Below are 121,279 nucleotides of genomic sequence, written 5' to 3'. Positions count from 1 at the left end.
AGTCGCCATCGTTTTTACGAGACGTTCTTCCCCTCGACTCTATTTATCGCCATCGTCCTCGTCTGTCCGTCTCTCCCGATTAGACCGTAAGCCCGTCAAACGGCAGGGACCGTCTCTATCTGTTGCCGACTTGTTCATCCCAAGCGCTTAGTACAGTGCTCTGCACATAGTAAGCGCTCAATGAATACTATTGAATGAATGAATGAATACAGGGTCATCAGGTTGTCCCACGTGAGGCTCACAGTCTTCATCCCCATTTTACAGATGAGGGAACGGAGGCACAGAGAAGTGAAGTGACTCGCCCACAGTCACACAGCTGACGAGTGGCAGAGCCGGGAGTCGAACCCGTGACCTCTGATTCCGAAGCCCAGGCTCTTTCCACTGAGCCACGCCGTCACGGGCTGGGCCATCGGCAGCTGCCTTAGCCCTTCCTCAGTCTCTGATCCCTGTCCACACTTCCCCGCTGCTCCTGGAGCGGTTGCCCCGTCGCCCTGCTGGGAGCCCAGGCCGGCCTCTCCCCCCGTCAGGCCTGACGCCTCCCTCCTCTCTCACTTGCCCAATGGCTTTCTCAACTCAATTTAATTCAATTGTATTTGTGCGCAAATACAAATTCACAATACAATACAAATCAATCCAATCAATCAATACAATCAAATCAAATCAATACAAATACAAAAAACAAAAAACAGTGAGCAAAGCAAACACCACGAAGCAGCACGGCGTAGAGGATAGAGCACAGGCCTGGGAATCGGAAGGTCACGGGTTCTTTTTCCAGCTCTGCTACTTGTCGACTTTGTGACCTTGGGCAAGTCACTTCACTTAATAATAATAATAATAATAATAATGTTGGTATTTGTTAAGCGCTTACTATGTGCCGAGCACTGTTCTAAGCGCTGGGGTAGACACAGGGGAATCGGGTTGTCCCACGTGAGGCTCACAGTCTTAATCCCCATTTTACAGATGATGTAACTGAGGCACCGAGAAGTGAAGTGACTTGCCCAAAGTCACACAGCTGACAAGTGGCCGAGGCGGGATTCGAACCCATGACCTCTGACTCCAAAGCCCGTGCTCTTTCCACTGAGCCACGCTCCTTCTATCCGGGCCTCGGTAACCTCATCTGGAAAATGGGGACTAAGACTGTGAGCCTCATGTGGGACAGGGATTGGGTCCAACCTGATTATCCTGTATCTGCCCCAGCACTTAGAACGGTGCTCAGCACATAGTAAACGCTTAACGAATAATAATAATAATAATAATGTTGGTATTTGTTAAGCGCTTACTGTGTGCTGAGTACCGTTCTAAGCGCTGGGGTAGATGCAGGGTCATCAGGTTGTCCCATGTGAGGCTCCCAGTCTTAATCCCCATTTTACAGATGAGGGAGCTGAGGCACGGAGAATACCGTAAATATCATTATTATGACCCACTTAGGGTTAACAGTTTACAGTCGGAGGAAGAACAGATAACTCCCCATACTGAGATGAGGAAACTGAGGCCCAGAAAATTCAAGTGACTTGCCCGAGGACGTACTACAGACAAATGGCAGAGTCGGGATCAGAGCCAATCAACGAATTGTATTTATCGAGTGCTTACCGCGGGCCGAGCACTGTACTTAGAGAAGCAGCGTGGCTCAGTGGAAAGAGCCCGGGCTTGGGAGGCGGAGGCTGTGGGTTCTAATCCCGGCTCCGCCACGTCAGCTGGGTGACTTTGGGCAAGTCACTTAACTTCTCTGCGCCTCAGTTACCTCCTCTGTAAAACGGGGATTAAGACTGGGAGCCTCACGTGGGACAACCCGATTCCCCCGTGTCTACCCCAGCGCTTAGAACAGTGCTCGGCACATAGTAAGCGCTTAACAAATGCCATAATTACTAAGTGCTTGGGAGAGTCCAATAGAACAGAGGTGGTAGACGCATTCCCGGCCCACAACGAGCTTACAGTCTGGCCCTGGGACTCCAGGCTCATGCCTATTCTCCTAAGGCGCACTTCTATCCCTCACATTTACTCATCCCAAATGCACGCGGAAAATGGTTCTATCAGCGTCTTTCTTACGATAATCTTATAAATACGTAAAAGAAAATGGTCAAGGGTAAGGTCACTACTTATCCTCCAGGCTCAGCAGCATAGCGGGGCTCAGTGAAAAGAGCCTGGGCTTCGGAGTCAGAGGTCATGGGTTCGACTCCCAGCTCGGCCACTTGTCAGCTGTGTGACTGTGGGCGAGTCGCTTCACTTCTCTGGGCCACAGTTACCTCATCTGTAAAATGGGGATTAAGACTTGACCTCTGACTCCAAAGCCCTGGAGTTTACCATTTCACAAGGGAGAGAGACAAAAAAATTATTTACAAAAAATGGGAGCAGGCAGAACACCGTTTGAAGTTTATAGCTCATCTGGAGTATTCAGGAGAAGGTCACAGAAGTACATAAAAATAGGAATTTGGAAGAGGAAGGAAATAGGTAGTATTTATAATAATGTTGGTATTAAAACGTGGGACAACCTGATTCCCCTGTGTCTACCCCAGCGCTTAGAACAGTGCTCTGCACATAGTAAGCGCTTGACAAATACCAACATTATTAAAAGAGCCCGGGCTTGGGAGTCAGAGGTCATCGGTTCGAATCCCGGCTCTGCCGCTTGTCAGCTGTGTGACCGTGGGCAAGTCACTTCACTTCTCTGGGCCTCAGTTACCTCATCTGTAAAATAGGGATGAAGACTGTGAGCCTCACGTGGGACAACCTGATGACCCTGTATCTATCCCAGTGCTTAGAACAGTGCTCTGCACGTAGTAAGCGCTTAACAAATACCAACATTATTATTACTATTAATACCCTAGTGCTTAGAACAGTGCTCTGCACATAGTAAGCACTTAACAAATACCAACATTATTATAAATACTACCTATTTCCTTCCTCTTCCAAATTCCTATTTTTATGTACTTCTGTGACCTTCTCCTGAATACTCCAGATGAGCTATAAACTTCAAACGGTGTTCTGCCTGCTCCCATTTTTTGTAAATAATTTTTTTTGTCTCTCTCCCTTGTGAAATGGTAAACTCCAGGGCTTTGGAGTCAGAGGTCAAGGGTTCGAATCCCAGCTCTGCCACTTGTCAGCTGTGTGACTGTGGGCAAGTCACATAACTTCTCTGTGCCTCAGGTACCTCATCTGTAAAATGGGGACTTAGACCGTGAGCCCCATGTGGGACAACCTGATGACTCTGTATCTACCCCAGCGCTTAGAACAGTGCTCTGTACGTAGTAAGCGCTTAACAAATACCAACATTATTATTTGATTAGACTGTGAGCCCGTCACTGGGCAGGGATTGTCTCTATCTGTTGCCGAATTGTACATTCCAAGTGCTTAGTACAGTGCTCTGCACATAGTAAGCGCTCAATAAATACTATTGAATGAATGAATGACAGGGAATGTTTGTCTTACTCCCCCTCTAGACTGTAAACTCGTTATGGGCCGAAGGTGTTTGCTAATTCTATCGTATTGCACTCTTCCAAGGACTTAGTACAGTGCTCTGCACACAGTAAGCACTCAATAAATACCATGGTAGATGATGATTACTTCCAAGCGCTGAGTACAGTGCTCTGAACATAGTAAGCGCTCAGTAAATACTATTGAATGAATGAATGACTACTACTTCTAGAGAAGCAGCGTGGCCGAAGGGACAGAGCACGTCCCTGGGAATCAGAAGGACCTGGGTTCTAAACCCGCTCCGCCACTTGTCTGCTGGTGTGACCTTGGGCGAGTCACTTAACTTCTTGGTACCTCCGTTGCCTCATCTGTAAAATGGGGTTTAAGATGGTGAGCCCCACGGAGGATAACACAGTAAGCGCTCAATAAATTCGACTGAATGGATGATAGGGGTGGTATCCAACCTGATCAATGTTGGTATTTGTTAAGCGCTCACTACGTGCAGAGCACTGGTCTAAGCGATGGGGTGGATACAGGGTAATCAGGTTGTCCCACGTGAGGCTCACAGTTAATCCCCATTTTACAGATGAGGAAACTGAGGCCCAGAGAAGTGAAGTGACTTGCCCACAGTCACCCAGCTGACAAGGGGCAGAGCCGGGTTTCGAAGCCATGACCTCTGATTCCCAAGCCCGGGCTCTTTCCACTGAGCCACGCTGCTTCTCTCTACCTCAGCGCTTAGTACAGTGCCTGGCGCTTAACATATACCATAGATATCAGTGTTATTATTACTGCTGCTGGGACCCAGCACGCTCTCCCTGCCTAATACACTCCAGTTTTCTCCCCGTCTCCCTTACCTTTCCACCCCCCTCAGCTGGCTCCCCAACATTTTCGTGCGCCTCTGGTTGGCTCCTAGAACCATAACACTTGGGGAAGCCGCGTGGTTCCGTGGAAAGAGCCCGGGCTTGGGAGTTCATTCATTCAATATTCATTCAATAGTATTTATTGAGCGCTTACTATGTGCAGAGCACTGTACCAAGCACTTGGAATGGACAAGTCGGCAACAGATAGAGACAGTCCCTGCCCTTTGACGGGCTCACGGTCTAATCGGGGGAGACAGACAGACGAGAACGATGGCGATAAATAGAATCGGGGGAAGAACATCTCATTAAAACAATAGCAAATAAATAGAATCAAGGCGATGTACATCTCATTAACAAAATAAATAGGGTGATGAAGATATCTACAGTTGAGCGGACGAGTACAGTGCTGAGGGGGTGGGACGGGACGGGGGAGGAGCAGAGGGAAAGCGGGGAGAAGAGGGTTTAGCTGCGGAGAGGTGAAGGGGGAGTTAGAGGTCATGGATTCAAATCCCGGCTCTGCCACTTGGCAGCTGTGTGACTGGGCAAGTCACTTCACTTCTCTGTGCCTCAGTTACCTCATCTGCAAAATGGGGATAAAGCCTGTGAGCCTCACGTGGGACGACCTGATGACCCTGTATCTCCCCCAGCGCTTAGAACGGTGCTCTGCACGTAGTAAGCGCTTAACAAATACCAACACTATTACTATTATTATTATTATAACACTTCTTACCTCCAGATTTCTGCCTGCCAAACCACCTCTGGCCTTTCCCTTCCTCCCCTGAGAGGGTGGACAGAGGAACCGGTGAAACCCGTATAGATCATTTTACCATCTGAAGCGCAAGCAACCTCCAACCCCGGCGTGACACCCTTAGGCTGTCTTTACTCCCTCGTCCGAGTCATTTTTTGAAGTGGCCAAATAGCAGCCTGCCCAGGATTGAACGCTGAAGAGGGACGCCATTACTTGTGAAATCCGAGCAAACCTTCTGCGTGTTCATCAGAGAGTTGACGTGAATTACGGCCACTAGACGGGTGCCACCCTCCCTTTATTGGTTCTGTCTGGGAATCCCATTCTGGGTGTGCCATCTTGAATGCCAGTCTACATGTGGACTGTGACCAGACACTCGTTGTGTCTTTCAAGGAGCAGTGTGGCCTAGTGGAAAGAGCACGGGCCTGAGAGTAGACCGAAGCTCGTTATGGGCAGGGAAGGTGCCTCCTAACTCTCTCGTACTACCCTCTCCCAAGTGCTCTGCACATAGTATGTGCTCATTAAATACCGTGACTGATTGATCGATAGAGTACCTGGGGTTTTTTTTCTGGTATTTGTTAAGCACTTTCTATGTTTCAGGCACTGTACTAAGCACTGGGGTGGGTACAAGTTAGATTGTACACAGTCCATGCCCCACATGGGGCTCACAGTCTTAATACCCATTTTACAAATGAGGTAACCGAGGCACAGGGAAGTAAAATGACTTGCCCAAAGTCCCGCAGTAGACAAATGGCGGAGCTGGAATTAGATCTCAGGTCCTCTGACTCACAGGCCGTTGCTATTTCAACTAGGCCATCCTGTTTCTCAATTAGTAACTGGAAAAAATACATATATTCTATGTATATATTTAGATCTAAGCTTCCTCTTGGAAAGGAAGATGCCTCTGGTCTGAAGCAGAAACCACCTGTCTGCATTCTCTCTCTGACTTGCCCAATCCTCTAATTTTTTTTTTTTAATGGTATTTGTTAAGTGTTGCTAAATGTCAAGCTTTGGGGTGGATTCAAGTTAATCAGTATGGACAGAGTCCCTGTCCCACATTAGGGCTCACAGTCTAAGTAGGAGAGAGAACAGGTACTGAATCTCTATTTTTCAGTTGAGGAAACTGAGGCACAAAGAAGGTAAGTTACTTGTCTAAGATCACACAGTGGCAGAACCGGAATCTGAACTCAGTTCTCTTAGGCCAACGCTCTTTCTGAGGGGCAAAGATGCTTCCCCACTTTTTTGGCCATCCAACAAGGGCGCTGAAATCATCCATCATCTAAAAAACATTTTTTTCTAAATATTCTCCTGCACCCTCTCTGAGAAATGTCACCTTTCTGTGCCTTCCTCTACAATACCCAGGTCGGTAGCAGAGGCAGTTGGTCCTCTGATCCGAGGAATTGATCAGGGGGCCACCAGAATATCCGTTCACTGGCCCGAGAGGGAAGAGGTAAAGGAGAAAGCTAGGGACGACCTATTGACCTGACCTGTTGATCGGGGGGTTTTATCTGAAGGACAGGGGCCAAAGTTTACTACACTGACTTTACTGACTTCACTCCGTTATTTGCTAAGTGTCCTACCCAAAGTGGACCCTCTAAAAATACCGTTGGATGAATGAATGGAACGAACGGAGGGCTGACCAGAAAAGGAATGGATTGCTGGCGGGACGGGAGAACGAGTATTGGAGCCAGGGAGAAATATTTCTGGAAACCATATTCACTTCCACCCGACACTTGGACGTTTATAAAAATAAAGTATGTGCATTTGGTCTGTGGCTTTTTACGGTCTTTGCAAGAACTCGAGTTCTTTGGAAGGTGCTGTGCAAACGATGGATCGATCAGGGGTATTTATTGAGCGCTTTCTGTGTGCTGAACACCGTACCGAGTGCTTGGGAGTCTGCGCTAAAATAAGGTTGGGAGATACGATCCTTACAAGTTTCAATAACAGAATTATTATCCCATGCCACATAGCGTACTCATCCACAAACTCAAAAATATAACCTGGGGCCGCTCGCAAATGAGCGCTTTTGGTAATTCTTTTTGATGTCTTTCTCCCCCTCTAATAATAATATTAATAATTATGGTAAAGTGCTTATCATGTGCCAAGCACTGTTCTAAGCACGGGGTAGATACAAGGTGATCAGGTTGTCCCACGTGGGGCTCACGGTCTTAGAGAAGCAGCGTGACTCAGTGGATAGAGCACGGGCCTGGGAGGACTTGGGTTCTAATCCTGACTCTGCCACTTGTCTGCTTTGTGACCTTGGGCAAGTCACTTCACTTCTCTGTGCCTCAATTATTTCATCTGTAAAATAAGGATTAAGATTGTGAGCCCCACGTGGGACAACCGGATTACCCTGAATCTACCCAGTGCTCAGAACAGTGCTTGCACATAGTAAGGGCTCAACAAATACCAAAATTATTATCATTATTATTATTATTAATCCCCATTTTACAGATGAGGTAGCTGAGGCACAGAGAAGTGAAGTGACTTGCCCAAGGTCACAAAGCAGACAAGTGGCAGAGTCAGGATTAGAGCCCAAGTCCTCCCAGGCCCGTGCTCTATCCACTAGGCCATGCTGCTTCCCTAGTACAGTGATCTTCGAGAAGCAGCGTGGCTCAGTGGAAAGAGCACAGGCTTAGGAGTCAGAAGTCATGGGTTCTATTCCTGGCTCCGCCACCTGTCAGCTGGGCGACTTTGGGCAAGTCACTTCACTTCTCAGTGCCTCAGTTACCTCATCTGTAAAATGGGGATTAAGACTGTGAGCCTCATGTGGGACACCCTAATTTTATCTACCCCAGCACTTAGAACAGTTCTGATTAGAACAGTGCTAAGCATAGTAAGCACTTAACAAATGCCAACATTCTTCTTCTTATTATTATATATATTACACACTAAGCATTCAGTAAATGCCACTGGTGGATTGGCTGTTTTAGCCCCATATCTTGAAGGCTCTGCCAACCTAGATTTCTCTGCCAACCTTGACTTTTTTTGTACCCGCACCTGCACTGTGAGCACCCAGATGGGGAGCACAGAGGCAGAAGGGAAAACTGACTAGTATGGGAACGGGGAGCAGAACCAGGAGACTCCCGGGCCCAGGCTCTAGCCACTAGGCCACTCTGGAGTCCCAGTGGCCAAGGCACTGGTGGCGATGTGCTATTGCCCAGCTCTGCCATTGGAAGCTATAGTTTCAATAATTCAATCGGTTGAATCGTGTATTCCAAGTGCTTAGTACAGTGCTCTGCACATAGTAAGCGCTTAATAAATACTATTGAATGAATGGTATGTATTAAGCTCCTATTTTATGAAGAGCACTGTAGTAAGTGTTTGGGAGAACACAATAATATGTGTCAAACGCTGGGGTCGATACAAACCGATCAACTCGGGCACACTCCCTGTCTCACATGGGGCTCGCAGTCTTACGGGGAGAAGAGCTATTTCATCCCCATCGTACAGCTGAGAAAACTGAGTCAGGTGATGATGACAACCGGGAACAGGGTTGTGGCCGCTTGGAAAGAGAGGGAGGAGCAGATCTGGATAAGGTTTGTGGAGGAAGATGGTGGGATTTAGTGGCATACTGAACATGGGAGTTGAAAAAGGAGGTCACTTGCCTGCCACGTGACCTTGGGCCAGTCACTTAGTTTCTCTATGTTTCAATCTCCTCATCTATAAAATGAGAATTAGACTTTGAGCCTGAGGTGAGATAGGGACCAGCACGGCCTAGTGGAAACAGCACAGGCCTGGGAGTTAGAGGACTTGGGTTCTAATCCCGGCTCTGCCATGCTCCTGCTGTGAGACTTATGTCAAGTCACTTCAGTTCTCTGTGCCCCAGTTTCCTCAACCGTAAAATGGCGGTTTAATACCTGTTCTCCCTCCAATTTAGATTTAAAGTCCCATGTGGGAAAAGACTGTGTCTAACCTGATTAAATTGTAACTACCCCGGCACTTAATAAGGTGTTGGGCACATAGTAAGCACTTAACAAGTGCCATCCAAGAAAACCAAAAATCACGAGTCTGGGTCCCTATCTATTCTCCAGTTACAGCCACTCCTTTGGAGAAATCATCCAGATCAGCTGGGACTTTCCAAGCTCGTAGAACGAGTCATCTACACTCGCTGCCTAGAATTCCTTAACTCCCATTCTCTCCCGGACCCCCTCCGATCTGGCTTCCGTCCCCTCCACTCTACCGAGACTGCTCTCTCTAAGATCACCCGTGACCTCCTTCTTGCCAAATCCAATGGCTCCTACTCTATCCTAATCCTCCTCGACCTCTCAGCTGCCTTTGACACTGTCGACCCTCCCCTTCTCCTCCACACCTTATCTCACCTTGGCTTCACGGACTCCGTCCTCTCCCGGTTCTCCTCTCATGTCTCTGGCCGGTCATTCTCGGTCTCCTTCGCGGGCTCCTCCTCTCCCTCCCATCCTCTAACTGTTGGGGTTCCTCAAGGGTCAGGTCTCGGCCCTCTTCTGTTCTCCATCTACACTCACTCCCTCGGTGAACTCATCCGCTCTCATGGCTTCAACTATTATCTCTCTGCAGATGACACACAGATCTACATCTCCGCCCCTGTCCTCTCCCCCTCCCTTCAGGCTCGCATCTTCTCCCGCCTCCGGGACGTCTCCACCTGGATGTCTGCCCGCCACCTAAAACTCAACATGACCAAAACTGAGCTCCTCATCTTCCCTCCCAAGCCCTGTCCCCTCCCTGTCTTCCCTATCACAGTGGATGGTACGACCATCCTTCCCGTCTCTCAGGTCCGCAACTTCGGTGTCATCTCTGACTCGGCTCTCTCGTTCACCCCACACATCCGATCTTTCACCAAATGCTGCCGGTCTCACCACGATCCGCCCTTTCCTCTCCACCCAAACGGCTACCTTACTGTTACGGGCTCACGTAATATCCCGGCTGGATTACTGTGTCAGCCTTCTCTCTGATCTCCCTTCCTTCTGTCTCTCCCCGCTCCAGCCTATTCTTCACTCCGCTGCCCGGCTCATCTTCCTGCAGAAACGTTCTGGGCCTGTCACTCCCCTTCTTAAACACCTCCAGTGGTCGCCTATCGACCTCCGCACGAAACAAAACCTTCTCACTCTAGGCTTCAAGGCTGTCCATCGCCTTGCCCCTTCCTACCTCTCCTCCCTTCTCTCTTTCCACTGCCCACCCCGCTCGCTCCGCTCCTCTGCCACCCACCTCCTCCCCATCCCCCGTTCTCGCCTAACCCGCCGTCAACCCCTGGCCCACGTCCTCCTGCTGTCCTGGAACGCCCTCCCTCCTCACTTCCGCCAAACTAACTCTCTTCCCCTCTTCAAAGCCCTACTGAGAGCTCACCTCCTCCAAGAGGCCTTCCCAGACTGAGCTTCCCCTTTTCCCTCTGCTGCCTCTCTGTCCCCCCTTTCGCCTCCCCTCAGCTGAGCCCCCTTCCCCCCTCCCCGTTTCCCTCTGCTCCTCCCCCTCTCCCTTCCCCTCCCCTCAGCACTGTGCTTGTCCACTCATTTGTATATATTTTTATTACCCTATTTATTCTATTAATGAGATGTTCATCCCCTCGACTCTATTTATTGCCATTGTTCTCGTCTGTCTGTCTCCCCCGATTAGACTGTGAGCCCATCAAGGGCAGGGACTGTCTCTGTTACCGATTTGTACATTCCAAGCGCTTAGTACAGTGCTCTGCGCATAGTAAGCGCTCAATAAATACTATTGAATGAATGAATGAATGATGATGTAAGGATAAGCAACTAGTTGGAGAAAGGGAAGACCATTGCTAAAAGTGACTGATATTTTTTACATATTCGCTATTTTCTCATAGTTCCTAGCCTGTCAACTCACTGTGGGAAGCTATCGTGTTTAGCAACTCTGTTGGACTGTACTCTCCCAAGCATCTGCACACAGTAAGCGCTCAATAAATGCCACCGATTCAAAGGAAGACTTGGACTTTACATTCATGCGTTCATTCAGCCGCATTTATTGAGCGCTCACTGCATGCATTTGGGAGGAGACTACAATACAACAATAAACAGACATTCCCTGCCCACAATGAACTTACAGTCTAGAGCTGGGGAGACAGACATGAATATAAATAAATAAATGACAGCTATGTACATAAGTGCTGTGGGGCTGGGAAGAGGGATGAATAAAGGGAGCAAGTCAGGGAGACGCAGAGGGGAGTGGGAGAAGAGGAAAGGAGGGCTTACTCAGGGAAGGCCTCTTGGAGGAGATGGGCCTTCAATAAGGCTTTGAAGATGGGGAGAGTAATTGTCAGATGTGAAGAGCAGCGTGGCTCAGTGGAAAGAGCCTGGGCTTGGGAGTCAGAGGTCATGGGTTCGACTCCCGGCTCTGCCACTTGTCAGCTGTGTGACCTTAGGCAAGTCACTTCACTTCTCTGTGCCTCAGTAACCTCATCTGTAAATGGGGATTAACTGTGAGCCTCACGTGGGACAACCTGATTATCCTGTATCTCCCCCAGCGCTTAGAACAGTGCTCTGCACATAGGAAGCGCTTAACAAATACCAACATTATTATTATTAAGAGGGAGGGGAGTTCCAGGCCAGAGACAGGGTGTGGGCAAGAGGTCAGCCGAGAGATAGACGAGATCGAGGCACCGCGTGTAGGTTGGCATGAGAGGAGCGAAGTGTGCGGGCTGGGCTGTATGCAGTAGGAGAGCACTGAGATAAGGCAGGAGCGGGCAAGCTGATTGAGTTCAGTGTTTGAGAAAGCACAGCCGAAGGACAATGTAATCTAACGGGGAAGACAGATATTGAAAATTATTTATAAACAGTGAGAGTAGGAAGAAAAAGGATAGAGAAGGTAGTAAAGTTAATATGTAAGGAAAAAAATATGAGGATAATTCAATCAATAATGTCAGTCACGCTTACTGTGTGCAGAGCATTGTACTGTTTGGGAGAGCACAATACAGTAAATAGATATGATCGTAGCCTTCGGGTATCTTACAGTCTAGAGGATCAAATGAATGAATCAATGAATCATTTTTATTTACCGAGCACTTACTCTGCAAGTACACTTTACTAGGAAGAGTACAGTATAACAGAGCCTGTAGATACATTCCCTCCCCATAATAAGCTTACAGTCTAGAGAGAGAGACAGACATTAATATAAAGAAAAATATTACGGATATGTGCATAATAATAATAATGTCGGTATCTGTTAAGTGCTTACTATGTGTCCTAAGCGCTGGGGTAGATACAGGATAATCAGGTTGTCCCATGTGAGGCTCACAGTCTTCATCTCCATTTTACAGATGAGGTAACTGAGGCCCAGAGAAGTGAAGTGACTTGCCCACAGTCACACAGCTGACCAGTGGCCGAGGCGGAATTCGAACCCATGACCTCTGACTTCCAAGTCCGGGCTCTTTCCACTGAGCCATGCCGCTTCCCTAAGGGATGTGAGGCTGAGTGAGGGGGGAATAGAGGGAGGAAATCTAAGAGTTAGGGCAATGCAGAAGGGAGAAGAGGAAATGAGGGCCTCGTCTGGGAAGGCCTCTTGGAGGAGATGTAATAATAATAATTATAATTAATAATAATGATGCTATGTGTTAAACGCTTACTATGTGTCAAGCCCTATTCTAACCACTGGGGTAGATACAAGATAATCAGGTTGTTCCACGTGGGGCTCACAGTCTTAATCTCCCCCGATTAGACCGTAAGCCCGTCAAACGGCAGGGACCGTCTCTATCTGTTGCCGACTTGTTCATTCCAAGCGCTTAGTACAGTGCTCTGCACATAGTAAGCGCTCAATAAATACTATTAAATGAATGAATGAATGAAATTAATCCCCATTTTCCAGATGAGGTAACTGAGGCACAGAGAAGCGATAAGTGGCTCCAAGTCACGCAGCTGATAAGTGGCGCAGCTGGGATTAGAACCCACGACCTCTGACTCCCAAGCCCGGGCTGTTTCCACTAAGCCACTCTGCTGCTCCGACGTGCCTTCAAGAGGTGCCTTCGATAAGGCTTTGAAGGTGGGGAGTGGGATCTTCCGTCGGATGTGAAGAGGGAGGGCGTTCCAGGCCAGAGGCAGGACGTGGGCGAGAGGTTGACGGCGAGATAGAGGAGATGGCGGTACGGTGAGTAGGTTGGCGTGAGTGGAGCGAAGCGTGCGAGCTGGGTTGCAGTAGGAAATCAGGAAAGGTAAGATAGGCAACGGAACGTTTAATAAACTCCATTGATTGACTGACATAATTGATTGAATTATCCTCATATTTTTTCCTTACGTAGTAAAGTTAATACCTTCTTTATCTTTTTTCCTTATGTACTAAAGTTAATACCTTCTTTATCTTTTTTCTTCCTACTCTCACTTTTTATAAATAATTTTCTATATCTGTCTTGCCCATTAGATTGCACTGTCCTTCAGCTCTGCTTTCTCAAATACTTATCCTGTATTATCCTGTAATACTAAGGATAATAATAATGTTGGAATTTGTTAAGTGCTTACTATGTGCAAAGCACTGTTCTAAGCGCTGGGGGGATACAAGGTGATCAGGTTGTCCCACGTGGGGCTCAGAGTTTTAATCCCCATTTTACAGATGAGGGAACTGAGGCACAGAGAAGTGAAGTGATTTGCCCCAAGTCACACAGCTGGCAAGCGGTGCAGCCGGAATTAGAACCCATGACCTCTGACTCCCAAGCCCGGGCTCTTTTCCACTGGGGTATTGGGAATCAACTGAGGAAGACTTCTTGGCAGAAGTGGGATTTTTAGGAGGATTTTGAAGACGGGGCGGGGTGTGAGCTGGCAGATTGGAAGGGCAAGGGAGCTCCAGACCAGTGAGCCGCCAGGTGGGTTGGAGTTCAAAGAAAGGTATAGTTTAGTGAGTTTGGAAGGAGTGCAGAATGCGGACTGAAGTGTCGCCAGTAAAGGGGATTAGGTTCTGGTTGGGCCCCCGGGATGTACTCTAGAAGTAGGCCTGGAGCAAACCGGGTTTCTGAGGTAACACGGAGAAGCAACGTGGCTTAGTGGCTAGAGCCCGGGCCTGGGAGTCGGAAGGACCTGGGTTCTAATCCCGGTTCTGCCACTTGTCGTCTGTCTGACCTCGGACAAGTCACTTCACTTCTCTGGACCTCAGTCACCTCATCTGTAAAATGGGGATTAAGATCGGGAGTCCCGGGTGGGACAGGGACTGTGTCCAACCCGATCGGCTTGCATCTACCCCAGGGCTTAGTACAGGGCCTGGCACGTAGTAGGCGCTTAACTAATGCTATTAAAAAAGAAACAAACAAAAAGCACTGAATTTATTGCGGTTATGACCCTTAAAGCTCTCCTGTGTGCAGAACGTTATGCTAGGTACTTAGGAGAGTAACATATAACGATATAACAGTCTCATTCCCTGCCCACTATGAAGTTACAGCCTAGACGTCCTTGCTCTGGTCCCTGTCCCACAAAGGGCTCATCTTCTAAACGGGGGAGGTCAAGCCCTTAGAGCACCAAGAATAGAATCCAAAACAACAATGAAAACATGGTGGATTTTAACAAGGCCGTGTGACCTTTTACAAGTCACTTTACTTCTCTGGGCCTCAGTTACCTCATTTGTAAAATGGGGATTAAGACGGTGAGTCTTATGTGGGACAGGGACTCCGTCCAACCTGATTAGCTTGTATCTACCCTAGTGCTTAGTAGAGTTTCTGGCACACAGTAAGTGCTTAACAAATGCCACAATTTGTTCATTCATTCAATCGTATTTATTGAGCTCTTACTTTGGGCAAAGCACTGTACTAAGCACTAGGGTAGATACAAGCTAATCAGGTTAGAACACAGTGGTATGTAATCAATCACATTTATTTAGCGCTTCCTGTATGCAGAGCACTGTACTAAGTGCTTGGGAGAGCACAATATAACAACAAAAGAACACATTCCCTGCCCACAGTGAGCTTCCGGTCTAGCGGGCTGTAATTAATTCATTCAATAGTATTTACTGAGTGCTTACTCTGTGCAGAGCATTGTACTAAGCGCTTGGAATGTACAATTTGGCAACAGGTAGATCAAATCCTTGCCCAATGATGGGCTCACAGTATCTTTACCCAAACTCCAGAATTTCAGAAATCAGACCAAAGATGATGATACTTGTTAAATGCTTACTATGTGTCAAGCACTGTTCTAAGCGCTGGGGTTGATACAATATAATCAGGTTGGGTACAGACCCTGTCCCACATGGGGCTCACACTCTTAACCCGCCCTTGTACCGATGAGGTAACCGAGGCCCAGAGAAGCAGAGAGATTTGCCCAAGGTCACACAGCGGGCAAGTGGCAGATCTGGGATTAGAACCCAGGACCTTCTGATTCCTAGGGCTCTGCTCTAACCACTAGGCCATGCTGCTGCCTTGCATACCGAAGGCAAAGAAATGTTTAATGAAAAGAACTTGAGAGGAGGGAGAGAGAGATTTAATTTCTTAGTCTTCTACTATAAAGAGGCACTTCATGAAAGGCTAAGACTTGAAGTTATTGCCTCAGAGGGTAATTTTCTACTTAAGGGCTGCTTACCTTAAGGCTATCTGCTTCCCTGAATCAATAAGGGCTGGGTAAATTGAAGCCTTTGAACTAGTAACCACTCTTTACCTTCTCCACCCACTCCACTTGCATCATCCACTGTGAACTGATCAATATCAACTCCAATTTATTTACTTTTCTCAGAGGTAACAGTCAGCAAACCGGGTTACTGAAATAAGGGAAAGAGTGAAGCCATGCCCTCCTTCAAGTCGGAAACTCCTTGAAAAGGAGCCAGAATAAAACTGAAAGCGGATTTCTAGGCTAGCACGAAAACAAAGTATTTCTAAATATCATCTAAACAAAGTACTACAGGAGGAAGGAAAGTTATCTCATCTTTATAATTGTTCGGCTGGTTTATCTCCAAAATACCGTAAACAGTCTCAGTGATTAAAAAAACTCTGCAAAACGTGTTTTTTTTATTGGTAAATACCTTCGCTTTTAGCGCGGTTTGCTGGAAAGCGTCTCCGTTATAAGTTGGAATGCCGTAATATATCTGCATTCTTCTAATGAAATCAAGATTTGCCTTTGCCTGATGAAAAGTTTTCGGTTTGTATGTTCTGCATGAGCATCTATTCTATATTAGAAGAGAAGCAGTGTGGCTTAGTGCTAAGAGCCTGGGCCAGGGAGTCAGAGGACGTGAGTTCTAATCCTTCCTCTGCCACTTATCTGCTGTGTGACCTTGGGCAAGCCACTCAACTTCTCTGTGCCTCGGTTATTTCATCTGCAAAATGGGGATGAAGACTGTGAGCCCCGTGTGGGACAACCTGATGATCTTGTATCTACCCCAGCGCTTGGAACAGTGCTTGGCACATAGTAAGCCCTTAACAAATACCCTAATTATTTATTTTATTATTATTAAAACTAACATTTATGCATCACTTTCATTACATCCATCATGTCACTTCCAACGTGCAAGTAAGACATAACCGACAAATGGTTTAGAATAGAAATGCGGGGGGAGGTGCATTGTTAAAATTGCTGAATTATCTGTTGCTGAATTCCAAGCGCTTAGTACAGTGCTTAGTACAGTGCCCTGCACACAGTAAGCACTCAACAAATACAATTGAATGGATGAATTAATAAAATCCGCCCTTTCCTCTCCATCCAAACTGCTCCGGCATTGATCCAAGCATTTCTAACCCTCCTTGATTTCTGCATCTGCCTCCTGGCTGACCTCCCGGCCTCCTGTCTCTCCCCACTCCAGTCCATATTTCACTTTGCTGCGCCGATCACTTTTCGACAAAACCACTCAGTCCATGTCTTCCCTACTCCTCATTGACCTCCAATGGCTGCCTGTGCACCTTGGCATCAAAAAGAAAGCCCTGCCATCAGCTTTATGGCAGTCAATCAGCTCTCTCCATCCTACCTCACCTCACTCATCTCCTACTACGAATCAGCCCCACACTCCACTCCTCTAGTGTCAACTAACTGGGCCCTGATCTCATCTATCTCAAGACCGACCCCTTCCCTCCCATCCTCCCCATAACCTAGAACTCCCTCCTCCTTCAGACTACCATTCTCTTCAACTCCAAAACATTATTAAGGTCACATCTCCTCCAAGATGATTTCCTCGATGAAACTCTCTTTTCCAGGCTCCCTCTCCCTTCTGTGTTATCTATGCACTTGGATCTGTGACCTTTACACCGCTGATATTCACCCACTCCAGCTCCACAGACCTTAGGTATGTATCTTTAAATTACATATTATAGATTTCTTATATATTTATATTAATATCTGTCTCCCCTTCTAGACTGTAAGCTCATTATGGGCAGGGAACGGGTCTGATAATTCTCTTGTACTCTCCCAAGTGATCTGCATATAGTTAGCATTCAATAAATACCATTAATTGATTGATTGATCGAGCACAACAAAGATAATATAACCTGGGACATAAGAAAAAAGGGTAAAATTAAACATTTCAGGAATAGCAACAGTAAAATATTGTTAATCATCCCTTGCCCTTGTGGCAACTCATCATTTTCAGGCAAAACCTCCAATAAGCCTTCCCTGACTAAGCCTTCATTTCCTTTTCTTCAACTCCCTTCACTTGCTCCCTTAATTCATCGCCCCTCCTAGCACTACAGACTTATGTCCATATCTGTCATTTATTTATTTATATTACATATTTTATATTTCCCCCCTTCTAGACTGTAAGCCCGTTATGGGCAGGGATTGTCTCTATCTGTTGCTGGATTGTACTTTCCAGGCGCTTACTGCACACAGTAAGCGCTCAATAAATACGGTTGAATGAATGACTGAATTAATTAATTAATGTCTGTCTCTCCCTCTAGACTGTTAGCTTCCTGAGGGCAGGGAATGTGATCTGTTTACTGATATATTATATTTTCCTAAGTCACCTCTCAGGGTCGCATCTGGAGAGTTTCCTGTCCTCTACCAGTATCGACTACGGGAGGGAGAGTCCAACAGAGGCCCGTCCATTCCACTCCTAGCTTGGCCAGTGGCTAGCGACTGGAAGACCATCGGCTACAAGTCAAAACTCATCCGTGCTGGGCAGCGGCGGCACGGGAGAGAGTCGAGGGAGGAGACTCGAGTTTACTGCGAGGAAGGAGGCGATGGTAAACCGCTTCCGGATTTTGACCAAGAAAACTCACTGGATCCATTACCACAATGATTGCAGATGGAGATGGGGCGTTCTGGGAGAGATGTGTCCATGGCTACGCAGTGGGTCAGACCTGACTTGACAGCATAAGACAATAACAACTTTCCTAAGTGCTTTGTACAGTGCTCTGTACACGGTAAGTGCTCAATAAAACTATGATTGACTGACTGACAAAACCATTTCCTGTGAAACTGTCAAACACAAACCGGTATTTCAATCATAATATGATGCTTCACTTGTGCCAATACACACGCTATGCTAGGTGCTGGAGTGGATCTACAGTAGTAATAATGATAATAATAATGTTGGCATTTGTTAAGCACTTACTATGTGCCGAGCACTGTTCTAAGCACTGGGGTAGATACAGGGTCATCAGGTTGTCCCACCTGAGGCTCACAGTCTTAATCCCCATTTTACAGATGAGGGAACTGAGGCACCGAGAAGTGAAGTGACTTGCCCACATTCACACAGATGACAAGTGGCACAGCTTGGATTCGAACCCATGACCTCTGACTCCCAAGCCCGGGCTCTTTCCGTTGAGCCACGCTACTTCTCTTAATAATCACATTAGACCAGCCCCACTCCCACAATTTAAGAGGATGGTAGGGCAGGTTTTGTATCCCCATTTCACAAATGAGGAAACGGGGGCTCAGAGAAGTTAAGTAGTATTTGTCAAGCACATACTATGTGCCAAGCACTGTTCTAAGCAATGGGGAAGATACAAGGTAATCAGGTTGGACACGGTCCCTGTCCCACATGGGGCTCACAGTCTGAATCTTCATTTTACGGATGAGGTAACTTGAGCCCCAGAGAAGTGAAGTGACTTGCCCAAAGTCACACAGCAGATAAGTGGCAGAGCCAGGATTAGAACCCACGTCCTCTGACTCCCGAGGCCGTGCTCTTGCCTCTAGGCCATGCTGCTTCCCTAAATATAACATAATCAGGTTGGACACAGCCACTGCCCGCATGGGGTTCACAGTTGTCTAATAATAATAGTAATTATGGTACTTTTAAGAGCTTACTATGTGCCAAGCATTGTTCTAAGCCCTGGAGTGGATACAAGTTAATCAGGTTGGACACGGTCCCTGTCCCATGTGGTGCTCACGGTCTCAATCCCCACTTTTACCGATGAGGTAACTGAAGCCCAGAGAAGTGAAGTGACTTGCCCAACTTCACACAGCACACGTGTGTGAACCTTCTGACTCCCAGGCCTGTGTTCTAGCCACTAAGCCACACTACTTCTTTACATAAGAGGGAGAACAGGTATTGAAATCACACTTTACAGTTGAGGAAACTCAGGCACAGAGAGGTGAAGTCACTTGCCCAAGGTCAAACAGCAGACAAGGGGCAGAGCTGGGATTAGAATCCAGGTCCTTTGACTCCCTGGCCTGTGCTCTTTCTACTAGGCCACACTGCCTCCTCAAATCCCTACCCACTCCTCCTTTCCCATGATGGCAGGAGGGAGGCAAGGAAAGGCCCAGACCTCAGGCCACCCATGGACTCTGTAAACGAAGCTTTCATTCATTCATTCATTCATTCATTCATTCATTCATTCATTCATTCATTCATTCATTCATCCATCCATCCATCCATCCATTCATTCATTCATTCATATTTATTGAGCGCTTACTATGTGCAGAGCACTGTACTAAGCGCTTGGAATGTGCAAATCGGTAACAGATAGAGACAGTCCCTGCCCTTTGATGGGCTTACGGTCTAATCGGGGGAGACGGACAGACAAGAACAATGGCGATAAATAGAATCGAGGGGAAGAACATCTCATTAAAACAATGGCAAATAAATAGAATCAAGGCGATGTACTTCTCATTAACAAAATAAATAGGGTGATGAAGATATGTACAGTTGAGCGGACGAGTACAGTGCCTAGGGGAGGGGAAGGGAGGGGGGGAGGAGCAGAGGGAAAAGTGGGGAGAAGAGGGTTTAGCTGTGGAGAGGTGAAGGGGGGGTAGAGAGAGCAGAGGGAAAAGGGGAGCTCAGTGTGGGAAGGCCTCTTGGAGGAGGTGAGCTTTAAGTAGGGTTTTGAAGAGGGGAAGAGAATGAGTTTGGCGGAGGTGAGGAGGGAGGGCGTTCTGGGACCGCGGGAGGACGTGGCCCCGGGGGTCGATGGCGGGAGAGGCAAGAACGGGGGACGGTGAGGAGGTGGGCGGCAGAGGAGCGGAGCGTGCGGGGTGGAGAGTAGAAAGAGAAAAGGGAGGAGAGGTAGGAAGGGGCAAGGTGATAGACAGCCTTGAAGCCTTGAAGCTTACGAGAAGCAGGGTGGCCTAGTAGATAGAGCAGGGGCCTGGAACTAGTTTTTAATCTCAACTCCACCAGTTGTCTGCTGTGTGACCTTGGACAAGTCACTTCACTTTTCTGGGGCTCAGTTACCTATCTTGTAAAATGAGAATTAAGACTGTGAGCCCCATGTGGGACAGAGACTGGGTCCAACCTCATCAGCTCGTATTGCATCTACCCCAGCTCTTAGAACAGTGCCTGCTACGTAGCCTGCAAAGCTCTAGTCCTCTTCTAGCCCACACTGCTTCTCTCTAGTCTCTGAAAAAAATAAGACATTGAAACTTTTTGCTTAGTTGTTAGGATATAAGGAAATGTTTTTTTCATATGCACATGTTTCTACTTCAAACTGTCAAAGATATGATTACATATGTGTCCTATATAAAGAATATGCCACAAAAGAAGAAAAATTCACTGATCTAAATCCACAACTACCCAAAATCTTCAATCCAGTACAAAAGAGGAATCATGTACTTTGCACCCTTAGCAAGTGTTATCAGTCTGTGCCTTGACATAGTACAGTATATATATATATATATATATATTCATTACCCTATTTATTTTGTTAATGAGATGTACATCACCTTGATTCTATTTATTTGCTATTGTTTTAATGAGATGTTCATCCCCTTGATCCTATTTATTATTGCTATTGTTCTTGTCTGTCCGTCTCCCCAAGTGAAGACTATAAGCCTGTCAAAGGGCAGGGACTGTCTCTATCTGTTGCCGATTTGTACATTCCAAGCACTTAGGACAGTGCTCTGCACATAGTAAGCGCTCAAGAAATATTATTGAATGAATGAATGCACACGCACACACACACACATATATCTATTTCCCTCCGATAACATTTAGAATCTACATTACATAAACCCACCAAATTTATGGTACATTCGAAACACATAGGTTGTGGCCCTTGTAACTCATATGTACAAAACCCCAGAATTTACGTTTTACCTGGTCCCAGGGATTGAGGGTTTGTGATCATCTACTCTATCAGGAAATACTTGATTTGGTGGTGAGCATATTAATTAATTTAACAGGCTCCGAAGGAGAAAATAATAAAGTGTTCCAACTCTCATTATTGGGTGTCATCACTGAGGAGAAAATAAGTCCCTGCATGTTTTATGGAACAACAAATAACATATTTATTTGTAGTAATAAACTATTTACGAGTGTGCTTGTTTTATGTTGTGTTCTCAGATGCTGGTTCTCACTGATTTCCTGTGGGCTGAAAAATTTCCATCTTGTAATTTAAAATAAAAATAAAGCTTATTGATTTTATATTCTAACATGCACACATTCTTCAGATAGCTTCAATGATTTTTTCAGGCTGTCTTGAAATTCTCTTTGACCTTAAGTAACTTGACCCTTCTTGTGTTCTTTTCCCTTGATATTGTCATCCCCCTACCTTTCATTTATGGTATCAATTAAGTGCTTAGTATGTGTCAAGCACTGTACTAAGTGCTGCAGTAGATACAAGCACATCCGTTTAACGGTGGTATTTGTTAAGCGCTTACTGTGCAAAGCACTGTTCTAAGTGCTGGGGGTGGGGTGGAATACAAGGTAATCAGGTTATCCCAAGTGCTGCTCACAGTTTTAATCCCCATTTTACAGATGAGAGAACTGAGGCCCAGAGAAGTGAAGTGACTTGCCCAGGGTCACAGAGAAAGACAAGTGGTGGACTGGGATTAGAACCCAGGTCCTTTGATTCCCAAGTTCTTCCTCTTTTCACTAGGCCATATTGTTACCACATTTACAGCGTGGCTCAGTGGAAAGAGCCTGGGCTTGGCAGTCAGAGATCAGGGGTTCGAATCCTGGCTCTGCCACTTGTCAGCTGTGTGATTTGGGGCAAGTCCCTTAACTTCTCTATGCCTCAGTTACCTCATCTGTAAAATGGGCATTAACCGTGAGCCTCACCTGGGACAACCTGATGACCCTATATCTACCCCAGTGCTTAGAACAGTGCTCTGCACATAGTAAGCGCTTTACAAATATCAACATTATTATTATTATTTACCCTTATTTTCACCTGAACCTCAGTATGGTTCGGGGTTATCCCTGCTCATCTTCCTTCTTTTCAATATTTTTTTTGTGGTATTAGTTAAGCGTTTATTATGTGCCAAGCACTATTCTAAGCACTTCTTCCAAAATCTTGTTTCTGCACCCAGGTTTGTGAATATTTTTCATTCCTTCTGTAGAACTGCCCCTATTCTATCTTAACCCTATAAAATCTTGGTTCCGCTTCATATCAACCCTCCTGTCCTCCCGGTATTATTTTATTAAACAATCAAACATTGTCATTACTTCCCTAATTTAGGTAAACTTTGAGAATACCTGTCATGGCAGTTCTGCTCTGATCCTTTAATCATTTCCCCTCTTTAAATATCCTCTCCTTGCTGAATTCATTTCCAAAACAAATAATCACTCTGCTGGCAATCAAACCTCAGCCAAAGATGAGATTCCTTAATTAAATAATGCCATCCCTAGGTCCTCTCCTGAAGAACTGGGGAGAAATCAAGGAAGATAAGATTGGCCAACTTGATTTTCCAGTCTTATTTTAACAAGAAACTATTTTTTTTTTGCATTATGGAGTTATTGTCTCTCCTGTAGAGCTTTTTCAAATGCTTACTTCCTCTATGCTATTCTAAAAGAACCCCTTTTGTTGCTTATTAATCCTCAAATCAATGAATCGATCGTATTTATTGAGCACCTACGATGTGCAGAGCTCTGTATTATGCACTTGGAAGAGTATAGTTCAACAGAATTAGATACATTCCCCACCCCTAACTAGCTAGAGGGGAAGATGGAGTGTTTCTATAGTTACAGCTGTTTGGAAGGAAGTCCAGTATCCACTGCCCTACCCCTGGTTATACCCCATGCTCAAAAAGGCCCTCTTGTAATAATAATAATAATGATAATGGTATTTGTTAAGCGCTTACTATGTACTGAACACTGTTCTAAGCGCTGGGGGTGGATACAAGGCAATCAGCTTGTCCCACGTGGGACTCACAGTCTTAATCCCCATTTTACAGATAAGGTAACTGAGGCACAGAGAAGTTAAGTGACTTGCGCAAAGTCACACAAAGTGGCAGGGCTGGGATTAGAGCCCACTCTCTATTTGTTGCCGAACTGTACTTTCCAAGAGCTTAGTACAGTGCTCTGCACACAGTAAGCACCCTACAAATGCGACTGAATGAATGAATGACCTCTGACTCCCGTGCTCTTTCCACTGAGCCACGATGTCTTATTTTCCCTTATCTATGGAAGACATTGGATCTGAATGGCAATTCAGAACAGTTTAACTCCTTGATAAACATTTTTGTGTTTGATCTTCAGTTCTCTCAATATAGAAAAGGGACACTCACCTAATCGATCAAGTAGTAATAATGTTGGTATTTGTTAAGCGCTTACTACGTGCAGAGCACTGTTCTACGCGCTGGGGTAGACACAGGGTAATCAGATTGTCCCACGTGAGGCTCACAGTTAATCCCCATTTTCCAGATGAGGGAACTGAGGCACCGAGAAGTGAAGTGATTTGCCCACAGTCACACAGCTGACAAGTGGCAGGGGTGGAATTCGAACCCATGGCCTCTGACTCCCAAGCCCGGGCTCTTTCCACTGAGCCACGCTGCTTCCATAATAAGTAGTATTTATTGAGAAGCTACTGTGTGCAGACCATTCTACTCAGCCCTTGGAGGACTATAGCAGAATAGGTAGAAACAATCCCTGTCCTCAAGGAGCTTACATTTTCCCTCCTCCACTTCACCTATGCTCTTGGATCTGCACCCTTTAAGCACTTGATTTTTACCCCTCTCTGAATCCCACAACCTTTATGCACATATTCTTTTATCCTGCCATTTCCCCTCTCTGTAATTAATAAATCATGCCTCTCTCCAGACTGTAAACTCTTCATGGGCAAGGATCATATCTAACAAACGTATTGTATTCTCCCAAGTGCTTAACGCAGTGCTATTCACATAATAGCAAAAGCAGCCCGTGGCCTAGTGGCAAGAGCCCGGGCTTGGGAGTCAGAGGTCGTGGGTTCTAATCCCGACTCCGCCAATTGTCTACTGCGTGACCTGGTGCAAGTCACTTAACTTCTCTGTGTCTCATTTACATCTGTAAAATGGGGATGGAGACTGTGAGTCCCCAGTGGGACAACCTGTTGACTTTGTATCTACCCCAGCGCTTAGAACAGTGCTTGGCACATAGTAAGCACTTAGCAAATACTATAATTATTATTTATTTATTAATTTTATTTTCTAAAATGTTGCTTCAAGCAGCAACTCCTAACCACTGGATTCAAGGCTTTCAATCAGCTCTCTCCCCAGTATTCATTTTTGCTTTTCTCCCACTACACCCCAACTCGCATGCTTTGATCCTCTTACCCCAACCTACTCACTCTGCCTCGTTCTCATAATAATAATAACTGTGGTGTTTGTTAAGTCCTGACTCTGTGCCAAGCACTGTTCTAACTGCCGGGGTAGGGACAAGATAGTCAGGTCCCTTGTGGGGCTCACAGTGTTGGAGGAGAACAGGGATTGAATCTACATTTTGCAGATGAGGGAAGAAGAGAAAAGAGATGTGAAGTGAAGTGCACAGAGCAGAGAAGTGATTTGCCCGAGGTCACATAGAAGAAAAGTGGTAGCGTTGGGATTAGAACCCAGGTCCTTGATCTTCAAGCCAGTGCTCTTTCCATTAGGCCGGGCATACTTAGGTGACTATCTTTACATTCTGCAGCTTCCTCTAATTGATTTTGGAATCAGTATCCCTCGCCCCCCAGTAGATTGTAAGCTTCTTGAGGGCAGAAATTGTATCTACTCGATCAACCAAATTCTCCCAAGTGCTTAGTACAGTACTCGGCACAGGATAAATGTTCCGCTGATTGATTGAATGATTGAGCTGTGCTACCTGCATGGAATACCCTCCCTCCCCAAATCCAACAGAACACGGCTCTTACCATATCCAAAGCCCTCCTGAAAAGCCCAATTTCTCTAACAAGCCTAACTGAATTAATTTCAACTCTGCTAAGTCCTGTAAACCCACTAGCCATTCCTAGCTACCTGTGTACTTATTTATACCCATTATCAGCACTGTTGAATTGAATTCATATTCAATTACTTATTCTGATTATTTGTAAATGTTTCTAAAGCATAAGAATTTGTGGGCAGGGAACATATCACCTCTTGTTTTGTATGTCCCAATTGCTTAGCGCAGTGCACTGCACCCAGACTCTCCAAAATGATTTTTTATTTTTTATTTTTGCTATTTGTACTAAGCTCTGGGATAGCTACAAGCTAATCAGGGTGGATATAGTCCATTCTCTACATGGGGTTCACAGTCTTAGTCCTCATTTTAGAGATAAGGTAACTGAGGCACAGAGAAGTTCAGTGATTTGCCCAAAGTCACAGAGCAGATAAGCCTTGGGGCTGTGATTGGAACCCAGACCCTCTGAGTCACAGGCCCGGGCTCTAGATGGGTGGTATTTAAATTCTGTTTTGGAAAATATGGCTTATGACTTTGAGCCTAATAAGCCACTTGCCAGCTGTGTGACAGTGGGCAAGTCACTTAACTTCTCTGTGCCTCAGTTACCTCATCTGTAAAATGGGGTTTAAGACTGTGAGCCTCACATGGGACAACCTGACTACCCTGTATCTACTCCAGCACTTAGAACAGTGCTCTGCACATAGTAAGTGCTTAACAAATTCCAATATTATTATTATTATTATTATTATTATTATTAGTGGGCTTTGCGACTCTAGAAATCCTTGATTACAGTGCAATTTTGATTCAAGATAAGAAACTCTTTCGAAATTTTTACTATGTCCTCATAATTGGCTGAGATACCAGCTACTGCCTGTTGTTACATTCTTGTGAAACATCCGTTTTGTGGAATGAAGAACTTTATGAAGTTCTTAATGAGACCTTTAGGTTTCCTGGTAAATCATAAATTACTCATTCACTCTCTTATGTGACCATCTATTAAAGTTGCTAATTCTTAGATTCCCTCTCAGGATCCCACCTGGAGAGTTTCCAGTCCTCTACCAGTCTCGACTACAGGAGGGAGGGTCAAGCAGAGGCCTTCCCGTTCCATTCCTGGCTTGGCCAGAGGAGCAGCGTGGCACAGTGGAAAGAGCCCGGGCTTTGGAGTCAGAGGTCATGAGTTCGAATCCCAGCTCTGCCACTTGTCAGCTGTGTGACTGTGGGCAAGTCACTTAACTTCTCTGTGCCTCAGTTACCTCATCTGTAAAATGGGGATTAAGAGTATGAGCCCCACGTGGGACATCCTGATTCCCCTGTGTCTACCCCAGCGCTTAGAACAGTGGTCGGCACATAGTAAGCGCTTAACAAATACCAACATTAAGGCCATCTGCTATGAATCAGAACTCCCCTGTGCTGGGCAGCAGCGGCTTGGGAGAGAGTCGAGGGCGAGACTCGAGTTGACTGCGTGGAAGGAAGCAATCGTATTTTACCAAGAAAACTCTTTGGATACACTAGCAGAACGATCGCAGATGGAGATGGAGCATTCTGAAAGAGAGGAATCCCTGGGGTCGCTATAGGTCGGAGACGACTCGACAGCATAAGACAAGACAATTTCTTAGATAAAGCCAAGAATATCATACGCTTCTTCTACATTATTCATACAGTCCTGAGTGAGAGGTTTAACAGACAGGACTTGATGTGTTCATTTCTCAGCAGAATCCGCTAGTGCCATCAAAATGAATACTCTCAGATGGGGAAACGTAGCCTGCTGAGCATATATGCTTCAACTCTAGGGCATGAGGGGTCTCCCAGTCACCCAGATTTTTGAGTAGCACGGGCAGCTACCCCTTAGAGGCAGAAGGCCCAGGGGTAGTTCCAGGCTGCAACTCCCTGAATGACATTTTTACTTTCCTAATAACAATAAATAATAATACTGGCAACTAAGTGCTTAATATGTAACAAGCACTGTTCTAAGTTCTGGGGTAGAGATAAGCTAATCAGGTTGGACGCAGTCCCTGTTCCACATGGGGTTCACCGTCTGAATCCCCATTTTAGAGATGAGGTCCCTGAGGCACAGAATAATGAAGTGATTTGCCCAAGGATACATAGCAGACAAGTGGCAGAACCGGGACTGGAACCCAGGTCCTTCTGACTCCCAGGCCCGTATTCTTTCGGCTAGGCCACGCTGCTTCGCTTTCTTAACGTTAACTCAGTGTCCTGCACTTTTTGCTTTGCTGAGTCGGCATTAACCGAGATCTCCGATGACTTCCTCCCTCCCTCCTTCTGCCCCTTCTTCAACTCTCTCATCTTTCCCAGGAGTATCTCTTGAGAAGATCTCCTTCCTTCTCTCAAAATCCAACCCCTCCACCTGCCTATCCGAACCTATCCCTTCGCATTTTATCAAAACACTTGCCCTTTCCCTTCAATCCTCCTGACCATCATCTCCAACTGTTTGCTCTCCAGTGGCTTCTTCCCCACTGCTATCAAACATGCTTGTGTCTCTCCTAGCCTAAAAAACCCCTCTCTTGATACCACGACTCCCTCCAATTATTGCCCCTTCTCCCTCCTACCATTCCTTTCCAAACTCCCTGAGTGAGTTGTCTCCATCTGTTATCTCCAGTTCCTCTCCTCTAATTCTCTCCTTGACCCCCTCCAATCTGACTTCCACCCCCTTCGTTCCACAGAAACTGTCCTCTTGTCAGTTAGGTCACAAAAGATCTCCTTCTTGTCAAATCCAGGGGCTTCCTCTCCATCCTAATCCTCCTCAGTTTATCACCTGCCTTCATTCATTCAATCATTCAATAGTATTTATTGAGCGCTTACTATGTGCATAGCACTGTACTAAGCGCTTGGAATGCACAATACCGACACTGTAGACCAGCCCCTTCTTCTGGAAACATTATGCAACCTTAGGTTTACTGACACCGTCCTCTCTGGTTCTCCTCCTATCCCTCTGGCCTCTCTTTCTACGTCCCTTTAGTGGGCTCCTTCTCTGCCTCCCGTCCCCTGACAATGGGAGTCCCTCAAGGTTCAGTTCTGGTTCCCCTTCTATTCTCCATCTACTCTCACCGTCTTGGAGAACTTATTCACTCTCATGGCTTCAACTAGCACATTTTATGAACCATTTATTTATATTAATGTCTGTCTCCTCCTCTAGACTGTAAGGTTGCTGTGGGCAGGGAATGTGTCCATTATATTGTTGTTTGTCCTCTCCCGAGCACTTAGCACAGTGCCCTGCACACATTAAGTGTTCAATAAATGCTACTGATTGATTGATTGATGCGGACGATTCTCAAAGCTACATCTCCAGCCCTGATCTTTCTCCTTCTCTGCCATCTTACATTTTCTGTCTTCAGGATATCTTTACCCGGTTGTTCTGCTGACAGCTCAAACTGAAACAGTTCTCCTTATCTTTCCACTTAAATCCTATCTGCCCCCTGACTTTATTCATTCATTCATTCATTCAATAGTATTTATTGAGCGCTTACTACGTGCAGAGCACTGTACTAAGCGCTTGGGATGAACAAGTCGGCAACAGATAGAGACGGTCCCTGCCGTTTGACGGGCTTACGGTCTGATCGGGGGAGACGGACAGACGAGAACGATGGCACTAAACAGCGTCGAGGGGAAGAACATCTCGTAAAAACCGATGGCAACTAAATAGAATCGAGGCGATGTACAATTCATTAACAAAATAAATAGGGTAACGAAAATATATACAGTTGAGCGGACGAGTACAGTGCTGTGGGGATGGGAAGGGAGAGGTGGAGGAGCGGAGGGAAAAGGGGAAAAAGAGGGTTTAGCTGTGGAGAGGTAAAGGGGGGATGGCAGAGGGAGTAGAGGGAGAAGAGGAGCTCAGTCTGGGAAGGCCTCTTGGAGGAGGTGAGTTTTAAGTAGGGTTTTGAAGAGGGAAAGAGAATCAGTTTGGCGGAGGTGAGGAGGAAGGGCGTTCCGGGACCGCGGGAGGACGTGACCCGGGGGTCGACGGCGGGACGGGCGAGACCGAGGGACGGCGAGGAGGTGGGCGGCGGAGGAGCGGAGCGTGCGGGGTGGGCGGTAGAAAGAGAGAAGGGAGGAGAGGTAGGAAGGGGCATGGTGATGTAGAGCCTCGAAGCCTAGAGTGAGGAGTTTTTGTTTGGAGCGGAGGTCGATAGGCAACCACTGGAGTTGTTTAAGAAGGGGAGTGACAGGCCCAGATCGTTTCTGCAGGAAGATGAGCCGGGCAGCGGAGTGAAGAATAGACCGGAACGGGGCGAGAGAGGAGGAAGGGAGGTCAGAGAGAAGGCTGACACAGTAGTCTACTTTATTGTCACTGTAGACAGCACCACCATCCTCCCTGTCTCACACAACCCATAACCTTGGCATTATTACATAGGGGGAAGCAGCGTGGCTCAGTGGAAAGAGCCTGGGCTTCAGAGTAAGAGGTCATGAGTTCGACTCCCGGCTCTGCCACTTGTCAGTTGTGTGACTGTGAGCAAGTCACTTAACTTCTCTGTGCCTCAGTTACCTCATCTGTAAAATGGGGATTAACTGTGAGCCTCATGTGGGACAACGTGATGACCCTGTATCTCCCCCAGTGCTTAGAATAGTGCTCTGCACATAGTAAGCGCTTACCAAATACCAACATTATTATTATTTTCTCTCTTTCTCTCTCTTTTTTTTTTGGTATTTGTTAAGCACTTACTATGTGCTAGGCACTGGACTAAGTGCTGCGGTACATACAAGCTAACATGGTTGGACACAGTCCATGTCCTCCATGGACCTCACAGTATTAAGCTCACTTTACAGACGAGGTAATTGAGGTGCAGAGAAGTGAAATTATTTGCCCAAAGTGTCAGAGCAGACAAGTGAAGAGCTGGGATTAGAATCCAGGTGTTTTTGACTTCCAGACCCATGCTTCATCCACTAGGCAACGCTGCTTCTCAACTCATCTCTCTCATTCAATTCACATATTCAATCTGTCACTAAATCCTGCCAGTTCAGCATTCACAACATAGCTAAAATCCACCTTTTCCTCCCCATCCAAACTGCTGCCTCGTTAATCCAAGCACTTGTCCTACCCCGCCTTGATAACTGCATCGGCCTCCTCGTTGACCTCCCTGCCTCCCGTCTCTCCCCACTCCAGTCCATACTTCCCTCTGCCGCCCAGATGATTTTTCTACAAAAACGTTCAGACCATGTTTCCCTGCTTCTCGAGAACCTCCAGTAGTTGCCCATCCACCTCTGCATCAAAACAGAAACTCCTTTCCATCGGTTTTAAAGCAGTCAGTCACTTTGCCCCTTCCTACCTCACCTCACTACTCTCCTACTACATCGCATCCCACCCAATTTTCTCCTCTAAAGCCAGCCTATTCACTGTACCTGGATCTCATCTATCTCGCCACCGACCCCTATCCCTATCCCTTTCTTTGATCTGGAATGCCCTTCCTCTTCATATCCGACAGACGATCACTCTCCCCCACCTTCCAAGCCTTTTTGAAACATCTCCTCCAAGAGGCCTTCCCCACCCAAACCCTCATTTCCCTTCTCTCTCTCTTCTGAGATTGGATTTGGACTTGGATTTTCTCCTTTTATTCTCTCCTCCCTCAGCCCCACAGCACTTATGTGCCTATCTATAATTTATTCATTTATATTAATATCTCTCTCCCTATCTAGACTATAATCTCATTTTGGGCAGGGAATGTATCCATCAACTTTGTTATATTGTACTGTCCTAAGTGCTTAGTAAATCCTGCCATTCTGAGGCTCACTGCCCCCGAAGACAACCTTCATGGACTATTTGATAGTGTCCGAAGTCATGGACAGCATGCTACAGAATCCGGAGGAAGTGGTGAAGAGGGAGCCGGGAGCGGCTGTTTCTCCAATTTCACTGCTGAGTCTCTGAACCTGGAAAAGGGCAAAATGATACCATCGCCTTCATCATAGAAGTAGTCTAAAACATAGAAGTAGTGATGACATTTTCTAAGCACTTACCGCATGCAGAACACTGTCAGCCAGTCAATTGTATTTCTTGATCACTTGCCAAGCACTGTACTAAGCGCTTGGGAGACTAAAATAGAGGAATATAACAGTCACATTCCCCGCCCACAATGGGCTTACAGTCTAGAGGACTTAGCTCTTATTACAAGAGCCAAGAACTCTTAGAGAAGCAGCGTGGCTCAGTGGAAAGAGCCCGGGCTTGGGAGTCAGACCTCATGGGTTCTAGTCCTGGCTCTGCCGCTTTTCAGCTCTGTGACCTTGGGCAAGTCACTTAACTTCTCTGTGCCTCGGTGCCCTCATCTGTAAAATGGGGATAATAATAATGTTGGTATTTGTTAAGCACTTACTATGTGCAGAACACTGTTCTAAGCGCTGGGGTAGATACAGGGTGAGTCCCACAGTTTTAATCCCCATTTTACAGATGAGGTAACTGAGGCACAGAGCAGTTAAGTGACTTGCCCACAGTCATCACAGCTGACAAGTGGCAGATACAGGATTCAAACCCACAACCTCTGACTCCCAAGCCTGTGCTCTTTCCATTGAGCCATGCTGGATGAAGACTGTGAGCCCTATGTGGGAGAACTGATTACCTTGTATCCACCCCAGCACTTAGAACAGTGCTTGGCACATAGGAAGCACTTAACAAATACCAATATTATTAGTCCACACCCCACCCCTCTTGAGGACACGATGACCCCCTTTCACTCCTATGGCACAGCTTTTAAGAATCCTCTTTTAGATCTGGCCCACTTACTCTCAAGAACAAGTCCAAATTCTGCATAAACCATTTCCGGTGTTGAGCATCATTTAAGGTCCCTATAAAATGTCTACGTGCTTTTAATTTTCTCCCTTCTACTTGGGGGCATATTTCTTCCCCTATCACTCTGCAATCTTTATTCAGTTCACTCCAGGTGAAAGTGCTGGGTATCTTCACTGAAAAATCAACACGTCCCATCATGTTTTATGAACCAAATATCTTATTTATGGCCAGGATTAAACCTTCCAAGTTCACTTATTTCATGCTCATACAATTACTCTTCCTGCACTTCAAATCCTTATTGAAGGTACATCTCCTCCTAGAGGCCTTCCCTAAGCCCTCCTTTTCTCATCTCCCACTCCCTTCTGTGTCATCCTGACTTGCTGCCTTTATTTCATCCTCCCCTTCCAGCCCCACAGCACTTACATACATACGGGAAGCAGCGTGGCTCAGTGGAAAGAGCTTGGGCTTCGGAGTCAGAGGTCATGGGTTCGACTCCCGGCTCTGCCACTTGTCAGCTGTGTGACTGTGGGCAAGTTACTGAAGTTCTCTGTGCCTCAGTTAGCTCATCTGCAAAATGGGGATTAACTGTGAGCCTCACGTGGGACAACCTGATGACCCTGTATCTCCCCCAGTGCTTTGAACAATGTAAGATGTTCATGCACATAGTAAGAGCTTAACAAATACCAACATTATTATTATCTGTAATCTATTTTAATGTCTGTCTCCCCCTCTAGGCTGTCAGCTCGCTGTGGGAAGGGAATGGGTCTGTTTATTATATTGTAATAAGAAGAATAATATGGCATTTGTTAAGCACTTACTATATGCCAAGCACTGTTCTAAATGCTGAGGTAGATAGGAGGTAATCGGGTTCTCCCATGTGGGACTCACAGTCTTAATCCCCATTTTACAGATGAGGTCACTGAGGCACAGAGAGGTTAAGTGGCTTGCCCAAGGTCACACAGCTGATAAGTGGTGGAGCCGGGATTAGAACCCACAACCTCTGACTCCCATGCCCGTGCTCTTTCCACTGAGCCATGATGCTTCCCAAGCAGCTCTGTACTCTCCCAACCGCTTAGTATAGTGCTCTGCACACAGTTAAGTGTTCAATAAATACGATTGAATAAATGAAAAATGAGTCAGAAGGTCATGGATTCTAATCCCAGCTGGACGCTTGCCCATTGTGTGGCCTTGGGCAAGTCACTTCCCTTCTCTGTGCCTCAGTTACCTCATCTGCAAAATGGGGATTAAGACTGTGAGCCCTGTATAGGACCCGATTTGTTTGTAACCAGCTCTTAATAGGGAGTCTGGAATATAGTAAGCACTTAACAAATACCATACTTATTATTATTAATTTGAGTCTTTAAAAACCCAGAATATATTTCACACATCCAAAGATCAGAAAAGAATTCTTCCTGCAAGGCAGTCTTGTTCAAATAAGGTCATTTTTGCATTATGTTATTTCTGAGGGTCACGTTGTCACTATTGACTGTGAACGGAGCCTAGATTCAATGAATTGACTCTTTGTACTTGGCCATTGACTTTCATCTGAGGAGGTCAAAGTGCTAGCAGAATTAGCAGTCACTAGTCTTTCCCCGTTGCAACAAGAATGGCAGATGATTCAAGTCCCAAATAAAACAACAAAATTCAAGCTCTAATCATTAGTAATCTAAAAGTGGTGCAACATTACCAAGTGACAGCAAGTAGCAACTGGTCTAGAGTTTTTTGGGTTTTTTTTTAACTTATGGGATAATGGAACAATAATAATAATAATAATGTTAGTATTTGTTAAGCACTTACTATGTGCAGAGCACTGTTCTAAGCACTGGGGTAGATACAGGGTAATCAGGTTGTCCCACGTGAGGCTCACAGTCTTCATCCCCATCTTACAGATGGGATAACTGAGACGCAAAGAAGTGAAGTGACTTGCACACAGTCACACAGCTGACAAGTGGCAGAGGGGAATTCGAACCCATGACCTCTGACTCCCCAGCCCGTGCTCTTTCCACTGAGCCACGCTGCCTCTCTATAAAGTGACAGACTGATTTTATATGTCATTCTTGGCTTGGCATTTATTTTTGTTCTGGGTAGTATGCAAAGTGGGTTTTCCCCAAGTTTTATACCTCAAACTGTGGCATCTGAGCTGCACACGTTAATCGATCAATTGTAATTAGCGAGTGTTTACTGAGTGCAGAGCACTGTTCTAAGTGCTCAGAAGAGTATATAGTACACCAGAGTTGGTAGACATGTTCTCTGACCACAAGGAGCTTACAGCCACCAAGAGGAGGTAGACATTAATATAAATAAATTATGGGTACGTACATAAATGCTATGGGGTTGAAGGGGGCGGAGGAGCGAATAGCAAATGCCTAAAGGTCACAGATCCAAATGCATAGAGGATGCAGAAGGAAGAGGGAGTAGGGGAAAAGAGGGCTTAATCCTTCCTTCCTTCCTTCCTTCCTTCCTTCCTTCCTTCCTTCCTTCCTTCCTTCCTTCCTTCCTTCCTTCCTTCCTTCCTTCCTTCCTTCCTTCCTTCCTTCCTTCCTTCCTTCCTTCCTTCCTTCCTTCCTTCCTTCCTTCCTTCCTTCCTATTTATTGAGCACTTATTGTGTGCAGAACACTGTACTAAGCACTTGAGAGAGTACAATATACAATATACAGACACGTTCCCTGCCCATCATAAGCTGACAGTCTGGAGGGGGAGATAGACATTAATATAAAGAAATAAATGATAGTTATGTACATAAATTTTGTGGGGGTGGACTGGGGGGATGAATAAAGGGAACAAGTCAGGGATGCAGAGAGGGAGAGGGAGAAGAGGAAACGGGGGCTTAGTCAGGGAAGGCCTCTTGGAGAAGATGTGGCTAAATCAGTGAAGGCCTCTTGGAGGACATGTGATTTTAGGTTAAAGCTGCCTTCTGCGGTGATGGTTTAATTTGACATTCAGACACTTCCCCCAGAAAGCAGGACATTGGGATGACCTCAAACCGGGGACCTTACAAAAAGGGAAATGACCTACCCTCATCATGGATTCCGGTAGCATGCCTGAAATTCCTGGGAGAGAATTCTAATTGCGGGAAAAGTCCAAAGTGCTGGATATGGCTTTATTAATGCATTCATTCGTTCGTTCATTCATTCAGTGGTATTTATTGAGCACTTGCAGTGTGCAGAGCACTGTGCTAAGTTCTTGGGAGAGTACCATACAACAATAAACGGATGTGTTCTCCGCTCATAACGAGCTTGCAGTCTGTAAACTTTGGGGAAATGAAATGGTTTCTCTTCTGCTTTAAGATAGTCCGTTTCGGAACTTTTTTCTTTCTGACATTGATCTGGCCGTATTCCATTATAGTCGTTCCATTGGAGAAGGAATTTCTGGATTTGCTACAAGAAATGGCTCCTAGAGTAAGTGGAGGGCTGCAGGGAGGGATGATTTGAGCAGTGGAAGCAGCGAGGCCTAGTGGAGAGAGCTCGGGACTGGAAGGCGGAGGACCTGGGTTCTAATCCCGACTCCTTGGGCAGGTCGCTTAACTCGGAGAAGCAGCATGGCGAAGTGGATAGAGCACGGGCCTGGGAGTCACAAGGACCTGGGTTCTAATCCTGACTCCTTCGCTTGTCTCCCCCCATTAGACTGTAAGCCCGTCAAACGGCAGGGACTGTCTCTATCTGTTGCCGACTTGTTCACTCCAAGCGCTTAGTACGGTGCTCTGCACATAGTAAGCACTCAATAAATACTATTGAATGAATGCTGTGTGACCTCGGGCGAGTCACTTGACTTCTCTGTGCCTGGGTTACCTCATCTGTAAAATGGGGATTGAGACAGTGAGCCCCATGTGGGTCAGGGACTATGTCCAACCCGATTGGCTCGTATCCACCCCAGCGCTTAGTACAGTCCCTGGCAAATAGTAAGCGCTTAACAAATACCATTATTATTATGATGATTATGATTATTTTTCTCCGTACCTCATTCCCTCATCTGCAGAATGAAAATTCACTCTCTGATCTCTCTCCTACTTAGACTCTGAACTCCATGTGGGACCTGATTATCTCGTAACTACCCCAGGACTTGATACAGTGTTTGGCAAACAGTGAGTACTTAACAAATATGACAAATTTTATCCTGCCCTAGCTCTCATCCTCTAATTTGCTCCAAGTTTAGAGTCAGAACCAGATGGGGTGTTGGTTTCCTTCCACATGGACAAAACATCTCCAGTTTGTTATTTCCAGAGACCTGGCTGCTTAGGATATCCTTACTCCTACCCGATTATTTAAGAAGGACCTTGAGCTTTTAAAATCATTTCCCTTAAAAAAAATTTTTTAAGTCATTTGACATCCAACCCACCCTCAACTCCACAGCACTTATATACAGAGCTATAAAATCTATATTATTAATTTTGTATTTATATTAGCGTCCATCTCACCCTATAAGCTCATTGTTTAAGGGAATGTAAATAAAGAAATAAATAATGTTGGCATTTGTTAAGCGCTTTCTATGTGCAGAGCACTGTTCTAAGTGCTGGGGTAGATACAGGGTAATCAGGTTGTCCCACATGAGGCTCACAGTCTTAATCCCCAACCAGCTCTGTTGTACTGGACTCTCCCAAGCACTTAGTACAGTGTCCTGCACACAGTAAGCACTCAATAAACATGATGAATGAATGCACAGAGTAAGCACTCATTAAATACCACTGACGATGATAACGATGATGATGATGATTTAAACATGCTCAAAATACTATTTATATCCAAACGTAGAGGTGAAAAGGAAGTAGTTGTCACGTAGCATTTCCAAACCCCGTGACTGTCTGCATTTAGAGGTGGTTTTCTTCTTTCAAAAGTTTCTACCTTCCTATACACTTACCATCCACCCATATACATGAAAAGCAGCATGGCCTAATGGAAAAATAATTATAATAATAATAATGTTGGTATTTGTTAAGCGCTTACTCTGTGCAGAGCACTGTTCTAAGCACTGGGGTAGATACAGGGTCATCAGGTCGTCCCACGTGAGGCTCACAGTTAATCCCCATTTTACAGATGAGGTAACTGAGGCATAGAGAAGTTAAGTAACTTGCCCATAGTCACATAGTTGACAAGTGCCAGAGCAGGGATTTGAACCCATGAGCTCTGACTCCCAAGTCCGTGCTCTTTCCACTGAGCCACGCTGCCTCTCTAAGTGTTTCTTAGAGAAGTGTTGCTTCTCTAAGTGCTTCTCTAAAGCGCACAGGTTTGAGAATCAAGGGTGTCTGCTAATTCTGTTGCATTATACTCTCCCAAGGATTTGGTACACTGCTCTGCACATAGTAAGCGCTCAATAAATACTATTGAATGAATAACAGGTGCTCAGTAAATATCACTGATTGATGGATCAATTGAACCAAGCACTTATCCTGGTTTTGCCACTTGCCAGCTATGGGACCCTGGGCGAGTCCCTTCTCTGTGCCTCGCTTTCCTCATCTGTAAAGTGCAGGCTAAAAATACACTTCTCTCTCCCCCTTAGACTGTAGAACAGGGACTTGATTATTTTGTATCTACCCCAGGACTTAGTACAATGCCTGGAACATAGTGAGCCATCAGCGACCATCACAATTATGATAATCATAGTATAGTGGATAGAGCATGGGCCTGGAAGTCAGAAGGTCATGGGTTCTAAACCTGGCACGGCCACTTGTCTGCTGTGTGACCTTGGGCAAGTCACTTTACTTCTCTGGGCCTCAGTTACCCCATCTGTAACATGGGGATTGAGACTGCAAGCCCCACGTGGGACAGGGACCATGTCCGACATAATAATAATAATAATAATGTTGGTATTTGTTAAGCGCTTACTATGTGCCGAGCACTGTTCTAAGCGCTGGGGTAGACACAGGGGGATCAGGTTGTCCCACGTGGGGCTCACAGTCTTAATCCCCATTTTACAGATGAGGTAACTGAGGCATGATTTGCTTGCATCCACCCCCGCGCTTAGTACAGTGCCGGGCACAAAGTAAGCACTTAACAAATACTGTAATATCCCGGCTCCACCATCTGTCAGCTGTATGACTTTGTGCAAGTCACTTCACTTCTCGGTGCCTCGGTTACCTCATCTGTAAAATGGGGATTAAGACTGTGAGCCTCACGTGGGACAACCTGATTACCTTTATCTACCCCAGAGCTTAGAACAGTGCTCGGCACATAGTATGAGTTTAACAAATACCATTATTATTATTATTATTATTACCCCGGCGCTTAGAGCAGTGCTAGGCACATAAGAAGCACTTAACAATAACCACAATTATTATAATTACTATTATTAAACATACCCTCCCCCACATTCACAACACATACATTAATATTTACTCACATAACCCCAGATGGCTCCCCTATACTTACTTCCCACATACAGAAACCTAACCATATCCTGCCAGTCCTTCCCCATACATTCACCACATACGCAGGCGAGGACCTAAGAAATGTGTTTAAAAATCAAGACTTTAAGAAGAAACACTTATGTACGCCAAGGGAGACTGACACAAACTTATATGATGATATTGGCATTTGTTAAGCACTTACTGTGTGTGTCATGCACTGCTCTAAACGCTGGTGGAGATACAAGGCAATCAGGTTGTCCCATGTGGGACTCACGGTCTTCATCCCCATTTTCCAAATGAGGGAACTGAGGCACAGGGAAGTCAAACAACTTGCCCAAAGTCACACAGCTGACAAGTGACGGAGCCGGGATTAGAATCCACGACCTCTGACTCCCAAGCCTGGGCTCTTTCCACTAAGCCACGCTGCTTCTGTATAGTACAGTAAATGCTCAATAAATACCATTTCTTGATCAGGTACCCTAATAATTTTATATTATTAGAAACACACACATCTTGCCAAGGATAGGAGGCAGAGGTTGTGAATTAGACTGTGAGCCCTTTGTGGGACTGGGCCCGGGTCTGGCTGGTAGTTTTGAATCTACCTCAACATTCGGTACGGGGTAGATAGAAGATACACCGCGACGCTTAGTACGGTGCCAAGCACATAGTAAGCACTTAGCAAATATTATTATTGAGAATACAAGGCGGGAGAGGATGGCAGGAGAGATAGGAAAGAGGCAAGACAGGAAAGGGAGCGTGACAACGTCAGTGGAATGGAGGGAAAGGCCAAGGCCGTATTTAAATCGAAAGAGAACAAGATCGGTGGCTGTTGGAGCAGTTCCAGTAGCCTGACCTTGGCCGGTCGAGTGCTGGGGTTGTTGCCCTTCACCTCTGTTGGTAACGCAGAAGGAGCGTGGACACGTTCCCAACAACTTATCCAACAGATGGGTAACTACTCTCCCGACACAAAAATTCACCGCAGATGGGCAACTGTACTCGCACATACGCACTCGCTATCTTTCTTCAATCCTTTTCCCTTCCTTCTCACCACTTATGCACATACATTATCCCAATCCTACAAATTAGAGCCAATCGATCATAATAATAATAATGTTGGTGTTTGTTAAGCACGTACTAGAGCTCACCTCCTCCAAGAGGCCTTCCCAGACTGACCTTCCCCTTTTCCCTCTGCTCTCTCTACTGCCTCTCTGCCCCCTCCCTTCACCTCCCCTCTGCTAAGCCCCTTTTCCCCTCTTTCCCTCTGCTCCTCCCCCTCTCCCTTCCCCTCCCCCCCCAACATTGTGCTCATTTGCTCATTTGTATGTATCTTTATTACCCTATTTATTTTGTTAATGAGATGTACATCCCCTTGATTCTATTTATTGCTATTGTTTTTGTCTGTCCGTCTCCCCCGATTAGACCGTAAGCCGTCATTGGGCAGGGATTGTCTCTATCTGTTGCCAAATTGTACATTCCAAGTGCTTAGTACAGTGCTCTGCACATAGTAAGCACTCAATAAATACTATTGAATAAATACGATTGAAAGAATGTGCCAGGCACAGTACTAAGCACTGGGGTCGATAAAAGCTAATCAGGTTGGACTCAGTCCTTGTCCCACATGGGGCTCCGGTCTTAATTCCCATTTTACAGATGAGGTAGCTGAGGCACAGAGAAGTTAAGTGAATTGTTCAAGGTCGCACAGCAGACAGGTGGTAGAGCTAGGTTTAGAACCGAGGTCCTTCTGATTTCCAGGTCTGTGCTCTAACTTCTAGACCATATTGCTTCTCCTATTACATGGCTATTATGGGAGGAGTTAAATAGAACAGCAGTGGCGGGGAGAAAAAAGAGGGGAAGAAAAGAATGGCATTAGGAAGAAAGACCATTGCTTCTCTTACTTTTTTTGTACTCTTCCGACTTTTGCATAAAATAAGCACTCTGAATCAATTTCCCTCCTGCTATACTGTTCCAATTCTCCCTGTTCTCTTCCCCCTATCCTAACCCCATGTTGTAGTAACTCTCCTCACCAGTTTTGTCTTCTTTCCACTCTTATTTTCCATCTCCTGTGGCTATTGCTGCTCACAATTAGGTAGTACAAAAAATAATCTTTGATTTACCTTTCAGAATTCATAGTGGGTAATTATACGGGTAAATATGGTATATGAACTGAGATCCACCTCTCTCGATGCCCCCCCCCAGTAGATAATAATAATAATGATGATGATATTGACAATAATGGTATTTCTCAAGGGCTTATTCTGTGCCATGAACTGTACTGAATGCTGAAGTAGATCCAAAATTATCATGTCAGAGACAGTCCCTGTCCCACATGGGGCTCACAGCTTAAGTAGGAGGGAGAACAGGTATTTAATCCCCATTTTACACATTAAAGAAACTGAGGCACAGAGACTATAGACTGTTTTCTTGTCTCTAGACTAGGAGCTCACTGTGGGCAGGGAACATGTCTACCAACTCTACTGTATTGTTCTTTTTCAAGCACTAACTATAGTGCTCTGCACACAGTAAGCTCTAATTGAACATGATTGACTGATTGACAGAGAAGTTCAGTGACTCGTCCAAAGTCACACAGTAAGCAAGTGGTAGAGCTGAGATTAGAACCCAGGCCTTCAAACTCCCAGGCCTGACCTCCGTTCACCAGGCCAAGACTGGCCAAGGCAAATTTTCTGTATTAATGATATAAATCAAGAAAAGAAAGCTATATTTGAAAATATTTGTAGTAAAGAAGTTCATCATCATCATCATCATCAGAATAATGGTATTTGTTAATTACTTACTATATGCCAAGCACTGTTCTAAGCGCTAGGGTAGATACAAAGTAATTGGTTCGTCTCACATGGGGCTCAGTCTTAATCCCCATTTTACAGATGAGCTAACTGAGACACAGAGAAGTGAAGTGACTTGCCCAAGGTCACACAGCAAAGTGATGAAGCTGGGATTAGAACCCATGACCTCTGACTCCCAAGCCTGTGCTCTTTCCACTAAGCCACACTTCTAACAGACTCCTTCAGACAATTTCCTACTATTTGTAACATGAATAAGAGACCTGGATAGAAAATATTATTTCCTCTATCTGACCACAATCTCCTCACCTGCCTTCTCTCCCACACACCTTCTCTCGGAAAATCTGTTCTGTTCCCCCAGACATCATGCTCCTTTTGTTCTTCATACACAAACTAACTTGTCTTGATGCACCGACATCTCTTCAACTCTGCCTTCACTGCTGAACTCAACTCCGTCACCCCCTCGACCCTCCTCCGATCTCTTACCACTGCACCTCCACAATCCATTTCCTTCTCTTCTGCGCTCGAGCTGCAGAGCAATGCAGGTGGAAATCCAGACACCAGACTGCCTTTGTCCATCATAAATTCATCCTCAATGGCTTAATTCTGCCCTCTTCTCCCTCCGACAACAATACTTCTACATCGTTGTTCCCGTGCTGGTTGTTAGGGATGTTTAGCTCCCTTCTCAAATCTCCTGTCCCCCCACCCCCATAATGTCTGTCGCTTAAGGCCCTAATCATGTGCTTCACTGATACAATTGAAACCATCAGATGTGATCTCCTTAAAATCCCCCCTGTTCCTCTCCAGTCCCTCCCTCCTCATGTGTCCTCTTCAACTCTCCTAATTTTCCCAGCGGTACCTCCTGCCTCTTCTTAGTACTGTTCCTGGCACATAGTTAAGTGCTTAACAAATACCGTTATTATTATTATTATTATTATATTATTACCCCTTCCCCTTGCACCTCTGAGAACATCTCTTCACATCTATTCCTTCTTTCCTCACTGGCCACCTTGTCTGACTATTCACTTTCCACTGGCTCCTTCTCTGCTGCTTTCAAACATGCTCGTGTATCCCCTCTTCTAAAAAACAACAACCCTCCCTTGACCCCACATGTCCCTCCACAGTTATTGCCCCATCTTCCTTCTCTCATTCTTCTCCACACTCCTCCAGCGAGTTGTTTACACTCATTGCCTTCAATTCATCTCCTTCAGTTCTCTCCTTGATCCCATCCGATCTGGTTTCCGTTCCTTTCACTCTTCGGAAACTGCCTCCCTGAAGTCAGTAATGACCTTCATTCATTCATTCATTCATTCATTCATTCATTCATTCATTCATTCATTCGTATTTATTGAGCATTTACTGTGTGCAGATTACTGTATTAAGTACTTGGGAGAGTACAGTGATAAACAGACTTATTCCCTGCCCACAATGAGCTTACATTAGTTCTCCATCTTAATCCTCTCAGCCTCTCAGCTGCCTTCAACACTATGGACCACCCCCTTCTTGAAATATTATCTAACTTGGGCTTCACTGACCCTGTCCTGTCCTGGTTCTCCTCCTGTCTCTCTGGTCGCTCCTCCTCAGTCTCCTTTGTGGGTTCCTCCCCCACCTCCCACCCCTAACTGTGGGAGTCATTCAACGGATCAATCATATTTATTGAGCACTTACTATATGCAGGAAGAGTACAAATAACAATATAACAGATACAGTCCCTGTTCCCTCAAAGTTCTGGGTCCCCTTCTATCCTTCATCTACACCCACTCCCTTGGAGAACTCTTTTCCTCCCATGGCTTCAACTACCACCTCTATGCACATGATTCCCAAATCTTCTTCTCCAGACTTGATTTCCCTCCCTCTCTTCAGTCTCATGTTCCCTCTTGCTTTCAGGACATCTCTACTTGGTTGTCCTGCTGATACCTCAAACTTAATAACATGTCCAAAATGGAAATCTTCATCTTCCCATCCAAACCCTGTTCTCACCTTGACTTTCCCATCACTGTAAACAACACCACTATTCACAACACCACTATCCACCTTGTCTCACAAGCCCAAAAACTTGACATTATCCTCGACTTATCTCAATCGACCCCCATGTTCAATCTGTCACCAAATCCTGTCATTTCTACCTTCACAACATCCTTAATATCTGCCCTTTCCTCTCCATCCAAACGACTACCCTGAACAAAATACTTATCCTATCCCCTCCTTGATTATCGCATCAGCCTCCTCTCCGACCTCGATTCTATTTAGTCTCGATTCTATTTAGTTGTCATTGTTTTTACGAGATGTTCTTCCCCTTGACTCTATTTATTGCCATTGTTCTTGTCTGTCCGTCTCCCCCGATTAGACTGTAAGCCCGTCAAACGGCAGGGACTGTCTCTATCTGTTGCCGACTTGTTCATCCCAAGCGCTTAGTACAGTGCTCTGCACATAGTAAGTGCTCAATAAATACTACTGAATGAATGACCTCCCTGCCTCCTGCCTCTTCCCACTCCAATCCATGCTTCACTCAGCTACCCAGATCATTTCTCTACAGAAACGTTCAATCCATATCTGCCTCTGCTTCAAGAATTCCAGGAGTTGCCCATCCACCTCTGCATTAAACAGAAACTCCTAATCAACAGGTTTAAAACACTCAATCATCTTGCCCCCTCCTACCTTACCTTGCTGATTTCCTACAACAGCCCAACCCACATACTTTGCCCCTCTAACACCAGCTTGCTCACTGTACCTCACACTCGTCTATCTTCCTGCCAACACCTTGCCCACATCCTCCCTCTGCCCTGAAACTCCCTCCCTCTCCAAACCTACCAGACCACCAGCAAAGGCCTGGGAATCAGAAGGTTGTGGGTTTAATCCCAGCTCCGCCACTTGTCTGCTGTGTGCCCTTGGGCAAATCACTTCACTTCTCTGGGCCTCAGTTCCCTCATCTGTAAAATGGGGTTTAGACTGTGAGCCCCATGAGGCGGGGTGGTGCCCAAACTGATTAGCTTGTCTCTATCCTGGTGCTCAGTACACTGTCTGGCACATAGTGAATGCTTAACAAATGCCATAAACAAGGAGCGTGGCTCAGTGGAAAGAGCCTGGGCTTCGGAGTCAGAGGTGATGGGTTCGACTCCCTGCTCTGCCACTGGTCAGCTGTGTGACTGTGGGCAAGTCACTTAACTTCTCTGTGCCTCAGTTCCCTCATCTGTAAAATGGGGATTAACTATGAGCCTCACGTGGGATGACCTGATTACCCTGTCTCTCCCCCAGCGCTTAGAACAGTGCTCTGCACATAGTAAGAGCTTAACAAACACCAACATTATTATTATTATAAACAAACAGCCAAAACACCACTCTCCCCACCTTCAAAGCCTTATTAAAATGACATCTCTTCCAAGAGACTTTTCCTGCGATGTGGGCAGGGAGTGTATCTGTTACTGTTGTATTATACTCTCTCAAGCACTTAGTACAGTGCTCTGCTCACAGTAAGCTCGCAATAAATATGATTGATTGAATGAATGAATGAGTCCTATTTTCCCCTACTCCCTCTCCCTTCTGCATTGCCTTTACATTTGGATCTGTACTCTCTAGGCACTTGATGATCACCCCACCTTCAGCTCCGTAGTACTTTCATCTTGTCTTCATTCATTCATTCCATAGTATTTATAGAGCGCTTCCTATGTGCAGAGCACTGTAGTAAGCGCTTAAAATGTTCAATTCAGCAACAGATAGAGACAATCCCTGCCCACTGATGGGCTCACAGTCTAATCTTATGCCGTCGAGTCATCTCCGACCCATAGAGATGCTATGGGCACATCTTTCCCAATACGCCCTCCCTCCACCTGCAATCGTCCTGGTAGTGGATCGGTAGGGTTTTCTTGGTCATAATACAGAAGTGGTTGATCCTTGCATCCTTCCTTGCAGTAAAATTGAGTCTCCGCCCTCGAGTCTCTCCTGTGCCGCCGCTGCCCAGCATGAGTGAGTTTTGACTCGTAGCAGATGGCCTTCCACTCGCTAGCCACTGCCCAAGCTAGGAATGGAATGGACAGGCCTCTGCTTGACTCTCCCTCCTGTAGTCGAGACTGGTAGAGGCCTGGGAACTCTCCAGGTGTCACCCTGAGAGAGTACTTATGTACATATCCACAATTTGTTTACTTATAATAATGTCTGCCGCCCCACCAGATTGTGAGTTCTTTGTGGAGACGGAACGTGTCTACAAAAGCTACTATATTGCATCCTCCCAAATGCTTAATACATTACTTTGCATGCAGTAAATTAATTTGATTGATTGATTGATGGTGAGGAGTATCATTCTTACTCTTTGTCTTCCAACTAATTTTGTCTGTCTGTCCATTCCATAAGATTGTAATATCCTGGAGGGAAGTTAACATTTTCTTAGCTTCTGTTGTACTCTCCCAAGCATGTACTACAATGCTGCACAATCTATCAACTTTATTGAACACTTACAGCGAGCTGAGCACTGTACTAAGTGCTTGGGAGAGTACAATGTAATAGATTTTGGTAGAGCTTACAGTCTAGATCGAGAGACTTAGATAATCGCTCTTCCTACCTTCAGAACCTTATTGAAGATACATGGCCTCCAAGAGGCCACCCTCATTTCCTCTTCTCCCACTCCCTTCTGTGCCATCTTCACACTTGCATTCATACCCTTTATTCTCCCCTCCCTCAGGCCCAAAGCACCTAGGTACATATATGTAATTTATTCATTTACATTAATGCCTGTCTCCCTCTCTATTTGTTCATTTTCATTCGGTTGCATTTATTGAGCACTTATGGTGTGCAGAGAACTATACTAAGTGCTTGGGAAAGTACAATACAACAACAGACACGTTCCCTGCCCACAGTGAGCTCAGTGTCTAGAAGGGGGAGACAGACATCAATACAAATAAATTAATTACAGATAGGTACATAAGTGCTAAGGGGCTGGGAAGGGGAAAGAGCAAAGGGAGCAAGTCGGGTGATGCAGAAGAGAGTGGGAGAAGAGGAAAGCTGGGAGAGTGGGGCTAGTTTAGGAAGGCCTCTTGGAGGAGATGTGCCTTCAATAAGGCTTTGAATGGGGGAAGTTTAATTGTCTGACAGATTTGAAGAGGGGGGGCATTCCAGGCCAGAGGCAAGATGTGGGCCAGGGGTTGGCAGAGAGACAGGGGAGATGGAGGCCCAGTGAGAAGCTTAGCACCAGAGGAGCAAAGTGTGTGGGCTGGGCTGGAGAAGGAGAGTAGCGCGTGAGAAGCTGAGAAGCATGAGAATATGAGAAGCAGCGTGGCGCAGTGGAAAGAGCACGGGCTTTGGAGTCAGGGCTCATGAGTTCTAATCCCAGCTCTGCCCCTTGTCAGCTGTGTGACTGTGGGCAAGTCACTTAACTTCTCTGGGCCTCAGTTCCCTCATTTGTAAAATGGGGATTAAGACTGTGAGCCCCACGTGGGAGAACCTGATTCCCCTGTGTTTACCCCAGCGCTTAGAACAGTGCTCTGCACATAATAAGCGCTTAACAAATACCAACATTATTATTATTATTATTAGTGAGGTGAGGTAGGAGGGGCAAGGTGATAGACTGCTTTAAAGACATTGGTGAAGAGTTTTTGTTTGATACGGAGGTGGATGGGCAACAACTGGAGTTTTTTGAGGAGGGGGAGGTGACATGTCCTGAATGTTTTTGTAGAAAAATGATCTAGGCAGCGGAGGGAAGTAGAGACTGGAGGAGAGACAGGAGGCTGAGAGGTCAGCAAAGAGGCTGATGCAGTAATTTAGAGGGGATAGGATGAGTGATTGGATTAATAATAACAATAATAATGTTGATATTTGTTAAGCACTTACTATGTGTAGAGCACTGTTCTGAGCGCTGGGTAGATACAGGGTGATCAGGTTGTCCCACATGAGGCTCACAATCTTCATCCCCATTTTACAGATGAGGTCACTGAGACACAGAGAAGTTAAACAGCTGACAATATAATATATATAATTGAACAGCGGAGCCGGGATTCAAACCCATAACCTCTGACTCCCAAGCCCGGGCTCTTTCCACCGAGCCACGCTGGATTAATGTAGTAGCAGTTTGGGTGGTAGCAGTTTGGACGAAGAGGAAAGGGCAGATTTTAGCTCCTTGTGGGCAGCGCTTAGAACAGTGCTTGGCACATAGTAAGCGCTTAACAAATACCAACATTATTATTATTATTATTAGGGCATATGTCTACCAGCAGCATGGCTCAGTGGAAAGAGCCCGGGCTTGGGAGTCAGAGGTCATGGGTTCGAGTCCCCGCTCTGCCACTTGTCAGCTGTGTGACTGTGGGCAAGTCACTTCACTTCTCTGGGCCTCAGTTCCCTCATCTGTAAAATGGGGATTAACTGTGAGCCTCACGTGGGACAACCTGATCACCCTGTATCTACCCCAGCGCTTAGAACGGTGCTCTGCACATAGTAAGCGCTTAACAAATACCAACATTATTATTATTATTACTCTTCCAAATGCTTACTATAGTGCTGTACACTCAGTAAGTGTTCAATAAATATGATTGATTGTTTGACAGACATTAAAATGAATTACATACATGTACATAAGTGCTGTGGAGCTGGGACTGGGGGGTGAATAAAGGGTGCAATTTCAAGTTCAAGGTTGAAGGGAGAGAGAGTAATTGGGAAAGGCCTCTTGGAGGAGATGCGATTTTAATAATTTGCTATTGTTTTATTGAGATGTTCACCCCCTTGATTCTATTTATTGCTATTGTTCTTGTCTGTTTGTCTCCCCCGATTAGACCGAAAGCCTGTCAAAGGGCAGGGACTGTCTCTATCTGTTACTGAATTGTACATTCCAAGCGCTTAGTACAGTGCTCTGCACATAGTAAGCGCTCAATAAATATTATTGAATGAATGAATGAATAAGGTTTTGGAGGTGGGAAGAGTGATATGAGTGATATCCTCTCGCCTATGAAAGGTGAAGGAGTTCCAGGCCAGAGGCAGGATGTGGGCCAGACATCAGCGGCGAGACAGATGAGATCAAGGCACAGCAAGGAGGTTGGCATTATAGGAGCGAAGAGTACAGGTAATGACAGTGGAAAGGAGTTTCTGTTTGATGTGGAGGTGGATGGGCAACCACTGGAGGTTTTGGAGGAAAGGGGAAACAATAAAAAATCAATCAGTGGTATTTATGCACACGCAGGCCCACAAGAAATACCACTGATGATGATTAAGAGGTCTACAGAAACGTGTTTTTGTATACACAGATGCACAAAGACAGAGACCTCAAATTTGGAACAAGGGACAGACCAAAAAAATCCAGAAACCCACACAGAAGCAAGCAAGCATACACATGTACACAATAAAGAGAGAGAAAAAGGAAAACAAAGGATCACCGGGACAGAAGTAGGAAGAGACAAGTTAAGAGACAACACTAGGAGAAAAATGAGAGGAAAAAAACCACTAGGAAGATCTGTAGGCTGATTTTGTCCAAATACAGTAGTTTTTCCTCCATTTTAAATCTAGTATTTTTGCAACACTTGATTGACAATATTGGCAGCAGGATGAAACTCAGGGGATGTGAAGCAGAAACTCATCACCAGATTTTTAAATTCTGTTTCTCATTTGAATTAATTAGAATTTCCTTTATCTTATAGCCATGGCAAAACTTTTTGCCCCTAAAATACAGAATTTACTCGGATTGAAAATTCAAAAAACGGAATTGTTTTTAATTGGAAATATTATATTTGTTCTTGAAGGTGTAGAAAAGCAGTTCATTTTATAAAGAATGTTCGTGGGGAGGGTGGGAAATTTTACTGAGGAATGAAATGGAAAATGAGCTGAAGTAATGTGGTTAAAATATTATTATTATGATGATTATGATGGTGTAAAGCACTTATTTTGTGTCAAATACTGCTCCAGGTGCTGGGGTAGATACAAGTTATCAGGATGTGGGTTGATTATCATCAGGAATGATATTTATTGATGATATGATTGATTGATTGATTGTTCTAAAGCACTAACTGTAGAACAGAAGCAAGTAACAAGCTCACTACTCTTCAAGAGTTTACAGTATCAGTAGTGGGTGGCGAGACAGGCACTCAAAATTATATTGAAGCCAGACTATAGATGGTACTAATCACATTTTCTTTAAATTTTTTAATCTTTCTTGACAAGGTTATGCAGTCATTTTTTCAGTAATCTTTGTGAAGAACTCTCTTCTAAACACTTGGGAGAGTACTGCCTTCAAGGAGCTTGAATCTAAGTAAGTTAGGTTTGGGGAAATAACTAAACTCCTCTCAAATGCTTGCAGAGAGTGTAGATTTAAAAAAAAAAATAGCTGATAGTGTCACCTGGCAGTTTAGTGGTATGTTTTCTGCTTTCTATTGTGACGGGGTATTTCCTTTAAAACATTTAGAAATACCAGCTGGCTTTCTATTGTGGTTGGGTATTTCCTTCAAAAAATTCAGAAATAACAGTCCAGTTGTTTGTGAAAATTTTGGGGAAACAGCTGGAATCTCAAAATAATAATAATAATAATAATAATAATGTTGGTATTTGTTAAGCGCTTACTATGTGCAGAGCACTGTTCTAAGCCCTGGGGTAGACATAGGGGAATCAGGTTGTCCCACATGGGGCTCACAGTCTTAATCCCCATTTTACAGATGAGGTAACTGAGGCCCAGAGAAGTGAAGTGACTTGCCCACAGTCACACAGCTGACAAGTGGCAGAGCTGGGATTCGAACTCATGACCTCTGACTCCAAAGCCCGTGTTCTTTCCACTGAGCCACGCTGCAAAAGCAATCAGTGGTACTTAATGAGCACTTATTATGTGCTGGACACTGAACTAAGCACTCGGTACAGTTGGTTCCCTGCCCACAACAAGCTTACTGTAAAATATATGAACTCTGTATTTTAAATATGTATATATTATTTATCTGTACATTCAATGATTTTTTCAGTTTATATCCCTATATGCTTATACCACTTTCTGTTTATACACTGCCATCTGCCTTTCACTATGACTTTTGCCTGTTTCTTGCATTAGATTGCAACCTTAAAAACAGAAAACATGTTCAGTCAAATCATATTTATTGAGTGCTTCCTGCGTGCCAAGTCCTGTACTAAGCACGTGGGAGAGCAGCCCTGTGTGGGCAGGGATTGTCTCTCTTTACTGCTGACTTATACTTTCCAAGTGCTTAGTACAGTGCTCTGCACACAGGCAGCGTGGCTCAGTGGAAAGAGCCTGGACTTCGGAGTCAGAGGTCATGGGTTCGACTCCCGACTCTGCCATTTGTCAGCTGTGTGACTGTGGGCAAGTCACTTCACTTCTCTGTGCCTCAGTTACCTCATCTGGAAAATGGGGATTAACTGTGAGCCTCACGTGGGACAACCTGATTACCCTGTGTCTACCCCAGCGCTTAGAACAGTGCTCTACACATAGTAAGCGCTTAACAGATACAGACATTATTATTGATAAATACGATTGAATGAATGAATGAGGCAGAATGGGATTAGAACCTGTGAATAGATTAGAACCAGGCCTGTGCTCTTTCCACTAGTTTGTACTGCGAATATGTACATAAATTCTGTAGTTCACACCCAACCATTTACTACAGTACTTAGCAGGCAGGAGCTCCACAAATGCTATTTATATATTGATCGATTGTGCTCTGCACATAGTAAGCGCTTAACAAATACCAACATTATTATTATTATTATAACCTGGCATTTTGTTAAAAATCATTTCAGGTTGCATTCCGCAGTTAGGTATTTAGTTTGGTGTGTTCCTGAGAGGCTTCTAAGATCCCAGTTCTGATCACAATAAGATCTCATCCACCGTTCAAGAGAAAATTGAAAATGGATCTTTTGTGGTGGGAATTATCGATCCAGACAGAAACTAGATTATTTCTTGTCGCGGGGGTTGGAGGAGTGGCATTTGCTAGGTTGCCTGACCGGAGGAGTCGGAAGTGGTTCGCTCTCTCAATAATAATAATTATGACATTAGTTAAGCGTTTATTATGTGCCGCGCACTGTCTCTGTCCCCCTGAGAAGCTCACAGTCTAAGGGGAAGGTGGAATGAGTATTTTATCCCCATTTTTACAGATGAGGAAACTGGGGCACGGAGAAGTGAAGGGACAACCAAAGGTCACAAGGCAGGCAAATGTCAGAACCGGGATGAGAAACTGGGTCTTCTCACTCCCAGGCTTGTACTACTTCACTAGGCCACGCTGCTTCTCACCTGTAAGATGAGAGGGTAGAGAGGAATGAAACGCTCTGGTAGCTAGTAAAAATGGATATGAAACTTCCACCTAACTACTACTTCAACCATCCCGTCCCCACCACTTCCTTTCCTCGAATGACCTCGTCACCTGGTGAGTTTCAGCCAGTGATAAGGGGAAGGGAATTCTAGCTTGAAACAGGACCCTGGCCTTTGTATCTTTCTTGAACTTAAACTGAAGTTTTTACAAAACAAAGAAGTCACCAAGTGTAAAATGAAGATAAAATTATCGATGTCTTTGCGACTTTTGGAGCTGAAGGGAAACCCCTAAGAATGCATTATTGTATCTCTGAAGAAATTAACAGCAGGCAGAGAGAAAGGGAGGTCAAGGGCTTGGTCCCGCTCGGCCTTGCCTCGACTGAATTAGTGCTTAGGGGAGAGTAGCTGCCAATTTTTTTCACTCGTCTCCCTGCCTTGAATGAAGTAGCCTGTGACGCCTCCCATCCCGTTTCTCTCCTCATCTGCCCCTTCCAGCACTTTCACCCCAAGTAATCGCTTATGTATTTATCTTTATACACTCTGATTTGCTCCTATCCATAATTTATTTTCAGGTCTGTCCCCACGGGAAGACTGTAAAGCCCCTGAGGGCAGAGATCTTGTCAACTACTAGATAGGAGAGGTGTAAAATATGTTCAGGCCACCTTTCCCCATTCCTCAAGACCCTCCGGTGATTACCCATCCACCTCTGCATCAGACAGAAACTCCTCACCGTCAGCTCTAAAGCGGTCAATCACCTTGCCCCCTCCTATGTCCCCTCGCTACTCTCCTACTCCATCCCAGACCTCACATTTCTCCCCTCTAATGCCAACCTACTCCCTGTACCTCGATCTCGTCTATCTCGCCGCCGACCCCTTGCCCACGTCCCGCCTCTGGCCTGGTACACCCTCCCTCTTCATTTCCGGCAATTACTTTCCCAACCTTCGAAGCCTTATTGAAGGCACACCCTCCCTCTTCATTTCCGGCATTTCTTTTCCCAACCTTTGAAGGCTTATTGAAGGCACACCTCCTCCAAGAGGTCTTCCCTGACCAAGCCCTTATTTCCTGTTGTCATTCATTCAATCGTATTTATTGAGCGCTGACTGTGTGCAGAGCACTGTACTAAATGCTCGGAAAGTACAATTCTCCCACTCCTTTCTGCGTCACCCTGACTTGCTCCTTTATTCACCCCTCCCTCATCCCCACAACACTTTATTCATTTATTCATTCAATTGTATTTATTGAGCACTTACTATGGGCAGAGCACTGTAATAAGCACTTGGAATGTACAAATCGGTAACAGATAGAGACAATCCCTGCCCAACAACGGGCTCACAGTCTAAACGGGGGAGACAGACAGCAAAACAGAACAAAACAAAACAAGTCGTCTGGCATCAATAGAATCAAGATAAATAGAATCATAAATATATGGATATATAAAAAAATAGAGTAGTAAATAATGTATACAAATATGCACAAGTTATAATCATACCCATAATTTATGTATTTAGATTAAGTCTGCCTCCCCCTCTAGACTGTCAGCTCGTTGTGGACAGGGAATGTGTCTACCAACTCTGTTATAATTTTGTTGTACCCTCCCAAGAGCTTAATAATAATAATAATGTTGGTATTTGTTAAGTGCTTATTATGTGCAGAGCACTGTTCTAAGCGCTGGGGTAGACACAGGGGAATCAGGTTGTCTCACGTGGGGCTCACAGTCTTAATCCCCATTTTACAGATGAGGTAACTGAGGCCCAGAGAAGTTAAGTGACTTGCCCACAGTCACCCAGCTGACAAGTGGCAGAGCTGGGACTCGAACTCATGACCTCTGACTCCAAAGCCCATGCTCTTTCCACTGAGCCACACTGCTTATCTTAGTACAGCTCTCTGCAAATGGTAAACTGTAAATGCTCAAGAAATATGATTGATTGATTAGAAGCAACACGTGGGCAAGTCACTTCACTTTTCTGGGCCTCACTTCCGTTACTGGAAAAATGTGGATTGAGACTGTGAGCCCCACATGGGAGACTGTGCCCAACCCGAGTTCCTTGTATCCACGCCAGTGCTCAGTACAGTCTCTGGCACATAGTAAGCGCTCAACAAATACCATAATTATTATTGATACTAATTCTATTAATACTATTGATTCTATTAGCATTACTGATACTAATTCTATTGTACTCTTCCAAGCACTTAGTACAGCGCTCTGCACATTGTTAACCGAGCGAATTGACTGTTAGTAAGATCAATCAGTGGTATTTATTGAGTACCTACTGTGTGCAGAGCACTGTACTAAATTCCCAGGAGAGGAAGCCAAGAAGCGTCTAGACTGTAAATTTGTTGTGGGCAGGGAACGTGTCTACTATTGTACTCTCCCAAGAGTTTAATAGTAATTATGGTATTTGTTAAGCACTTACTATGTGCAGAGCACTGTTCTAAGTGCTGGGGCAGATACAGGGTACTCAGACTGTCCCACGTGGGGCTCACACTTCTTAATCCCCATTTTTACAGAGGAGGCAACTGAGGCCCAGAGAAGTTAAGTGACTCGCCCAAGGTCACACAGCAGACAAGTGGCAGAGCTGGGATTAGTAGAGTGCTCTGAGCACGATAATTATAATGATGGTGTTTGTTAAGCTCTTACTATGTGCCAAGCACTGTTCTAAGCAAGCGCTCAACGAAGCCCGTCGTTGGGAAGGGATCTTCTCCATCTGTGGCCGAATTGTACTTCCCAAGCGCTTAGTACAGAGCTCTGCACACAGCGCTCAATAAATACGATTGAATGAATGAAATACGATTGATTGATCGTCAACTCATCCTCGAGACTGTAAACTCGTTACGGGTAGGGAACGTGTCTGCCAATTCTGTTGTAATAATAATAATTAATGGTATTTGTCGAGCGCTTACTCTGTGCCAGGCACTGTACTGAGCGCTCGGGAGGGGACAACAGAGCAATAAAAAGGGACATCCCCGGCCCTCATCGATGAAGACATTGATCCCCTCCCTCCTCCCGCCCCCCCAAACGAGCAGAGCGTAACGGTCAACGGCTCAACCTCCCTGGGGGGTGGGGAGGTGGGGGGGGGGAAAGGAGGGCCTTGGGGCAGCTCGGAGGGCGGCTTGGAGGCGGCGGCCGTTGGGGGGGGCGGGCGGAGAAGCCGAGCGGCCGCAGGAGGGGCTCCGCCTCCTCCCTCAGGACCCCCCAGCCCCCTGCACGGCCACCCAGAGGTCCTGCTCGCACCCCTCCCCCCCTGCAGACCCTCCCCCCTTTCTGCAGACCCCTCTCCCCTGCAGACCCTCGCTCCCCCTTTATGCAGACCCTCCCCCCTCCTGCAGACCCCTCTCCCCTGCAGACCCTCCCCCCTTTCTGCAGACCCCTCCCCCCCGCAGACCCTCCCCCCTTTCTGCAGACCCTCCCCCCTTTCTACAGACCCCGCCCCCCTGCAGACCCTCCCCCCTTTCTGCAGACCCCTCCCCCCCCGCAGACCCTCCCCACTCCTGCAGACCCCTCTCCCCTGCAGACCCTCCCCCCTCCTGACCTTCCCCCCCCCTTTCTGCAGACCCCTCTCCCCTCCTGCAGACCCCTCCCCTTTGCAGACCCTCCCCCCTGCAGCTCCTCCTCCTGCAGACCCCTCCCCCCTGCAAACCCCTCCCCCTTGCAAACCCCTCCCCCCTGCAGACCTTCCCCCTGCAAACCCCTCCCCTTCCCGCAAACCCCTCCCCCTCCTGCAGACCTTCCCCTCCCGCAAACCTCCCTGCTGAGCTCCCACCTCCCCTGCAGACCCTCCCCCTCCTGCAGACCCTCCTCCCTGCAAACCCCTCCCCCTCCTGCAGACCCCTCCCCTTGCAAATCCCTCCCCCTGCAAACCCCTCCTCCCCCCTGCAGGCCCTCCTCCTGCAAACCCTCCCCCCCCCCTGCAGACCCCTCCCCCTACAGATCCTCTCTCCCCCCCCCCCCCCTGCATCCCTCCTCCCCTCCCCCGTCCGGGGGCAGGTGACGTTCAGCTAGAGCGCGTTGTAGCGAGGTGGGCTGTGCGCGGAGCGGCCTGTCCGGGGGTGGGATGGGGTGGGGGGGTCCGGGGCCGGGGTCCCCTCTCAGCTTCGGGCCACCCGGGCCGGGACCGGCCCCGCCCAGAATGACAATCACAGGAGCATCTGCGAAGCGCTTACTAGGTGCCACGCACTGTACTAGGCGCCGGGGCCCTGCATCGGGGGGAGGGTCTCCCGTGTTGGGATTAGAATCGGCCCCCTCCCCTCCCCGCCCTCCCTTTCTTCTCCTGCCCCTTTTCCTAAATGTGGGAAGGGGGGCGGGATCCTCTCCCTCCCGCACCCGCAATTCCCAGCCTCTTCCCAAAGGCGCTCAGCCACGCTGGGCCCGGCCGGGAGCCGGACCTGATCCCCGCCTCTTCCCACCTCCCGGGAATTGCGCTTGGATCAGGGAGAAGAGAAGCGACCCTCTCCCTCCTCAGGAAAACTTTACAGCTCAGAGGTATCCTTCTCCAACTTTCCTTTAGGGGCATCTTCCCGGATCCTCCTTTGACTTGACTTTGACACCCTGCCGGCTCGGTGATGGACTGATGATCCCCGCCTCTTCCCACTTCCTAGGAATTGCGCTTGGACCAGGGAGAGGAGAAGCAACCCTCTCCCTCCGAAGGAAGAGTTACAGCTCGAAGGTATCCTTCTCCAACTTTCCTTTAGGGCCTCTTCCTGGGGTCTAGTTTGATTTTTCTTTACTTTGACACCCCGCTCGCCTTGTAATGAATCGATCCGCTCGCTTGGTGATGGACTGATGATCCCTGCATCTTCCCACTTCCTAGGAATTGCGCTTGGACCTGGGAGAGGAGAAGCAACCCTCTCCCTCTTAAGGAAAAGTTACAGCTCAAAGGTATCCTCCTCCAACTTTCCTTTAGGGGCTTCTTCCGGGGTTCTAGTTTGATTTACTCTGACACCCTGCTCGCTCTGTAATGAATTGATCCTTGAAAGCATCCCCCCCTTTTTTATTTTGGGTTGGAATGGGATACATTGGAATTCATTCAATCGTATTTATTGAACCTTTGTGGGCAGAGCACTGTACTAAGGGCTTGGAATAATAATGATGGTATTTAGACCTAGACCTGGGCCTAGATCTAGACCTAGTATTTGCTTGTAAAGTGGATGTAATCTGCAAGGATCCTCTGAATTTTGAACCGCATAGTGGCAGGGCGCTTAGAGTTATTGGACGTTCGGTAGCAGTGGTTATACTGATGTTATTAGACCGCCTACCGTTTGCGGGGCACTGTATCGGTTCGGTGGAAAAGGAAAAATAATCTGTGGATGTGTGGGAAGAATCCAGGGGCCTTCAGGGTCCTCTTATTCTGTTGGTCCACCGAGTTGGACAGAAGGAGTCAGTATAATGCAATAAACAATCAGGTGGAGAAACAATTTAATTCTTCTGATAAATTAGAGGTCTCCTATTCCGAGTGAAGGGTTTTTGTTTTTTTTTTTTTTTTTCCTGTTCTTTTTCAGTGTGACTGCATTGACCATGCTGTCATTTTAACGTAAGTAACATAAGCGGGGAGTGAAGTAATGGGATCGTAATGGTAGGCGGGGGAGAAATGTCATTTCTCACCTTCCGTTCCAATGTTTCTTTGGTGAGAGAATCGATTGTTGTGGTTAAGATGATGAGTGTCTCCTTAAATACCACAAAATGGGGTTTGCCAGTTAGTTTTTGTCCAATTTTTAGTGTGTAAAACCAGTCCCCGTATCTTCAGAGATACGATCTAAGCGAGAGTATGGACTATGTTTTGAATTCTAGGGCTTAATGCGTCGATTATTAGAGATGTCCTATTCCTCCTATGTGGTCAATGTTCAGTGTAAGTGTCTTATTCGCTTTTTTCAGAAGACATCTGGATACAGCCCTCAGTTACCCCCCTCAATTTGGCATAGCCTGTTGGAAATATTTCTGTTTATAAGATGTTCAGCTGACAAAAACAGGTTATTTATAAAAAAGGTTTTATGTGCTTCAAGCCCTAGAGTTTATGAAGCTGCATCTTTAATAAATGGAGTTATTGTGTACTTTTAAATGATGTTTTGTGAAGAAGGAAAGTCAAAGCGAGCGATAGTACTTTTGGAAAAGAATACACTCAGAGGGTAGCATTTGGTATTTTCAAAGCGTCTTACAGTAAGAAGTGGCTTCAATATCATACTTGTAAATAGGAAAATTTCTAGCTGGTGAAGCTTTTGAGTGCTTATCACCTTGGCTAACTTTTAACGATAGCCCCGCTATCCGAGCTTAGCTATTTTTAGGATTAATGTTTGGAACAAAATCTAGACCTTATTACCCGAGTAGATCGTCAGCAAACGAGTCGACAACTCAAAAGAAGCTTCTACTTGATAAGGAATTTTAATGAGGAAAAGAACCAGGTGAGAACTGGCCACCAGATCGGTGGGCCAACTATGCATTTCGAGGCACGTGGGAGAGTTTGGTTCAGAGCTCCTGGAGGGTGGGTTGGCTCTGGCTTTAAAATGAGAAGGGAAAAGACACAGAGTGAGGCGGGGGAAAGGGGGAAAATATGTGCACATGCCCACATGGTGCCAGGCAGAGGGATATGCTGACAGACACATGATACTAGGGTGAGGAGACTCTCGTTTGGTGCCAAGAATGGGGCGGGGAGAGTGGATATCTCAGCCTGGGGCTGGGGAGGATGTGCCAGGGAGGGTCCGGTGAGATCTCACCCATATGAGCCTGGTGAGGGGAGACACGTAGGCCCTTCCCTCCCGCCTTCACCCCCCAAACACACGGCCATGGATGGGGTTGGAGATATCTGGGTGTGCCCAGGGCCAAAGAGGGTGACAGAGAGGATCTGTGAACATACATCAACATGATGATGATGATGATGGTGTGAGAGATGAGTACCCTCTCAGGGTTAGAAGTTCAGAAAAAAGAGACCGCTGGATTCATTTATTCATTCATTCAATCGGATTTATTTGCTTGGGACAGGACGGGGCTTTGACATCTATTACCTGCAGGATCGGGCAGGGCTTGGAGCGTCTACTCTGGACTGGGATGGGCAGGGCCCAGAGAAGCCATTCCTTGCCAAGGCTGGGGGGTGGGAGAGATCTCTGGCCCAGAGACCTGACATGGCTCCAACTCCCTGCCGGCAGGCTGGGGCAGACAAGTGGCGGAGTTGGGATTAGAACTCAGGTCGTCTGACTCCCGGGTCTGTGCTCTTTCCACTAGGCCCCATTGCTTCTGTAATGAAGTCAGAATGTTATTTCACTTTTTCATTCCGGAGCAATGTATTCAGAGCTCTGAGCCCTTCCCTCTTTATTTAATCCCGCTTGAAGCTCCCACCATGAGACCTCTAGACTGTTTAGCTCGTGGTGGGCAGGAAATGTGTCTGTTATGGTGTCATACTCTCCCAAGTGTTTAGTACAGTGCTCTGCACACAGTAAGCAAACAGTAAATACGGTTGACTGGCTGGTGGCTGTGTCCTCATAGTCCCAATTAATATTATTATTATTGCTATGGTATTTGTAAAAGCACTTACTACTGCCAGGCACCGTACTAAGCTCTGGGGTGGATACGAGCCAATCAGGTTGGATACAGTCCTTTCCACGGGGCGTTGCCTTCCGTCTTCTCCCCAGCTTTGGCCCGGTTATCAGAGATGACCAAGCTATTAGGAAGAAGTTGTGAAGTCAGTGGAGAGAGGTTTCGAGGGGAACTACTCTGCTTTACGATCGTTAGAATATGCTGGCGTGAAGAGATCAAGAAATGTGATTGATAATACACTCAGTGACTTAGTTCACCCTGGCAAATTGGTTTCAGTAAGTGTCTTCATTTCTTTACATTAGGTAGTTGAAACTTAAAGTGAATTAGGTCACTTTTTTTTCTCATCTGGATGTCAGTTTCTTCCCAAAAATGAGCTCTAGAAAGGTTATGTTTGCTAGTACGAATGTTTTCGGTAGTTAAAATAAGGTCACATTTGAAATACGCCGTATTCTTCCCCATTGTACATGAAGGCAATTTGATGGATATGTAATCTTTCATTCAATAGTATTTATTGAGCGCTTACTATGTGCAGAGCACTGTACTAAATCTTGTCTCTTCGGGTTATGTAGAAGGACTTTGGCTGCAGGCTTTCCAATTCAGATGGTTTCCTTTCGAGCAAGAAGATTAGTTATGAAAGAAACAGCCTTTTTTATAATCTATCTTTTCTTAAGCTCTAACATCTATGTAGTATAAGATGATTTCATTTTCTGCTTGCTGCTTAGTGAGGTGGGTTTATATGAGTTAGTAGGAATCTGAGTGCAAAAGACCATAATTATTGATAATTATGATAAAATGTTAGGAGAGATTTCATTAATTGTGTGTGAGGTTTTTCTTTGTAATCCTAGGAACTCTTCCAAATGAAATTCATTTACTTCCATGGTGTGCTAAGAAGATGCCCTGAGACTTTTGAAGTATTTTAGAATGTCCTCCTTTAAAATACTTGAGAAGATTTTAAATTATTTATTGTCCTGGGCCTCTATAAAGGACAAGGAAGATAAATTGAACGCTAGTACAGATAAAGAAATGCAGCCAAGCAACGCTTTAGTCTTTATAGTTTTAGAGGGCAGAGTCTTTCAGCATAACCCTGTTTTAAAATATGAAGGGCAATTGAAAAAGTCAAACAAAATTCTCAGTCTATTTTCTTCAAGTTAGAAATCATTACTCTCAATTTCTCTTAACAGGTTGATTAAACATGGATCTATACAGCAAACTGATTACTGGTATTGTTATTACCAGTGTTTTCCTATTTCAGCTACTTTTCCATGTTTTCAGTCCTTGGTTTTCAAGAAAACTAACTCCAAGTTTTGACAATCTCAACCAAAAAAGGAAGATTGAATGGAACTCAAGGTAAACGATATTTTGATTTAAAATTAAGTCATTATCATTTTTCAATGGAAATACTGGGAATCACACAACTGTAGAAAAGAGAGACAATTCTTAGTTTTCTTTAAAGTGTTAAGGTTTACTTTAAATATATCATGTTTGCTCGGTGATAAAGAGTACCGGTTTGCATTCTCTTTGAAGCCATGCCAGTTTGGAGCAGTGCTCCTGCAAATAATAATAATAATGTTGGTATTTGTTAAGCGCTTACTACGTGCAGAGCACTGTTCTAAGCGCTGGGGTAGATACAGGGGAATGAGGTTGTCCCATGCGAGGCTCACAGTTTTAATCCCCATTTTACAGATGAGGGAACTGAGGCACAGAGAAGCGAAGTGACTTGCCCACAGTCACACAGATGACAAGGGGCAGAGTCGGAATTTGAACCCATGACCTCTGACTCCCAATCCTGGGCTCTTTCCACTAAGCTAGGCTGCTTCTCTATGAGAAAGGGAAGAAAATGAGAAAATGAGGAAGGGAAAGAAGAGCGTCAGTTATGGGGCTTGGTTTTGGTTTAGTCCAAACTTTTTTTAAATTGGGAATAATACAATTTTCAAGCTAGCAGAACATCACTCTCAGTGTTCTTTCATTTAATCTTTAGCAAACTTTATATCTAGGCCTAATATTTATTTGCATAGGGAGCTTATAGCCCCTTTAGTATTTTGCCTTGTTTGTTTAGTAAATATAGAGATGGATTTAAAAATCTGAATTATAAACCAAAAGCTATATTTTTGAAACAAAATATTTGCCTGTTTTAATGAAAAATATGCCACAAGACACAAGGAATGTTTTTAAACCTAGATATGTTATATAAATTGACAAATCTACATGACACTGGGGTAAATCCAGTCCAAAGGCCCTCTTAGTTTTTAATTATTCTCTCCTCCAACCTCATATTTGATAACTCAAACGTGCATGAGCTGTACTTTTTCATGGAATTTGTTAAGCGCTTACTGTGTGCCAGACATTGTACTAAGTGCTGGGATAGGGATAAGCTACTCAAGTTGGATCCAGTCCATGGCATAATGGAAAGAGCACGGGCCTGGGAGTCAGAAGGTCATGGGTTCTAATTCCGGCTCCGGCACTTGTCTGCTGTGTGACCTTGGGTAAGTCACTTCACTTTTATGCACCTTAGTTACCTCATCTGTAAACTGGGGAATGAGACTGTGAGCTCCATGTGGGACAGGGACTGTGTCCAACCTGAATTTGCTTGTATCCACCTTAGTGCTTAATACAGTGCCTGGCACATAGTAAATGCTAAACAAATATCACAATTATTATTATTATTATTATGTCCCAGATGGGGTTCACAGTGTTAATCCCCATTTTACAGGTGAGGTACCTGGGGTACAAAGAAGTGAAGTGACTTGCCCAGGGTCACACAGCAGACAAGTGGCAGAGCCAGGATTAGAACCCAGGTCCTTCTGACTCCCAGTCCCATGTTCTATCCACTAGGTGACACTACTTAAGAATAATAATAATGATGGCATTTGTTAAGTGCTTACTATGTGTCAAGCACTGTTCTAAGCACTGGGTGGGGGAATACAAGGTAATCAGGTTGGCTCATGTGGGACTCACGGTCTTAATCCCCATTTTACAGGTGAGGTAACTGAGGCCCAGAGAACAATAATAATAATAATTAATAATTATGGTATTTGTTAAGCGCCTACTATGTGCAGAGCACTCTTCTAAGTGCTGGGGTAGATACAGGGTAATCAGGTTGTTCCACGTGGGGCTCACATTTTTTAACCCCCATTTTTACAGATGAGGTAATTGAGGGCCAGAGAAGTTAAGTGACTTGCCCAAGGTCACACAGCAGACAAGTGGCAGAATCGGGATTAGAGTCCATGACCTCTGATTCCTAAGCCTGGGCTCTTTCCACTGAGCCACACTGATTCTCAAGCTGCTTGTTTAGTCAAGGGTTTAGTGTGTGTGTATTTAGGGTTTGCAGGTAGCACCTGATTAGATGGGTTTATAAAGTTGCCCAAAAGTCAGGAGATTAAAAAAAAATAAAAATAACTAGAATACTGGTTCACCAAGAACAAGGTGAATTTCAATAGACGTATAAATCAATCAATAATATTTATTGAGCACTTGCTTTATGTAGAGCATTACTGTGTGCTCATGGGCGTGGAAAATTATCAAGCGAACATAGGCATTCATTCATTCAATTCAATTCAAGCATATTTTTTTGAGCGCTTAGTGTGTGCAGAGCACTGTGCTAAGTGCTTGGAATTAGAATTCGGCAACAGATCCCTGCCCAACAACGGGCTCATAGTCTAAAAGGGGGAGACAGACAGCAAAACAAAACAGGCAGTGACTGGATAGGCACAAATCCAGACAAAAAAAATTTAGGGGTCAAATTGGACCACATTCTGAAAATGAATCAACAATACAGGATCATTTGGCCAGGTCGTAGTAACAGCGTGGCCTGTTGTTATGGAAAGCATTGGGGCCCCGTGGGTAGAGCACGGGCCTGGGAGTCAGAAGGATCTGGGTTCTAGTTTCGGCTCCGCCACTTGTCTGCTGTTTGACCTTGGGTAAGTCATGTTACTTCTATGTGCCTCAGTTCCCTCATCTGTAAAATGGGATCAAGACCCTGAACCCCTTGTAAAACATGGGCTGTGTCCAACCTGATTGCCTCGTATATACCCCAGCGCTTAGAACAGTGCCTGGCACGTAATAAGAGCTTAACAAGTATTTACAAGAAAAAAAAAGTTAGAATATTCATTCATTTTATATGTCAACATTCAGTGCACCCTGTCAAATTATTGTTTTTCTGTTTACCACATTTGAAAATTTAGGAGCTTATATCAATAAATTACAAAAGCAGTGCAATAATTGCAGCTAGCTAGATTATATTAAGCGAGTAATAAACAACTATGATATTATTTCCTATATTTGTATCTTCGGGAGATTGGTGGGCTGCTCAATCTTTTGTGTTTCTTTGCAAAAGTGGACTAAAGAGTGGTAAATTGGACTATTCACTCTAGAACTGAGAAAGATGAGGAGTTGCTCTTAATCGCCCAGATACCTAAAGATGATGATTATTATATGGAGGCTGGTAGCCAGTTATATTTAGGGTGGAACAAGAGGAATTTAGCTTGCTTTGTGACAAGAAGAAGATGATGGTTTAGGGTAATGTTGCCAAATGTCTTGGCAGTAAGGCTGGCTAATCATTGGAACAGCCTACCAATATCAAGGGAGATGATTAACCTCTTCTAGAGAGATCTTTAAAAATAGAATATATATATATGAGGACACATGACTCTTTCTTAGAAGCAACGTGGTTTAGTGGAAAGAGCATGGGCTTGGGAGTCAGAGGACCTGGGTTCTAATCCTGGTGCTGCCACTTGTCTGCTGTGTGACTTTGGGTATGCCACTTCACTTCTCTGTGCCTCAGTTACCTCATCTGTAAAAATGGCGATCAAGACTGTGAGCCTTACAGTGGGAAAACCTGATTACTCTATATCTACTCCAGCACTTAGAACAGTGCTTCGCATATAGTAAGCGGTTAAGAAATACCATAATTATTATTATTTTTTAAATTATTATTATTATTGTTAGATGATCTTTTGGGGTCCCCTGTGATGATGTTTAAAAATACATTGGCACAATATCCCATTGACTCTAAGGAAATTAGTCTAGTGAATCACTGAGGGTAAATGAGGCTAATGAGTTTCTCTAGTTTTTTTTTGTTTTGATTTGTTTAGAGACTACAAAAGATAAAGTTTAGTTTGGAGCCATTAGAAGACACAGATCAGGAAACGGTCCTTGTCCTCACCCTAATCTCTCATACTCTTTCCTACTCTGCCGAAGAATCCATTCATGCTTTAGGAAAATTGTAAACCATATCCTTAATGTAAACTGTAGAGTGAGGATGAAGGTTTGTGAAAAAGTTAAGTTAATAATGTATAATCTTGCACACAAACTTTCTTTCCTTGAACAGCACATCAAACTATTGATCGGTTATTAGTTTTTTGTCTTCTTTTTTTAACTTGAGAAGAGTAGGATTTCCCCATTTAATGTTTCTCAAAAACATAAATGCTGATATTTCAATTGAAAACAAATTGCCGCCTTTAGTAAATTGCACTATTACAAATTGGTGTGCCTGTTTTTTCTTTGTCATAACATAATTGTCTTTTGTTTGACTCTTTGGCTCTGTTTCTTTTTAAAACTCTTGTAGTCCTACCTAGATATTCAAGTGTAGGAAATATCAAACCTATGTTTAATGTGGTAAAATTACAGAAAAATCTTTGGAATCTTTAGAGTTAAATGTTATTTAATGAGAGAGGAACAGTTGTTAAATTATTCAGTTGCATTCCCAACTACTAATTTATGTAACACATTCTTAGTCTTAGAATAACTTGGGAAAAGGTTCATGAATGATCATTTGTGTAAAAAAAAAAAAAAAAAAAAAGAAAGAAAAAATTCTTAACATAATCCCACCACTTGTTGGATTAAATATCACAGGAACAAGTGCACTGTGGGGACCAAATCTCAGGTGACTTCATTGTGGTTGTGGATTTTTGCCAGAACAGGGATAGGATCCTGGGGTCCAAGCTGCCGTGAGATGCTATGCTGCTATATATAAAAGCATTTGATAATACAGAAATTGAAATCCATAGTATAAAGCTGTTTGACCATCTGGGAAATATATTTCTGTGCATATGTATGGTGATTCTCATTCAAGCATCTGAAAAAACTTTATAAACATATTTTATGGTATGTGTTAAGCGCTTACCAGGGGCCAGGCACTGTACTAAGTGCCGGGGTAGGTACAAGCTAATCAGGTTAGACACAGTCCCTGTCCCACACGGGGCTCACAGTCTTATTTTTAGAGATGAGGTAACTGAGAAGGAAGTGACTTGCCCAAGGTCACACAGCAGACAAGTGGCGGAGCTGGGGTCGTCCTTCTGACTCCCAGGCCCGAGCTCTATCTATTAGGCGACACTGTTTCTTTTGGGGAATGCTGGGGGAATCCCAACATTTAGGACTTTGTGCTATTTCTGAGTTCTGTGTGAGAACTCAGAGCGGGGGACTGATTATTACCTACCCCTTTGCTCCACATGCAATCGATCAATTAATCGGTGTTATTTTTTTAAGCATTTTCCGTGTGCAGAGCACTTTGCCGAATGCTTGGGAGAGTACAGTACTAAAGATTTGGTAGGCTCGATTCCTGCCTCAAGGAGCTTACAGTCTGGTGGGGGAGACACTTTGATCCTTAGTCTCTGTCACTTCTCCTAGCTGTCATTTATTTTAATGACTGTTTATAAGTGTTGTCAAAGGGTTTAAGGGAAACAGGCCCAAGTGTTTAGGAACTGTAGTTCTCTTAGGCCCTATCTCTTGGATCCTAATGGGGGAATCTATGGGTCTTCATGCTTCTTAGTAGAAGTGCTAGATTCACTTTCCCTACATTATTGCTGTCTTCATAATTCCACACCCTGGATGTCTTTAAAAAGAAAAAAAAGAAATAGGTTACAGTTGACTTCTTGATGGTAAGAGTCACTGATAATTGGATCAGAATACTTTTCAAGGGATGGAAATAAAGGCCCAAGTGTTCTTGTCCAAAATAATTTGGTGAGTGTTGCCAAAATTGGGAAAATTGCAGTTGAATGTTTTAACCATCAGGAACACTGTCTGTGTGTGTCTCTCTGTGTGTATGTATGTGTGTGTGTGTGTGTGTGTGTGTGTGCCTATAATGCTATATTATTATTCAAATGGCTCTACATTACCTTTGTGCTTTTCTAATTCATTCAAAAGGATGGTGACATATTATAACAGTCTAAAATTCCTATTTCATTTCAGGATAGTATCCACATTCCATGCTTTGGTGGTTGGTTTTTTTTGCCTGTATATTTTAGTTTTTGATGAACCTACTAAGGCTGATCCACTTTGGTAAGATGAAAAACTTATTTCTCTAAATAGCTGATTGACTTTTAGTTTTTGAATCTGAATATTCCCTTTTCCTTCAAAATGAAAAGGACTGAGTCCTAATGACCCAACAATTTAGAGAGGATACATTTATTTTGTCAGAGTGAGAGTACGGCTAAAGGGGAAAACTATTTGATGTGTGAATTTGGCGAAACCAAGAACTAATTAACAAGCTCTGAGCAAATCCTACCACTTCCTATTAAGAGCAAGATAATTTCTTTATCTTGTTTGTTTGTCTTTAAGAGTTTGGAAAATCTTCCTGAGGTAAGACTCAAGTCATCAAATGAATTTTTTACTACTAGCTTGACTTTGGGTCTTAGAAAAACTAGGATATAGTTGTCCTGTTTTTCATCAGGATGAAAGAGAGTTTAGGGGTCAATTAATAAAGCTCATCGTTATTGACACTTTGTTGAGCACCTAAGTGGACAGACCACTGTATTAGGAAGTATACAGGATTAGTAGTTCATGGTTTCATTCCTGCTCTTGAGCTTTGAGTTGAACGGGGAAGACATGTATTTGGGAGTTGACAGACATACATTTAAGTAAGAATAAATGAACACGGTTAATTGCAAGCACAGGTGAATACATAATTTATGTATTTAAATACTGTTTTTACATGACTGTGGAGTGTTGACTAGAAGGGTTGGTTAGGAAATGTGCTCGAACTGCGCTGTAACTGGAGAAGAGGCCAGCTAGCTGGGTGTGAAGGAGTCAAATTGATAGAGAACCTGTAGATGCAGAGATCAGGATAATTGGAGTTTGTACTGGGAGAACTTTGAGAATTTAATTTGCATAAATAAATCTCACACGGCTTGTTTAGTCATTATTAAGGTTAAGCAGTACTGAAGTGCCTCATTGACCTTTCAAGTCACACAAGCAGTCAAAGGTGAATTTCACCATCAGTAGTATCACCTTTTGATTATCAAGGACGACTCTGAATTTGAGAGAGCTGTCCTAAAGTAGTAAAGTTATTTCTATTTGATCCTCTCAAAATAATCAGCAATTGTCTTAGGATCATGATTAATCGTAGAAAAAAGTTCTGTTACATAAAGGAGGTAGAAGCCACATGGATTTAATAGTGTATTCATGAATAATGTGGAACTACAATTATCAAGAGAGAGCAAATATAAACTACATTTCAGGCAGGGTCTCCCAGAAACTAAAATTACGCCATGGCGGGACATCATGTCCATGCTTGTGAACATCTCCCACTGAAGCCTTGGTGGAAAACTCTTCAGCGTAACAAGAAAACATTAAAAGAGGTGTTCAGCGAAATCTTAAAAAAAAACTGTGTCCCAAGAGATTAAATCTTGATAGCAAAGACTAAAACTATTTTATTTATGTTTACAGGGGTGATCCTTCAGTTGTAAAACTGAATATTGCTATAACCTCAGGCTACCTCATTTCTGGTAATTATAAATGAATGTTTAGTCATCTGTGATGAAATGATCATATTTTGGGTCGTGTTGGGGGGGGAATTAAGGCAAGCTGGAAGCAGGACTTCCCAGGCACAACACCCAAGTGTGTAACCAACATTCCTCGGCGCTGTTATCGCCATTCACGTCTTGGCAGCCCGGACTGTGTGCCGGAGGTCACTAGCGTGACTAAAAAGATATGATGGCTTTGTGTAGCAGGCTGCTGGGAAAGTGGAGGGCTCCCTAGCTGGGGTTCGTTCATTGGAGGTGGCTGGGACTGTGCAACTTCTCCTTTACCTTCTGCTGCCCCTCTGTGAAGTCTTTTCAAGTGGTGAGTTGGGCTTCCTCAAGATTATCATCCTTCGGCCTAATGCGGGATGTCGCTATTAATCTGTGGGTTAGTGACAAAGGGGCAGTTTTATGCACTGGTTCGCCTACAACGCAAGGGTCACATTCTTGCAAAACCCAGCTTTAAGGAACGTTTGCACAGTGGAACTTATCAGGTCTGTGTTTATTTTGACCTGGTGGCAACCTGCTCGCTCTTTCAGAACATTCCCTAATTTCTTAACCACTTTCTGGCCAAAACAACCTGTTCTAGCCAAAGCACAAAGTAAAATCACATCCCGGCAGATCCGAGTGTAGGTTTTGGCTTAATTCCTGCATGCCATAGTTTCGGTATAAATTATGGGATTTATTTTTAGTTAGTCTAGCTATGAATTGGCTAAAATTTCTCTAGCTTGCTCTTGTTCTTCTCACTGATATGGAAGGTGAAAGAATTCTGGACATTGCTAGCAAGAAGGACTCTTCTCTCAGCGTCCCCCAGACCCCAAAGCACTTTTTTTTCTTTTAATGGTATCTGTTAAACACTTACCATGTCAAGTACTATTCTCAGTGCTGGAGTAGATACACATTTGTCAGATTGGACCCAGTCCCTATCCCAGATGAGACTCATAATCTAAATTGAAGGAAGGATGATTTAATCCCCATTTAACAGATGAGGTATTTGAGGAACAGAGAAGTTAGGTGACTTGCCCAAGGTCACACAGCAAGAAACTGGCAGAGCTGGGATTAGAACCCAGATCCTCTGAGTCCCAGGCTCTTTTCACTGCTTCTGTACTTCGCCATATTTCCTATTTAAATTTCTTGGAAGAAGAGTCATAGTATTAGTTATTAAAGTCCCAGTAGTTTTTAAAGTAAGTTTCATTAAATGATGAAAAATCTCTTTTTGAAAAAAGTTCTTAATCTTAGTTACATCATTTTCTCAAACTTTTATTTTCCTTTCGATTTGAAGCCAAGGCAGTAACTAGGCCTTGTTCTATGTCCTAGACAATTTAAACACAATGTTAGCTGTAAACGATATGGGTTCAATTCGGGCATTTGAAATGTTTTGTTTTCCAGCCCTGTTTCTCATAACTAGCTCTGTGTAATAAGGGAATTTGTGTCTGTCAGGGACAATAGTCTTTACATTATCAATGAAAATATGATCTCTAACTTGATTTTTTTTTTCTAATTACAGATTTGTTGCTTTTAATTTTCTACTGGAAGGCTATTGGTGATAAATTTTATGTACTCCATCATGTTGCAGCTCTATATGCTTACTACTTTGTACTGGTGAGTGCCATATTTTTGCAGTAGCCTAACAAGCAGACAAGATCGGGAATAGCGACTAAGGGTGAACAATGGTCTAAACATATATCTCAAAGAAACAAAAAAAACCCCTCACCGCCCCAATCACGAATTAATCTCGGTGATATTTATTTACCAAAGTTGCTTCACGTATGTCTGCATTCGTATGCCCGTGTTGTAACAATACTCGCATTTGTATATATGCACTCTCATTTTTTTCTCAAGTGCTTTACCATGAGTTTTTTCACTTGCCCTCAAAATTCCTATGAGATAACGGGGCAGGTATTATCTTCCACCATTTTACAAATGAGGACATTTTATCCCAGTGAAATTAGTTAAACTATCCAAGTTGGATAGTTGGAAAACTAGGTCTCCTGCATTCATTAATACAGCACACTATGTGTGCTTATGTGGAATCTGAGAGAGCAGTTGGACACACTTTAAAAATTATTGTTTGATTAGCCTGTACTAAGTTATTCTCTTCATCTCACTGAGGTAATGAAGCCTCCCAACATGTAGCTTCTTATCTGGCTCAAATAAGCCCTTTCTTGTCTTTCGTAGAATCATAAGCTAGTCGGTCAGGAAGTTTAAGACTTAAATGAGAATGAAAATCTCAGGGCAGCACTTGGTTTCTTTTTTGTAGGCTTGAACATTCTTCCTTAAGCAAACTAACTTAAAATTTGGAACAAAAGGAATGTAATAAGTTAAGAGCCCATAGAAACTGATAAGACCCTCCTGTAGATGGTGTGGGGGGGGGGAGCAGGTTAGTGGTATTCATTCGATTGTACTTATTGAGCGCTTGCTGTGTGCAAAGCACTGTATTAAGCACTTGGGAGAGTACAAAATCACAATGAACAGACACATTCCCATCCCGTAACGAGCTCACAGTCTAGAAGCGGAGACAGATGTTAATGTGCATAAATAAGTAATTAAATAGAAGAGGTAGAAGAGGTTGAGGTGAGGGGCAGTATTCCAGATCTGTTAGGTGGTTGCTGGGGTCATAAAACCTTTAACTGACGTGGCACTGGAAGTCCATGGACTTTAAGGTTCAGGGCTGGAAGATTGCACCTGGGGAACATACATGGCTTCCCCCGTGCATCCCGTAGCTCTGGAATTGTCAGTCTTGGGTATCTGGGACATTTAGGTAGGTTGATCCCATAGGAAATGGCCTGAGGAGTAATGGTGTTGAAATCTGCCCTTGGGGACTTGAGTGGACCTGACCCTACTCCTGTTGTCCAATATTTTTAATCAGTCATCATTACGTCATCAGATCTTAAACCCCACCTAATAAAGGCACAGAGAAGTTAAGTGACTTTGCTGTGTGACTTTGGATAAGTCACTTTACTTTTCTGTGCCTCAGTGCCCTCGTCTGTTAAATGGGATTAAGACTGTTAGCTCCATGTGGGACAGGGATTGTGGCCAACTGATCTGCTAGTATCCACACCAGCGCTTAGTACGGTGCCTGGCACAATGTTAACACCTAAATACCATTATTATTGTTACTATTATTATTTTTGAAGGATTCAAACTTTTGAAATATAATTTTAATAATGCAAACATAGGTCTAAACTATAAGTTATTTTAATTTAATTAGCAAAAGTAGTAACTACTATCCCCACCTATTCATAAGTACTCCAACCTATTAGACAAAAGGAACCCAATTTCTCCTCATTGCCTAAATGCTTCCTTGGAAGTAGGTTCGGTGCTTTGGTGGAGAAAATGATTCCCTCAGGCCACTAAGGGTCCAACCAGCCTGTACATTACCGGACTCCCTAAGCACCTGATTTATGAACAGTGAGATTTAGTCATTGGACAGACTCGAGTTCAGGGAGAAATCATATCAAAAATAAAGTCATCTTTTGAAATAGATTCTGATTATTAGCTATATTTTGTAGACCCTGAACTTCTAAACCACGGCATTCTTTTTATCTTGCTAAAACCAAAGAAAAGAGAATACTATCTGGCATTGAAATTTATTCCCTTAAAGCATAAATCTCAAGCTGTGGTTAGTATATAAACTATACTTATCCTTGTTCTGAAAATTCACAAATGAGCCTAAGGTTTAAATTCTCAACTTGCCAGTAAAAATTCCTTTCTACCCCCAGTGATTTTAGAGTGGTTTTAACTTATTGCACTGCACCAGTACAGTCCCAATACTAAATTTCTAATGTCAGTGTGAATTAGCTCTTAGAATTTCTATTGCTTATGGGACTGTTTCCGCATTCAGACACTACCAGCACCACTCTCCCACATACAATCTTGAAGTTCATTTGTAGAATAAATATAGACATTGCTATTTAAAGCTACTAAACTATTTTTAGGAAAAAGTATCCAACGCATTGAATAATCCTGTCTACTGAAGCACAAGTGCTTTTTTTCCCCTGAGTGTTCCTTTCTTACTGTACTGTCTTTCTCTTTCCATTCTTAGAGAGGAGAAAAGACGCTTCACTTTTTTGATGGTATTTGTTAAGTGGTTACTATGTTCCAGGCATTGTACTAAGCACTAGGGTAGGCACAAGCTAATCAGGTTGGACACAGTCCATTTCCCACATGGGACTCTCAGTCACTTTACTGATGAGGTAACTGAGATAACAAAGGAGTGAAGTGTCTTGCTCAAGGTCACATAGCAGCCAAGTGGTGGAGTAGAATTAGAACCCAGGGCATTCTGACTCCCTGGCCCATGCTCTATTCAATAGGCCACGCTGCTTCTCTTGTAAGCAGTACAATGTGCCAAACTCTGTTCTGAGCAGCTTAGTGGAAAGAGCCCGGGCTTGGGGGTCAGAGGTCTTGGGTTCTAATCCCGGCACCGCCATTTATCAGCTGTGTGACTTTGGGTAAGTCATTTCTCTGTACCTCAGTTACCTCATCTGTAAAATGGGGACTAAGACTGTGAGCCCCACGTGGGACAACCTGATTCCCTTGTATCTACTCCAACACTTAGAACAGTGCTTGGCACATAGTAAATGCTTAACGAATAACTTCATCATTATTATTATTATACGGGCTAACCAGGATGGACATGGTCCCTGTCTCACAAAGGATTTAATCCCCATTTTACAAAGAGGGTAACTGAGGCATAGAGAAGTTAAGTGACTTGTCTGAGGTTACACAGCAAGCATAGTTAGCCTTGAATTCAGCTATCAACATAACTACATCTGTCAACATAACTACATCTGTACACAAAGAGACTCCCACACCTGCTGTCTTATCTCTGGAGTTAGCTATGGAGAGTGGGTGGGGGTGAATCAAGTTCTTTTGTTTAACATTTCGTCCAGTTCCTCCTCCTTTCCCTTACTGAACTGTGGTGGAACTAGTTACAAAATAGTCTTATTAGTACCATACAACACATTTCTTTCGCGAGATAAAAATCCCATTTACTTATCATAGGCTAATGATTTTTACCACTCTTATAAACAGATCATTAATATGTCCCTCTTTTGAAAATGCATATGGAATTTTAGGATCCTAGTGGGACTTTCTCTTTTGGAAGCTTCATGTGAGAGAAATGCAGTATTGGGCATCATTTCAGATCAGATGTTGCTGAAATGAATGCTGAACCGTATTTTGTAAGATTGCAGTGTAACCCAGGTGGATGCTAATTTGAAAGACGTGTGTGTGTGATGTGTGTTTGTAAGCATGTGAATTGACTATCGGGTAACAATTTGAAGGAAAGCTATTCTTCTCCACAAATCACTAATAACTCACGTACTGAAAACTGTAGACTGTTGTAACGGATCCGTGTTACGTGTTTTTCCCCGATGAGGTGTTAAACTACTGTTCACTCTCGGTCACTTTTGCAAAATCACAGGCTTGGCAAATGGATGGCTTCGCATGGAATGGCATGCTGAATGTTTGCATTAATAATTAGTGCTAATGTGGAGTGAACACTTTTTCCTTTCAAAACTCTATACCTCGTTCTTGGCTCTTTGATGCATGCTAGACCCCATTTTAAATGAATTGAGCTTTTTAGCAGAATTTATGAGTTGAGGAAATCAACTTCATTTTTGTCCAAAGGTGGTGGGTGGAATTCTACTTTCCGATTTCTTTTTTAAATATTTAAACTTAGTAATTGGAATAATGCTTTTCGATTAAGTAGGAAACTAGAAGGGGAAAAAGACTAAATGGGAATGTATTGAATGTCTTGTCACTATTACTAACTTTCAAACTAAAAATTGTTCATACTCTTCTGGCTAGGGAGTTTTTATATCAGTAATTTGCTTCCTGCTTTTGTCAGACTGCATGTATGTATTTTTGTTGTCTCCTAATGAAGATGTAACTGGTATCAGAAACAGATTTTGAATCTTTGCAATTTGACGTTAAAATATTTTAATGAGACTTTTTCTGGACTAATGACTACTTTATACCTATTTGAGCATTTAGAGTTTTATTTCAGGATTGAATAGAAGCAAGTTGTGTTAATCTGAATGTGCAGTCAACTGGAGAAATTGTAAAAAGTATGTTAGGAAACAAGGTGGAAGGTTTTTCAGAGAGAAAATGCATTGCTTCATGAATGTACATACACATTATAGAGAGTTGAGATTATAAACTCCATTTTTTTATCTTGATGAAAAACTTGCAATTTACATTTGGGGGCAAGCTCTCTTTTATGTATGTTTTTCTATTCATTCAGTCGTATTTATTGATCCCTTATGGTGTGCAGAGCACTGTACTGAGTGCTTGGGAGAGTTCAATATAACAATAAACAGACACATTCCCTGCCCACAAGGAGCTTACCTATCATGTTTGCCCTCAATCTTTAGTGTGTAAAACAGGGAAATAAGCATAGTGACAGTCTTTTATAGGGAAAAAAAAACTATTTTTCTCTTAACTGTACTCAATTGTGTTTTCTTATAATAATTGTGGTATTTGTTAAGCGCTTACTAAGTGCCAGGCACTATACTGAGTGCTCAGATGGAAGCAAGCAAATTGGGTTGGACACATTCCCTGTCCTACATGGGGCTCACAGCCTCAATCTCCACTTTACAGATGAGGTAACTGAGGCATGGAAAGGTGAAGAAGGTCACACAGCAGACAAGTAGCGGAGCTGGGATTAGAACCCACGACCTTCTGACTCCCGGGCCTGTGCTCTATCCACTACGCCATACTGCTTCTCTGTTTAGAGAGCGGGTGGGCTATCATGATACTCTGAGCTTGCTCTTTTCATTCAGTCGTATTTATTGAGCGCTTACTGTGTGCAGAGCACTGAACTGAATGCTTTGGAGAGGACAATATGACAATAAAGAGACACATTCCCAGTCAGCCATTTGAACCTTATTTAAATTGTCTCTGCTTAGTCACTGCCACTGGGTTGTGAGTTAGGCTTTTAACTTGGGATTGTTTGCCCATTTTTAGATTGTGAATTCTGAGAGCTCAGCATTCCGCTAGGGTGTGTTTTACTTTCCCCAGTGTAGCGTTCAGTGGTTTGGTACCCCCTAGGCATTTCATACATAATTGTGGTGATCATGGTGAAGCTCAACACTGTTTATTCCAGAGAATTTCATTTATGGGCAGTTTTGATAGCCTGCCAGATATATATATATATATATATATATATATATACATATTTGTATACCTTGCATTTGTGCCACTCTCGGTTATACAGTTCTTGGCAGAGGCTGCTGTTTTCAGGCCTTGCTTAACATAGGAGCTCCTTTCTTCCACGCTGCTGCAGTGCCAGGTTTCAAAGGAGGGAGGTAGAGGGAGAGCAGCTGTCATTCCAGGACCACTTGTCAGCAGTGCCTGTGATGGGATTTAACAGCTCAAATGAAGCCATTCATTTAGGGGCTATATATCAGAGAAAAAATGCTTTTCTGTGAGTGGATTTCTATTTTGGGGGTCCCTGTTACAATCCTGAAATCAGGTAACACTGAAACTGAGCTGCCAGAGGGTTCCCTTCCGACCTCCCTGAAGCTTATCCAAGTACAAATTCCGCTCCATCCATTTATTCATTCAGTTGTATTTATTGAGCACTTACTGTGTGCAGATCAGTGTACTAAGCACTGGGAAAGTACAATACAACAATAAACAGTGACATTCCCTGACCACAATGAGCTCACAGTCTAGAGTGGAGGAGACAGACGTCAAAACAAATAAATAAAATGACAGATCTGAACATAAGTGCTTTGGAGCTGGGGACGGGGAAGAGCAAAGGGAGCAAGTCAGGGCCATGCAGAAGGGAGTGGGAGATGAGGAGAAGTGGGGCTCAGTCAGGGAAGGCCTCTTGGAGGAGATGGGCCTTCAAGAAGGCTTTGAAGCAGGGGAGAGGGTTGTCTGTCATAGCTAGGTCAGGAGATTAATAAATCTTGTGTGCTTTGAAGACAGTTTGAAGAACCAGTGCTATACCCTCTTCCCTGATGGATATTTATTACTTTCAAAACCATGTTAAGTTCTTTCACTGAATGATTACCTTGTTCAAAAGTATTAGGGACATTTATTAGGTTTATTATAACTCAAGGATATACACAAATAATTAGATATTCTGTCTTCTTTGGGGTGAGGGGCTATTTTGTATTTAGCCTACTAGATCCCATAAGGTCTTATGGCTAAGTCTGCATAGGCCCAACATCAGGAAAGAAAAATGCAGACTCTACTTTTAGCCTTGTTAAGATAGCTTGCTCTTGTTTGGGAAATCTGCTACCACAGAAAGACTGAAAATCTCATGATCTGAGGTTCTTCTGACTGGAGCTATACCAGAAAATTGAATCCTTGATCGTGATTTGGCCAGAGGTTTGTCCAGTAGATGTTGGCTGGATTTTTTTGTTTGTTGGTATATTTTTTTCATGATATTTGTTAAGCACTAACTATGTGCCAGTCACTGTACTGAGCCACTGGGATGGATACAAGCTAATCAAGTTGGACACAGATCTGTCCCACATGGGGCTCACATAATTAATCCCCATTTTACAGATGAGATAACTGAGGCACAGGAAAGTTAAGTGACTGGCCCAAGGTCACAGAGCAGACAAGTAGGGTATCTGGGATCAGAACCCAGGTCCTTCTGACTCTTAGGCCCGTGCTCTATTCGCTAGGCCACACTGCTCCTCTCAAAGCATTGCTGGTGAAAATCCATGTCACTTTTATGGTCTTCCCTTTCACTGCTCCACCTTCTCCTTCCTTTCTTTAGGAAAGGAAACATTGCAAACCTCACAAATCACATTTAAAATGTAGACTGAGCCAAAGTAATTGAGGCACACCCTCTTATTTTTTTTTTTTTGTGGGGTTGGGCTGACATGAATGAAAGTACTCTAGTCCCATTTCTGATCGAGGGGTGGTTCTATCGGAAGAGAAAGAAAAAGGAAAGAGGAGCTACTACGTGAAGAATAGAACCTCCTTGTGGGCAGGGATCATATCTTCCAACTCTATTGGAGACTCCCAAGAGCTTAGTACAGTGCTTTGCACACAGTAAACACTCGGTGAATATCATTGATCAAGTTATTTCTTTCTCTGTGACCCTTGTGGGAGGCATTATTTATCATCCCCTTCTATTTTGAGTCAGGACTTTAGAAGAAGAAGGGTGGGCAGTGAACCCTTACAGAGCTGAAAATGTTTTGCAACCCTGCTATTCTCATGTAAGAAAATACATTGTATTGGGGTGTGCTAAATTGATATACACAGATCACCCGGACTCATTCCTTTCCTCTCTCCTTGTACTCCAAATTGCCGTAAAGGAAGGTCAAAGAGGAACGAAAGAAGGAGGAAAGAGAAAAAATCCTGGAATCAACCAATGTCTTAATGATGATGGTGATGATGGTATTTGTTAAGCACTTACTATGTGCCAAGCACTATTCTAAGCGCTGGGGTAGATGCAAGGTAATCAGGTTGTCCCACATGGGGCGCACAGTCTTAATCCCCACTTTACAGATGAGAGAACCGAGGCACAGAGAAGTGAAGTGACTTGCCTAAGTCCAATAAAAGATCCGAAGGCAAGAAAATTAGTTAAAAGAGAGAGTCAGATATCTGTTCATTCCCTACCATCTTGTATATATATTAAGTCTAGCATGGGGGGGATTGTCTCTTGTACTAGGACAGTACTTACAGTCCCTCTAGACTTGAAGCTGATTATGGGCAGGGAATGTGTTTATTAGATTATTATAGTGTGCTCGCTCCAGCGCTTAGTACCGTGTTCTGCACCCAGTAAGCTACCAAGAAATCCTGTCGGCTGACTGACGAGGAGACTGTCCTGCTTGAATTCTTGCAATCTAGATAGGATGAAGAATCACATGCACCTCCACCTCGCCCCAGCCCGCCTGGACCCTAAGCACTGTTCAGAGGCGGGCAGCAGGATTAGCGGCCAGTACTGAGGAGAGTGAGGAAACCTTGAAAGGCAGTTTGTCCATCAGGTGAATGTGCCACTGACAGGAGAGCAGGAAGCAGTGTGAGCCCCCTTCTTTGTTTACGCCTATGCAACGGCTGTCTGTCAATTAATTAGGATGTACTTGTTAAGCACTTACTATGTGCTCGACAACTGGAGTCTATACTAATTAATCAGATTAGACACAGTCCCTGTTCCACCTGGGGTTCACAGTCTGAGTGGAGAGAGTAGGATTTAATCGCCATCTCCTGCCCTCATCACTCTCCCTCTCTGCGGTCTCGCATCTCCTCCTGCCTTCAAGACATCTCAACCTGGATTTCCTTCTGGCACCTCTAGCTTAACATGTCCAAAACTGAACTCCTTGTCTTGCCACCCAAACCCTATCTTCCCCTTGACTTTCCCATCACTGTAGATGGCATTACCATCCTTCCCGTCTCAGAAGCCCATAATCTTGGTGTTATCCTTGACCCTTCTCTCTCATTCAATCCACATATTCAATCCCTCACTAAATCCGGTCAGTCCCACCTTCACAGCATCCCTAAAATCTGCCCTTTCCTCTCCATCCAAACTGGTACCACGTTAGTCCACTCACTCATCCTTTCCCACCTGGATTACTGTTTCAGTCTCCTTACTGACCTCCCAGCCTCCTGTCTCTTCCCGCTACAGTCCATACTCTTCTCTGCTGCCTGGATCATTTCTGTACCAAAAGATTCAGGACAAAATCATAATAATAACGTTGGTATTTGTTAAGCGCTTACTATGTGCCGAGCACTGTTCTAAGCTCTGGGGTAGATACACGGTAATTAGGTTGTCATTTACAGATGGGATAACAGAGACACAGAGAAGCTGTGACTTGCCCAAAGTCACATGGCTGACAGGTGGCGGAGTCGGGATTAGAACCCATGACCTCTGACTCCTAAACCCGTGTTCTTTCCACTGAGCCAAGCTGCTTCTCCATGTCTCCCCACTCCTGAAGAAACTCCAGTGGTTGCCCATCCACTTCTGCATCAAACAAAAACTCCTCTCCATTGGCTTTAAAACACTCTTTCACCTTGCCCCCGCCTACCTCACCTTGCTACTCTCCTACTACAACCCAGCCCGCATATTTATTCCTCTAACGCTAACCTTCTCACTATGCCTCGTTCTCGCCTATCTCCCTGCCGACCTGTAGTTCTCATCCTGCCTCTGGCTTGGAATGCTCTCCCTCCTCAAATCCAACAGACGATTACTCTCCCCCCATTCAAAAGCCTTACTGAAGGCCCATCTCCTCCAGGAGGCCTTCCCTGACTAAGCCCCTCTTTCCTCTTCCCCTATTCCCTTCTGCATCGCCTTGACTTGCTCCCTTTTTTTTTCCCCCATCTCAGCCAGGCAGCCCTATGCACATAGTATAATTTGTTTATATTAATGCTTTCTCTGCCTCTAGACTGTGAGCTTGTTGTGGGCCGAGAATGTGTCTGCTTATTGTTGTACTCTCCCTAGCGCTTAGTACAGTGCTCTGCACACAGTAAGCTTTCAGTCAATAAGACTGAATGAATGAATCCCCATTTTACAGATGAGAACTGAGACACAGAGAAGTTAAGTGACTTGTCCAAGGTCACACAGCAGACAATTATACTCAGTCACCTTGCCCCCTCTTACCTCACCTCACTACTCTCTTACTACAACTCAACCTGCAGATTTAACTCCTCTATTGCCAACCTGCTCACAATGTACTCGATCTCATCCGTATCGCTGCAGACCTCTCGCCCATGTTCTGCCTCCGCCCCGGAGGGCCCTCCCTCTTCATATCCGACAGAGAGTTCTTCTCCCCAACCCCCACTTCAAAGCCTTATCGAAGGCACATCTCCCCTAAGAAGCCTTCCCTGACTAACCCCTCTTTTCCTTCACCGCCACCCTGTCATGCTCTTTTCATTCATTTCCCCTCCCCAACCCCCGAGCACTTATGTATATAGCCATAATTTATTATTTTACCATTGTTTCCCCCTCTAGACCGGAAGCTCATTGTGGCCAGGGAATGCATCTGTTTTATTATTATACTGTATTCTCTTGAGGCTGTGTACAATGCTTTAAACACAGTAAGTGCACAATAAATATAACTGATGGATTAAAGTGGTGGAGCCGAAATTAGAACCCAGGTCCTCTTGACTCCCAGGCCCGTGCTCTTTCCACTAGGCCACGTTGCTTCTCTCCTTAGCCAGACAGAAGGCATTCAGACAGAAAACCTCTGTCCTGTCTTAAGCAAATGTCTTTTAGCCAAGGAGTTACAACAGAAACAATTTCTTGCAAATCCCCCTTAGCAGTCATATTCCTGGTCCAATCTGATGGCATGCATTGCAAATTGGAGACTCTTCTCATGGAAAATGATGTGCGAGCACGTACATCATAAAGACACTCGGTTTCTGGATATTTTATTTCAAGCAAGAGTTGATTTAGCTGTGGACCCTCACTCCATGCAGAGATAATTTCACAGTCTCAAGCAAATGATATCCCTTGACAAACATCACAGTCAGCCAAAAATGACTCAGGTGAACTTGATGTTACTTGAGAGTAGGGAGTTCAAGATGGTGTTGGAAGTCTCAGTGGTGTTAGAGTCCTGGGAGGTGGCTTCTTAGAGCTTCAAGATCTGAAGATCATTTATTGTTTCCTGCGCTTAAAAGTAGGCAAACCTTGCATAACTTTGGAGCGATAAGATGATGTTAGATTGGGTTCTGTTCCTTTAGCTTTAAAAATGAATCTTTACTTTTTTTTTCCTTTAAAACATTAACTTTCCCAGGAGGTTTTAAGTACTAAGCATTTTAATATAGACCTAAAAGATAGAAAATGAAAAAGATGCTAGCTTTCAATTCTTTGATTACAGATATTGGGTCATAGTCTCTCATCCAGTAAGGCCAAGGGTGGTGCAATCTTACGGCAATGCCGCAGGGAAAACAATCCCTCTGCACCTAATTCTTCATAATCCCTGGCTTTCATATACAGTCCTAGAGTATGAGGTCCTTGTGGGCAGGGAAAGTGTCTACCAACTTTGCATTGTAATAATAATAATAATAATAATGTTATTTGTTAAGCGCTTACTACGTGCAGAGCACTGTTCTAAGCGCTGGGGGAGATACAGGGGAATGAGGTTGTCCCACATGAGGCTCACAGTCTTCATCCCCATTTTACAGATGAGGGAACTGAGGCACAGAGAAGTGAAGTGACTTGCCCACAGTCACAAAGCTGACAAGGGGCAGAGTCGGGATACAAACCCATGACTTACTCTCCCAAGCGCTTAGTACAGTGCTTGGCATACAATAAAACACTCACATACCACTGATTATAAAATAACAACACCTGTGGTATCAAGTGTTTAGAGTTTTCCAAGCTCCGTACTAAGCACTGGGCTAGACGGAATATCGGCAGTTGGGACACAGTCCGTATCCCACACGGAACTCATGGTCTAAGTAGGAGGGAGGAACAGGTATTGAATCCCCCATTTTTACAGATGAAGGAATTGAGGCAGAGAAGTTAAATGACTTGTCCAAGGTCACACAGCAGGCAAGAGCCCGAGTCAGGAGTAGAACCCAGGGTCCCAGGTGCTGCTCTTTCCATGATCAATTTCCCCCAGAAAATAATAATAATAATGGTGCTTGTTAAGCACAAAAGCAGCGTGGCTTAGTGGAAAGAGCACGGACTTGGGAGTCAGGAGATGTGGTTTCTAATCCCGACTCTGCCGCTTGTCTGCTGTGTGACCTAGGGCAAGCCACTTAACTTCTCTGTGCCTTCGCGAACCCCATCGGGGACAACCTGATTACCTTGTATCTACCCCAGTGCTTACAACAGTGCTTGGCACATAGTAAGCACTTAATACCATTATCATTATTATTATTATTATGAGTCAGGCACTCTTTTAAGCACTGAGGTAGATCCAAGCTAATCAGGTTGGACATAGTCCCTGTCTCCCATGGGGCTCCCAGCCTTAAAAGCCATTTTGCAGATGAGGGCCAGAGAAGTGAAGTGACCCACCCAAGATCACACAGCAGACAAGTGGAAGAGCCTGGAGTAGGACCCAGGTCCTTCCGACCCCCGGTCCCCCGCTCCGTCCACTCGGCCGTGCAGCGTCTCGACCCACCCACTGCTTGCAACTGCTATAAAGAGTTGTCAGAAGAAAGCAGAGGGCTGCAAGCAGGCCGATAACGGAATCGCCAGGAGGACAGGCCACTATCAGAGAGACCAACTCCCCGGGGCTTTTGAGGGAGGGCCAGTAGGTAGTTAGCGCCTCCCACCCCACCTTTTGGGGCCCGAGATAGAGCCTATGTGGCGGCTCCAACTTTTAGCCCCTTCCGGCCCAGAAGTTTCCCTCGGCTAAGCCTCTCCACCTCCACCTACCATTGTAAATAAAAAAATAAATGAATGATGGCATTCTTTAAGCGCTTACTATATGCAGAGCACTGTTCTACGCGCTGGAGAGGATACAAGGTCGTCAGGTTGTCCCACGTGGGGCTCACAGTCTTCATCCCCATTTTACAGATGAGGGAACTGAGGCACAGAGAAGCGAAGTGACTTGCCCAAAGTCACACAGCTGTCAAGCAGCTGAGCCGGGATTTGAACCCATGACCTCTGACTCTTTCCTTTGAGCCACGCTGCTTTCGTATTCATCAGGGTGTGTGGCTAGACCAAAGGCTACCCTTGGCCCAGGCCAGGGGCCGGTGGTCAGGAGATTTGGGGAGCTGCTGCCCTTCTCGGCTCCCCTTCAAGGCACCTCTGCTTCCCGTGGCATAAGCAGCCGAGATATCCTGGGCTGGGTCCGGGGCCATCGCCGTGGGGCTGAGCCGCAGCCGTCAAGCGCCTTGGCGATGGTCGGAGGGGCCTTAATCACTTTATGTAGCTGCTCTGGGCAGCTTAGCTTCTTGGGTGCTAAGCCCAGGGAACTCCAGTAGTATTTATTAAGTACTTCCAGTCATTCACTCATTCAGCAGTATTTACTGAGTCCTTACCGTATGCAAAGCACTGTACTAAGCACTTGGGAGAGTACAGTACAACAACAGACACATTCCCTGCCCACAGTGATCTTGCAGTCCAGAGGGGAAGACCGACATTAATATCAATTAATAGATAAATAAATACTTGCTCTGCAAAGCACTTTTCTAACTGCTGACATGGGTGAGGGTTAGGTCCGGTTCCTGCCCTCTAAAGGGTGCAATTTTAGAAGAAAATGGGAAGCGGTAGGGGTCCATTCATTCAGTCGCATTTATTGAGCGCTTACTGTGTGCAGAACACTGCACCTAGCCCTTGGGAGAGTAGAATATAAGAGCAGCAGCGTGGCTCAGTGGAAAGAGCCCGGGCTTCGGAGTCAGAGATCATGGGTTCGAATCCCGGATCTGCCTCTTGTCAGCTGTGTGACCGTGGGCAAGTCACTTCACTTCTCTGTGCCTCAGTTACCTCATCTGCAAAATGGGGATGAAGACTGTGAGCTTCACGTGGGACAACCTTATTACCCTGTATCTCCCCCAGCGCTTAGAACAGTGCTCGGCACATAGTAAGCACTGAACAAATGCCAACATTATTCTCCCTAGACTGAGCCCAAGGGGGACAGAGGCGGTCTGATTTTTTTGTTTTTTAATGGTATTTGTTACTGTACTAAAGGCTGGGGTATATACCAGTCGATCAGGTTGGACACAGTCCCTGTCCAAATGGGGTGCACAGTTTTAATCCCCATTTTCCAGAGAAGGGAACTGAAGCCCTCAGAAGTGAAGTGACTTATCCAAGGTTACCCAGCAGACAAATGGGGAAGCCGGAATTGGGCCTGTGCTCTAGCCCCTAGACCATGCTGCTTCTCATTTGATCTGATCAGATATATTCTGATCTGATTGTATCTACTTCAGTTCTTGACACATAGTAGATACTTAACAAATACCATAATTGTTAAAAACACTAAAACAAACCCAAAAAAGTAAAATCAAGCAGGAGGAAATTGTGGCTAGGGAGGAGAGGAGAGGGCGGTGAAATTCTAAAGGCAAAATGGCCGGGCCTGCAACCCCTGGGGATGAAAGAAGTGCTAACCTTCTCACTGTGCCCCGATCTCGTCTGTCTTGCCACCGACTACTAGCCCACATCCTACCTCTGGCCTGGAACGCCTTCCCTCCTCAAATCCGACAATTACTCTCCCCACCTTCAAAGCCTTATTGAAGGCACATCTCCTCCAGGAGGCCTTCCCAGACTAAGCACTACTTTTCCTCATCTCCCACTCCCTTCTGTGTCTCCCTGACTCACTTTCTTTGCTTTCCCCCCTCCCAGCCCCACACCACTTATGTACATATCTGTAATTTTATTTATTTGTATCGATAATAATTATGGCATTTGTTAAGTGCTTACTATGTGCCAGGCACTGTACCGAGGGCTGGGGTGGCTACAGGCAAATCGGATTAGACACGGTCCCTGTCCCACATAGGCCTCACAATCTCAATCCCCATTTGACAGATGAGGTTACTGAGGCCAGAGAAGTAAAGTGACTTGCCCAAGGTCACACAGAAGACAAGTGGCAGAATTGGAATTAGAACCCCATAACCTTCTGACTCCCAGGCCCATGCTCTACCCACTCTGCCATGCTGCTTCTCCTCTGAAGGCTCTCCCTTCCTCTAAGCACTTTGAGGGCAGGGAATGTTACTATTTCTTCTTGTGTTGAACTTTCTCAAGCACTTATTACAGTGCTCTGCACACAGTAAGTGCTCAATAAATAAGTTTGAATGAATTAAATCAATGAAGTGGCACTGGAAGAGAAGGAGGAGGAGAAGGAAACTGCGTAGTAGCGAGATGTTAGTTCAATCAGTAGTTACTTATTCATTCGTTCAATAGTATTTATTGAGTGCTTACTACGTGCAGAGCACTGTACTAAGCGCTTGGAATGTACAATTCGGCAACAGATAGAGACAATCCCTGCCCACTGACGGGCTTACTTAGTGTGCAGAGCTCTGACACTTGTTTACTGTGCGACCTTGTCCCTTAATTTCTCTGTGCCTCAGTTCCCTCATCTTGCAAATGGGGATTAAGACTGTGAGCCCCATGTGTCCAACCTGATAAGCTTGTATCTGCCCCAGCTCTTGGAACAGTGCTTGACACAGAGTAAGCATTTAATAAATACCATTATTATTATTATTATTACTATGATTGTTCTAGGCACTAGGCTCTTCTCTCCTCCCCTTCCCTTTTTATCCTTTCTCCCTCATCTCACCTTTACCCTCTTGTCCTTTCTTCTTCTCTCCATCTCTTCCTTTCTCTTCTTGTTTGTCCCCATCTTTGCTCTGCCTCCTCCTTGCTCCACCCTGCAGGCAAAATGAAAGGGGGGCACATCTTCCCACCACTGAGCTTTCAGTCTGGATACTTTCTGTACTTTCTCAAGGAAGCTTTAACTATTATTTTACGTGCTGGGGAACGGAATGGTGGACATGCTCATCTCCTCCCAGTTGTGTGTCTTTGTAGATAATCCTAAAACAGATCTCCTCCCCTATTATCATTTATTTTTCTCATTGAAAAATACCCCAAAGTTTTTAATCCTTCCCCAGTTCTACTCTTTTGAAAATACTAGGCTTTCATGTTTTAGAAAGGGAAAGAGTAAATTGCTGGGGGAGTTTTCCATTCTTGTGGAAATACTAGGCTTTCATCTTTTAGAAAGGGAAAAAGGTAAATTGTTGTTTTTCTACAAATGCAGATCTTCAGTGTGAAGTTCACTGCTCTCTCTGATTGTGGAGACAGGAGGAAAGAGAGAGATGAATTAAAGCCTGTTTTCCTTTCCTTAATATATCATCTTGGAGTGTTTCTCCACTTGCATTTGGGAAGACAATAGGATCAGAAAATGTTGAGTTGTTTGTTTTTTTTAAAAAGATGATGTGGATTTTTTCAAATCCATCAAAGCAATATGCAGCTTTAAAATCCTCCAAAGTACTCATATAAATAGTTCTATATTGTGCCCAAATTAATTTGTCTTTCCCAGGTAGCAGACCAGTTCTTGAATAATGCAGTCTCTTAAATTCCTCTCTTGTCTGCAGTTAGTGCTGCTGTTTTTAAATGGAGCCATTTTAGGGCCCATTAAGAAGTATGGCTTTGGCAGTATTTAGAAGTACAAGTATATAAAACTCACATGATGTGTTTTCATATGAAAGTTTTGTAGGTTGTAATACAATAAGGAAACAGTAAGTATTTAGCGTGTTTATTTTCACCATCAGGTAAGACCAGATTACATTTATTTTTTTTTAAGATTATTTTTCTTTACAGTTTGCAGATTAATGGTACGGAAAGTTTATTTAGGGGTTTATAGCTACTCAGTAAGAATCCAGTCAAAGCTCAGTATTTTCATATTTATTTCTTCCTAACAGCAGAGTAAATTCATTTATTCATTCAATCATTTATTGAACGCTTACTGTGTGCAGAGCACTGTACTAAGCACTTGAAATGTACAATTCCGCAACAGATAGAGGCAATCCCTGCCCAACGATGGGCTCATTTTTAACTCCAGAAAAACCTTTACACTATCAATGGGGAAATTTTTGAGTATCTGTGTCTCTGGTGTATTATCTCCAGAGAAAAATGTGAATTGAGCCATTAATTCCTAGTCAAAGAACATCTTCAAATCTAATTCAATTCCTTTTTACTGTTTCGGCAGAGAGAAAGAACATATTACAGTTTTCTTTTTCCTTCCAGGAATAAAGTGGCTACTGCTACTATTAAGTTACCATGAGTATCTTCAATTCACATTGAGACCGTGAGCCCCACGTGGGACAGGGACTGTGTCCAACCCAGTTTGCTCGTATCTGCCCCAGAGCTTAGTATAGTGCCTGGTACATAGTAAGCACTTAACAAATACTGTCATTATTATGGTTAATTGTCCAGAGAGAGCCAGTAAACCACAGACTACTTCCATTGCTTATTTAAAAGAACCTGGTTGAAATAATTCTTTCTAGACTGCCATAGTGGTTGGATGACAACCAGAGTGACATCTTTTTGAAGTTTTCTCATTTTGTTTTGGGGGAACTAGTGGCTTGCTCTTTGATGTTTCTGACTTCAGAGCTCTTGTAAAATCTTAAGATGAAAACTACATGCTAGGTGAAGCCAACAAAAGCTCCAAAATACAGAGTTAAACCCTGAAATGGTCATTACTTGGCAGCCTTCTGGGTTGATATTGCGGCTCTTAGGTTCCAAAGAGTGAAGAGCAAATGGCAGTTAAAATGTTTTACTCTTTCATTGAAATAGAATTTTAAAATAGAAGAGAAACGGAAAACTGACACTTTGATTATTTTTAAATGCTCTGAATAGCCTGTCCTTGGCTTGCCTTTTGTCACAATATATGACAGTGAATTTAGAGGGATTTTTTTTCCACTGCTTGATGTATGTTTTGGTGAAACCTCTCCCCTCCCCCCCCGCCCCAAAATAAGCCTGCAATTTATCTCAAACTCTCTTCCTTGGAAAATATTACTTTCAAGCAGAGCCTTTCTCTTGAAAGAGAGGCCTATGTTTACTGATAAATAAATTTTAAAGTTTACCAATATTTCTATACTGGGGAAAGAAGAGCTAGAACAATAGTTTTAAAACTACCTAGCGACTAAGATATTGAAACAAATCACTCTCGTTATTTAAAAATGAAGTACCACACTATAGCTGAATTTTTCTGGGTTGGTTCCGGATACATTTTTGCCATTTTAACAGGGATTTGTGTGGACAAAAAGACTGTAACAATTAAATTGTATCCCAGGCCACTTGCCAATCTTTCCCAGTATTGGAACATTACATTTTCGTGATTGCCCTCTCTAATCTTCCTAGATTTATAGGTGTTTACCAAAAATTATGGAATTGTAAAAAAAGTAATAGCTGAGCAACAAGTATAAAGTAATTCTATGTATCCACAGTTACGGAATTGTAAAAAAAAAGCAATAGCTGAACAACAAGTGTAAAATAACTTTTTGGAGCATTAAGTTTTTCACACTGAAAGAAGGTACATAATCAGCTACTCCTTGAGACTATTCAAAAGATAAAATCTTTTTTCCAGAAAGTCTTGGTTTTTTTGAGAGAAAGTACTTCAAGAAAATAAAACTCTGAAGGGAACTGAAGTACTCAACTGAAGAAAAACCCAGGATTGAAAATGAAGATAGGTGGATATCTGGGAAACCTAGCTAATTGCAAAGGAAGGACAACCACATAAGTTGCATAAATCCTGAGAAACAGCAGGGAGGGAATATTTCATTCATTTATTCATTCAGTGGTATTTATTGAGTGCTTACTGTGTGCAGAGCACTGTACTAAGTGCTTGGGAGAGTGAAAAAGAATAATTATCAGACACATTCCCTGCCCACAATGAGCTTACAGTTTAGGGAACCAAACTATGATTTCACATAAAGTATAAGTTAATGTAATAAGACATTTTAAAAAGTATGTTAAATTTTGGCAAAGAGAAAGCTTGATTTCATTCTTGATTGATAGATGATCAGTAAACAGCCAATGCTATCATGGAAGGAAGGAAGTCAAGGGATTCTAGCTGATTCCAAGGAAATCAATAAGAAGAATAAGCTCTTTGAGGGCAGGGACCGTATCTACCAGCTGCAGTATTCTCTCCTGAGCACTTACCACAGTGCTCTTCACAAAATAATCAAAGAATACCATTATTTTACTGAAGTACTAAATACAAAGAATTTGGATGGGGTAGATTTATCACTGCAAGGAAAACCCTTGTAGACATCTGTCTAGACTGCTATAAAAGCTTTGTCAAACGTTTGGAACATTGAGTGCAGGGAAACTTGGTGAGGTGAAATAAAATCTCTGTTGATTTGAATGATTTAGTCAACACAACCACTGCAGTTCTACAAACTGTATTTAGCATCACAGCAGTCTTCTCTTTCATATTTTCTGAGCATTGTTCATTTTAAGAGAAGCAGCGTGGCTTAGTGGAAACAGCCGGGCTTGGGAGTCAGAGGTAGTGGGTTCTAATCCCGGCTCCGCCACTTGTCGGCTGTGTGACTTTGGGCAAGTCACTTAACTTCTCTGGGCCTCAGTTACCTCAACTGTAAAATGGGGATGTGGGACAACCTGATGGCCTTGTATCTACCCCAGTGCTTAAAACAGTGCTTGGCACATAGTAAGCGCTTAACAATTACCAACATTATTATTATTATTGTTAGCTCATTTTTAACTACTGAGTAAAGTAATGGTTAGGGTCAGGGCAGGAATCAATCAATAATATTTATTGAACGCTTACCATGTGCTGTACTGAGGTCTTGGGAGAAAAAGATGCAACAAAGTTCACAGACCCTCTGCCTGTCCACAAGGAGCTTAATGTGTGCAGAGCACTGTATAAGAGGTTGAGAGAGTACATGAAGGGGGTAGACACAATCCCTGAACTCATGAAGTTCACAGTCTAGACGGGGAAACAGATATTAAAATAAACTACAGATGGGGAAAGTGGCAGAGTATTTGGATAATGTACAAAAGTGCTATGGAGCGGAGGGAGAGTGAGTAGCGAAGGGCTTAGGGGTGTGGACACAGATGCCCAAGTGGCAAGTCACTGAACTTCTCTGGGCCTCAGTTACCTCATCTGTAAAATGGGGATTAACTGCAAGCCTCACGTGGGACAACCTGATTACCCTGTATCTACCCCAGGGCTTAGAACAGTGCTCCGCACATAGTGAGCACTTAACAAATACCCACATTATTATTAAAAGGGGAATAGGAAGGACAACGAGGGCTTGTTAGCAAAGCCCATTTGTAATAGATGTAATTTTAGTAGTAGCTTTTAGGAACTTTGAAGCTGGGGAGAGTGGTGGTCTGTTGGATATGAAGGGGGAGGAACTTCTAGGTCAAAGGGAGGATTCATTCATTCATTCGTTCGTTCATTCATTCATTCTATCGTATTTATTGAGTGCTTACTGTGTGCAGAGCACTGTATGAAGTGCTTGGAAAGCACAGGTCAGGGGTGAGACCGAACAGAACAGAGATACAGAGAGTAGGTTGGCGTTAGAGGGGTGATGGGTTGTAGAAGGAGATCAGTGAGGTAAGGTAGAAGAGGGAGGGCCAATTGAGTGCCTGGAAGCTAGTGATAAGGAGTTCTCTGTTTGACGCGGTGTACAGAGCCGAGGGCCTCGTAAGCACTCTGTAAATACAGTCGCTTGACCGCCCAGTAATGGACGACCATTGGAAAGACAGAAAAAAAATAGATTGGAAAAAGACTGAGATTATAGAATCAAAGATGAAGAGTGACATTCTGGATGAAGGTTTCCTTTGTAGTAAGCTAGCCTGCTTTTGAAGGATGTTAGCTGTCAACAGTTCAGTGTTGTAACATATATTAACTTATCCTTTAAAAATAATTTCAAACTGGAAATATTTGGCTCAAGTGCTTTGAGGTAATTGACCGAGGGGCCGTAAGGAAATGGCAAGTACTACATTAGATGCAGCCCAGCCTAGTGGAAAGAGTGGCTTGGGGGTGAGAGGACCTGGGTTCTGATCCCAGCTCTGCCACATGTGCTGGGTGACCTTGGGCAATTCACTTTACTTCTCTGTGCCCCAGTTACCTCATCCATCAAATGGGGATCAAGACTGTCCATTCTGCTTACCTTGAATCTACCCCAGCGCTTAGTACAGTACCTGGCACACAGTAGCACTTAACAAATACCTTTTAAAAACAAAAATGAAATAACTACATAGGTGTGCGCAGTATAGGAATGCTTCTGGCAGATTAAAATAAATCCAAAATGTCTTTATGTGCATGTTATTGCTCTCCCTTTTTTTCCAGTTGCATTTATTTTTTTTTATAGTTCATGCCATGAGCTCTACTAAATGCTGGAGTAGATACAAGATAATTAGATTGGACAGCGTTCCTGTCCCATATTGGGTTCACAGTCTAAATTGGAGAGAGTAGGATTTAATCTGCATTTTATAGATGAGGAAATTGAGGCACAGAAAAGTTCATTCAGTCAGAGTTATTGAGAGATTACTGTGTTCAAACGCTTGGGAGAGCACAGTATAGCAATAAATAGATGCATTCCCTGCCCACAGTGAGTTTACAGACCAGAGGGGAGTTCACAGTATAGAGACTAGAAGGCAAGAAGGCAAGAATCACTAAACAGATAGCACTGGAAAAAAAAATGTGCCTTCCCCAGGATTACACAGCTGACAAGTAGTGGAGACAGGATTAGAACCCAGGTCCTGCGACTCTCAGACCCATGCTCTTTCCAGAAGGCCATGCTGCTTCTCACTACAGACAAAGAGCTTGAGACTGTAAAACACAATATTCGTTCACCTAAGAACTGTAGTTTCTGACTTTTTTCATCCTGTTTTTGTTTTTTTTTAATATTAATGTCCACCTCAAACTGCTAAAAGCCCCTAGATTATATAATTATTCATTCATTCAATAGTATTTATTGAGCGCTTACTATGTGCAGAGCACTGTTCTAAGCGCTTGGAATGTATAAATCGGTAACAGATAGAGACAGTGCCTGCCCTTTGATGGGCTTACAGTCTAATCGAGAGTACTTAAATTATTCCCTGTCAGAAGATAGCAGAATGTGACCAGGAGGAGAGAGAATTATAGGTTTATTTCAGAGTAGCAATTTTCATTTACAGTGTAGAGGTGAACTTTTTTAATTTTATGGCATTTGTAAAGTGCTTAACTTACTATGTGTCAAGCACTGTACTAAGCACTAGGGTGGATACAAGATAATCAGGTTGGACACAGTCCCTGTCCCACTTTGGGTTCACAGTCTTAATTCCCATTTTACAGATGAGGCCACTGAGGCCCAGAGAAGAGTAGTGACTTGCCCAAGGTCACATAGCAGACAAGTGGTGGAGCCAGGATTAGAACTTAATAATAATAGTAATAATAATGGTATTTGTTAAGTGCTATGTGCCAAGCATTGTTCTAAGCGCTGGAGTAGATCCAGAGTAGTCAGGTTGTCCCAAGTGGGGCTCACGTCTTAATCCCCATTTTACAGATGAGGGAACTGATATCCAGAGAAGTGAAGTGACTTGCCCAAGGTCACCCAGCAGACAAATGGCAATGCCGGGATTAGAACCCACGACCTCTGACTCCCAAGCCTGGGCTCTTTCCACTAAGCCACACTGCTTCCATGCTGCTTCTGACTCCCAGGCCCAGGATCTCTCAGCATGACTCAGTGGCGAGAGCCCGGGCTTGGGAGTCAGAGGTCGTGGGTTCTAATCCCGGCTCTGCCGCTTGTCAGCTGGGTGACCATGGGCAAGTCACTTAACTGCTCTGTGCCTCAGTTACCTCCTCTGTAAAATGAGGATGAAGACTGTGAGCCCCACGTGGATCAACCTGATGACCTTGTATCTACCCCGGCGCTTAGAACAGTGCTTGGCACATAGTAAGCGCTTAACAAATACCAACAATATTATTATTATCTCTCCACTAGTCGTGTTTCTGGCTCGAGTTGCTGCCGGTACATGCATTACCCATTAGGGCTGTGTTTGGGTCGGAGTCTGGAGGTGGAGCTCGCCGGGACCTCATTATGTTATGGAAGCAGCATGGTCTAGTGGCTAGAGCGCGGGCCTGACAGTCAGAAGGACCTGGGTTCTAATCCCGGATCCGCCGCTTGTCATCCATGTGACCTCGGGCAAGTCACTTCACTTCTCTGGGCTTCAGTGACCTCATCTGTAAAATGGGGATTAAGACTTCCATGGGGGGCAGGGACTGTCCAACCTGATTGGCTTGTATCCACCCCAGAGCTTAGCACAGTGCCCGGAACATAGTAAGCACTTAGCAAATACTATTATTGTTATTATTGTTATATTTTTGAAAAGCCACTAAGAAAATCAACGCTATTGAGTTTAGCAGGTGAAAGGAGCCTGGGGGTTATGAATTGTTTTTTGAGACAGTTTGGATGTTCAGAATCTGCCATTCTTTCTTCTTCCTCCACCCAAGTCCCATTAACCTTCATAATGTTGGTATTTGTTAAGCGCTTACTATGTGCCGAGCGCCGTTCTAAGCGCTGGGGGAGATACAGGGTCATCAGGTTGTCCCACGTGAGGCTCGCAGTCAATCCCCATTTTACAGATGAGGTAACTGAGGCCCAGAGAAGTGAAGTGACTTGCCCACAGTCACACAGCTGACAAAGTGGCAGAGCCGGGATTCGAACTCATGACCTCTGACTCCCAAGCCCATGCTCTTTCCACAGAGCCACGCTGCTTCTCAATGAAACCATTCCTCTGTAGGAGCCCACTGCTACCCACGCTTTGGCTGTGGAGGAATAAATGATTTACCATTTCTCCTCTTAAATATCAGAAATCAAAGAATTGTTTTTATTAAAAGCATGCTCTTGAAGCTATTATTAAATAGAGCAGGAGTCGAGAGTCCTGCTGGAGATCTGGCCAGAGCAGGGATTCTGCACAATTCTTCAGCCTCCACAGCCCAGTTGGACGGGGCCTAGTTTGAATCTGTTGAGGTTGGGGCAGGTTTGGATAACCTCCCCTCCTTTCCCTTTATCCCTTCCTGTTGCCTCCTCTGTCTACTAGGCACAAAGGTAAAGGAAAGTGGCCACAACAGCCGAAGCAGCGTGGCCTATCGTAGGAGCACGGGCCCGGGAGTCAGAAGGACCTGAGTTCCGATCCCGGCTCTAGGATTTGTCTGCTGTGTGACCCTGGGCCAATTACTTAACTTCTCCGATGCCTCAGCGACCTCATCCGTAAAATGGGGATTGAGACTGTGAGCCCCATGTGGCACATGGACTGTGTCTGACCTAATTAGAAGCAGCGTGGCTCCGTGGAAAGAGCACGGGCTTTGGAGGCAGAGGTCATGGGTTCGAATCCCTGCTCGGCCACATGTCAGCTGTGTGACTTTGGGCAAGTCACTTAACTGCTCGGTGCCTCAGTTACCTCATCTGTAAAATGGGGATTAAGACTGTGAGCCCCACGTGGGACAACCTGATTCCCCTGTGTCTACCGCAGCGCTTAGAACAGTGCTCGGCACATAGTAAGCGCTTAGCAAATACCAACATTATCATTATTATTTTTATTATTAATTAGCTTGGGTCTACCCCTGTGCTTAGTAAAGTGCCTGGCACAGAGTAAGCGCTTAACAAATACTCTTATAAAGAAAAAAAAGATCAAAAAAGAACATTTAAATATTCAGGCTTCCCACTGAGTTCTGTTCTGTTGGGTTGGAACCCCGTGGGAATTGAGAAACAGTATGGCCTAGTGGGTAAAACACGGGCCTGGGAGTCAGAAGGACCTGGGTTCTAATGCCGGCTCCACCACTCGTCTGCTGCGTGACCTTTGGCAGTCTCTTCACTTTTCTGGCCCTCAGTTTCCTCATCTGTAAAAATGGATTAAGACTGTGAGCCTCATGTGGGACAGGGACTGTTTCCAACCCGATTTGCTCGTATCCACCCCAGTGCTTAGTACAGTGCCTGGCACATAGTAAGCACTTAATTAATACCATTATTATTATTAATTGAGTGCAGCCAGGATAGCAACATTTAATGAGTTATGAGCCCAGGAAAGGACTATGTTGCCATGCCCCTTTAATGGACTGATTCTTCTGTGTTTGCAACTTCTCTCTCTCTCTCTATAAAGGGATTCAGGTTGGCTGGCCCACAGATTTTAGTATGTATGTTGGATTTAGGTTGGGACTGTCTGAGAGTAGGCAAATGTCTAAATAATCTTCAATTCAAAGCCTAGAGGTAAAATGACAGTTTGGTGTCTGGGTAGGTGTGGTGAAATATGTTAAACGTTAACTCTGTAAGTGGAAGGGGCAATTGATTTGTTGCTAATGTACATTGTTTTAAATTATTGATGTTGCCTGACAGATCAATTCAATTTGTTTAATTGCTTTATAATTTTTTTGTACGGTATTTGTTAAGCACTTTCTATGTGCATGGTGCAGTGGATAGAACACGGGCCCGGGAATCAGAAGGTTGTGGGTTCTAATTCCAGCTCTACCTGTCTGATGTGTGACCTTGGGCGGGTGACTTCACTTCTCTTGGCCTCATTCCCTCCTCTGTAAAATGGGGCTTGAGATTGTGAGCTCCACATGGGACTGTGTCCAACCCGATTTGCTTGTTTCTGCCCCGGTGCTTAGTAAAGTGCGTGCAACATAGTAAGCCCTTAACAAATACCACAATTATTATTATTATTATTATATGTCAAGCATTATGCTAATAAGTGGGAAAGTTACAAGTTGGACAATGTCTAAGTCCCGCAAGGAGCTCACAGTCTCAAGCCCCGTTTTACTGATGAGGTAACTGAGGCCAAGAGAAGTGAAGTGACTTGTCCAAGGTCACATGGTAGACAAGTGGCCGAGCCGGGATTAGAGCCCAGATCCTTCTGACTCCCAGGCCCCTGCTCTTTCCATTAGGCCATGCTTCTCTCTCTCTCTCTTTCTCCCCATACATTATATATAAATATATATATATTTTTATATGTGTGTGTGTATATATGTATTGCCTTTTAAGTTTCCAATTCTTTGTAGTCATTCCTTTAGTTATTTGAGAGTACTATGATTAGTCACTTTTTCAGTTTTCATAACCGATTCATCTCTTTGAAAAAGCTCTTTAAAAGTTACTGTTTTAACAAAAGAAAAATGAACCATTATTGTTTCTTTGAAGTTCACTTTGAAGTTTAATGGCAACCTTTTACCATCTAACAAAAGCACTGAAAAATACCGATAAAATTCTGATGGGAGAAGATTGGATGACATTTATTTAACCTTAATCTGGGAGAGGTTGGCAAAATGGAGAGCTTTTCTAAATCATATTTTTTAAAAAATAATTGGAAGTTTGGTGAAGAATGAACATCTTTAACCTTTCAAAATTTTTAAAATGTTTATGTAGGTGCAAGGAAAGCTGGCATATATGGGTAATTTCCGTCTGCTTGCAGAGTTCTCTACTCCTTTTGTGAATCAGCGGTAAGTTGGGTCTTATTATTAAAAGCCTTTTAAGGCAGTTACTAATGTGCTTTAAATATGAATTTCCATGTTTTTTTTCTCAGCAGTGGTGACAACGATGACATTTCATTGAGCCCCCACTAGGTGCAAAGCAGTCTTCTAAGCACTCTTCTCCATCATACCCAAAGTGGAAATACTTGCTTGATAAGGAAATTGAACTTCATTATTCCAGAGTGCTCTAGAGCTCTTGAAGAATAATATTTGTTGAGCACTTACTGTGCTAATAATAATAATGATAGTATTTGTTAAGCGCTTACTACGTGCCAAGCCCTCTTCTAAGGCACTATACTAAGCACTGGTGTAGATACAAGCAAATTGGGGTGGACACAGCCCCTGCTCTGCAGGGGACTCACAGTCGTAATCCCCATTTTAAAGACCGAGGTAACCGAGGCATAGAGAAGTGAAGTGACTTGCCCAAGGCCACCCAGCAGACAAGTGGAGAGCCGGGATTAGAACCTGTGACCTTCTGACTCCCGGGCCCGTGCTCTACCCACTACGCCGTGCTTCAGGCTCTCCAGAGGCTAGCAACTCATAGGTCAGATCCTTTCCCCCAAAGTGGAAAACTTACTCTTCCAAAGATAAGCGGTTGGAATTAATGGCTTTTAGAAGATGCATTGTTTACGTATCTGACATTAAAGTGGCACTTTGCACTCCTTCCGTTAGGCCACACCGCCTCCCCTGCCCAAAACCTTCTATTCTGCCTCTTTCCATTACCATTTTCGAAACCAGCGTGTCCCCGGTGTCCTGGGTTCAGCCAGTGACCGTCCCATTCCCTCCCTCAGTTTGTGCGATGGGGTCATGTGTCTCTCCCGGCTGAGAGAGCCTGGCTCTTCTTGGAGCTCTTCCTGGCTCTCGAAGGGCCTCGAGGTAAAAGGGATCCCTTGCTGAGCTACCCTGCAGGGAACCCCAGCCATATGTAGCACGTGGGACTGGCTACTGTCTGGCCCCTCACTACTAGGAGGAGAAGGAAAGGTGGGAAGATAGAAACAGGCTCCCCACCGAAGCTCGGTGTGGGTAGGCAACGGGTCTGTTATTGTCCTGTTGTAATAATAATACTAATAAGAATTGTAGCATTTGTTAAGTGCTTTCCTATGTGCCAAACACCGCTCTAAGGGCTGGGGTAGATACAAGCTAATCGGGTTGGACACAGTCCCTGTCCCACATGAGGCTCACGGTCTTAATCCCCATTTTACAGATGAGGGAACTGAGGCCCAGAGATGTGAATTGACATGCCGAAGTTCTCAAAAACAGACATGTGGCGGAGCTGGGATTAGAACCCAGTTCCTTCTGCCTCTCAAGCCCGTGCTCCATCCACTAAGCTCATGCTGTAGTCTCTCAAGCGCTCAGTACAGTGCTCTGCACACAGTAAGCACTCAATAAATTAGACTGATTGATGGAAGGACACGGACCGGTTCCCTACCTTGGGAGGTCCCAGAGGGTCTGGGACCCTCACCCCCGTGGCCTTTGGATGGGGGCAGCCTCCCCCCGCCCCCCCCAAGGAGGGAAGGTTCCACCTTTTGTAAAAGGGGACAACTGATCCATCAGCTGGAGGGAGGAGAGTCTCCAGTTGAACCCCATCCCGGACAACCGGGGCAGGACAGTATTCTGCTCCGAGCTGGGGAGAGCTGAACCTATGTGTCCCCAAAGGCCTTATGGTAACCCCAGTATGGGAGGAAGGGGGCTTCTGTGCCCCTCTGGTGGGGCCAGGGGGCGAGGGGTGGCCATTCTATTGCTGCTGATGCCTGGCTAGGTGGGCGTTGACGACTCGCATCCTTGAGGGGCATGGGGCTGGGGGCTGACCTCTGCTGCTGCCAACCCATTATACCATGTCTCCCTCTCTCCCCTTAATAATAATAATAATAATTATGGTATTTGTTGGGTGCTTTCTGGGTGCCAGGCACTGTACTAAGCTCTGGAGTGGATACAAGCAAATTGTGATGGACACAGTCCCTGTCCCACGTAGGGTTCACAGTCGAGATCCCCATTTTCCAGATGAGGTAATTAAATCAAATGCGATTGAATGAATGAAAGAAGTGAAGTGACTTGCCCAAGGTCCCAGAAGCAGACAAATGGCAGAGCCGGGATTAGAACCCTTGATCTTCTGAGCCCCGGGCCCATGGTCTAGCCGCTGCGTCACGCCGATCCCACCCTGTCCCCTCCCCCGACAATAACCGTTGCCATGAACTAGCCATTGAACCACGATGACACTGTACCCTGTCCAGTGGGACATAATGACCGTCAGCCTCGCAAATGGCTGCCGTCTGGCACCTCGGCTGCGCGAGAGTTTTATTGCGTGTGTCTCATCTGCACAAGAAGGGAGGTGACCCTCCCCTAAGACAGACCAAAAATGTCACAGGCTGTCGAATGTATGACTCCCTGAGGTCAACTGGCTCTCCGGGTGCCTCGAGCCTTTACCGCTAGGCCTTAGTGGGTTTTTCGATTCTCCTCTAGTTTGGATGCTGTTTTGGCAGAGGGCGGATATAGGTATTTGAAATCCCAATTAAGTCTCCCATCACCCTTCCCCTCGCCTTCTTACCTTCTTTCCCCATCGCTTTTCTCTAAGAGATCACAATTCCCCAGGTCAGATCTGGACCGGGCCAAGCTTTGACCCGATGTTATCCGTAATTTGTGTCTGCGAGGGCACGGGTCGGGGTCTACAAATGATTTTGTAGTCTCTCAAGCCCTTGGGCAGGTGCTCAGTAATGCTATTAATGGATTTCATGTCCTCATGGCAGCCCTGAGATGACCCAGCGTTATAAACTGTGGTATTCAGAGGCCTCCTTTGGGCCAAGAGATTGAATCGCTGGCAGCAGTTCTGCGTGACTTACTGCAGCAAAGTAATAGTTACAAATCTGCCAGCTTGGCAAATATGATTTTTTCTTAAATTGACATTGCACTTTCTAATAATGCAAAGTGCTGTGTAGAGAATTATAAATTTATGTAAGGCTACAAAGTTGAAAACCGGAGAGACAGTACATGGGAGGAGAGCGGGGAATCTGAGCAATTGAGTATTGTGCTTTTTTTTTTCCTGCTCTCCTCAGCTTTTTTTAATGGTATTTGTTAAGTGCTTACTGTGTTCCAGGCACTCTATTCATTCGTTCATTCAATCATATTTATTGAGCGCTTACCACGTACAAAGCACTGTACTAAGCACTTGGGAGAGTACACTAGAACAATAAACAGACTGTACTAAGCCCTGGAGTGGTTGCAAGCTAATCGGGTGGGGGACAGTCTGTGTCCCACGTGAGTCCCACAGTCTTAATCCCCAGTTTACAGATGAGGTGACTGAGGCATGGAGAAGTGAAGTGACTTCCCCAAGATCACACGGCACACGAATGGCGGAGCCTAGATAGGAACCCAGGTCCTCTGACTCCCAGGCCTGTGCTCTACCCACTAGACCATGGTGCTTCTACTTAAGGAAATGAGTGTGTGTGTGTTTCTCCATCACTTTAAAGTTCTTTCCAAGGTTTTATTTCAAAAAGACACCCTGGGAAAGATGAGAAGGAAACACTTTGAATTGGGAGTAGACCCTGGGTTCAAGTTCAGGATCTACTGTTAACCTCCTCTCTTCGTTTAAATCACCTGATCTCTAAGTCTTTTTGCTTTATCACTGTGGAGCGGATTATAACGTGGGTCTTACCCAGGCTTGCTCTGAGGGTAAATAAAATATCTGCGACGTTTGTCAGGCTCCGTAGAAGAAAAGATCTGTATACATTGAAAAATCACAACCCCCTCCCCAGTCTTGAGTTACCATGCTTGTTTTAGATAAAATAGGATTTATCCTACATAAGCAGCAGTAGCAAGTATACTGAGTTCAGTGACGCAGTATTTCGATTTTAGGCGTCATTTTACGTAACAAAATATGCCCTTTTATATAATAGGGACTTCTCAAATAGGCTGTTTTACTAATAAATATAAAGAAAAAGTTAATGGGCAAATTGATTTTGACCCTTTCTGCCTGTCTTCTTTGGTTGTTTTTCACGGTCTCAGTCTATAGACATCTATGCTCCCTCAGCTTGTTCGTATTTGGTTTGTTGGTTTCCCAATAGGATATTCTCTGCTTCTTTTTTCTGTCTTTTTTGTTCCACACTTTGAATTTTTTGTTGTTTCTTCTCCCTTTGAAAACTAGTTTTAAAATTGCAAATACACATGACTGATGAGATAATTATTTTATTTTTAGTATGCCCATCGTTTAATTATCTTACTACATTTACACATTTTCGGGGGCGGGTGTAAATTAAGCACCAATTAGAAAGTGCCCATTGTCAAAAAAGTTTAATGACATCATCCGTGGGGGCAAGGAACATGTCTACCAACTCTGTTATATTGTATGCTTAGTACAGTGTTCCGTACACAGTAAGCGCTCAATAAATACGATTGAATGAATGAATAAATATCATCGGTGATGAGAAATAAATAGGATGGATTGATTGTTTTCTATTGCCCATCCAAGAATGAAAAATAATTCTCAACACATCTCCGAGATTACGTAAAAACTTTTGTTTTTCAGGTGGTTCTTTGAAGTGCTGAAGTATCCCAAAGCTTCAAAAGCTAACATCATCAATGGCATATTAATGACTGTAGTATTCTTCATTGTAAGAATTGCAGTTATTCCTTCTTTTTATGGCTACATTTTGGCCGCATTTGGGACGGAAGCTTACAACAGGCTAGGATTCGGTGCCCAAAGTGCTTGGATTGGCTCCAGTGCTGTTTTGGATGTTATGAACGTCATGTGGATGGTCAAAATTACAAAGGGATGCTTCAAAGTCATTCTTCTCATCAGAAAGGAGGAGGCCAAAGGACAAGAAAATGGAAAATTTGACTAAAAACGGGACACGGAAGAACGAACTACTCGATTACAGATATTTAGGTTCGGTGGAATTATGCGCCTTTTGGCCACAGATGCTTTTTTTAATGGAAGTACGGTTTTACCTCTTTCTGCAGGTTTAACCTTTCCCTGGCCTCACTGCCCGCACAAGGAGGAGCCCCTTGATTGGAAGGTGATCCTATTGAACCGTCTGGGGGAGCAGTGAACTAAAGCAAACTCTGTAGTGAGGACCCCAAAAGTGACACATAGCTGAAGATGTGAAGCACTTAAAAAAAAAAAAGGCTATCTTAAAGGGAATTAGCAAATTAGTACTTGGACTTGGATAATATGGTCCCAAATATTTTTACTCAGGTTAGTCCAAGTAATGTGGTCCAAGCCTGCGAATATCAGGAACTAACATTTAAGTTCTGTTGACAAGCATGTTCTATACTTTCTATTTGTTAGAATTAATCAAGATTTTATTGCCAACATCTATTTTTTAACTTTATGAAAGACTAATTAAGACTTTTAACTTTTATTCTGAGATCTTCTGGTTTTTGCTGCCTTGTATGCATGGATACCATTTAAGGGGTTTAAAAGGGCAATTTAGAGCTACTGTGAGGAGTCTTTTTTTCTGAACTCTGTTATCTGCAATGGTATTTTGTCTGTGAATATATGAAGTGCACCCAATTTTATCTGTTCATTCTTCTGACAGAATTTTGATCACCTTTAGCACTGTAAATAGAACCCTTTTACAGCCCTATTTTGTTGTTTGGCACTCTTCTTCTTATAGCTACCAACATTTGTCTGTGATTTGGCTTCTAACTTTGTTATTAATCAAGGGACTCTGGAACATGGGTAGGTCATTCTAAGGCACAGTTTGTGGGAGAGAAAATGATTTAGGTAATACTTAGTCATGGATAAACTTACATTTTATTGTTGAATCATTCAGGTGTCTAGAGATTTGCGATGTGCTCATTTTGAACTTTTTTTCTCGTTAAAATTTTAAGGGTTTTTTTTCTTTTTGATGGTTTTGAGTACTTACTATGTGCCAGGTACTGTACTAAATGCTGGGGGAGATACAAATTAATCGGGGCGGACACAGTCCGTGTCCACGGGAGACTCATAGTCTTAAAATCCCCATTACAGATGAGGTAACTGAAGCATAGAGAAGTAAAGTGACTTGCCCAAGGTCACACAGCAGTCAGGTGGCAGACCTGGGATTAAGACCCAGGTCCTCTGACTCCCAGGCCCTTGCTTTATCCACTAGGCCACGCTGCTTCTCTTAACCAAATATCAAATTTGATAACCAAGCCTATAGTTGGCCAAAGAAAACCTAAAGTTTATTTTATCCAAATGGATTTTTTTTTCCCCCATTGACACTTTTGTCCCACTTTTAAAGAGTTGCCTTAGAAGATAGGGGCAATTTACATCAGCTTAATTTTTCTTCAGTCTGAGACAGGTCCTATGTTTCTTGAATGGACACTGTCATCAGAAGAGATTCCAAAAGAGTCAGTATCCAAACCTAGTAAATTTGTTTTTAATGGTCAGAAATGTAAGTGTTTTTTCTACAGTGTTCTGCTCCTCTCTCTATTTGTCCCTGTGTCATTTCCCCCCTGTGAATTTAAATATCAGTTAATGTCTTTAGCAAAAGAATTGTTATTCATCACATTTGTCATTTGCTGCTTGTGAAACCATCCACTGATTGGGGTTATGAGAAATATTTTCATTATCGTTGTCCCCTAAAACAAAGAAAATTAGTTACCACACATTTTTCTTTTCTTCTCTTGTAGCTTTCTCTCAAAACATTTTTTCATTTTAATTTCACTTCTAGTAAAGGCCTAACCTGAAAGCAATGAGAAGTTTCTTCTGACAATAAATGTCAGTTAAAGTAATAGAAGTCATCTCCCTTTCCCGTTAGCCTCAGAGACAACATATGTCTGGATCGGACCTGTGTTGGGTTAAGGGCCCCAAATTGATCCCTGTCAAAGTTTTAGAACTGTATCTACCCCGTCCCCTTCGCATCTTGACAAGAGTAGGATTTTTTCCTATTCATTGTTCACTGTTTTCCAATTGTTCAGGCCCAGGGATTGTTCAATACTGAGGACGAGTGCTTTGCTCCACAAAAGGTCAGGGAGAATGATGCTAATAAAACTCCTGACACTGTGCACTTAGCTGTATTACTGCCTTAATACATGCAGATGAAGGAGAATTTTTCATTCATTGTAAGTCTAATGACTGAGGCGTGTGCAATTGTTTTCATCTTAATCCTACGAGTACTTAGATTCTGCATTAGTCTTCTTTCAAGGTAAAGAAAATATCTTGAGCCTCAAACTGGGTGCTAGGTTCCTAAAGGTTTGAAACGTGATTCAATAACCGCAATGCAGAGTCTTAAACTGTACATTACTGAACAATTTATATTTATGCAGTTTTATTAAAGACAAAATGTGGATGATAAAGTATTAAATTCTTGCACTTAAGGCCACCAGTTTTAAATTTAGTGATCTGTGTGTGGCACATTCTCTACGATGCTTCTCAAATTTAAAGAAATTAAACGAGCTATATTTTTCTGCACTTTTGTTATTGGGCAAGAAAAACTGATGAGTAAATGGAAGGTTTATGTATCAATGTTTTGTAAGTTCATTCCTATCGAATGAAATAAAATCATTAAAAAAGAGTAAAAGATTGTAGGATGCTTCGGTAATTCCAAACAATTTTGAAAGCCCTGTGGCAGGGTTCCGTTGTACTCTCCCAAGCTCTTAGCACAATGCTGTGAACACGGTAGTGCTCAATTAGACCGTGAGCCCGTCGTTGGGCAGGGATTGTCTCTATCTGTTGCCCAATTGCCATTCAAAGCGCTTAGTACAGTGCTCTGCACATAGTAAGCGCTCAATAAATGCTATAGAATGAAGTACCACTGATGTTGAATTGGAGGCCTGAGGCAGGCTGGAATCACCTCAGCCCTCCAGACCATAATGGCCCCTGGAGCCATTTTAGGAGAACCCGGATCCCTGATAACAATAATAATAATGTTGGTATTTGTTAAGCGCTTATTTATGTGCCGAGCACTGTTCTAAGCGCTGGGGTAGATACAAGGTAATTAGGTTGACCCACATGAGGCTCACAGTCTTAATCCCCATTTTACAGATGAGGTAACTGAGGCACTGAGTGATTTGCCCAAAGTCACACAGCAAACAAGCGGCGAAGCTGGCATTAGAACCCATGACCTGTGACTCCTAAGCCCGTGCTTTTTCCACTGAGCCACGTTGCTTCTCTGATGATGTCTGTAGGGTCCCAAAGCTCTCAGAGTTATCCTTTCCAGGAAGAAGTCACAGGTGAGACTCCTCTTTCATTCGGTCGTATTTATTGAGCGCTTACTGTGTGCAGAGCACTATGCTAAGCTCTTGGGGAGTACAATTCAGCAACAAATAGAGAAAATCCCTGCCCACAGGGAGCTCACAGTCTAGAAGGGGTGGAGACAGACATCAAAACAAGTAAACAGGCATCGGTAGCATCATTATAAATAAATGGAATTATAGATATAAACAGCATTAATAAAAATAGAATTCTAATTATAAATATGTACATATATACAAAGTGCTGTGGAATTGGGGGTAAAGGGAGCGGGTCGAGGCGAGGGGGAGGGGGAGCAGAGGAAAAGGGGGGATCAGTCTGGGAAGGCCTCTTGGAGGAGGTGAGCTCTCAGTAGGGCTTTGAAGGGGGGAAGTGTGCTAGTTTGGCGGATTTGAGGAGAGAAGGTGTTCCAGGCCAGAGGTAGGGTGTGAGCCGGGGGTTGACGGCGGCATAGGTGTGAACGGGGGACAGAGAGGAGGTGAGCGGCAGAGGAGCGGAGCGTACGGGGTGGGCAGTAGAAAGAGAGAAGGGAGGTGAGGTAGGAGGGGGATGGAGAGCTTCGAAGCCAAGAGTGAGGAGTTTTTGCTCTTTCTCCAGCGTCCATCCTCTCCCCCTCAGGCTGCTACTCCCCCGTCCTCCTCGGCTCTCAGATGAGCATCCCAAATGACAAGGGGATCCTCCAGTCGACTGTCCTCCCTCCCAAGGTTGGCTACAGGAAGGAAGCTCCAGGGCGTCTTATCTCCTTCCTCCATCCTCCACTCCCCACCCAAACGTATCCCTCCAGCAACCGGAAGCCACTTGAGCCCCTTCCAGTGGCCGACACGGAGCTTAGAGCTCTATTTGGATTTTTAATAGACGAGTCAAATGATGATTATTATCGAATGATCATTACCTGACTTCGGGACGTCTCAGCTTGGATATCTCTGGAATGCCAGAGAAGCAGCGTGGCTCAGTGGAAAGAGCCCGGGCTTGGGAGTCAGAGGTCGTGGGTTCTAACCCCGGTCCCGCCACTTATCGACTGTGTGACTTTGGGCAAGTCACTTAACTGCTCTGTGCCCCTTGCCTTGACTTTCTCACAACTGTAGTCTCACAAGCCTGTTACAGTGGCATTAGTCTCGACTCATCTCTCCCATTCAACCCACATTTTCAATCTGTCACCGGTTCTGTTGGTTCGCCCTTCACAACGCCTCTACAATTCACCCTTTCCTCTCCATCCAAACCGCTGCCACATTAATCTAAGCATTTACCCTAGCCCGCCTTGATTACTGCATCAGCCTCCTTGCTGACCTTCCTGCCTCCCATCTCTCCCAACTTCAGGCCACAGTTCACTCCGCTGCCCGGATCATTTTTCTACAAAACCATTCGCTCCGTATTTTCCCCACACTTCAAGACCTGCCAGCGGTTGCCGATCCAATTCCACACGAAATACAAACTCCTCACCATTGGCTTTAAAGAATTCAACCAGATTGTCCCCCACTATCTTACCTCTGTGATTTCCTACTGCAACCCAGCCCGCACACCTCGCTCCTCCAATGCCAACCTACTCACTGTATCTCCATCTTGTCTGTCTCCCTCCCGACCTCTTGCCCACATATTATATATTATTGATATTTAAGCGCTTACTATGGGCAGAGCACTGTTCTAAGCTCTGGGGTAGGTACAGGGTCATCAGGTTGTCCCACGTGGGGCTCACGGTCTTCAGCCCCATTTTACAGATGAGGGAACTGAGGCACAGAGAAGTGAAGTGACTTGCCCACAGTCACACAGCTGATAAGTAGAGGTGCCGGGATTCGAACCCATGACCTCCGACTCCCAAGTCCGGGCTCTTTCCACTGAGCCATCCTGCCTCTGGCTAAGAATGCCTTGCCTCTTCACGGCCGAAAGAGAATCACCCTCTCCGCCTCAAAGCCTTATTAAAATCACATCTCCTCCAAGAGGGCTTCCCCGACTAAGTTCTCATTTCCTCTTCCCCTGTTCCCTTCTGCATCACTTTGTACTTGGATTTGCACGCTTTATTCGCCCTTCCTCAACCCCACAGCACTTATGTACATCTCTGTAATTTTACTTATATTAATGTCCGTCTCCCCTTTGGGAAGTGGGAAGGGAACGTGTCTCTCAACTCTGTTACGTTATACTCTCCCAAGCGCTTAATACAGTGCTTTGCACATATTAAGCGCTCAAATAAATATGATTGACTGAATGCCCTCCCCCTCCATATTCTACAGACAACCACTCTTCCCTACCTTCAAAACCCGACTTAAATCACATCTCCTCCAAGAAGCCTCCTCTTACTGACCCCTCGTTTTTCCTCTTTGCTTTCTCTTCCGTTCTACCTATCCACTTGCATCTCCACCCCTTAAGCACTTTGATACACACCCCAGGACACTTATGTACATATCCTTGTATATTGCCATTTCCTCTCTCTGTAATTTATTTTTATGTCCGTCTCCCATTTTAGACCGTAAGCTCCATGAGGGCAGGTCATGTGTCTACCAACTCTTATTTTGAATGTTATTTGTTAAGACCTTCCAATGCCTTTTATTCACCCTTGGCCCCCAGCCTCACAGCGCTTATGCCATGTATGTAATTTATAGTGATATCTGTCTCCCCCTCTAGACTGTAAGCTCACTGTGGACAGGGAATGTGTCTATTTATTGTTATATTCTCCCAAGCGATTAGTACAGTGTTTGGCACACAGTAAGTGTTCAATAAATATGAATGAATGAATGAAAGTTTCAGACACTGCACTAAGTGCTGGGATAGATACAAACTGATCAGGTTAGACACAATCCATACCTCACTTGAGGCTCACAGTCTTAGTTCCCATTTTACAGATGAGGGAACCACAGCCCGGAGAAGTGAAGTGACTCGTCCAAGGCCACACAGCTGGCAAGTGGCAGACCTGGATTTAGAACCCAGATTAGGTGCAGTCCATGCCCGACTTGAGGCTCATGGTCTTAATTCCCATTTTCTAGATGAGGGAACTGAGACCCAGAAAATAATAATAATAATAATGATGGTATTTGTTAAGCACTTACTACGTGCCAAACACTGTTCTAAGCACGGGGTAGATACAGGGTATTCAGTTTGTCCCACTTGGGGCTCACGGTCTTAATTTCCATTTTATAGATGAGGGGACCGAGGCTCAGAGAAGTGAAGTGACTTGTCCAAGGTCACGCAGCAGACAAGCGGTGGACCTGGGAGTAGAATTCAGGCCCTTCTGACTCCTGGGCTCGTTTTATCCACTGGGCCGTGCTGCCTCTCTATTGTATTGTACTCTCCCAAGCACTTAGTCCAGCGTCCTGCACACAGTGTCCTGCACACAGTGAGCGAGCTAAGAAGGGTGCGGAATCAAGTGGCGAGGAGCGGATTGTACCTGGGGGAAAGGTAGAGGTGCACGATGGAGAAGGCAGCATCTAATGAACACCCGTGGAACATTCGCAGCCTTATGGGAGAAAGTGGGAGAAGGCTGCAGCAACTGAGGTCAGCCCGTAATCATCATTATTATGGTATTTGTTAAGCGCTTACTATGTGCTAAGCACTGTTCTAAGTGCTGGGGTAGCTACAAGTTAATCAGGTTGGCACAGTCCTTGTCCCACATGGGGCTCACACTCTTAATCTCCATTTTACAGGTGAGAGAACTGAGGGACGGAGGAAGTGAAGTGCCTTGCCCAAGGTCACACACAAGCCAAGTGGCGGAGCCGGGATTAGAACCCGGTCCTTCTGACTCCCGGGCTCCAGCTCTAGCCACGTGGGAGTCAGAGGAAGTGGGTTCAAATTCCAGCTCTGCCACTTGTCAGTTGTGTGACTTTGGGCAAGCCACTTAACTTCTCTGGGCCTCAGTTACCTCATCGGCAAAATGGGGATGAAGACTCTCAGCCCCACGTGGGACAACCTGATTCCTTTTTATCTATCCCAGCGCTTAGAACAGTGCTCAGCACATAGTAAGCACATAACAAATACCCTAATTATTATTATTACGAAGGAGATCAGAGGGAGGAACCAACAGCTACAGGTCTGGGGCTATTGGAGAGCGATCTGTGGTGTTCGGTCCTGTTTTCCCCAGGCTAGAGCCAGGGACAGGATGAGGATCAGTGGCCGGAGGGGCAGGTGGAGAGGAAGAAGGATGGCATAGAGGGGTGACTGGATAGAAGAGAAGCAGCGCGGTCTAGCAGATAAGGGCCCAAGACCTGGGTTCTAATTCTGGCTCTGCCACATGCCTGCTGTGTGACCTTGGGCAAGTCACATCACTTCTCTGTGCCTCAGCGACCTCATCTGTAAAATGGGAACTAAGACTGTGAGTCCCATGTGGGACAACCGGATTACCTGATTAATAATGACGATTAAGACTGCTAGCCCCATCTGGGACACGGACTGTGTCCAGTCTGCTTATAGTGTATCTATCTCAGCACTTAGCACAATGCCTGGCACGGAGTCAACGCTTAACAAATACCATAAAAAAAGAAGAGGGGAACGAGACCCTCTCAGGCTCTCTCGTTGCAAATGGGTGGTCAACCAAAAACAACAGATGGTGAAGAAGGGCAGAGGTGCCAAACCTACGCGGTCGGCGTCTGGTGGTGGAAGAGAGAGACTCTGGTCAAGGAGAGATCATTTGCCTGAGTGAGATCACAGGAGAGGTGGTAAAGTGCCCCACTCCCACCAAAGTGATGGAAACTTTGGTAACGAGACCGTCCACCTCTAGCCAGAAGAACATAATTGCCAATAAATCCAAAAATCAGGCTCCGAGAGGCTTGTGAACCTGAAGGTGGAAGTAGATTTCTAACTCTCGGTGGAAGAAGCGGCAGGAGGAGAAAGCAAAATGGAAAATCCTGTTCGGAGCCAATTTAGAGTCAAGACAGTACGTCTTTGATTTCGGAATGAGTCGATCCCAGGGACGGTCGGAGAATTCCGGGTGAGGCGGCGTGGCGAGGTTCTCTCCCGGCTCGGGAAGACTGCGAATGGTTTGGGGGGCTTGGATTATCTCAGAATACAGATGGGAGACCAAACTAAAGGGGGAAAGGAAGGAGGGCAGCACCTCACTAGTGTGGTTAGGGTTTGAGAGGGATTTTAGTGAGTCATATGGACGGCTAGTTTTGTGTTTTGTGGGTGAGTCCAAGGGCGGGAGGAAGAGACAGGAGAGCGAGGTGTGGCAAAGAGATCTGCTTCAACCTCTGTGGGGTTGCAGGACAGGGAAGTAGCCGTGTTCACATGGATTTCCTGCAGGTGGGCCATACCAAATTCCAGACTGGGATGAAGGCAAGGGAGGAAAGGGAAGGAGAAATTCCGGCTCAGTCCCTTGTCTGCTCTGTGACCTTGGGTGAGTCACTTCGCCTCATCCGCTTCATCTGTACAATGGGGGTTAAGTCTGTGAGCCCCACCTGGGACAAGGACTGGGTCCAACCTGATTAGCTTGTATCGAGCCCAGTTCTTAGTACAGTGCCTAGCACACAGTAAGTGCTTAACAAATACCATAAAAAAGGCGGGGGAGAGAGGAGACCTTTCAGGCCGCGGTAGAAAGAGTAGGATGCCTGGAAGGTGCACTGGACCTGGGGAAGGAAGATGAAGTGAAAGTGACACAGCAGACATGTGGCAGAGCTGGGATTAGAACCCATGACCTTCTGACTCCCAGGCCCATGCTCGATCCATTAAGCCACACTGCTTCTCAAATAACAACAATAAATGCGAAGAGTGTAAAGTCCCGCCGGGCTCGACATATGGTATTTGGGATGCTGAACTTGGAGACTGACATCAGGCAGATCACTTCACTTCTCTGTGCCTCGGTTTCCCCATCTGTAGAGAAGCGGCGTGGCTCAATGGAAAGAGCCTGGGCTTCGGAGTCAGGGGACATGGGTTCGACTCCCGGCTCTGCCACTTGTCAGCTGTGTGACTGTGGGCAAGTCACTTCACTTCTCTGTGCCTCAGTTACCTCATCTGTAAAATGGGGATTAACTGAGAGCCTCACGTGGGACAACCTGATTACCCTGTGTCTACCCCAGCGCTTAGAACAGTGCTCTGCACATAGTAAGCGCTTAACAAATACCAACAATATTATTAAAATGGGGATTCAATCCTGTTCTCTCTCCTACTTAGACCGTGAGCCCCATGGGAGACAGGGACCGTGTCCAATCTGATTAGCTTGTATCTATCCCGGCACTTAGTATGGTTTTTGACACACTGTAAGCGCTTAAGAAATACCATTTTTTTAAAAAAAAAGATGGGACAGACTGCTAGAACAGGAATTGAGGCTGCAGACGAGAGGATATAAGAGAGGCAAAGAAAGAGTGCATGTGGGATGTGTCGTGGTGAGCCTTTGGAAAAAGATGATGGTGTGAGGGTGGTTTTTAAATCCCAGAAGGCCCGGAAGGAGTGTGGTTTTTTATCTATTTTTAATGGACTTGGAATGAGGAGGGGAAGAACTGGGAATAATTAATGTGAACATGCCAGAAGTGAGGAGGGAAAGATGTGGACTTTTTAAAGGCATCTCCTCCTTTTTCTAAGCCACCAGGAGGGACATTTCGGGTGGGGATTTTAACTGCATTTCTAAAAGACAAGACGGTGCATTGAGGACAAAGATCTGGGGGAAATAATGATCCTGCGCGTCATTTGCCGGAAAAATAGCCTTTAAAAATACATTCAAGGACGGTGGCGGCAAAGTCCAGGGAGATCGATAGAGGAGACGGTGGCAATCACCGGGCAGGAGGTCTGAGGGCCTCCTTCCCAGACTGCTCCCCCGTGATGCCTGCTAATAATAACGGCCACGTTGGTTTAGCTCTTACGATATTTATGTGCTATGGTAGATAAAGGATAACCAGGTCAGACGCAGTCCCTTTCCCACATGGGGCTCCCAGTCTAAGAGGGAAGAGAACAGGTGTTCCCCCATTTTACATGAGGGAACCGAAGCACAAAGAAATGACTTGCGCCAGGTCGCCCAGCAGGTAAGTGGCAGAGTCAGGATTAGCACCCAGGTCCTCTGACTCTCAGAGCCGGGCTCTTTCCACGAGGAATCATTGACTTTAAGGCAGTCGATCACCTTGCTCCCTCCTACCTCACCTTGCAACTCTCCTACTGCAACCCAGCCTGCACACTTTGCTCCTCCAGTGCTAACTTTCTCACAGTGCTTGGATCTCGCCTACCTCACCGCGGACCCCTCACACACATCCTACCGCTGTCCTGGAACACCCTCTCTCCTCAAATCCAACAGATAATTACTCTCCCCTGCTTCAAAGTCTGATTGAAGGCCCATCTCCTCCAAGAGGCCTTCCCTAAGCCCTCCTTTCCTCCCACTCCCTTCTCCGTCGCCCTGACTTGCTCCCTTTAGTCATCCCCCCTCCCAGCCCCACAGCACTTATAATAAAATCATAATAATAATTATGGTACTCGTTTAGAGCTTACTGTGTGCCAAGCACTGTTCTAAGCCCTGGGGTAGAAATGAGCTAATCAGGCGGGACACAGTCCCTGTCCCACGTGGGGCTCACACTCTTCATCTCCATTTTCCGGATAAGGTGACTGAGGTCCAGAGAAGTGAAGTGACTTGCCCAAGGTCACACAGCAACATGGCTTAGTTGAAAGAGCATGGGCTTGGGAGTCAGAGGTCGTGGGTTCTAATCCCGGCTCTGCCACCTAACAGCCGTGTGACTTTGGGCAAGTCACTTCACTTCTCTGTGCCTCAGTTACTTCATCTGGAAAATGGGGATTGAGACCGTGAGCCCCACATGGGACAACCTGATGACCTTGTATCTACCCCAGCGCTTAGAACAGTGCTCGGCACATTGTAAGCACTTACATGCCGAATTGTATTTTCCAAGCGCTTAGTACAGTGCCCTGCACACAGTAAGTGCTCGGTAAATGCTACTGAAAGAATTGAATGAATGAATGAAATACCGTAATTATTCTAATTATTATTCTTATGTGGCAGAGCCAGGATTAGAACCCATCTCCTTCCGATTCCCAAATCTATGCTCTTTCCACAAAGCCAGGCTATTACTACTGCTGTCATATATCCTGTATCTCCCCCAGCGCTTAGAACAGTGCTCTGCACATAGTAAGTGCTTAACGAATACCAACATTATTATATATATCTGGAATTTATTTATATGGATGTCTGTTTCCCCCTCTAGACTCTACTGGACAGGGAATGTGTCCCTTATATTGTTGTGTTGTCCTCTCCCAAGCACTTAGTACAGTGCTCTGCACACAGTAAGCGCTCAATAAATACCATTGACAGACTAAGTTGGTATACGGCAGGCGATGTGAGGCTGTCGGTAGGAGATCGGGGAGAGGCTGCTGCTTTGAGATATAGACAAAGTCACGACGCAGGGGTTTCGGGTGCCAGATTGGACCCGGAGAATGGCCAAGCGACAAGGCCGGGCCGGACGGCCCCGGCGAGGGAGATCAATGGCACAGTGATCAAATATGGCCAGTCAAGATTTTAGGACTCTTGCTTAGTGGCCGGGATTAATCGATTGAATTTACTGAGCACTTACTCTGTGAAGAACACTGTATTCAGTGCTTGAGAGAGTCCAGTATAACAACACAAGAGAGTTGGTAGACTGAATTTATTGAGCACTTACTCTATGAAGAATACTGTACTAAGTGCTTGGGAAAATCCAGTATAGCAGCGTAACAGGGCTGGTAGACACAATCCCTGGCCACAACGAGTTTACAGAGGAGACAGACGTTAATGTAAATAAATTATGGATGCGTAGATAAATGCCGAGGGGACGATGGAGGGGTGAGGAAAAGGAGCAAATCGGGGTGACCCAGAAGGGAATGGGAGAAGAGGAAATGAGGGTTTAGTGAGGGAAGGCCTCTTAGAGGAGATGGGCCTTCAGGAAGGCTTTGAAGGGCTGGGGGAGATTAATTGTCTGATGGATGTGGGGAGGGAGGGCGATCCAGGCCAGAGGCAAGACCTGGACTAGGGGTCGGCGGCGAGACAGACGAGATTGAGTAGGTTGGCATTAGAGGAGCCAAGTGTGCGGGCTGGGTTGTAGTAGGAGAGTAGCGAGGTGACGTAAGAGGGGGCAGGGTGATGGACTGTTTTATAGCCGAGGGTGAGGAGTTTCTGTTTGATGCGGAAGCGATTGGGCAACCCCTGGAGGGTCTTGAGGAGTGGGGAAACATGGCCTGAACGCTTTTGTAGAAAAATGATCCTGGCAGATATTAATCCACTAGGCCCCATGAGCCAGGAGTTGCAGATCACTGGACTAAGCGCTTGGGAGAGTACAGTACAAATGAATTAGCAGACGGGGTCCCTGCCCATAACGATCTTGCAGCCTAGAGCCTACAGACATTAATATGAATAATTAATATATAATATATAATTTAAAGATACGTCCATAAGTGCTGTGCCGTACGGGGTGGGCCGAATATCAGATGTCCATAGGTCGCAGAAACTAATCGGACTGTAGGGACAGAGATCCTCCCGTTCTGCAACTTCTCCAAGATTGAGAGTCTATGGAGGTGTTGTTAGATTTCATTCTCCCAAGCGCTTAGTACCGTGCGTTGCGCACGGTAAGCGCTCAATAAATACCATTGAATGAATGAATGAATGGCTTTACAAAGCAGTCAGTCCCTTGGTCAAGCCTACTAAAATTTGATTTTTGGCATCGCTAGTGAAGAGGGATCTGGGGGAGCAGGCAAGATGGAATGAGGTCCTCCTTCCTCCATGGCTGGGTCACCCCCCAGCCCCAGAGACCACCATTTACCCCCAATTTTCCTGGATCTGGAAGCCTGTGTCCTGAGCAAGTGTGAATGGCCTCAGACTCACTGTGCTGCCATTCACTTATTCGTGCATTCATTATTCAGTTGTATTTGTTGTTGATTGCTTACTGTGTGCGGAACACCGTACCAAGAGTTTGGGAGAGTACGATACAACGATAAACAGACCCATTCCCTGCCCACAGCTTACGGTCTAGAGGCAGGGGAGGCAGACATCAATACAAATAAATAAATGACAGATGTGTACATTAGTGCTTCGGTGGTGGGAGAGGGGAAGAGCAAAGGGAGCACATCTCGCGAAGCAGGGTGCAATGGGTACCAAGTACGAAAGCGGGGAAGACTGGGAATAAGGTCCCGGTGTGTGTGTTTTTAAGGGAAGGAATTAGGCTGGCAGTTTGGGGGTCACTCTCTGAGAGTGACTTATTAAAACCTCGTTATAATCACATCTCCTTGGAAGCAGCGTGGTCTAATGGATAGAGCACAGACCTGGGTTCTGTTCCAGGCTCCACCACTTGTCTGCCGTGTGACCTTGGACAAGTCATTGAACTATTCTGGGCCTCACTTACCTCATCTGTAAAATGGGGAATAAGACTATGAGTCTCACGTGGGCCATGGACTGTGATTAGCTTCTATTTACCCCACTGCTTAGGATAGAGCCCGGCACCTAATAACTGTTTAAGAAATACCATAAAACAAAAACAAAAAGCTCCACAAGGCCTTCCCCCAGCAAGCTACCATTTCCCCTACTTCCCTTCCCTCCTATGTTATCCTTGAATTCAGATATGTACCTTTTATTCACCCCATCCCTAGCCCCACAGCACTTTAATACATATCCGTAATTTATTTTAATGTTTCTCTCCCCCTCTATTTTCTAAATCTACTGTGACCTGCGGTAAATGGACAATCCATGTTTAAAACTGTCTCGTTTTTACATCTTTTAGTAGGCAAAAATATAGTAGTGAATTACAGTCTCTAGACTGTAAACTCCTTGTGGGTAGGGACCATGTTAACTACGCTGTTATTTTGTACTCGCCCAAGTTCTTAGTACAGTGCTCTGCGCACAGTAAGTGCTCAAATACAATTGATCAAATGGGAGAGAAAAGACATAGTAATAATAATAAGAATGTTGGTTATTTGTTAAGTGCTTACTATGTGCCGAGCACCGCTCTAAGCGCTGGGGTAGATACGTTATCAGGTTGTCCCACGTAGAGCTCCCGGTCCTCATCCCCATTTTACAGATGGGGTAACTGAGGCACTGAGAAGTGAAGTGACTTGCCCAGAGTCACACAGCTGACAGGTGGCGGAGCCGGGATTAGAACCCATGACCTCTGACTCCTAAACCCGGGGCTCTTTCCACCGAGCCACGCTGCTTCTCATGAGAAAGGGAGGTGGTGAGGGGCCAAAATACGTGTCCTTGTCGATCTCAACCCCTTCCCCCTGCATCTCAAGCACAGGGGATAGATGGCATCACTGATACAGGGGACTTGATAGACTCAGAAGAAGGGGCAGAAGGGTCTTTTAATCAATCAATCAATCATATTTATTGAGTGCTTCCTATGTACAGAACACTGTACTAAGCACTTGGGAGAGTACAGTACAACAGAATTAGCAGACGCTTTCCCTGCCCATAACGAGCTTACGGTTTAGAGGGGGAGACAGACATTCATATGAATAAATGTTATTTATAATATATAATTTAAAGATACGTACATAAGTGAAGCAGCGTGGCTCAGTGGAAAGAGCCCGGGCTTGGGAGTCAGAGGTCATGGGTTCGAATCCCGCGTCTGCCACTTGTCAGCTGTGTGACTGGGGGCAAGTCACTTCACTTCTCTGGGCCTCAGTTCCCTCATCTGTAAAATGGGGATTAAGACCGTGAGCCTCACGTGGGACAACCTGATTGCCCTGTATCTCCCCCAGCGCTTAGAACAGTGCTCTGCACATAGTAAGCGCTTAACAAATAGCAACATTATTATTAAGTGCTGCGGGATCGGTGGCGGGGTGAATATCAACCCTCCAAAGGTCAGAGATCAAAGTGCGTCGGTGATGCAGAAGGGGGAACGAGCTGGGTAAAGATGCAAAAAACAAGACCGCGTTAATCGGGGAAGGCCTCTTGGAGGAGATGTGACCTTAATAATGTGGAGAGAAAATGTGGAGAGAGAGGAGGTCTGGCGTACATGGAGTGGGTGGGAAATTCCAGGCTAGGCAGAGGATGTGGGAAAGGGGTCAGTGGCAAGATGGATGAGATGGGGGCCCAGTGAATAAGGTGGAACTAGGAGAGTGGAGTCTGAGGGTTGGGTTCATTCATTCATTCAATAGTATTTATTGAGCGCTTACTATGTGCAGAGCACTGTACTAAGCGCTTGGGATGAACAAGTCGGCAACAGATAGAGACGGTCCCTGCCGTTTGACGGGCTTACGGTCTAATCGAGTTGTAAGCGGAGATTAGTGAGGTGAGGTAGGATGGTCTGAGGTGACTGAGTGATCGAAAGCCAATGGCGAGGACTTTCTGTTTGATGCGGAGGTGGATGGGCAACCACTAGAGGTTCTTGAGGAGTGGGGAGACGTGGATCCAACATTTTTTGTTGATAAACTTAAACCGGTGTTTAGTAAACCGACGTTTTAACCTGGAAGAATTTGAACAACCAAGGTTAACCAGGATAATAATAATAATGGCGGTATTTGTTAAGGGCTTACTATGTACAAGGCACTGCTCTAAGCGCCAGGGAGATACAAGGTGATCGGGTGGTCTCACGTGGGGCTCACAGTCTTCATCCCCATTTTACAGATGAGGTAACGGGCCCAGAGGAGTGAAGTGACTGGCCCAAAGTCACACAGTTGGCAAGCGGCGGAGCCGGGATTCGAACCCATGACCTCTGACTCCCAAACCTGGGCTCTTTCCGGTGAGCCACGCTGCTTTCCGAGCAGCCTGTCATTTGCTGTGGGAGTTGTAGATTAGCAAACTACAAACCGATCATATCACGATTACAATCTGGTAGTCATAAACTACCATTCCTAACTGCTACTTCTGAAGAGGTAAAGTGTCACTAGAACAATATGTCCCCGTTAAGGCTGCATTTAGATGAGTTATAAGAGCAGCGGGACTCAGTGGAAAGAGCCCGGGCTTGGGAGTCAGAGGTCATGGATTCTAATCCCGGCTCAGCCCCTTGTCAGCTGTGTGACTTTGAGCAAGTCACTTCACTTCTTTATGCCTCAATTACCTCATCTGTAAAATGGGGATTGAGACAGTGAGCCCCACGTGGGATAACCTGATTACCTTGTATCTACCTCAGTGCCTAGAACATTGCTTGGCACAGAGTAAGCACTTAACAAATGCCATCATTATTATTATACTAAATTTTCTAAATAATTGCCCTTGGCCTTCCAGAACTAAACGTTGAATTGTATTAAGTTTTTTTTAGGGTATTTATTTGGTGCTTACTCTTTACCAGGGACTATACTAAGCGCGGCATTAGAACCCAAGCCCTTCTGACTGCTAGGCCTATGCTCTTCCCACTAGGCCGTGCTGTTTCACTACATTTTTTTCCCTACTCAATAGTGTGTGAAAATTAAAATAATAATAATGCTTATTATGTGTATTAAGTGTTTACTCTTACTCTGTGCCAAGCATCAGTAGATTAGCCATAGTCCTAACCCACATGGGGCTCCCAATCGAAACTATTTAATCTCCATTTTGCAGATGAAGTAACGGAGGCACAGAAGAATTAAGTGATTTACCCAGAGGCACACAGCAGGGATAAGAACCCAGGTCTCCTGACTCCCACTGACGTGCTCTTTCCACGAGGCCGTGCTGCTGCCGCCGTTCCTCCCAGATTTGAAATTTGTGTCATATTTTAATCTATGTCTGCCCCTCTTGGGGTCACGTAGGCTGTATACCGATGCCTGCAAATACGTTCAATAATCCTTAATGAGGAAGGCTGGCTTTAATAGGAGCTTATGGCAATATTAGTTTCCATACCATATCGGTATGCCATCGGAAAAAAAAATTCACAGTTATCAGCCTTACAAAACAATTCCTTTCTGAAAATCTTGTCAAACTGAAACTGTCTGAAGTCATTTTCTTGTGAGAATGTTATAAATAGGGAACTGGTTCCTGAATTAAGGCCAGGTACCCTATTTTTACCAAAATTTGGTAAGTTTCCAAATCACCATACCAAATTACCAAAATTACCATGCAGTGGACCGTAGCTTGAACTTTTCACAAAAAAGAGCCTCGGGGCTGCCTAAATTAAATGATCTTTGGCCACCACTGAATGGACACCAGCAATTACATAGACCGTCTCCTGAACAGTTCACCGAAGATTCACGAGACTATACAGCTGTGAGAACCTCCTTCCGTTAAGAAACAAACCTAAATATAAGCTCAGAACTCTTTATTAAGCTGCCCATTCAAAATTTTATTTTTCAGAGTATTCTCAAGCCGTTTAATAGAATAGTCATAGTATTTTAGCAGTGATTTCCTACAAATTGGAAGTCGTGTGCCTCCCTGGAAGCCTATGTTTACACAAAGATAGGCTTCACTGCATGGGACTCCAAGGCCCTGGAGTGAAATTAAACGTGGCGACGGTTCTATTCAGCGGCTCTCTAGCGAACAGGTTACTAAGGATGCAGCCTGGAATCTTTACTCTGCTCTTTTCTAAAATTGACACCCTCTATTTTGAGAGTAGGAACATAACTTGCAGAGAGGGAATTGCTCATAAGCAGAAAATGAGGTTTTAGAGTTAATTACCACAGTTCGCTTTTTTCGGGGGGGGGGGGGGGGGGTTCTATTTGAAAGTTGAGTTTATTTCTATGGGTCACATAAAATATCATCCGCGTGAAAATTATTTCTTCTGTAATACTATTCCTCTCCAGCACCTATAAATGATGCCAATGGGTAAACGAATACTCCGTATCCCAGCTACCTGATAGCCTACAACCGAACTTGCTCTGGGATATCTGACTTCATCATCAACCCCAAATCTAATGTCCAACTCTCGATTTTGAAGCTGAGAATTGGATATTGGATCCAGAAAGTGATGGCACACTCTAAATAGAAGCAAAAACTGATAGTTTTCCTAAAGTGCCCGTGTATACTGTCCATACCGTTCTCTCCCACTTGCTTAGTAGAATGATTTACATACAGTATATACTCAAAAAATACCATCCGTCACCTCTTCGGATTGCACAGAAAGCAAATCCTCTCAGAGGAGAACAAACAAATAAATGTCTTTGGTGCTTTAAAGTCATCAAGCCTTTCTGATATCCCATTTCAAAATACGCATTGATCTTTTGTGGGGGGAAGAGGGGGGTGGGCTGGTCATTTGTTAAGCACTTACTATGTGCCAAGGAATGTACTGTGTGTTGGGATAAACAAGATTGTCGGGTTGGACACAGTCCCTGTCACGGTCTTAATGTGAATTGATTTCTTTGACAAGAGCAGAGACGCAGGTTTGTGCTACATTGATTTAAGTTGACCAGGCAGAAGTAGGATGGATTTGTGTCAGTGCTAATTTCAGGAGTGAAAATTGAAGAACAACTTAAGATTGAAAAATTCTCAATGTTTCTGTGGTCAATCCTGATTTTAGAAGAAGTGATTCCAGGAGGGGAGAAATCCTGTTAAAGCGAGCCCTAAAAATCCACCCCTTGTTCACATGAACAGTGGAGAATGTAATAGAAACTGTGGAAATCAAAGACAAATAATAATAACTGCGGTATTTGTTAAGTGTTTACTATGTGCCAAGCAGTGGGGTGGGTACAAGCAGCGTGGCTCGGTGGAAAAGAGCCTGGGCTTCGGAGTCAGAGGTCGTGAGTTCGACTCCCGGCTCTGCCACTTGTCAGCTGTGTGACTGTGGGCAAGTCACTTCACTTCTCTGTGCCTCAGTTCCCTCATCTGTAAAATGGGGATTAACTGTGAGCCTCACGTGGGACAATCTGATGACCCTGTATCTACCCCAGCACTTAGAACAGTGCTCTGCACCTAGTAAGCGCTTAACAAATACCAACATTATTCCAAGCATATCAGAGTGGACACAGTCCTAGTCCGATGTGGGGCTCACAGTCTCAACCCCCATTTTACAGACGAGGTAACCGAGGCCCAGAGAAGTGAAGTGACTTGGTCAAGGTCACACAGCAGACACGTGGCAGAGTTGGAATTAGAACCCGTGACCTTCTGACTCCCAGGCCCGGCCTCTAGCCACTATGCCATGCTGCTTCTCATAATAAAGACAGGTTTGTGTTTTAAAGATAACAGTAATAATGTTGGTATTTGTTAAGCGCTTACTATGCGCAGAGCACTGTTCTAAGTGCTGGGGTAGATACAGGGTAATCAGGTTGTCCCACGTGAGGCTCACAGTCTTAATCCCCATTTTTCAGATGAGGTAACTGAGGCACAGAGAAGTTAATGTTTCCAGGATGGTTTAGCATCATTTTTCACCCCAAGGCAATAACCCTCCAAGCTCCCTCAAGACTAAGTACATTTTCAAATCGTAAAAAAAAATACATTTCCTTTGCCTAAAGAAGATATCTCTAGCTGAAAACATTTGGTACTGCATGTCATTTTCCTTCATATTCTTGTCTAATCTCTGTTGTAATTAAATATGTATTAGGGTTATTTGCAGCTGCCTGATCAATGGAGCTTGAAACACAAGTAAGCAAGATGAGTAATGGGTGTTTTTTTCATCCTTGCTTACTTGACTGCCATGTTTCATTAATACTAAATTTTGTTTTGAGGACCTCTACATGAGGATTCTAAATGTCTAGTAAATGGCAGAAAAATCGCCTGCATTGTTATAAAAACTTGTATTAGTGCTGTGAATATGATGTCACACACTAGAAATGACCTCAATCAGAAGAGGTTTTATTGGGAAAAAAAATCGGTTACTTCATGAGCTGCCAAAAAATTCAAATGTTTGAATAGTTTCATTAAAAGTGGCCAGGCACCTAGACATTCACCACCTTTCCTAGCAAGTCGACGGGTGTTATATTTATGAATTCTTCTCCATAACTTTTAAAGTTTTGTAGATAGTGCATCGACCCAGAAAGCATGAGTTGGGGTGTCATTCAGCAAGCAGCGTTGCCTAATGGATAGAGCACAAGCCTGGAAGTCAGGAGGACCTGGGTTCGAATCTAATTTGCTCCTTTTATTCTCTCCCCCTTCGGCCCCACAGCACTTATGCACATATCTGCATTTGATTTATTTATATTAATGCCCGTCTCCTCCTCTAGAATGTAAACTAATTGTGGGGAGGGAATATGCCTTCCTTAGAGAAGCAGCGTGGCTCAGTGGAAAGAGGCTTTGGAGTCAGAGGTCGTGGGTTCGAGTCCCCGCTCTGCCACTTAGCTGTGTGACTGTGGGCAAGTCACTTAACTTCTCTGGGCTTCAGTTCCCTCATCTGTAAAATGGGGATTAAGACTGTGAGCCCCACGTGGGACAACCTGATCACCTTGTATCTCCCCCAGCGCTTAGAACAGTGCTTGGCACATAGTAAGAGCTTAACAAATACCACAATTTTATTTTATTCCCTTCGTGCTGGCTGCAGCACCCTCAAAACGGTGGGGAAGAGAATGCCCATCAGGTGCAATTCACAAATGTCTTGGCAGTGTGAGAGGGAAACAGGAGTCATTCTTCTGGGTATGTCTGAGTATTGCCGGGGGAAATCCTGGCAACGGGGTCGGCTGAACTTTAAAATCGAAATAGTGGTGATCGCAGCCGTCGAGAGACGAAACGGGTGGAAGAGTCGGCGTGAATGTACGTCCTGACAATCTTTTATTTTGTTCAATCGTTGTACTTCTGCACTCCTTTCCCCCCCTCACC

At 44.7% G+C, this 121,279-nt stretch overlaps 1 protein-coding gene and 2 non-coding genes across 10 annotated transcripts; 2 read left to right on the top strand and 1 right to left on the bottom strand.

The window, feature by feature from the left end:
- Positions 1–17,854: 17,854 nt before the first annotated feature.
- Positions 17,855–17,992, top strand: LOC114811802. The gene has a single exon (XR_003759498.1). It is a non-coding gene; the product is annotated as a small nucleolar RNA SNORA7 (small nucleolar RNA).
- Positions 17,993–45,249: 27,257 nt separating this feature from the next.
- On the bottom strand, positions 45,250–45,387 carry LOC114811920. The gene has a single exon (XR_003759615.1). It is a non-coding gene; the product is annotated as a small nucleolar RNA SNORA7 (small nucleolar RNA).
- Positions 45,388–54,606: 9,219 nt separating this feature from the next.
- On the top strand, positions 54,607–101,158 carry TLCD4 (TLC domain containing 4). Of its 8 annotated transcripts, XM_039911856.1 has the most exons (11): positions 54,607–54,711; positions 55,998–56,156; positions 56,301–56,368; positions 56,989–57,020; positions 59,110–59,289; positions 60,196–60,361; positions 66,200–66,289; positions 67,676–67,734; positions 69,257–69,351; positions 95,476–95,549; positions 100,099–101,158. In XM_039911856.1, the coding sequence occupies exons 6-11, from the start codon at positions 60,207–60,209 to the stop codon at positions 100,412–100,414; spliced, it is 789 nt and encodes a 262-aa protein (XP_039767790.1). In that variant the 5' UTR covers positions 54,607–54,711; positions 55,998–56,156; positions 56,301–56,368; positions 56,989–57,020; positions 59,110–59,289; positions 60,196–60,206; the 3' UTR covers positions 100,415–101,158. The 8 variants fall into 8 exon arrangements, with proteins under 8 accessions (XP_039767790.1, XP_039767791.1, XP_039767792.1 ...); XM_039911857.1 differs by lacking the exon at positions 56,989–57,020; XM_039911858.1 differs by lacking the exon at positions 59,110–59,289.
- The last annotated feature ends 20,121 nt before the right edge of the window (positions 101,159–121,279 follow it).

This window comes from Ornithorhynchus anatinus, chromosome 4 (assembly GCF_004115215.2).
Source record: "Ornithorhynchus anatinus isolate Pmale09 chromosome 4, mOrnAna1.pri.v4, whole genome shotgun sequence".
Taxonomy (NCBI): Eukaryota; Metazoa; Chordata; class Mammalia; order Monotremata; family Ornithorhynchidae; genus Ornithorhynchus; species Ornithorhynchus anatinus.
This window is presented reverse-complemented; position numbering and strand designations above follow the sequence as displayed.

Excerpts from the sequence above, each read along its gene's own strand:
- TLCD4 (XM_029063518.2), top strand. The coding sequence starts at position 60,207 with ATGGATCTATACAGCAAACTGATTACTGGTATTGTTATTACCAGTGTT. Across the intron at positions 60,362-66,199 it reads AAGATTGAATGGAACTCAAG|GATAGTATCCACATTCCATG; the intron begins GTAAACGATATT and ends ATTTCATTTCAG. Across the intron at positions 66,290-67,675 it reads ACTAAGGCTGATCCACTTTG|GGGTGATCCTTCAGTTGTAA; the intron begins GTAAGATGAAAA and ends TTATGTTTACAG.